Source organism: Candoia aspera, chromosome 8 (genome assembly GCF_035149785.1).
Source record: "Candoia aspera isolate rCanAsp1 chromosome 8, rCanAsp1.hap2, whole genome shotgun sequence".
Taxonomy (NCBI): domain Eukaryota; kingdom Metazoa; phylum Chordata; class Lepidosauria; order Squamata; family Boidae; genus Candoia; species Candoia aspera.
This window is the reverse complement of record NC_086160.1, coordinates 24,116,359-24,260,537: the sequence shown is the minus strand read 5'-3', so window position 1 is coordinate 24,260,537 and position 144,179 is coordinate 24,116,359. Positions and strand designations below refer to the sequence as shown.

The following is a 144,179-nucleotide window of genomic DNA, read 5'->3' as shown; positions in this document are numbered from 1 at the left end:
AGTATTAATTTTAAATTATGTGAGTTTTTATGCTGTTTTTGACCTTAGAAGTGGCTGACTCTTAAGTGTGCTCTTGTACACTGCTCAGAATCAATATATTGGGCCAGTCTATAAAGGTTGTAAAATGAATAAAGAAAATGACAGTTTTATGTTAATCATTATGTATCTGCTCCCTTTCACAAGCCTACTGAGATTCTTGGCCTGAAAATTCAGGTAATCAATGGTATAGTAAGATTAAGAATTAAAAAGATTCTGTGGAAGGTTTTTGAGCATATGGAATTGTGACAGAATGTTGGTTCCACTCAGCAAAGGGGCAGGAGAATGCTGAGCTGTTAAAATATCTTAGTAGAATATTTAGTAGAATATTAAAGTAGAAAGCATGAGAAAGAAACTCAGAATAACTCAGCTTGATTGTATTAGGTATACATTGAAGTAGAGAGGGGTTTTGAAAGGCTTTGAAGATTATGTTAAATACCCTAACCACTTTAAAGTACATTTTAAGATTCTTAATGATTCTTGCTTCCTGATCTTGCTTCCTACCTTGAAAAACTGACAGGTCAGGATTCAGTTGCAGAGAACTCTAGAGGAATCAGGCTATTTGGACTATTTTTAGTTAGGATTTAGGTCTGGACTTGGGACACAGACAGCAGTCTGGTGAATGACCTTCATCAGGACCTTGATTGGAATACACCCCTGTTGGATCTGTTTGAGATTTCAGCAGTTTTCTATGCCATCAATCATGTATTTTATTGGACTGCCTGCAAGAGTTGAGGATTAGGGCACTGCTTTGCAGTGATTTCATTCTTCCCTCAGAGTTCCAATCAGTGGTATTAGGAGAGGAGATGTCATCCTAATAGTAACTCTTTTGTGAGACATACTTTTTTAAAATAAACATTTCTTGTTTTTTTTATTTTAAATGTGGATTTTAATGTTTGAAATGTGTGTTCTAAATTCCAAAGATTATTAGAAAGTCATCATGCGGTGCTTGTAGTTTTTGATAAGAATTACATGCCAAGAATAATTTATGTTTAAGAATGTTGAGTTTTGCTGAAGGCTTTATGAAATAAATTGTTTTTCGATAACTCCAGATAATATTTTTATATAATTACCAGTGTCATTTTAATACAAAGTCATAATGATTAAAAATTAATCATCTCCATGTTTGTTCATTCATGATGTTGGTAATGTAACTATTGGCAGAACCAGCAGCCAATATGCAAGAGTCAAACTTATTTCTACCAGAGGGCTCCTTAGACTTTACTGCATTTACAGATGGGGCAGTATAGTCAGATGTTAAAGTTCTTAATTTTTTGTTGAGAAATAATTCATCTTAATTCAGATTATAACCTAATATGAATAAAGACTAGAAAAAGTGAATGTTATAGAAAATACATCTTCCTTTATAATATATGTTCATCCTTACAAAGGTACATTTACAATAACAGTAATACTTGATTTGAGTCAAAACTTTTCCCTGAGTGTATACTTTAAAGCTCATTTTACTTCTCTCTGTACTTTTTCTAATAACATTTTTTATTAGTTTACACTATACAGACTTTAGCAAGGAACAAAACTATCTCTGAAGAAATCTCAAAGTAAGACCCTTCCAGTATACATTAGATACCATATTAAGCTTCACAATTCACATTAAAATTGTGAATAAAATCTGATGGCATGATTCTGCTGACAGAACTGTTTATATGAATGGAAATGGTAAATGAATAATTCTTCCTTCCCCCTGTAATTCTTTCTGCACTTTCAGATGTTTCTTAGAAAGATCTTCCAATCTTTGAAAACCAACTTTGAGGTACTGCTACAGTAGGGAAGAAAGAAAGAAATCTATTGACATGACATTGGTTTTGTTGAAAGATATAAAAATGGTTTCTGAAATGTTTCTAGATTAGAGATTGATCTTGGAATAGAATAACTCCACATCATCCTTTATTCAAACTCTTGCATAAAACTGTATATACATGTATATCTGTATAAAAAATTCCTATTTTTATAAATTGTTTTTGATTTTGTTTCTTTTTTTCCCCCTTTTTCTTCTCCATCTTCTTCTATTTTTTGGTTTGTTTGTTTAAAGAAAGGCATCTTTAAAAAAAAAGTTACTGGATTCATTCCCCTTATCTGACTTTTTAAAGATTTTATTTTCAAAAAAATGGAAGCTGGCATGCTGCAGGCCACTAGTGTCTAGCCTTATCTTTATTTACAAAAAAAAAAAAAAAAGGTTCCTGTGGCAGTTTCATAGACATTCTTATAAAAGAGAAATGCTGAATGGATGTAGCACTGGTCTTTGAAATGAAACAACCTGCCAGAAAAATGAAGAAGCTAAGTAGTGGAAGACCGCATCCTTGGGACTAATGGCAATGTGAGAAAGAACCTCACCAACAAAACCCCAGAATATCCGTTTGCCAGGTTGTTCATTATGAATGAGAATAAGTTGGAAAGCCTTACAGCCATTAGGAAAGGACTTCTCCAAAATGATACATATTAATATGGGGAGCATCATTTGTAATGTGGGATTCAAGCAAACCCTTAGCTCCATGTTATGGCTCCCAAAGCCCCATAGTTTTATGCCACCAAAATTTGGCAAATTAAAATTACTGGCAGTGGTAATGTTATTGGCTTAAAATAAATTAGGTGCTTCACCTATTTTCTTCCTCCATAAAGAGGAAGTCTCCACAGTGCTTTGTTGGAATACATTCCCCCCCCCTCTTTGTGCAGAGTTGAGTAAGCAGGCCAGATATTGAAAAGCAATGCCAAAAGGAGAAACGGGGTTTCTTTTTCAATGTGCTGTTGCTTTCTGACTTTCTAATTCTTGAATGCCTATTCACTTAGCACAATGCAAGACTTTATTCTGACAAGGCAGTTGGGCATCAAACTAAAATAGGTTCAGCAGAGTTAGATAACTAAATTGGGCCATGTCTATGAGAATTTTCATCCCCAATGTAAGAGAGGGCATGGCAAGGGGGAAATGGGAGAGGAGAAGTGAAATGGAGAGTGGTAAAGGTAACTGAAAACTGTCACTATCTTTTAAACTTCTCCAGGAGAACATTTTACCTGAGGTTGAAGTAAAAAATCATTCTATTCTCCATTCTTCGTTACAACATTGACTTGCTTTGCTGAACACTCTACTTGAGGGGTTAGAGAAATCATCTTACAGTTTTTTATACCATGGCATGACTTTGGCCAGTCAATCTCCTATGTGTTGGTTGGTAATAAATAATTAATATTTTGCGTATGTTATTGAAACTTTTTGTGTTCACAAGCTTTCTAAGACAGAATACATTTTCTAAAATTCTAGTTTTGGGTCTTTTTCTGAATGTGCTGATAGGTTAACAGTGAAGACAGATACTGGTATTTCTGCTTGTTCCTTATTTTCTTATCTATGTGTGTAAGTAAAAACCTTGGAAATCTGTTTGCTAAATCATGTGGTAAATAGTCTTGCTGATGACTGCAGAGTTGCTCTGGGGCTGCCGTTGTTAAGTACTTATTACAGGAATCCAACCGGGTAAATTAAGAAACCTGTGTTTTTGCTTGTTATTTCAAGACTTTTATGCTTGGCTTCTGAAAAGCCCCTTACAGGACCTCATGACCTAAAAAAAGGCTTGCTGTTTTGTAGTCAGGGATTGCCTTGTGAAATCTGAATCACTGACCTGGCAACAATGAAAATTATTACCTCCAAGGGAGAGTTTAGCTTTTGTTATTCTTTAATGCAGTGTTTGAATGTCTAATATTAAAAATGTATGTGTAAAATAACTATACAGCATTGAGGGTAGTTTTATAAAAGCACATTAATAGATACAGTTAAGTGATTCCCCCCCCACCCCTTTGTACTAGCTGTTAAGGGATTTATATTATATTTTACTGAAAATAGTTAAGAGTTTTCTGATTTTCAGTACAAATAAATTACTTTTATACATGTTTTAATCAAAATATAGACATATGGAGATTTAGACATTGTGAAATTTGGTGAAATAATATGTGTAACAGTAATGCTGGGAATCTATTGAGTCATGGAAATTCAGAGAGGAAGTAAATTTATACAGTGACAAACATATAGGAACTTCAGCCAAAATTCTGGATTTATATTGCAAATGCATTTTTGGATTTTTAATTTTTAATTTTTTTTTAATTTGTAAATAAAGCAGGAAAAACATAGGGTTGGAATAAAGCAAAAGTATCACTTGAGTTGTTTCAGAATTGAAATAAGGATAGAAAATAGAGAGCGACAACAATGTGTCTTAATTTATCAGTAAGATTCCCTAACCCTCGGTACATTTTTTTTAATTCATGGTGGGAAGAAGGTTTTAATTTAAAGCAGAGAACACTTCAGGCTTTTGCCTCTTATTCTTGTACTTTCAGTCTCTTCTTCCCTGATGTATCTAGGAAATAGTTGGGAATAATAATTTTTTAATGTGAATCTATTCAACAATTTTACATCACTGTTTTTATTCCAGTATTAAGCAAATGCTGTGATTCAATCTTTTTTCCTCTTTGTGCCAACTGCCTAAATTTATATCCGTAATTTTTCTTTCCCTGTATTTTAATGAAAAATAAATGTAGAGTAATGTTTGCCATATACACCTTTCCCCCCTCTTTTTAAATATCTTTTCAATTCAATTCTTTTTCATTTTTTCAGTTATCCTGTTGAAAAAATATGTTGAATTATGAAGTATTATAACTGCAGGATAAAATACACAAAATGCAAACAAATTCAATGATAAATCCTAATGTGAATAATCACTAGGGATCACAACCCATGCTGTAATTTTATCTTTAACAAAGTGATACGTACTAAGGTCAAATGTGGACTTTTATCCACCTCAGTGAGGTAATCCACTTACAGAAAGACACAGTACATTTCCCATAATGCAAGAAACATGTACGTGAAATAAGTATATTGTGGAACACTAAAACATCAAGAAAAATAGTAAAAGTATTGGCATCTGTTTTGAAATTAATTATCATTGCTTTTAAAATTTATCAGGTATATCTTAGGTTAGTTTGCTGCCAATAAGGATAGAAAATTTCTAGTGCACTCCAAATACTTCTAGATGACCTACTGCTATAAGATGCTATTAACCCACCCAGTAGGTGGAGAGAGTATTAAGGGCCTCTTCTCTATGCTCAGGAAGCTACTACTGATGACAGATTGATATTAATAATACAATAATCTTTGCATTTTGTGCTCTTTTGTATGATATAAGATTATCCCAGTAAAGGACTGATTGAAACTGCATGTGTATAGGATAAACATTTTCTCACTCAAAACACAGATTTTCCACTGCTGAGGTGATAAAGATAAGATGTAAGCATTTTAAGAATATGGATATGGATACTATTGTAACTGGATTTTTCTTTTTGTTGCCATTGTGAAATAATGGTTGATGACATACGTAGTAGTTTCTGAATATATGCTCAGTTATATACAGTTTTGTATATAACTGAATATAAACAGTTTTGTTAGAATATTGTTACAGTTATACATTTTTATTATAAAAATTGAAACATAATGAAGAGACATAATTTTGTTGTTTTAAGGAACATAAGATTTTAAATTATGAACCCCATGTTTTGGATAAAATTGAATGACAAGTGGAATAAAACATATCTATCATTTGGATAGTTTCAAGTATATTTCAGATTTTTATTTTAAATTCTCTTTTAACTTAATAGAATACTAATGCACTATGTGCAGATTGATTTAAGCTTATCTGACATAATGAGAGCTATTACTTTTGGGAAAAAAATATGAGGCCATATGTTTCTTAGGTATTAAAAATATTGATTTATATGTTATAGGAATAATATGTGTGTGAAAGATACTAAAAAGAAATCACTGATAAGTTATATGCAGCTATACTTCTCAGGTGCATTTGTGGTTAAATCAAAACAGTGCCATATATTCTAAATGCAATCTATATTTCAGTAGGTGGAAAGCACAGATTCATTACATATTCCCCATCTTTTTCACTTGAATTCTTGAGAAAGCATCACAATATATTCTATGCTTTTCAAATACATATACAGTTAAAATAAGAAAAATCCATATTGGATTTTTGGAGAATCCAATATGGAGAAGCGCAAAATTACTTTTTCTCCTTAAAGTTCAAAAAGAAGCCAGAAGGTCAGCTGTGAGAAAAATCAATAAAATATTTGAAAGTCAAAAACAATTAATTACAATGCCTTTAAATGCAGAAAATCTTAAGTGCATAGTATCATTTCAACTTTTTTCAGCAACAAATTTTTTTAAAAAAAAATGGGCCTCTAAATAGGAATAGGATATAGAATTTTGTAATGAATGTAATAATTTAATCTTTCTCTTTCGAAGGTATCTCTCTTTCATCATCTTTTTTTCTTTCAATTACTCTAGAAGTTGTTACTGATTCATAATCCTGAAAACTCACCTTGACTTTTGGTTCTTTCTGCATCTATTGTAAGCTTTTTTGAGTAGATCTAGTGTATGCAGTATTAACTTCATAATTATGGATTTCTTCTAACATAAAAAAGAATATATTTAGATACGATTTCCTGGCTCATGAGAGGTATTTTCAATAGAATTAATTAAAGTTCTCACACTGTGTTATTATACTCAAACCACAGTACTCATATGCCTTACATCAGTTATTCTCTACTTTGCATACCTTACTATCCGCTATCAAATTTACCTCTCAAAATGGGAAAATATGCTAAGTGTGATGTCACCTAACTTCTAATCTTTCTAACCTTAGGTTTGTGTATCAAATTGTGTTTTTTTAGAAGGCTATTTTTTATGTTTTTGTTAAGGTCCATGAAAATTTTATATATTCTCACACACTTCTAATTACATGCGGTTTTGTATTTGTTAATGTACATTTTCCTTAAGATGACATTTTAATGCATATTGTCATAAACTGGTTCACTCGAGCTTTCACTCAATTACGACTCACAAGCGAATGCTTATAAATCTTTTTAATGAAATGAAGCATCCAGTACAGATTGAAAGTTGCGAATGACATTTCCTGTGCATTCCTACAATTTAAAACCACCAAAAGCTTCTAATTCCCCCCATACCCCCTTAGGTATGCGCCCCTCCTCCCCGTGCCAGCAGATGGCTGGAACAGTTTCTTACTTGTTGACCTTGGGGCAAGGAGCATTTAGCCTAAACAAAATGATTCATACACCAGTCCAGCTCCCCCTCCCTGTTGATGACTTGCGGGTTGACACGGCTTGCTAGACGATGGATACGAGTCCAATAAGATGTTCTGGGAACATTTGATCGGGGAGCCTGACACATATTTTACTTCAAAGTATAACACAAAATATATAGATATCCCTGTATAATTTTATTCCAGTTTGCTAAAAGTTTGGGAAGTGCAAGTTAGTTAAGTATGAACCAAACAAACATCTCCCTAAATACCTGTGTGCACACTCACATACATTACTATAACATAAACACATACTCCAAAACTACTGATGTTTTCAGAATATCAGCTTTCAAATTTTAGTCCATTAAGAACAGTCAAGGATATTAGGATTGAATGAAGGGGCTACTATGTATTATTTCATTCAAATTATTTTCATTTGTCTCTTTTTTAATATGAAACTAAGTACCCCTAGTTTCTTTTGCAACAAACGGCCTTTTGAACTACTTACAAACGATAGTAGCAGTTACATATGTGCATTTCCCTAGCCTTTAATTTAATTTTCATGTTTGCTGTTAATTTCTTTTGCCCATGCTAACAAAACCGGTATCAACAGCATGGTAGTCAAAACAATAGAAGGAGTTATTTTAGTTTCTTAATTTGTTTTTCTATACCAAATGTAGCTGAGATGACAACAAGGCAGAATACAGCTTTGTAGTTCATAGCAGTTTCCTAGTTGATAGCTGTTTTTCTTAAGAGATGGTTATGTGCCAGATATTATTACTGAACATTTCTGGATAGTAAAAATCAATCTCTCTCACAAATGTAGAAACCAGGATCAGCAGTATGTAAAGAGGGACTGAATGGACTAAATACGAAACCTTGGCCCAGGATCTTGCTATAGAATTCACAAGGATATTAAATATTACTATTAATTAATTGGTGGAAATATACAGAAATGATTACACAGTGAATAAATTATTTATAGAGATTATGTTCACATGACAGTTGGACTTTAGATATTACAAGTTTGTATATATTAATACTTGTATTTGTGATCTTTTAAAACTTTGCAAAATGATAATTATCCTGATAGTGTTTCAATCTTAAGGCCATTTTTCTCAAATTAGTGTATTTCAAAGACTGTTTTTTCCTGGAAAAAACAAATGTTCTTCAGTACCCTCTCTTAGATCTCTTTTTACTTGTTTTTGTGACTCTTTGGAATATATGTAGGAGGCTTGTGAATCTTACATGTAGTGGGGCAGTTCAAGCTGGAACAAAATGCAACTGGACAGAATAGTCTTGGCCAAGATAATTAGCTGATATCAGCAGGGCCGCAACTAGGGTCTGTGTCACTCGGGGCAAACATGGATACCACGCCCATTTTGGCGCCCCCCAGTGCTCATTTTGGTGCCCCCCCAGCGCAGCACTTGGGGCACATGCCTCGCTTCCCCCCCCCCCCCCCATTGTGGCCCTTGATATCGGATGGACAAGTGTTAATGTCAGTGTGATCTATCAGGTATATTTCCTTTCACACTTCACATGACATTTATTATTTTTAGCTCACCTTTTTTTTTTAATTTGGTCAACTCGAGGTGGCAAACATACTTTATTCTCCTGTCTCCTATTTTCCCTGCAGCATTAGCCCTGTGAGGTGGGTTGGGCTGAGAGAGAATGACTGATCCAAAATCACCCAGCCTGCTTTCATGCCTAAGGGAGGCCTAGAATTTACAGTCTCCTGGTTTTTAGGCCAGTACCTTAACCACTACACTAAATTATCTCTTTGGCTTTGACAGAATACATTTTTTTCTATTTGTACTGCATTATGTGACACCTCCTAGCCATACAAAAAACAGCCCTGTTCTAGTAGCTATGTTTTGTTTTGTTTGCTGAGAGAAAAGGGTACAGATTACCCCTGTAATTAATTGATATTCTTATCACTAATTGTTATCTTATTTACACTCAAGCTAAACATGTGAACTATTCATGTTATAACTTTGTAATATAATAATGTATAAAACCACCTGCTCCAAACTACTTTCTCTTTCTGGACAATTGTTTACATTAATTTTTTTAATATCAAATCCAACTTGCTATCTGTTCCTTTCCCATTGTATTCTAGTTCCAATGAGGAATATATCAATAACAAAATGTTATAAGACGAACTATATAAGCAACCTTTACTTGGCAATTCTCAAAGCCAAGTGACCAAAAAAATGCAGTGGGAAAGCTGAAATGAATTACAGTTGCTTGGCTCAGAACAATCCAGTACAAGATGTAATTGTGGAAACGTATTCTTGCCACTGCTGCCATAGTTGCAACTCCCAATATACTGTACCTCACTATCCACCCTCCTAACCAGAGCTAGAGAAATTGGTGTTCAAGAGTCCAACACAGACAGACAGAAAAGCTCTCTGTCCTCCTTATTGTCAGTCACCCTCATTTAGTAACTTTAGGGACACATACATCACATGCTTCCCTTTGCTGTCCAAATCCAAAGGGTCATAGGATTTCTCCTAGCCTGGGGCTGGGGGCAGCTGGAAAAAGTTTGACATGTCCAGATCCACAGTGGGTATTAATGAAGTAACAAGTCCTCATACAGTCAGTAGGAACAGGGATTTTTTTAGGACATGGAGAAACAACCTTTAAGTAGTAAAAACAAAGTATATTGGTATAAGAAATAAAAGATCCACATACTAATACCTATGCTCACCTCAAGTACATATACATTAAAAAACAACAACTTTAGACTGATCAGACACTAGTTAGGGAACCACCTGGTCCAGACTCAGGAATGGAATGCTTGCTCCAGTGTTGCTGGGCGGACTACTGTAGCTCTGAGATAGAATCAGCTGTATCAAATCGATTTTCTCTGGCAGTGTTACTGGTGATTCTACTTTTTCCTCTCCACTTTCATCTCTGTGTTATAATGGTTTCCAATCTAGATTTTTATCAAAGGACCACGGATTTCCCACCCACACTATATTGAATAGTTACCCAGTCAGATACATTCAAAATTTGGACACAACTTAGATTTCTCAGCCAGTATGGCCATTATCAAAGAACGTTCAGTATATAAGGAAGATCCAGAAGAAATCAGATTTATGTGAACTGCTGTAAATGCAGTTTTTCAAATACACACACACACCCCTGAAGCATATTGAATGAAATGGCTGCAGTAGAATTTTAAAAAGCTATTAAGTAAACATTGTCAGGTATCACGAACATGGGGATGAATAGTTCTAAAGAATCACACCAGTTTCCTTTGAAGAAATACTCCTGATTGTTTAAAAAAAATGGAATTGAAGTATATTACAAGACAAGTATATTTCATGGAATTCATATTTGCATGCCAAGGTGGGAAATGAATCCAGTTTTTACTTTTTACCTAAACACAGCAATTATATTGTGCTACTATCTCTTGTTTTTGGCACAGTTGACGGCATATAGTAAGATTATGTGTCTTGTTTTATAATCCAGTTAAATTACAGCATGAATCTCTTTAATTTTCTTAATTTCTCTCAGCATTTATTCATTATGCAAAAATGCTAGTATAACATACTTTCCTTAAAATGCTTCGTTAATAAATGTATAGTGTAATGTTGTACATTCTACACAAAAAGTTTTCCTTTTGAGTTCCAGGAATATACTTCCTGGAAACTGAATATAGGATTGAAATGTTATTTGTGTTCATATTTAATATGGCCTTGGAAAATGAAATGAGAAGAACTTGAGAGTTTCAAGATAAATTATTTATGGCATTTTCTTACTATAAGTACTAGTACTCTTTGCATTTAAGTCAGAAAAAGTTATACAAATTTTAATAAGATAAAATTTACGCATATTTTACATTTTTTCTCAAAAGCAAATACTGATAATCCCACCTTTTTTCTTTCTTTCTGAATTCTCTTCCCATTTCCTCTTCATTAGTAATATAAAATGTTAAATGATTATGTAGGAAAAAAATTGGTCTAGAAAGAATATGGAAGTACATGCTTTTTTATAAAATGTAAACATACTTTTTATACTTTTTTCATGACTGTCCCTACCCATGGAATTTACTCTTTCTGCTGATCCTACAGTGGCATTTCACTATACGGTAAAAATTAATCAAGGAACAAATTGTGAGATATGATGCCATGCTTCTACATAGCCACTCTGGTTTGGTTACAAAGTGTTGTCACTGAAGGTTGAGGTAAGCAATCTTAGGGGCGGGAGTTGCTTAGGTAACTCAGCAAAACTTTGTGTTTGTGCACACTCTTCCTATTGGTAGTTTCATTATTTGCTTCACAGAGAAACACAAAGCATCACTTGAGTTGTCTTTGCAACCTGAGGGTATGCTTCCTCAGTCTCTCCCTCCTTCAGAGTGATCAAGATGGCTTTAAGGTTGGGCCTGTTAATTAGTTACTTATTTTGTACCAACTTTCTGCAAGCTTAAGCTAGATACTTAACAAGTTCTTTGTTAAAACAGATAATAACAGCATTTGAAGAGGTATGTATAGTGAGAGTATATAGTGAAAAGGAATTGTGTAGTCTCAGAATTTAATTAAGGGGGAATTTATAAAATGGATCCAAATATATACAAGACGAGAAAAATACATTCTTAGCCAGTAAATGAAGAAACCTAACAATATGCCTGTCTCTATTTTAGTTACAACAACTTCTCAGCAAACCAGCTAGGTATATAGAGTATTTTGAGAAATAACCCTAATCTGTTGTTTCCTAGCAAGTGTGCTGCTTCTCTTTATGGAAAAAGTATATATCCACTGTGAGTACTAGTCATTTTATAGCTATACTCTTTAATTTTTCTAATTCCTTTCTAAACCGTTGGCCATTTAATATCAGGAGCATATCTAAAAGGTCAGCCCTGTAGTCTCTTATAGTTGTGGAAACCCTTTATATGACTGATATTTCAACTTGTTTCCCCTCTACAATTCTAATTTTTAATCTCTATAGCACTGCATAACAAAACCAAGATGTTCCATATCAGATTTGGTCAAAATTTCCAGGTTGGCTATGTGAGCAGTACATGTAGAAAAAAGTAAAGCATCATAAGATAGGGCAGTAACAAAATACCATTGGTGGGTGTCACACGTAAATGACATTTTGGATGAATGACTAGAAGGGTCATGTCCCACATCAAACCTTGGTATATTGTTTAACTTTCTCATACTTAAATCTAGCCTTAGTTGTAAAATCCTGTGATTTTCTCATTCTCTGTCCTATTTAGTCCAGATAGAAGGTAATGTTTACTTCTAACGAAACTGTGTTCAGTGTCACTTCATAAAGTCTTCTGTTTCTTTCATGCTAGTGATAATTTTAAGAAAACATATTGTTTTGAAATAAAATATACTATTTTATGATAAAAATAGAGAGAGCAAAATTAACAGTAAGCCAAATACCTAATATCCTGTAAAATTCCCTGGCTGGATACAGACTTCCAAGAGATTATGACTTATTTAAAATTTAGTGAATGAAGCTGACAGTTCATAAAACACACTTATAATAAATACACTGAATTTACTAGCTTAGAAAATGTCAAAGTACTTTGATATGTAAAATGCAGCTCACTCTCAAGAAAAGTCTGGATTATTAATCTGTATTGGTAATTAAAAATAATGCAGGTATTGATTATTTGTAAATGTCACATCTTTTGGAATAGAAGTTAATTAGGACAATATCATTATCACAGTCTGGCTTTTTGATTTCTTTGTTTGACATTCACCCTAATATTCATATAACTATAGTGTTGTCAGTGTTGTCTTTCTGAACTGTGTTGCACATTAAATTATAATTCTTCTAACACAAAGAGACAATAATATATCTGTAAATGCAGCTATGTAATTCTTCATAAAATAATTTTCTATCAAGACTGTACCTCTTGAAAAACCTAAACTTTATAGCTCATTTACTATTCTTTTATAATTCTCTTATAGAGTAGAAAGGACTTTATTGTTTTCCATTTAAATTATTGTTTTAATTTGTTCATTTTGATTCTTATCATACTTCCCCTTCTTGATTGAGTCATTTAGAGATCTTTGTAACAGCAAAAAACTTCCATTAACCTCTGCCAGTTATTTTATACGTATTATACATATAAGCCATCAAAATATAAACAGTTCCTAAGAACTTCTCCAGGGATTCTGCTTGTGCATCTTTGCCAGATTAATTATAATGTGAGCAGGCATGAATGTTGATCAAATATAAAAAATGAATGGTATAAATTAAGTAAAAGATTTTTATAACCAAGATGTTACTGGAAAATGTCTTTAGATACCATTGGAAATGTTACTTCATATGAATTCTTAATTAAGAAAACAAACTATTAGAACAAATTGGAAAGGAGACAATGAAATAGTAACTATGCTTTCAAGCTTTTGACCAATAATCAAGCTTTTTGACAATTATCATGTTTCTTATATTAACAAGATACATAGTAATTGAAAAAAAATCTTTATAGTTTTATAAAACCAAAAGCTTGAAATTAAGGAAATTTGCTTAGAAAGGTGGTACTCTTAGGGTAAAATTCTATGATTTCTCGCAGACGTCCTAGATATTACAATCAATTGTTCCTTTTTCTTCTAATCAGAGAGGTTGCCTTTTGATCAATGGTACAAGGTTTTACTAGTTGTACAATATGAGCACTTTCAGAATTTCAGAACTCTATCAGATCAAAGTCTCTTTGTTTCCTGGACATAATCCTAGAACTTCACTGAATCATTCTTTCTCAGCTGAACCCATCTCACAGGGTTGTAGTTATGGGAAAAATTGGAAAAGACAATGCTATGTAACTTCCTTGAGCTTCTGGAAGGAGGCATGATATAAAATCTAAGAAATAAATAAGTTAATATGTATACATGGAGGTAATCTGTTAATAATTTCTGATTTAATATAATCAAGAAAGACCAAGTATGCATATATTAACTACAAGCTCCTTCATAACTCTTTGTTATTTTAAGGTTTTAGCTATATTTCATTTGCTAAGTTTTTTCCCAGGTTGGTCCTTTGCTTACGTGAAGGCAGGAATATGGAAGAATTACATCCAGCATTTTGTCCATCTGAACTTGAGACAGACACAATCCTGTACCTCAGTTATCTTATATCTATCTATCTATCTATCTATCTATCTATCTATCTATCTATCTATCTATCTATCTATCTATCTTTCTTCAAATTAAAGAAAAAATACTGAAAAAGAACACTGGTTTTTAACAGACCAAATGTTTTCAGTGCTACCTACCTGTAGTATTTTTTTAATGTTGTGTTTTAGGAGATTAGCATCCAAAACATATATAATGACTTTCTGTGATAGCAAGTAGGTATTTGAATCTAAATTTGTATATGCCTTCTGTGCCTGTATAGAGTAATTAAGTGTACAAATTTGAATTATATTAGAATGCATATTTTTAAAATATGCTAGTAAATATATTTTCTGTCCTTCAACATAGAGCATATTATGATATTCCATTTCTAAAATGTTTACAAGAAAACAAAACACTTGAGCAGAGTTTCCATATTTTGAGGTTATGAAGTTAATTAATAAGTCATTGATTCAGTCTGCAAGCAGCCATGAAGAAAATCTATCTGGCAGTTTATTTTTGCCTAGTGAAAGGCTTGTTATCAATTAAAGCTTATATCTTAAAAAGTTTCCCTAATTTTTATGTTACTTTCATATCTATCTATCTAGTGAATTTAAGCTGTTCTTTGTATTTTTATTTGATATTTGTAGTTTATAAATTGAGAGGGAATGGTAATTTCAACTCCCAAAGGTCTACTTATGTTCTCAGTTTCTTTCTTAGCTTCTCTTTTTGAAAAGTAAACGCCCTTTTTCATCAGTTAGAATTGACTGTATTCTCAGTGAGAAATGAAATCACAATTTGAAAATGAACGAATGAGCTGGAAGGCAGTTTCAAAGCTAGGAAAAATTCAGTAATGTAAATTCTGTTTTTTTGGAGTCCAAATAATTTCAGTATCATATTGCTTTTTATTTTTACCCTTTCAGCAGTATTCTTCCTTCCACCTACATGAAATGTTAACTGGATTAGTTAGATCAGTTATGCTGTCCTGGAAAACCTTGTGGCTAATTTGGAAATGCATCCAATGCATCTCTTGTATAAATTAAGTATTTGATTGTTTTGATGAGGTATAATTGCTTAAACATGACAGTTAATTAATGTTTCGTATTCCTACATGGAAGCTATAGAGAAAGTATGTTATCTTGATACTGCAATGTCTAAAAGTACTGGAGGCATTTACTTCAAATTTAACTACAGTCTCCATATTTTACAGAGTGCCAATATTCTTTGAGGAGTTAACAGTATTCCAAAGTTGGAAAATAGGTTTTGCAACTATTGGCAATAGCCTAACAAATGGGTGGGATTTTGGTCAAATTATGAATTATGAACTCCATTTTTACTTAAAGAAATAATATTGTTAATATAATATAATATTGTTAAATATATAAATTATTGTCTTTTTAAAAATCTAGATGGCTTGGGAGTATTTATTATATGCACCAGAGGGAGGAAATATTGTGGTTAGCTATCAATGGACATTATTCTTCTGGATGTTTCAGTTATCCTAATGCTGATTATAACAATTACCCTTAAGAGATACTGTATAATTTGGTACTTAGTTTAAAGTACTTGAGCAATAAATGGATTTCTCATATAATATCAAACCTGTATACATACTCATGTTTGTCAGTGGTTTATTTAAGAGATTGATCTGAACTATGAATAAAAACCCATGTACTTCATTCCATTGATATTCAAATTAAAAACTTTATTTTGCAATAATTTCTTTACACATTGAGGTAGTTTTGCATGAAATCGTTTGTTTATGAAGATACTTGGACTAGTTATTTTTCTTCCCTTGTTACACATCTCATTTTCAATTAAGACTTGATCTTGCATTCAGGTGAACATTGTTTCTCCTTGTGTATATTCCTTTTTCCTTGATTTTTATGCCCTAATAAAAATGGATGAGTCTAGGATTTGTGGTAATGGTTGATTTCTTCACCTCTCCATTGTCTTAAGTGTTTCAGTTTAATTTGCTATGCCAGTTTGTCCATAATGGGTACTTTATATTGCGAGAAAAGTATTGTGCCTATGCTATATTCAACACTAAAGTACAGCAGATGCATTTGAAATACTGCTATTATAGATAACATAGCGTGTTTAACTAAATCCCAGAGCCATTCATAATGTTTCTTTAATGTTCTTCACTCTGGAATAATTAAAAACTGCTGTCGGATCAAAAGTACTGCTGTGATAAAATTCAAACATAATAATGATAGATAGTAAAGACAAGGTTTCTTAGATCCAACTGCATTTAGAAGGAACCTGTTTCTTTTTAAGAATTATAATGATTAAATTGGCATTTTTGTTGAAAAATATAACAGTTGGCTGAGCTTTATTTTTGCTAAAGCCAAATTCAAGCTTTTTTTGTAAGCATGTTAGTGCACATCTTTGCTTTTACCACCTTTAAAATTACTTAAGCATAGACATATAATCTTTCCTGAAAATTGACTTCTGCATATTTGTCTTCATTTATTTCTGCTGGATCTGATTCTGTACAGTTGATAAGAAATGTCAGACAACAAGGTGTCTTGTTAGGCAGGCCATCTGCTTTTCATTGCCTTAACTTTATGCTTATTGTATTTCAGAAACTATTTGGTTTTGTAGTGCCAGGTAATATCTGGGTTTAGTCTGGTAAATTAATGCATAATATGCACAATTTCAAAACTATCATGTTTTTTAATAGTGAAATTTCTGTAGCACACTTATTTAGCATGTTGTAGTACTGATATGTTGTAGTAAAGATATGAATATCTTTTATAAATTTAAAAATAATCTTACAATCCTGTTCATATTTTTCTGAATTAAAACAAAAAAAATGTATTTCCAATGTATATGTTTGTGTTGCTTCTCTGATAGCAATAATAATAGTGATGATAATATTCCTCAGAGGCTAATGAACAGCAGACTCAGTTCAAGGGAAAAAGAGTTTTTATTAGAATCAGTGATTGGAAACACTTAAGGGAGAAGGAAATATCCACCATCTAGCTCCCAAATATTTCCAATATGTATGAGATGTTCTGGGTATATTCATTACTGCAGATGGAAGCTCTTTTTCATTCATTTCACAGTGGTCTCTTAATAAGCATGGATGGGACAAAATGCAGAGAATTTATTCTTACTTTCCAAATCATCTGTGGAAATTCTTTTAGGGCAAGCAAATGTTTCTAGAGGGCAAAGATAGATTATGTTGTCCTCTGTTCATCCCCCCCCCCTTTTTTTAACCTTCAAAGCGATCTCAGGATATGTTTCTGTGTTCTGCTTCTGAAGGGTTCTCCCTCCCTCTCTCTCTCAGCTCACTTTTATGTTACCTTGTGTTACTGTCTGGCATAATGCACTCAGTTTGTTGCAGGCCAGCCCCAGCAGTTCACTAGCTTCTTTGCATAGAAAAGACACCTTCAACAGAAGTATAAGCCAGCTCCCAGAAAACCATAGAGGATTGGAAAGAAGGGAAAATGGTAAACCCCTAAACTTACTATTATTGTTTTATGAGTCTAAGGGGAAAACTAGCTCTCAAGAAAAGAAAATTCATTTTTTTTTAAAACTGCTTCTTGTGCCTGCATTTATCTGTATATCTTGTATATATATTTAACTTTGTGGGTGTATGCGTGTGTGTATATATAAATAGCTTCCTGTCCTCTTCCTCCTGTCTTTATTCTATGATGAACTATGCCTAAAACAATTTGTAATAATGTTATAAAAAACTAATAAAACAAAATATTTAGCAGCATTCCAATATAGTAACAGTTGTGTTTCAGAACATTTAATTAGTATATGAATTTGCATGTCAGTACGTCAATCAAAATATCTCATAATTAAATTTAATATTGAAGTGATATTTGGTAATTTATTTGCTGTTTGATAACAGAAATATACTTGGCAGTTCACTCATAATTTCAGAAAATGGTATAAGAATATGAAGCGAGGTGTTAGTCTAATTTTTCACAATCAGTAGGACTTAATTCTTTCTAAAACAAATTAACAGCAGAATTTAGAGAAAACATCAGCAAATCAAAATATATCATAGCAATACATTGAATATTAAATATCCACCATATTAAGTTTGTTACTCAAGAGAAGGCTGACATTCCTTGCTTTCTTTCCTTCCCTGCCCATCTTGAAAAAAAGACCCCAACCACCCCCATATGTCATGATGACTTCAGGAAGAGTAAACCTTTATATTCAGCAGCAAAACAGCTTCCCCCCCCCCACTATTCTACCTTTAAAACCCCTCCCCCAGCAAGTCTTGCTGTGCTGCCTCATTGTGGCTGGGGGAGGGGAAGTGTTCCTGGGAGGGATGAGAGAAGGATGTTGGGAGTGTTTCCAAGAGTATATATTCTGAGCAGGGTCACCCAAGGCGTGAAGGTCATCCAACTGCCTGCTAAAGCAAGCAGGCAGCTATATTGGGCACCAGCAATATAGGAAGATGCTAGAAGCGGATGTTCGCTTTAGTGACAATGGCAAAGGCATCAGTTCGTATTGTGTGGGAGAAGGCAATGGTAAACTACTTCTGCATTTTTATTGAGAAAACCACATGATAGAATATATAAAATGATTGATGATATAGTGCTGGATGATGGGCCCCTCAGGTCAGATGGCATTCATGGATAAAAAACCAGAGGAATTCTGGAATGAACTTAAAGAGGTTGTTAAGAACGAATGTGATAAGAGACTGCCAAAAATGTCAGGGGGTGGGGAGAAAGCTGGATGTGTGGAAATGCTAAGAAGAGAAGACAAAGCCAAGAAATGAACTTAACAAAGAAGTTTAGAGAGCTGTTACAAGAGACCAGAAGCAGTATTACAACATCTATAAAGACATTGAAGATGGAAAAGCAAGGGAAGTCTTTCAAAAGATCTCTGAACTCAGAAGGAGGTTCCAACCCTTGAATTGGTATGCTAAAATATGCCAGTGGACAAATAGTAACTTATTCAGAGGCAATTAAATGAAGATGGAAGGATATGCTGAGATACTGTACACTGGAGATGTCAACATCCAAGATACCTTAGAAGACTTTCCATACTTAAAAGAACTTCTAGTAGTAGAAAATGAAGTTAGATCAACAGTCCAGGTTTTTTTTTTATCGTATGGCATAGCAGTTTGGTGTTCATGCTGCTTTTTCTTGCTGGGAAATCCTTGTGAGGTCCAGCAGCCAGATGTGTAGGCTATTCAGACGTGTCAAGTCACGTTGCCTGGGGTGCACCATGAGGAGGCTAGTCTACATTGCACCAAGTTGGGCTGAGAGAAAGTGACTGACCCAAGGTCACCCAGCCGGCTTTCATACCTAAGGCAGGACTAGAACTCACAGACTCCTGGTTTCTAGCCCAGAACCTTAACCACTAGACCAAACTGGCTCTCAACGGTCCAGTCATTACCAAGTTGGAAGGCTGCAGGAACTGACGGAATACTGCAGAAATACGGCAAGCAACAGAAGAAGAATCAGTAAAGGTTCTAACCAAGCTATGCCAGTGAACCTGGAAAACAGCATAATGACCAACAGATTGGAAGAGGTCAATCTACATTCGAATACCAAAAAAAAGAAGCATGCAAGCTATCATACAATATCCTTAATTTCACAGCCTAGCTAAAAAATGCTTAGGATCATCCAACACAGTTTAGAGCCTTACATGAAAAAGAGGTGCCATGTGTTCAGCCTTAGAAAAGGCCAAGGAACATGAGACATTATTTCTGATGCATGCTGGATACTCCACTTATTCAACCAATGTGCTGAATATATATTAAGGGAAGCTGGATTGGAAGAATATGAGCTTGAATTTAAAAATGGAGGAAGTAACATAAATAATCTGGGCTATGCTGATACTACCCTGATAGCCAAGGAGGATCTGCAAGGTCTGGTAATAAAAGTCAAGGAACACAGTTTAAAAAATGGGACTAAGATTAAATATAAAGGATACCAAACAAATGGCAACAGCTACAACACCAACAACTTGTTAGAATTGACAACAAAGAGTGATTTTCAACTCTTAACGACGACATAGATACATTTTTTCTGTGATGATCTATCCTTAACCTATTCTTTCAAGTCTCCCAATGGTGCACTTATTGCCACTGAGTCCGTCCACCTTGCTGCTGGTCATCCTCATTTTCTTTCCTTCCACCTTTTCCAGCATAATGTGTCCAAAGTAGGATAATTTGAGCCTGGTTTTTTGTGGCTCAAGTGAGAATTCTAGGTTGATAAGGCACTTGACATATTTAATTATTCTTTGATCCAAGACATTAATATATATTTTAGGTAGCTCTAAAATGTGGAATGCCAGTTATTGCTAATATGTGATGACATGTGATATTTTCAAATAGCAAAGATCCACCAAGCCAGACAATTTAAAACCTAAAGATTTTACTGCCTGTACTGAGGTTTTCACCTCTATTCTCTTTGTTAGAAGTGTTGATTTATATAATGTTTAAAATGTTCTAGTTCTGGACACTTTAATGTCTTTAAGTGTCTTTGCAGGTACTGTTGCTTTTGAACTAAACTAAGCTGTGAAGCAACTAGTGCTTTATCCCTTCCCCAAAGTGTCTGCCTCTGGAGAATTGTTAACGTATATCAGAAAGAGAAGCAGAGCAGATAATCTCATATTTTTCTGATTATTTCTGATCTGAGATTTAATAAGTCTAGTAACAGAAAATAATTTCCCTTTGAATCCAGTGGATCCAACTGGAAATCAGAATAAAAACATTAAAGTATTCTAGAATAAGAGTAGAATATTGCTGGTTCACTTAAATAATATTTGTAAGCACTGTTGTACTTTATATTCTCATCATCGCTGCTGTTGACTCTCTCTCTGTGTGTATTTTTATTAGACATTAAAAAGATATATAAACTTTTGGGAGATGGGTGGTGATAAATTTGATTAATAAAATAATAAATAAAAAGAAAAAAGGGATAAAAAAGTAACATACTTAGGAATAAACAAGTGATTTTAAAACATTACGGAAGTTATAGTCTTCCAGCATATCATTAATTACAAATAACTCAATATGTTATATCACTTTAAAAGATTAAGATTGCTATTAAACAGTAACCTAAGAATGAATATCAGGAACCATGGTCAACACAGTATAAATCACTAAGTAGCATTATGGACTATAATAAATTCAATCCATATATTATCTTAGATATCTTGTAAAACTGAACTATAGGTTTAATACATAGAGACACCCAAATTTTGGATGTAGCTCAAATCCATGAATTAACTGTAGGCTAGGAATGTTTGCTGGTTTGAGTTGAATTCTGTGTTATATGAAACAATCTCTTTGATAGCTGCACTCAGGCTGTGGAAATCTTTATTCCAGAAAACTTGTATCTTGTCAGGATGGATATCTGGCATTTGATGAACATTATTTTAATATACTCCTTTCATGAGTAGAGCACATGGTGACTTGCCTACTTTATGTGGAAGTTGTGGACATCACATACCTTCTAGATAAGCTACTAGGTAGTGCTGGAGAGGAGGCAGTGGTTCTGGTCCATGGTGGCGTCAGTGACATTTGAACATATGTTTGGCCAAATGCTGCTGAGTATGAAATTGAAATCTACATTGCCAAGACTGAATTCTGAGAAATTCACCTATTTTATACGCAGGCCAGCTGCTCAGGAAACTTCAGGTTTAAGGTGTGGATGACAAAATGCAAATTGGTTAGGCAAAGAGAAATGTTTTGGGACAAACTGAACCTGTATGAGATAGTTTTATTTATAGCCAAAAGACCCAAAGAGCAAAATATAAATATTATTTAACACTTGGCATTAGATAAAACAGTTTAACAAATAAAATAATTGATAAATATTACATAAAACATTTAAAACAAGCTTATTGATATGTTGCTAAAGGCCTTGTTTTTATAGCCATAGTTTAAAATGTGGCTGTTGCTGCAATCTTAGGATTTTTATCTGCAAGTAAAATTTTGATATATTTGGAAATATGTCTTTCTGGCAATGATTCTAAAATAGGCCAGATAATATCCTGCTGAAAACTCTTATAAAATTCATAATGCGATAAAATGTGGTCCATCATTTCATGGTCAGATCATTACAATACTTTGACAGATGAGGATTTTTTTGAAATCTACTGTATAGCATTAATCTGGCTTTTGATTTTTTTTATTATTGATTATTATTCTGTATTTACTTAAATGTAAGCTGCCATGAACCTAATAGAAATAATAATAACAATAGTAATAGTAATAATAATAGGCATTTGATTCTGTTTCACATAGCTAGATTGAGAAATGTCTCAAAATTTCAAAATCAGCAGAAACATTTGGCAACTTATGAATACTTCAGTAAAGTTTTGGTGAACAAAGCTGATGCCTGATAGGGAAGAGTTAGAAGTGAAAATCAAATGTGGAATTTTCCAAGGCAACTCATTATCATCTTTACTCTTTTTACTATCAATGGCTCCACTGACAACAATTTTGAACAAGACAAATTGTGGATATGAATTAGCCAAAAAAGGAGTAAAATTTTTGCATTTACTCTCTATGGATGATAAATTATTTGGAACAATGAAGGCTGGATTAGATTCCTTATTAAAAAGCACAAAAGAATTCAGTAAAGATATTGGAATGCAATTTGGCATTGACAAATGTGCAACTATAGCCATAAAGGCAGGCAAAATTGTTGAAGATGATGGAATACAACTTAACAATTAAGATTTGATAAAGGCAGTGGCATCAGAGGTATGCTACAAATATTTGGGAGTTTGGATTGGAAAGAATTATGAAGTACCGGGACTTGCAGATCGAAGTTGACCACCTATGGAAAAAAGTCAGTTATTATATAAATTGTGATCGGAGCCCTTAGAGCAATACCTGAAGGACTCCCTCGATATCTGGAAATACTGAATTTATCAGGCCTGAATACACTAATTTTACAAATAACTATCCAGCTTGGAAATGCCTATATTCTTCGACGCTAATTAATAATTCTTAGATCCTTGGTTGGGACTTAAATTATTAAGTTTCCAGCAGTCTTAGACATTGAATCTAACTGTAGAATACCCAATCATCGTCACCACACCACCACCACCACACTGGGTTAGGTCTTGTTCCTTATATCAAAGTTGATATAAAATCTTACAAACTAGAAGGCATTGGAAAACAAGTTTACTCCACAGAATCAGAGTGGATAACCTATCTGGTTACAAATTACAACTAGGGATATGCTTACCAACCTGATCAAAATGCTGAAGGTGATCCTGAGATGGCAAAAGAAGTCAGGAAGCCATGCAATTGAGAGCTTTGTATAATAACGGGGGATATAAGAAACCAAATTTCTACATATCATAAATGTAACAAAAAAAATCAAATTTCTAAATACCACGGATGACAGTATCCTAGAATATACTGTATCTTAGAAACAAAGAGTGCCTTTCCCATAAACAATGTGGTGAGACATAACTTAAAGAAACCTATGCTGGATCAGTTGTCGCCCGGGTCAGCAAGGACCGCACTAGGTGTTGGAGTTCCTGGACATCTGGTGACAAGTGGGCTACAGGACTCAGGACTGTTGGCTGAGCGACCAGGGCCAGGACCTGCAGGACTACTGGAAGAAAAGTTGCTTATTGTTACAAATATACAAAGACTGAAAACAAATAATGATTTGCTATTACAAATCAAGTCCAACAAGAAGAGGATATCTGAAAATAATGCATCAGTTCTGGAAAAAAGAACATCCAGAATCACAAATAACAGAACAGGCTAGAGATCACTGTTGATTTATAATACAAAATAAAGTATTCACAGAAGTAGAATTGGAAGAACTGCAAAGGTCTACCCAGGGCCAAGAAATCAAAGCCTTGCCAGAGGTAGCTCAGTCAGTAGAGACAAACCAGGGGGAGTCATTAGGAGAGGAAGCCAGCATTGCTATTGAACCATTCTCATTCCCAAACCAGGCACCCTCTCCTCTACCTTCTCATCAGAAAGAACAAAGTCCACTAACTGAAAAAGAACTGAAACGAAGAATAACCGAGTATCTAGAACAGCACAAAAACAACAGAATAAGGTTGCATTGAAGCTTGTTACAAAAAAACAACTATCACAACTATTAAAAGATGCCAATACTGTAATATCAAATATAACCATCAGCTCACTGCAAGAAACAAACCAACTGATATACAGCACAGCTGCAGTTATAACTGAAGATCTTGGATGCAAAATCAACAAGCAATAAAAAAAGCCAAACAATGCATCACCAAAATGGAAGATCAGGTTGGAAAATAAAATCAGCATGCTAAGATCAGATGCAAGCAAGCTAGAACAGATGAAAGAAAAGAAGCTGAAGAACAAGAAGACCAAAGAGTACCTGATCAAGAAATATCACCTAGAGACAAGAAAGATTAAGGAAGCACTGGAAATAATAAAGCAGCAAATAACAGCCATAGCCAAGAAAATCAGCAGATACGAAGCCCGAATTGCACACTACAGGCAGAACCTCCAATTTCAGTTGAATCAAAAATGTTTCTACCTATCCATCAATGGAGACACTGCAATGAATAAGTCAACACCTGACAAAGAAAAGGAACAGTGCAGTTCTGGGCACATCATCTAGTTGGAAACAAACTTTTTCCATCTGAGCAGAAAGGAAACTGCCCGAACAGTATAGGGACAAAAGATCAGCTTCTAATTGACAAGATGATTTTGGAAACCTGCAAGAGAAGGAAGACCAACTTGAATGTAGCTTGGATTGATTACAAGAAAGCATTTGACTACCTGACACATGACTGGATAATCAAGTGCCACTAGAAATAACAGGAGTCAGTAGAAACATCAGCTTTATGCAAAGATCGGTAGCACAATGGCAGACACACTTACTGGTCAAAGGTGATAGACTGGGAGAGGAATCTTCCAAGGAGGCTCACTATCACCACTATTCTTTGTCATTGCATTGATTCGTCTGTCAGCAATACTGACCAAGTCAGGCCATGGCTATCAAACATCAAAAACATCTATGAAGCTATCCCATCTCCTTTACATGGACAATCTGAAGCTTTATGGAAAAACACCATCTGAAATGGAATCGCTACTCAACACTGTCTGAATATATAGCCAAGATACTGCAATGGAATTTGGACTAGACAAATGTACCACCCTTACCATCAACAGGCAAAAAAATAATGAAAACAGAAGGAATCAAAATGTCCTATGGGAATAACATCAAGAGACTAGATGAAGAAGATCACTTCAAATACCTGGGCATCCTTCAGGCTGACAACATCAAGCACATTGAAGTCTAGAAGAAGGTTAGTAGTGAATACATCAGAAGAGTGAAGAAGGTCTTAAAGTCCAAACTCAGTGGCAGAAATACCATTAAGGCAATTAACACCTGGGCAATTCCAGTCATTGGATACACAGCTGGAATAGTGGAATGGACTCAAGCTGAACTGGAAGCCCTGGATAGGAAGATCAGAAAAATAATGACAATGAATCATGCCCTTGATCTACACAGCAGTGTTGACAGACTCTATTTACCAAGGAGCATAGGTGGGTGTAGAATGTTGCAAATATACAAGACAGTTGAAAAAGGAAAAAGAGCATTAGAAGAATATCTAAAGGACAGTGAAGAAGATGCACTGAAGCTGGTATACCATGAAGGTTTACTGAATACCAAAAAGATACCACACTGGCCTAAAAGAAAGACCAAATGAAAAATCAAAAAGAGACATGGCAAGACAAAGTATTACATGGTCAGTACATAAAAAACTAGCAGGTAGAGCAGATAACAACAAGACCTAGCAATGGCTAAGAGCAGGAAAGTTGAAAGAGACAGAGGGGCTAATTCTGGCTGCATAAGACCAAGCCTTAAGAACAAATGCATATAAAGCCAGAATTGAGAAGACAGCAAGAGACAGCAAATGCCATCTCTGCAAAGCTGAAGAAACAGTGGACCACCTATGATTAGCTGCTGCAAGAAGATCGCACAGACTGATTGCAAACAACAGCATGACAAATACCATAATCAATGGCATGACAAAGTAGCAACAATGGTGCATTGGAATATACCATTTGCCTGCAAGCAAGAACTGTTTGGACCACAAAATAGAGTAATAGAAAGTGAAGAAGCTAAAGTCTCTGGGACTTTAGAATTCAAACAGACAAGCATCTGCCACACTGCCCCAGACTTGACAATTGTTGATACGAAAGACAAAAAAGTCTGGATAGTGAACAATACCTGGAGACAGTAGAAGAGAAGAGAAAGAACTGGAGAAAATCACAAAATATAAATATCTGCAAATAGAAGTAGAATGACTGTGGCAAAGGAAAGCTATCGTAGTACCAATAGTAATAGGTGCCTTTGGTGCAATTCCAAAACATCTGGAGCACCACTTGAACACCTTTGATATTGACAAAATCGCCATCAGTCAGTTGCAAAAGACAACTTTTCTTGGAACAGCTTACATCCTGCAACAATAACTTTAATATTATTAAACTTGTGGTCCTTGGGAAGGACTTGATCAGTTGACAAAAATGCCAAATCCAGTCTAAAATCTAGCTAACTGTGCGACCAGCCATAATAACACTGGGTTAGGTCTTGCTCCTTATATCAAGATTGATATAAAATCTAACAAACTAGAAGGCATTGGAAAACAAGTTTACTCCACAGAATCAGAGTGGGTAACCTATCTATCTACAAACTAGATCTAGGGATGTGCTCACCAACCTGATAAAAATGCTGAAGGTGATCTTGAGGTGGCAAAAGAAGTCAGGAAATCATGCAGTTGAGAGCTTTGTATAATGGGGATATAACAGACCAAATTTCTACATATCATAAATGTAACAAATCAAATTTCTAGATACTACAATGACTGTATCTTATGTCATGAGTAAGGATGGCGAGCAGGGGGCTCCCATCCAGACTGTCAAGCGCATGCGTAGCACTGAGGAATTGGTCAGCCATTCAAAGAGACACAGATCGGGACCGCCTTAACCCTTGGGGTTTATATGTCTGGGTTTTCCCACGCTTCTTCAGTTTGTTAGGATTCCTGTTAAGTACTAGCAATAAATATTAGAGACCAGTTCCTTGTCTCAGTGTGTTTCCTGGCTGTTAGGACATCTTAGAATAGTTGATCTTGGAACTGACCAGAGGGGACCCTAGATTTAATCCTAGTTGGGAACTGTTGGGAACTAATTGTAAAAGTGACTATATGGTATTATCTTTTATATTATGTGAACAGGAAGTGCTAGCAACATCCAATGGAAACATTAAACTACAGACAAGGAAATTTCTCCAAAGGAAAAAAAAAATGAGGGGACTCTAGAAAAAAGCCTGCTGTGAAAGATTAGGAAAGCCAAAATTCTCTATACTGTCTGAGATTATTTAAAACCAGTATAAATGAAATTCAGCTAGAATGCATTCCACACTGTAAGAAAAGTTCAGGCCCAACTATTCTGGTCTCTTGGATCTCTTGACGGCTTTCATTACCATCGACCATGGTATATCCTTTTAGACTGGCTCCAGGGGAGTGGGGGGCACTATTTTTCAGTAGTTCTTCTTCCTCTGTGCCCAGATCCAGTCAGTTTTGGTGGGATGGGAAGAGGTCTAGCCCTAGGCCCCTGCAGTGCAGCGTGTCTCAGGGTTTGGGTTTTTCACCACTCCTCTTTAATATCTACATGAAACGAACATGAAGAAAAAGGTAGCATGCCCAGTGTTGGGCACCCCTAGGTTCACCCATGTTGCACCTCTGTTGCATGAGCTGCCCTTGCTCCCAGTTTTCTTCCAGGTACAACTCAAGGTGCTAGCTATTCCCTTTAAATCCCTATATGACATGGGGCCAAGTTATCTGTGGGACTCCTCCTTCCTGATGATATCTGCCCATTCCACCAGATTGGATGGAGTAGGCATGCTTCAGGTTACTTCCTTTAAATGTTGCCATCTAATGGGACCTAGGGAGCATGTCTTTCCATGGCAGCCTCTGCCTTGTGGAACACTCTTCCCCTTGAGATCCAGCAATCCCCCCACCCTCTTAATCTTTCAGAAAGCTGTAAAGAGCTCTCTTTGCCTCCAAGCACTGCGGTACAGTGATGTTGGAGCTGGAAGATAGTGGTGTTTGATGCATCAAAGGAGTTGCTCAAAAGAATGTGAAGATTATTGAGAAGCTGGATGAATTCTTTAAATCTCTCTTTACTTCAGAATATATAGGACAGTTACTTGAGCCTTGATTGACTTTTCAGGGAAGGATTCAGACCAACTAAAGCAAATTGAGATAACAGGAAAAATGATACTGAGAGCATATTGAAAATCTACATAGTGACAAATCACTGGGTCCTTATGGTATCCACCTGAGAGATTTTAAAGACCTCTAAAAGTGAAATTGCTGACCACCTAGCAAAAATATATGACTCGCCCTCAAATTGGGCCCAGTGCCAAAGGACTGGAAGGTAGCCAGTGATACCATTTTTTTAAAAAGGAACCCAAGGGAGGTTTGAGAAGTAATAGGCCAGTCAGTTTAACATCTGTTCCAGGCAAACTGATGGAAATGATAATCAAAGGAAAAATCAGCACAAGCCTTCTGGAAGGATAATCACTATGGATTCCAAAAAGGTAAATGCTGCCTAACCATCCATCTAGAATTCTTTTCACTGCCAAGAAGCGTGTGGATGGAGATGACCCTGTTAACACTGTACATTTGGATTTTCTAAAAGCCTTGACCAGGCTTCTCATCAAAGGCTTTTGAATAAGCGTAACAGTCATGGGTTAAGAGGGCCTGTCTCTTTATGGATTGCCAATTGTTTAAAAAACAGAAAGCAAAGAATTGGCAGTTTTCTAAATGATAGTAATAAGAAGAGCCCCCCCAAGGTTCTTTATGGGAATCAATGTTTTTTCAATATTAACTAGACTTTGGGGTAAGCAACTATCTTGACAGGTTTGCAGTTGATACAGAACTATGCAGAGTGGTAAAAAAAGTTATTACGATGAAAAACTCCAGGAAGGATGTCTTCAAACTGGGTGAACGGTTAACTAAATGGCAAATGTGCTTCAGTAAGTGTAAAGTGATGTAAATTTGGATAAAACCCCTGCTAATCTATATACAAACTGATGGAGTCTAGCTGTCTCCCCCCCTCAACTTTATTGTGGTCTTTGACCAATGTGTGTACATATACACAACATACATAAAATATAGATTAAAATGGCAATTAAAAGACATTAAAATAGTTGGAAAGGAAAGGAGATTTTAAAGATACCAGAGGAATGCAGTTTATTGGACATTTGTTGCCTCATTCTTGTAGCAGTGAGGCAAAATTTGGCTACATTATGGGTGGTGGTGGTCTTATGATCTACTAGAAGATAGGGGACATACCACTAGTCATGCCTGGGAATTCCTTTATGAGGGGCTGAATTTATACATTGCACAGGTTCAAATAGAAATTACAGTGCAACAGAACATGCTGAACATCTTCTATGGTGTGGGAGTTACGGGGCAAAGTCATTCAAGGAAGAAATCTTTTTTGGTATTTAGCATCAATAACTGCTGAAGGAAATGTGCTGAATCTAGCCAGAGCAAACGTTCTGCATTGTCTATTGTTTATTAAGGATTGGCAATAATCAGCTGGCTTGGTGGTAAAAGACCGCTGAGCTGATACCATGTTGTCATCCTGTTTTAAGAATCTTCTACTTCATTGATATTTTTGCTTGGTTGCCTCATTATAGAAGCCATAGGTTGCCAGGTTTTCCCTAATGGATACTTTCCAGGTGAATTGGAAGTTTTCCCTGTTAACCAGGAATGTCAGGCCTGTTGGGTTAAATAGTAGTTTTAATCAGTAATGAAAGATTAACAATCCAGATCCTGACTTCTATCCATGTAATTCCTAATTCTTCAGGTAGTCCTCACTTAGAAAAAGCGTGGCTGAGAAAAGACACGATCAAAGTGTAGAAATATTAATGGCATGGAGAAAGCAGAAGTTTCTTTTTCTTTCTCAAAACACCAAGATAAGAATCAACCAGCAAAACTGATAGGAAGGAGAACAGAAAAAAAGAAAGCACTTCTGTACACAATGTATAACTAACCTGCAGAATGTGTTACCTTAAATTTTTTTGATGGCTGCTAGCCTTCAAATGGCTACATTTGTGGAAGAGAGGTTTATAAAAGCTTTTGCTTTTGAGATTCAGTGCTATCTCAGCGTTGGGGCAGCATGCCTCCAAATACCTCTTACAGAAGGACAGCTGTGGACAAATGGTATATTTCTATCTCCTGCTTGCAAGAACCCTAGTAATGTGAGAAACAGAATACTGATGGGCCTCCCCCTGATTCAGCAAAGCTATTATTTTGTTCTTAATTTTCTCTGTTTTTATATATTCTTGATTAAGGATTATGGAGCATTGTATATGAAATATCTTTTTTATCAACTTATAACTTACATATAAAGTGTAAGTTATGTTTATAACTTACATTTTATATAATAAAATAAAAAATAAAAATATTTAATGGGACAAGGCTTGCTGAGCAAGATGGCTGTTTGAGAATTTTTTTTTCTTTTAATTATTGGGATGTGATTAAACCTGGATAATTTTATTTTCATCATTCCACAGTATATGCAAAAAAAAAGGGAATGAAAAAATTGTGCAAATTATCTTGTTGATAAGCAACTTGAAACTCATATTCTCAGTAAAAAGGCAGTATTTCATCATCTGTATTTCTCAAGAAGGAAGACAAATGCGACCAGAAAAGAAGACAAAACAAAACCAACACATTCAACCAAAACTAAAACAGCATAAAATGGTTCTTTGTGTATCCAGAGAAGTGTTCCCAAACAGCCTTAACTGCAGAGTGAAGGGAAACCTGAATTTCAGTAGCTTGAACATAAACTGTTTTCTGTAGATGAAAAATTGGCTTATATACGGCAACCAACAATTGCTGTAAGTCTGAGAAAAACTGCAAAAAAATGCTGTTTCTACACACGTATATACAATTTTGGACTTGAGGCCCAGAGATAAAAATGAAGTCTATATGTGTGTGTGTGTGTGGTGCGCGCACACACGCATAATTAAGGAAAATTGGGAATTTTGAAATCTTGAGATCAATTGCTAGTAAGTTGAACAAATGATATAAGTCTTTTTGTTGTTGTTCAATTCTAGTTTTTAGGTACACATCATGCCCATAAAATACTGGGATGGTCTTGTTGATGTCAAGCTTAGCTTGATTTTATTCTCACATAAAATGCAAGTAATCCATGTTTTAAATAGTCTCCTACTACTGGGATATAAAGGAATGAGGTTTCATATATACCACGATTTCTATGTAGAATCTAAAATAGCAAAAAGAGCTCTGTGTCTGTGCTGAAACACTTAGGCGGGTATCCCTGGAGTTTATTATTTTAACTTGTGGTAATGCTTAAGCCAAAACAATCTCTCTGTGATTGCACTTTAGATTTTGACGTTCCTGTTGCCTTTCCTTTGAGAAGCTGTGATACCTTTGGCTTTTCAACCTTACAGTTTCTGAGCTGAATTGGACAATCAACAACAACACCCACAAGAAACAGTGAAGAAGCAGCAACTGCTTCATATGCCTCTGATTTTATAATGAAGAGAACAATTTCAATCTTAAGATGAGTCTTCTACTTCATGTTGGGAAGAGGGTCTTGCTGATCCTTTTATGATGAAGGTTCTGATCAGCATTCAGATATGTCTGAATCTTCAAATCCAGAAGCTGAACAGCTTGACCAGTCTGCACCTCGGTCAGTGTATCTGAGAAGACACAGGTGTAGGCTGAGGCAGCTGATTTAGGGCCTGAGAAAGACTAGTCCTGAACCTAGTGACCTGACATAAATTGCTAAGAGAATAGCAAAGGAAGTTAAGTCATTTAAAGAAAGATGTGTGACTCAGCCAACTAGTCAGAGATATATAAAAGAGATGTCTTTTGTTTCTGCCTCTTTGTGGCAAATAATGTTCTAATGACCTAATTGTAACTATTTGTTCAGTGCTATTATTGGATTATCTAGAACCTTGAACTGGAAGATTATTATTCTTGCATCTTCCTGAATTTTAGATTTGTCCCCAGATTCCCTTACAAAAGTAGCTCTTGTGCCTGTTTTCTACGCAGAAAGCTTTGAGTTTGTAGTGTGTTTGTGCTACAGAGTTTGTGTTACTGAGCTGAAATATTTACAGCTGCAATAAATACTTTGAGTTTGTTATTAGAAGTTGCCTGTCTGTGTGTAACTGACAGAGGTCAAATGTTATGTGCATTTCCTGAAGTGTTGATGCTTGTGGTTTGTTTAGTTTGTTTTTTTACATTTTTACTTCTTTTTGTTACGTAGTTGGGAAGAGTTTTTGTATGAATAGAATACTGATGCTGTTTCACCAATTTGCTTATTAGACACTCAGAAAACTCAGAAAAACCTCTATAATTAACAAAGTTAGGTTACATTGAGGTGCTCTCCTTTAATGTCAGTGGTCTAGAGAGAATGTTGCTAAGAGACATATGTTCAATATAATCAGGGATAATAACCCATATTTACTTCCTTTAGAAAACTAACCATAACAATAATATGGTTATAGTAATATCAAGATATTACTGCTGAAGCATCCAAGGCCAGAGAAATGGCCCTTCTAATTACCCATAAATGATCATTCATGTAAGAGGACTTATATAGTGATCCTACTATGTGAACGGATTTATAATAATTAAAGGTTTAAAAATAACTATAGGTCTAGTCCACTTTCAAACATGGTAGCTCACTTGGTGACTGAGTCATGCTGTCTCAGCTCAACATATCTTACATGGTTATTTTTCTAGGGAAAAATGCAGTACCTGGAGGAAAGGAAGGTTATCAGTCCGTATATCCATCTTCTGACTCAGCAGCTCCATTTTTTAACTGATTATTAAAAACTTGGTAATCATATTAGATGAGATTTAAAGTGCTTAATCCTAGATATAATATTTTTTTCTAAACCAGAAATTTGCAGATTAACAATTCTTTTGCCTAAAGATGATTAATTTATTGTGCACCTTAACTCTTGGCATACAAGAATATATGGTAGTGATAGTGAATACCCAGAATTCTGTCCTTTAAATAAGGCAGGACTTCCCATACTCACACCTGATTATCCCATTGATTGAAACACCTCACTCTAATTTCCTCTTCAAATGAACTGACAATCTTAGAGGGTGACATAATTTTGCCAGACACAAATATGTAGCTTTGGATCATTTTCCTCAATAAAGAAACGAACAAGTATAATGTTTTTGACTCAATTGTTTAATTGGGTTCTTTTTATCTAGTTTTAGGTCTTGTGTGGAAAACAGATCACATTTTAGGTCATATTTATGCAGAAATACTGAAAATTCAAAAGGGTCCATAAACTTTTAAGAACAATGCATATGCTTCTCCCCAAGATACTGCTCATATTCCTGAATTGACATGCTTTTTATATTTTCAACATTACAAAAAACTCTCAGGTTCTAAAATAGAACCATTTCCCTTTCTATCATGCACCTGTTATTTTGTCTTTAAAAGTGCAATGGCAGCATGGGAAATTCCAAGCTGGCATTCACAAAGTGATGTTTTATGTAATGATTCTGTCCTGACAAGCAGGAACCATGCCGAGACGAGGAATAAGTCTCTAGTGTTTCATTACTGCTACAGTAGACAAAAAATCCTACCAAACTGAACAAGCATGAGAAAACCCATACAGATAAACCCCAAAAGTCAAGGCAGGTCTGTTCTGTGTCTCTGAATGATAGCTCAAATTCTAATACGCATGCGTTTTCCTCCCTGGATAGGGGCCCCCTCCTCACCATCAGTGCTCATGACATCACCCTCCCCTCCAGATTCACATTCCATTTCAGCCCCCTCCTCTCCAGAGTTCCCTCCTCCCTCCAAAGTCTCATGAGAGTCCATCTCCCCCTCCAAGCTCACATGGGAACTGGGCAACGATGGAAATTCTTCAAAGGAAAACTCCTCCAAGGACGAATCAGTGTTGTTCTCCAGTTCTGGTAACGCTTCTGGCCCAGGTGGCTGCTTCTGGAAAATAGATAATTAGAAGATTCTTCCCCCCTCCCCCTTGGGAAATGCAAGCCCAAGGTGGAGGGCTGTGGCTCCCCCTCCTCTCACTCTGGCCTCAGAGCCTCTGGCGGGGGTGGAGGTTGCCAACTTACAAACTCCTTTGCTTGGGATTCCTCTGATTGCTCAGCCAAGTGAGGAGTCTCTGGGAGAGTGCAAGGCTTGGGTTTGTGAGGGAAAAGCTGATGGAATCGTTGAACCAGCGCTGGTGCATGCACATCTCTGGCATTTTCCCATGTGCGCTCTTGTTCAGGGTACCCTTTCCAGTGTATTAAATATTGGATGCCCCTTCCCCTCCTAGAGTCCAGAATTTCCTTGACTTTGTATTCCTCCTCCCCATCCACAATTACTGGAGGTGGGGGGGGGCATTTGCGATCGTAAGGCACTTGGGAGTGGGTCTTTGGCTAGCAAGGATCTGTGAAACACAGGATGGACTTTCATGGATGCTGGCAGCTGTAAATGATAAGCCACTGGATTTATCTGCTGCACCACAGCGGAAGAGTCCACAAACTTAGAGTCCAAATTCTTGGAAGGCCTGGTAGAAGTCAAAAACTTGGTAGAGAGGCACACTTTGTCTCCTACAGCAATCGCTGGCCCCTCTTGTCTGTGAACATCTGCAGCTCTCTTGTAAGCATTTTTTGCCCTGTTCAGCTGCTCCTTTAACAACTCCTGTGCAGCTTGTTGCTCTTTAAGAAAATCAGCCGCAGCTGGAATATTTCCCTGCTGGGAGGAGGTGGGCAACACCCGAGGGCTAACCCCGTAGAGTGCTTGGAAAGGAGACATCTTGGTAGAGGACTGCACAGAGTTGTTATAAGTAAATTCTGCCTTGGGGAGCAGGGCTGGCCAATTGTCTTGCTGATAAGTGGTGTAACACCTGAGATACTACTGTAACCATTGGTTAATTTTCTCAGCTTGTCCATTACTAGCCCGATGATGTGACGATGATAGGTGGATCTGGACCCCTAATGACTGGAAAAGGGCCCTCCAGAACCTGGAAGTGAACTGAGGGCCTCTGTCACTCACCAAGTGATTTATCATACCTCTATATCTAAAAACATGGTCTATAAACAACTGTGCTGTGGCTTGCACAGATGGGAGGCCCTTGCAAGGAATAAAATGTACCATTTTAGTGAAAAGGTCCACCACTAGTATGGAAGTCAGCCCCTGGACTGGGGGTAAATCAGTGATGAAATCCATGGAAACTGTATCCCAAGGCCCACTGGGGGTGAGCAGGGGTTGCAAGAGTCCTTCAGGCTTCCCTGGGAAAGGCTTGGCTTGTCTACAGGTATGATAAGAAGCTATGTAACCCTTTATGTCTGCAGTCATCTTAGACCACCAGTAGTCTCTCAGAGCTCTATGGAGAGTTTTGAAAACACCTCCGTGCCTGGCCATTTGATGGTCATGGCAAAGTCTGAGTATTTCTTCCCTCAATGAGGGGGGAATGTATAATCACCCACGATGCCAGAGGATTCCTGCTTCCACATTAAATGGGGAAGCAGTGTCTTGTAGACCCCTCTGGAGGTCATCCATCCTGGCCCTGGCATATGGGTCCTGTTGCTGCTGAGCTTTGACCCTTGCAAAGAGGTCCTCTGCTTGTCTGCCTGCTGCTAAAATCTCTGTCTGGTTCCCCTCCATAGACTGATCGAAGTTGTGAGGTTGTAATATAGTAGCCTGGACCTCCTGGTGTGTAGCGGGGGTTGCCTGTATGGATCAAGACGAGGCATCTGCCAAACAGTTCTGCATCCCAGGAACATAAGAAATAACAAAATTGAAACGGGAGAAAAACTGGCTCCATCTGATTTGGCGTGGGGTGAGCGATCTGGCATTTTGTAGAAGCTGTAAATTCTTGTGATCAGTGCAAACCTTCACAGGAAAGGTTGCACCTTCTAGCCAATGCCTCCACTCTTGAAATGCTGCTTTAATTGCCAGCAACTTCTTGTTAAAAATATTATAGTTTCTCTCTGCTGGCGAGAGCGTGTGAGAGAAAAAGGCACAAGGAAGCAATGTCTTCCATACTTTGTCAGTATATTGCAAGAAAACAGCATCAATAGCAAAATCTGAAGCATCTGAATGTATTATGAATTGCTTTGTGTATCAGGATGCTTTAAAAGCGGCTGGGATGCAAAGAGTTGCTTAAATTCTTCGAAGGCTGCTTGCTCCCTCTCCCCCCAAAAGGAATCTGGATCCTTTCTTCAAAAGCTGTGTGAGGGGCTTGGCCCTGTCACTAAATTTATATATAAATTTTCTATAGAAATTGGCAAATCCTAGGAATTTTTGTACGTCTTTCACATTGCGGGGGGGGGGGGGGGGTGTGTGTTGCCAAGAGAGAATTGCCTGGACCTTTGAAGGATCCGTGGATATGCCTTCTGTTGATATTCTATAGCCCAGGAAATGTAATTCCGTTAAATCGAAGGCACACTTCTCTAGCTTGGTAAACAGCTTGTTCTCTCTCAGTCTTTGTAAGACATTATGTACATGGGTTACATGAATTGTAGCATCCTCAGAGAATATTAATAAGTCATCTAGATAAATGACCAGATACTTCCCTAGTAAATCAGAGAAAATTTGATTCATAAATTGAGAAAATATGGCAGCAGCATTAGCTAACCCAAAAGGGACCACAAGGTACTCAAATTTTCCATACCTGTATCAAAGGCAGTCAGATATTCACGCCCCTCTTTCATCTGGATCAGATTGTAAGCATTCCTGTGTTCCAACCTAGTAAAAATGCGTGCTTTCTGTAAACGATCCAGCAGGTCAGCTATTAAGGGAAGCGGATAATTTTCTCTGTGACTTTATTGAGGGAGCTGAAATCATGAACAACTCTCAAGGGTGCCTCCTGAGCTGCTGGTGCCAATGGGTCAGGCATCTTTGGTACGAAGAATGTAGGAGGAGATGCTGGGGAAGTAGAAGGTTGGATGAAACCCTTTCGGAGATTAGTATCCATGTAATCTTTCAAGGTGGCTAGTTCCTTGGGCGACATGGGATATTGTTTCCTTGCTGGAATCTTGGCTCCTGGTATCTACTCAATAGTGCAATGACAGTCCCTATGTGGAGGGAGACCGACAGAGTTTTCCTAGTTGGAAGTCGAGGCGGAGGTGGCTCTTGGTTCTACTGCTTGCCCTGGGGCTCTTATAGAATTTGCTTGGTTTCTCGCTGGGCAAGCTTTCACCATATTCCCCTGGGCTCCGCAGTAGAAACAGAGGGCTCTCTCTCTCCTTCTCTGTCTCTCAGCCTCGGAAGTAAGTCTCCTGTTCACCCCGATCTGCATCAGCTCCTCTGGTCCTGAGTAGAGAGATGCTGCAGAGAGAGCTGGAAATCCTGGAAGCGCCCTGAGGCTCTTGTTTCTCCCCGGCTGCATCTGTCTGAGCTCTTCTAGCCTGGTGTCTATGACCACAGACAGCTGATATAAACCTTCTAAAGTAGTTGGTGTTCCCTGGTGCACCAATTCATTTTTTATTTCCTCATCCAGCCCCTGTTTGAATTGGTCTTTCAAAGCACTCTCATTCCAGTCCAGATCTCCTGCTAACAGCCTGAAATCAGCAATGTAAATTCCCACTCTCTTGTTGCCTTGCTTGAGCTTCCAAATTTCCTGGCTGGCAGTGACCTCTCTGACTGGGTCATCAGTGTGCTCGGAACCCTGCCAGAAAATTCTGGTAGTTATTGAGAATTGGGTTCTTGTTCTCTACCATGGGAATAGCCCATTTGGCTGCTGGACCCTTTAGCAGACTTAAAATAAAAGTGACTCTGGTTCAGTCTGTTGGGAACTCTGCTGGTCTGCTGTCAAAAAACATTGAGCACTGTGTAAGGAAGGTTCTCAACTGTCCTGCTTCTCCTCCAAACTTCTCTGGTAAACTGCCCTGGGATCTCAAGACTACTGGCGGAGCTGCTGCTGCTGCTGCTGGCACCGGTTGTGGGATGATCGGAGCTGGTTGTTGTAACTGCTGTAGCATAGCTACTTGTAATGTGTTGACTTGGAGATCTACTTGTTGCTGGTGTTGTTGCAAGGCTGCTGCCAGTTGTTGAATGACTTGTCGAAGTTCCTGGTTTTCTGAAGACATTCCCCCCCTCCAATTTTTTTTTTTTTCCCCCTCTCAGTGGGAGTAGGAGTTTGGTAGGATTGATGTCCTGACAAGCAGGAACCACGCCAAGATGAGGAATAAGTCTCTAGTGTTTTATTACTGCTACAGTAGACAGAAAATCCTATGAAACTGAAGAAGCGTGAGAAAACTCATACAGATAAACCCCAAAAGTCAAGGCGGGTCTGTTCTGTGTCTCTTTGAATGACAGCTCAAATTCTCTCTACTACGCATGCGTTTTCCCCCTGGATAGGGGCCTCCTCCTGCTCACCATCAGTGCTCATGACAAATTCAATGATCCAGAACTGGAGAGAGTAATGTATTATGGGGACACTTTTCAAGAATGGTTAGGCTTTTCATTTCTGAAAGGTGTAAGCTTAAAAAAATTAAAGAAGACCAAATGCAGAATTTCCTCCAGTAGTTAAAAGTATAACATTAGAACATTTTATACCTGCAATATACCTAATATAAATATTCAAACACCTTTAATTTACTTCAAGCATTAATACTGTAAGATAAATTCTTTAGAGTGCTACCCATAGCATAAAAAGAGAAAAAACAACTAGTCCCCTACCAAAATATGCAAGAGCAAAATGGGAGATAGTCTAACTAAGGCATCAAATTTAAGTGATATCTAAGTTAAAGAATTGTATGTTTCACTTTCTAAATCAAACAACCCATCATCAAATACAAGTAGGCGTTTGTAGCATTAATAAAGCTAAAGCTACTGCTTGTGGAGAATAAGGAAGGTCTTTGCACAACTTCATCTGGTGCACCAGTTGCTCCCTTTCCTAAATCAGAGGGACCTTCTGAGAGTTACTTATGTCCTAGTCACCTCTACTTGACTACTGAAATGCTCTTTAGATGGGGCTGTCCTTGAAGACCAACTGGAAGCTTCAAGTAGTTCAGAATATGGAGGTGCGAATAGTAATGGGTATGCCTTGGTATGCCCATGTAACACCTCTACTTTGTGAGCTGCACCAGTTGCCAGTTTGCTTCTGGGTGTGATTCAAGGTGCTGATTGTTACCTGTAAAGCCCTACATGGAATAGGGCCTGGTACTTGAGGGACTACCTGTCTCGCATGACATCTTCCCAGCTGATTCAATCCTGCAGGGTTGGCACGCTCTGGGTTCCTTCAATTAAACAATGTCATCTCTCAGGACCCTGGAAACGTATCTTCTCTGTAGCAGTGCTTGTCATGTTCCCCATTTCAATGTTCTGTTAACATCGTAACGTTTCACATGTCAAACCGTTTTCCGTGTATACCCGTCTTGCTCATGGCTGGGTTTTTCCATTCATCCGCTCTGTTTTGTTTTGGAACTTTGGAATGTATGTTTGGGTTTGTGCTTCTGTTCAAGGTTACTTTCCCAGGCGCGTGTAACGGTTCCTAGCACCTGGGAGGGGGTGTGTGCTGTCGGGTGCTTGGGGCGGGACTGGATTGATGGCAAGGCTTTTAAGTTTGTATTTGGCACGCTTTTGCTCATTCTCAGCTTTCTCTGTATTTGCATTTGCATTTGCATTACATTTGTAGAACGCTTTCCGCACTGCCTGCCAACTGAATCCAGCCGTATAACGTTTTAGGATCGTCCCTACACAAAGCCCAACGGAAGATTTCCGTCTCCAGCCCTTGCTTGAACATCTCCACCAAAGTCGACTGGGACCAGTCTTCCACCTTTCCCGCCAGGGCTTTAAATTCTAAAGCGTAGTCTGCGACAGAGAGGGTTCCTTGATAAAGTTTTCTTAGGGCGTTCTTCGCTCTCTCTTGGGCCAATGGGTCTTCAAAGTGCTGTTTCAGCGCCCACAGAAACTCATCAGAGTCCTCTAACTCCATGGCCTCAGCTTGGCACAGCTGTACGTACCAATCAGCTGCCCTCCCCTTCAGCTTGTTGGCAATGAAATTAATCTTGCCTTGTTCAGAGCGAAAATTTCGACCCCAATCCTCCATATAATGTCTAGCATTTGTAATGAAGAAGGAAAGCGTGGTAGGGTCCCCATCAAACTTCACCCCAAAGGGTGGGAAGGTCCTTACCGGCTCCACCGGCTGTGGTGGCTCTGCAAACAACAACGTGCGTCGAGCCGCCAGTGGTGGCCGATCTCTGGACGCCCTTGACTCCCTTCCCCCCAATTGCCTGGGAGCTCGAGTCTTACTTCTTCCCCTGAATGACAGGGAACTCCGTCTGGGGGGAACCAGCTGAGAGGGGTCCTCTTCCCAGTCTTCCTGCAGGGACCCCGAGCCTCTGGTGGCATCTTTTATGAAGGTCACTATCATATCCATTTTGTCCTCTATTGCTTTCATGCGGGCAGGGGTGACAGGCTCTTCTAAGGGTCTATTGGTTACCACCACCCTCGGTGATAAGGGGATTTTGGGTTCCCAGGATGGCTGTGGAGATCCCCTCCCCGGTGCTGCTTCCACCTTGGGTTGGGGCTGGAGTACACCCCCTGTGGCACCCTGCACTGCTAACAATAGATCATCCAGTTGGACATCTCGCCTCTCCCGACGTGCTGCCCTTTGCGCTCTCGAAGTTGGAGCTATCAGAGTCTTCGTCGAGTCCGGCTCTTCTTCGCTTCCTTCACTCTCGCGAAGCGGAGGTTCGATCATCGCTAGCGCTCCTCTTTACCCAACTTTGGATGGGGCTAGCGGAAATGATATAAACGATTCTCAGCTTTATGTAATGGTTGCCTAATCCCAAATACTCAGTCTCACAAGCTCGGGCTTAAAGATAACTGATTTATTAAAGGAATAGTATGCAAATACAGAGAAAGCTGAGAATGAGCAAAAGCGCGCCAAATACAAACTTAAAAGCCTTGCCGTCAATCCAGTCCCGCCCCAAGCACCCGTCAGCAACCACCCCCTCCCAGGTGCTAGGAACCGTTAGACGCGCCTGGGAAAGTAACCTTGAACAGAAGCACAAACCCAAACATACATTCCAAAGTTCCAAAACAAAACAGAGCGGATGAATGGAAAAACCCAGCCATGAGCAAGACGGGTATACACGGAAAACGGTTTGACATGTGAAACGTTACGATGTTAACAGAACATTGAAATGGGGAACATGACAGTGCTTATCTTCTGTAACAAGGTTCCCTTCAAGATCTGGATGGCTCCCAATCTGCTGTTGTTTAGAAGAGCCACGAAGACCTGTCTTTTCACCCAGGCCTTCGGCGAGGGACAGTGAGACCCCTCACTTCATCATGCTTGCCATCTTTTATCTTTTTTTATTTTAATTGATTTTATTATAATTTTTTGTTTGATTGTTATGAGCCACCCAGAATTGTTGTGAGTTGGGCGGCATGCAAATTATTGTTTCTTAACAATATTAGATGAAGCAAGAAATTAAAAACTGATTCAGTAAGTAAAAACTGTAATTGATGACATCACTAATTAATTTTTAAGCTGTTGCAGCCTACTTCTTCTTTTACCTTCCCCTATGGACACATATGATATACTGGTTGTGAACTCCCTCCATTTGTTAGAAGTTAGATATTGTATAACATAGAATGTTGAGTAGAAGCCTTTTGGCTGATTCAGCAGGACTCATTAGACAAATAGCTTAGTTGTGATTATTCATGCTATGGTAGTTTCTTTTTTACATTAATGCTACAAACCATACTTAGGCCTTTAAAATAGGGTGAAACCATCATCAGGTCCAAATAGTATTAATAAGCATGGTCAGAATATATTAGGTCAGGACTCAGGAGCCTTTTCAGCCAGTGGGTACCAATAGAATCACAGATTTCAAAATATCAAAATAAAAGCATTAAGGTCTAAAAATGTGGTCTAAAAATGCCCATGAAATCCCCTGTGAAAATATGAGATCTTTGAAGGTTTGGTCATATCATGAGATTTGTCATTTGTAACTCAACTTCATAGAGTCTTCTCCATGTGTCCTATCCAATTGAGTAAAATTTTATGGGTACTAAAAAAATGGATGTTTTTAGTAGCCTTATACCTGACATGGAACACTCCCCCCCCCCTGAGGCTCACTTCTAACTACAGGTAGTCCTCGCTTAATGACCAGTCATTCAGTGATCATTTGAAGTTATGACAGTGCTGAATGAATGGTACTTATGCCCAGTTATCAAAGTTATGGTCATTGCAATGCCTCCACGGTTATGTGATCAAAGTTTGGGCACTTGGTAGCTCACTCGCATTTACAACTACAGAATGTGCTTCAACTACCCCCACCCACTTCTTCCCCCATCTTTTCCCTTTTGGCCACTGTGCATTCTGCCCTGCACTCTGCTGCTCCTGCCACCCCCCAGCTGACCTTCACTGTCTTTTTCTTCCCACTGCCCTTTGCAAGGCCTTCGTGAGGCTGCGTGCAGCCTTCTCATGAGGCTTAAGAAAGGCTGCATTTCCTCAGGAAATAGGCCTTGTGTGGCCAGCAGCTGCCTCATGAAGGGCCCAGCTGGCAGCAGGTCATGAGGTCATCCTTGCTTAACGACCCATGGTAATCGCTTAACGACAGCAGTGGGGACTGGCGTGATTGCCATCACTAAGCAATTTGGGCATGTGACATTGCGCTTTACGACTGCAATTGCTTAGTGATCTAAATTCCAGTCCCAATTACTGTTAATTGAGGACTAGCTGTATTTTGTAAACTGCTGGGGGTCTTGTTAGACTTTTGTGATATAGAAGAATAGTAAAACAAAGAAGTATTAATTTATTAGATTGGAAATAAGGTACAGTAAATACATTTGGCTAATTTTTCTCACTAATAATTGATCTCAAAATTATAAAGTCTTTTGACTGACATTCTGCACTGACTTTTGATGGAGTAAGCTTAATTGAACTGAATTTGTGTTGAGGTTTTCCTACTAATAGATTAAGCTGCTATTGTGCCTAGTCATTTTGGCCAGGTGAAAAGGTTGCAATTGATTGTCTCCTCTCACGTGCTTCATGCAAATCACCTTGGGGAGGAAACCTGCCCGGACTTGTTCTTACTTCCTCTTTTTTTTTTTCTCTCTGCCGGCAATGTAGTCAAGCAAGGCTTGCTCCAAAGGGGAGCTGTCCTTTAAATATGTTTTGTTTTTGTTTTTGCTTTCTGTAAATAAATTATTTTTATAGAAATGCTTGGTGTGTGACTTTTTTGACCTCTCCTGGGCTAAAGGCTTTCCCAGCATCTGCCAACAATTTGTTCTGAATAGACAATAGTACTTAAAATTATTTGGAAGAAGTGCTTTGGACCTATCACAAGTGCAGCCTCTCTCATTCTTTCAGATTTACATAGTTTAAGATTTTCATTAACTTTAATGTATAGATTCATTATAGTGGTGGCCTCTTTTTTTCAAGTTCAAAAAGTCTGAAAAAAGTTAACTACTTAACAGTGGAACACTCACTTGAGGTAAAAACATTTCCTCTAAATCATTTTTGTAATATGCACAGCCGTAGTAGATAAGCATATAATTGAGTAGTCAATGAAGCAAAAGTTATTGCACAATAATACATCATTATTTTGTTAGGTTATCATAAGTTTTAGGAAAAAATAATAGGAAGCAGTGTGAATATCTCCTATTATTCCAGGCTTGCTTGTTTTTCTAACACAAATTTAAGACTGAATTACAACAGTACTTTTTCCCAAACAAGCATAATAGAGATTGCTCACCAAATTTAGCTTTGAGAATCAGGTGTATAAATATTTATTTTAATCTATCTAATGTAAATCAAAGTCTTAATATAAAGCCAGGCCAATTTATTGGAGAAATGTTGATCACGTTGGAGAAAAATTTCTGAGTTCCCTCAGTCTTTTCCCCTCTCAGCCACCTAAGTGACAAGGTTTAGGTCCATCCTAAAGCAGATACAATTTATCTCCAGTATCTTTAGTAGAGTCTGGTCAAGCCCACAAAGAACATGTTTGGCACCATTTCCTTGGGCAATACCTCGAGCACACATACACACACACACTCTTTTATAGTCATTGTCACACAAATAGCTACAGGTGGTACAATTGCATTAGCTAATACATGACTTATTCCATAAATCGGCCATTGTCTAATTTGGAAGTTCCCCACTTTTAGTTTATCTTGCACATGCATTACAAAGTATCTGTGATGCCATTGCAACATACAGTGAATAACAGTGGAGATTTCCAGGTGGCTACAGCTTTCATGTTAGTAAAACCAGTGGTTTACTGAGGCCTTTTCCTGGAAGAGAGGAATTTGGGTATGCTACTATATATGACATTTAAGTTCTTCTGTTCCTTGGTGGTTGCCCTAATTTCATACTCAGAACAGTTACTTTAACAGCATCCTTGCACGTGATAACTACCTGTCCTGTTCAGACTATGAGACGGCCAGGCAGAATTACTATTAAATTCTTTATTTACAATTAACTATTTACAACACTGAAAGTCCTCAGAATAGACTAGACAGTGCAGTTCAATCAAGTCCACCCACGCAGTGGAGGATAGTAAGGCAAGGCTGCAAACTTCTACAAGAAGTAGAAGGAGATCATGGCAAAACAGCAAGGCAGAACTTGGTTAATCCTCTCAATGAGGCAGCAAGACCTGTAGCTAGAGCAGGTGGCAAGGAGGAGGCTTGAGGCACGAGTGTCAGGCTTGGCACAGAGGCTAAACTAGGCTTGACAACAGAGGCTAGGCAAGGCTTGACTGGAACATCAAGGTAAGGCTTGGATCTGGAGACAAGGCAGGACTTGTATGGAGTGTCAAGGTGAGGCTAGGATCTGGAGATAAGGCAGGACTCAGCTGGAATGGCAAGGCAAGGCTTGGAACTGGAAGCAAGGCTGGACTTGGCTGGAGCAACAAGACAAGGCTTGGAACTGGAAGCAAGGCTGGACTTGACTGGAAAAGTGAGACAAGGCTTGGAACTGGAAGCAAGGCTGTGCTCGGCTGGAATGGCAAGACTAGGCTTGACTGGAGTGGTGTGCGAAGGAAGCAGGTCCACGACGGCAGGAGGAGCTGGCTCTGATTCCGCGTTGGCTACAGGCAAGGCTCCCAACTCTGGTAAGGACTCTTCCGCAGATAGTGTGAGCTCGAAGGATTGGTTGTCTCTGGCAGCTTGCTCTTGATGTTCCTGCCTTTTTAAGCAATCCTTTCCGCACCATTTCTCCTCTGCAGCCCATTGGGCTGCCTTTTGCTTCACGTGCTTCTCTGCTCTTCTCTCTTGAGCACTGGTTGGAGGATTCAAACCTCCCTCCGAAGTTTGTCCAATCAGTGTCTCCAATTTCTCCCACTCTGCTGAGTCATTCCTGGTTTCTGTTTCCCCTATTCCATCCAGATAAGTTTCATTTTCTCCTGGCTCAAGATAAGTTTTGTTTTCAGAGTCAGGATCAGACTCAAAATCTCACACTACCAAGGTCAAGCATAGTAACATTATGGCAGCTGTCTTGCTCTTTTATTCCATATGCCCCTTACAAATGGCATGTGTGTGTGTATGTGAATATATTCAGTGAATATAGTCTTACTGGTTTTAAATATTTGAAACAGTTTTTAAAGGATTGGATGCTGGTACTGTCTTTGCAATAACTGAAATCTTTCATCTGCCTATGCCTTTATTTTCTGTACAATACACTAAATCGACGAATGGCTGTTAAGAAGCTATTGGAACATTCATATCCAGCTCTAGGAGTATCACACAATCAAACTGGTGTCAAGGTAGAAATTTTAGTAGATAGGAATGTGGAAGAGACTGACCTTGTTCTCTCCATGTTGGCTTTACACTGAATGAAACAGATGGGATTCTGAATTATTCACATCACTGAAAGCTTATAATTGTTAGCATTAGTGACAGCAGTGGAACAAGCAGACACATTTTTAATTTTTTTTGTCCAAATGTCTGCTAAGGCTTGAAAGATTTTCTTTCCTAAATTTGTTCAGCTTCCTCTCTGAGACATTCCTACTTCGTTTGCTTTATATCTGAGCTGGTCCAAAAAGGTCAAATTAAGATTAAGCATTTCTTCATGATTCATTAGCACGTGACATAATGATTTTTAGAATAGGTGATACTACAAAGAAGTCAAGTCAGAATTTCAGACAGCGTAAGATTTTACTATGTTCTGATGAAATTTGTTTTCTAGATGGACTATAGATCTGTCTTTCTAGTTTCATTTTATTAATATGCAAGTGTGGGATCCCGTTCGGTTTTTCTATAAAACTAAGTAAACTGGAGATGGTATCTTTAGGTTGTAGTAATAATCTATAAAAGTTCAAGACCAGAGCTTTAGATTATGTTTTTCTTGGTATAAGGCCTTTCTTGACTGGTAAACTTCTCTTTTGATGGAAACAAAAGAAGATATGGATGGTTTATAATTCCTTTGTATTGTATTACATTTTCTATTATTATTTCCTATTATTATTATTAATAGCAGTAGTATTTTACTATATATGGCTGGAAACTGCCTGTGAGTAGATTAATTGGTACCGCTTCGGCGGGAAGGTAACGGCGTTCCGTGAGTCATGCTGGCCACATGACCCGGAAGTGTCTATGACAACGCCGGCTCCAAGGCTTTGAAACGGAGATGAGCACCGCCCCCTAGAGTCGGACACGACTGGACTTTACGTCAAGGGAAACCTTTACCTTTACCTTAATTCAAATATTAATTTAGGTTTTGAAAGGCCTTCCTAGATTTAGTCACATTATCTTAAACATGTCACAGAATATTGAATGCATCTCTTTGGCAAATCTTACAAGATTTTTGTCGCACAAATTTCTGTGACCTGTTGAGAAAGGTGGATATCATTTTCCACATTATCACACTTATCTTTGAGTATTTGTTCCATCTTTGGTTATTGGTTAGAATAATTGTTTACTGTTAGAATTCAGTTCCTCCCTTGGCTTAACTTGAGAGCTATTATCTCACCCACTTGAAATCCTGGCAAGCGTTTGTTTTAAACTATTGATGCTACATGGTGGTAGAAGTTATGCTGGGAACAGCAACAATAACATCAGACAAAAAGCCATCAGTTGAATCTGCAAGAAAACTTGCAGTCTCCAGGTTTTTTGTCTAGTACTTTAACCACTATACCAAACTGGCTTCCTTTAATTATTATAGTTGGGGGAATCCTAGCATTATCCAATATAGGAGACTTGAAAGTATCAAAGTTTGTCACTCTGCTGGTGACAAACTCATTAGTAATGCTTTCTAAATCCCTGTCAGTAATGCACTATAAAGGCTGCATTATATTACAAATTAATTTAGAAATACTGGTTTCACATCTGCCAGAGCAGTGCTATAATTTTATCATATTACTGAAGCTGCATATCGATATGTGTGTGTCATACTTATCAGTAGACGTGTACATAAGATGCATGTAATTCTTAGAGGGATAGTTGTATTTAATCACAAATGTGCTAACTATTTTTAAAGCCTTGTATTGCTTGAGTAAGCTACTTGAGAAAACTTTTGTTTCTGCGATTTTATCTGTTTAAGATAATCTCTGGAGGTTTATCTATAGTTGCAATGGGTTAATCTGGTATTTGACCTTACTTTATAGCTCCCCAGAATTCTGGAATAATTTCCCTACTGACTTGAGAGAATTGAACTCCTTTTCAGCTTTTAAAAATATGTTAAAGTATATATTTTACAACCCGTTTATAATTGTTAATATTCATTTTGGAAGTATTAATTAATTTTAAAAATCACTTTGAAAAATACACCATTGTAATGAGTTATGGTAGGCTCAGATTTGGAGTCAGAATCTTCAGATGAAGAAGGGCAGCCAGCTTCAGAAGTGGCCTTAGATAATGAGCAGTCAGCTCTGGGGTCATCAGATGAACCTGAGCAGGCAGAGGAGGCAGGTCTGGCCAGCAGTCAACAGAAACAGCTACTGCTGTTCTCTAAAAATGAGGGCACAGAATTACCACCCCCTCCCAATGCAAGAGCCCGGCAAGCAGAAAAAAGCAGAGCAAAGGAATTCAGTGAGGCTACTCGCTAGGAAGCAGGCTCATCCTCCTAAATGAGCCACACCGGGAGTGTTCTTATTTAAGAAGCGCTATGAGCTCCAGTCTCTTGTTGGAAACAACTGTTTGCAAAGATTCTGAGTACCTCGCCTTTGGACTTGAACCCATGTGATTATGACTCTGAACCCGGACCGGCTGATGACCTCGCTGACACCTTGGATCCTGGATTTGCCTGACTATTCTTGTGCCTGTTCCTTGGATTTGGGGACTATCTCTTTAGGCACGTTTTTTGGACTTGTAGGGACTTGGTTGCTTTTTCGTGCGTAAGTTTGCACATAACCTTCCCTTGCTGCTTGCTATTGCTTAAAAAACTCACCTAGTCAAAGTTTGCAACTACCTCTTTGTGTATTTGTGTGTGCTTGGCCTGAGACAGGACATAATCGTAGGTTTAAAATATAGAGAAAGAAACAGAAAAAAAGCAGAATATTAGAACAGAGTGAATCTAAAGCCTGAAAATTGCAGTAAAACATGTTACACCTTTATATCCTATCTAAATAGTCTTAAAACTACAAATCATGTATTTGCACAACAGACGTATATGCATGTATATATTCAGCCTGAATCAATCCACTGCAGGATGAAGGCCTCTTCATTGAAGATTATGAACCAATCTATTTTACCAGTGCAGGTTGGTAGATAAATGTATTTTGACTTTCCAACCTAGGACTGAGAGAGATTAACTGACCCCAAAATCACCCAAGTTGACTTTCATGCTTATGGGGGGATTGGAATCTGGGTCACCCTGCTCCCTATACCCTAACCACTATATCACACTGGCTCTCATACACACATGTGCATGCGTGCACACATGTGCACATACATTCATAAATAGTTTTATAAATCTGATGGATATTGAACTTAGATTAAAGAAGGTGAAAAACCTACCAACTTTATGTCTTGGTATATCAAAGTTTTTGGACAGTTCATGGTAGTAAACTGGAAACACTGTATGCCTTTCTTACATACCTAGTATCCACTTGTTTTATAGTATGATTATAATATATGTGGATAGAAGAGATTTTTAAAAATTCAGACTACTTTGTAAAATTTAATCTGCACCTTCTTGAATACAGAAAGACCTACCAAAAAGCCACATCCGTTAGAAAAATTGCACCTCCTATGAAGAGATTATGAAGGAAATCTTTAACCTTTTTATTTAGAGAGAGAACACATTCAAGAAATAAATCCCATTTAAAAGAGAATCACTGATAAGGACTTGATCCAAAGTTCACAGCTCACAGCCTAACAACCATTTCAGTTGTTAGTACTAGCAATGGTAATAATTTGCTTCATTTATTTTTTACACATTTCATTCCATAATAAATGTTCATGATCAATAATTTTTGTAGATCAAGTGTTCTGGTAAATGAGGGTAGTAACCTAGCTTTAACTGAAGTCTAAATATATTGTCAGATAAGCCTGTTAATCTAAATTTATGCTTATTTGATATTCTGACTTCAGAGGCCTGCATGGGAAAAACAGTAATTAAAAAACAGCCTAGTATGGCATTTGTAAGTGAGAATCAATGTGTGAAAAAAGGATTAAACACCTCCTGTCATAACTGCCCACCTAAGGGAGTTTGACAGCCTCTTTTAAATATAATGGACTTGCATTCTGATTAAAGCCTGTTTCTCAAGGTTTTTCTACAGGAGTAAATTGCAGCCAACAACTATCTACATGTTATTTTTCTCTACGGATCTCCTTAGAGAGCCTACATAGAAAGATACATGTGAACAAATGTACATTCTCTACTCACTTTTCTTATGGAGTTGTTCCAGCTTTCTAGTCAGATGATTACAAATACTTGAGCAGCAATGTTACATCATTTGGGAACATTGGGAATTTGGGGGAGTACCCTCCCCCAATTCCCAATGTATCCCTATTTTGCTTGTGAAATTGTTAGTTTTTTGTTGAAGATATGAGTATGAGACAGCCATTAAGTTTACTGTTTAATCTCTGCTATCATGCAGCTTTGTATAAAGTACTTCATTTTTTATAACTGCATCAAAAAAGAGATTTATCTTTGCCAATCCATCCTGCCTGTATAATTTCTTCTGATGGACTGTTGACAGTATAACAATAAGTATATCAGGGCTAGGGATCCTTTTCACTCTGGTAATTATTTGTAGTGTAGTACAGACAGTAGTAATTATTTAAGTTCACCTACAACATGAGTTGTTCTGCCTTTCTTATTCAGTGGGTTTATTATTTACTATTCATGCACCACAAGCCCATTGTGGTGGGGGAAATGTGTGCTCCTGGGAGAGATAAATGAAGAATGCTAGGAGGGCATGCCACAAGTGTATAATCCCAGCAGGGTCATCCAAGGTTTGAAGGTTATCCCAGTTGCTTAGCTAAATCAAGCAGGCACCTAAGATGCTAGAGGCAGAAGATCACTTTAATGACAACAGCGAAGCATCATTTCATACTGCATGGGAGCAGCCAATAGTAAACCACTTCTGTATTTTACCAGGAAAACCACATGGATAGAAAATATAAAATAATTGATGATATGGTGCCAGATGATGGGCCCTACAGGTTGGATGGCACTCAACATACTACTGAGGAAGAACTGGGACCTTTTGAAGTAGTAATGGTATATATGATGTGTCTTCTGGATGTCTAGTTGCTGATGTTGCCATATAGGAGAAGAAAACATGAAGCTGCAAAGACAGAATTACAGTGGGAACATGAAACATAAGAATCATGAAATGGGAAAGATCTACACAGTGAAAGATGAAATGAATTGACTATAAATTGACATTTTAAGCATCACTAAATTGAAATTGACTGGAACTGGATACTTTCAGTCAGAAGATCTCACTATTTACTAAGGACATGAAAAACAAAGAATGGTATTGCTTTCATAGCTAGGAAGGGTATAGCAAGAACAGTGTTTGGCTACAACACAATCAGGACTGAATACAGGTAGTCCTTTTTTAGCGACTGCCTCACATAGCGACCATTTGCAGTTAGGACAGTGATGAAAAAGTAACTTTGCAACCAATCCTTTTATTTACAACCTTTGCAGGTCTGTAAAGCAAAGGAAAACAAGTAATATTGTAAGCACAGTCTTAGCAACCTCTTCATTAACAACCAAGTTGCTGGTCCCAATTGTAGTCACTAAAAGAGGACTACCTGTAATATGAATTAGATTTGGAAGAGAGCTCTTCAATATCACAATTATCCAAACTGAGTTTCCAATCACTGATGGTCCAACCTTTGCTGCAGAAGAGATTGATGAATTTTATAATAAAGTTCAATTTGAAATTGTCAGTATGTAAGCAAGATGTGCTGCTTGTGGTTGGAGGAAAATATAGTTGGACTATGTGGCCTATAAAACCAAAATGAATCAGGAAAAGGACTAAATCAATTTCTGCCAATTTTCATTGCTGATATAGTCCAAACAACACCTATATACACAAACATCTCCAGATGGAGTACATAGAAATTAAATTGACTATATTATTGGTAGAAAGATCTGGAAGAGCTCAGTTGTAAGAATAAAGACATAGCTGGGGCAGAGAACAGATCACAAATTGCTCATGTGCAGATTCCAAGTTAAGCTAAAGCCGCAGAAGAAAGCCAACCCATTTCCATAATACGATCTTGAGTATATACCTGCCATTTTCAAAGAGAACATCAGGAATTACTTTGAAGTCCTGAACATTATTGATCGGCAACCAGGGGAAAAGTGGAATGAACTTAAAGAAGTTTTTAAGATGGATGTTAAAAGGGACTGCCAAAGATAAAGAACAGGAAGAAAGGAAACTGGATGGCAGAACAAACCATGGAAATTTCCAAGAAGAGGAAAAAAGCCAAAGCCAGAAAAGACGAAAATCTCAGGAAGGAACTTTACAAAGAGTTTCAGAGAGCTGAAAGAAGCAGAATTACAACAACACCTGTAAAGACAACAAAGATGGAAATAGACATGGAGAAACAGTGAAAGTCTTTCAAAAGATCTCTGAACTCAGGCAAAGATTTCAGCTATTGGATGCCAATGGATAGATGGTAACTGATTCAAAGAAGATCAAACAAAGATGGAAGGAATATACTGAATATACTGAGAGACAACAGTAGAGACAACACAATGGTTTGAAGAACATGAGACTTCACTGCTGATGCATGCTGGATTATTGAGAAAGCACAGAATACCAAAACAATGTCAGTAAGTGCTTCATTGATTATAGAAAATCCTTTACTTGTGTCAGTCATGTTAAATCCTGTAATGTGCTTAGAAAAATGGGAATACCAGAATGTCATTGTCCTCCTGTGAAACCTATACACAGTTCAGGAAGCCACAGTATAAATAGAACATGGCAAAGTAGACTGACTCATGTTGGCAGAGGAGTGAGAAAAGGCTGTATATTATCCCCTTATTTGGTCAACCAATAGGCAGAATATATTGAAGGAAGCTGGATTGGAAGAAAATGAGCATGGTTTTAAGATTGGAGGAAGAAACATCAATAACCTGTGCTATGCTGGTGACACTACTTTGATAGCAAGTAATCTGCAGACTCTAGTAATGAAAGTCAATGAGCACAGTGAAAAAATGGGACTAAGATTAAACATGAAGAAAACCAAACTAATGGCAGCAGTTTCAGCAATCAGACTTAGCATAGTCAATCAATTTAGGCATATCAGTCTATCATTGACAGTATTTCCTTACAACATAGGAAATTAGAGAATATACAAAAAATATAGAGGAAACACTCTGTTTTATTTCTCTGATCATCATCATCTTCCTAGCATTTTCCCGCTATCACAGGGTCTGCTTTTCGGATCCTGAAATTCCACTTTGCCTGATCATCCACATCCTCAGGGCGCAGACCCTCAATTAATAAATAAGAATTTTATTTCTCTGATGATTTTAAAAAAATAAAGTCAAAATCACATTACATTCCTTTCACAAAAATGTGGTAGTCAAATTCTCTTGAATAAACCTCTTATATTCCATATCAAACTATTATCAAATAATTTCCAATGTTTGAAAAATGATCGCTTCTTAATGTGTTCCTGAATGTTCCTTTTCCCTCTCTCTCTCTCTCTTTTTTTTGCCTCAGTAATCCTTAATCTGTCTTTTATTTGCTGCTCTGTAAATGTCTCAAGATTGCATTGCTAAGCAAATTAGTTGTCAGTTTCATGGAGAGTTAGGATTACTAGCTAATTTTCAGAACTGTGACTTTGCCAAAAAACAACAGATTCCCTTTGGTACAAAACAAAGAGAAAGGAATATTTATACTATCCCAATCCATGTAAACTAGTATAATTACCTTATTTTAGAGGATTACTTGCTTATATGTTTAAGTTTTCAGTGACTATATTTTCTGAAATGGCATATTTCAATACAACTATTTCGAAGACATACAAGAAAACATATTTGGATATAGGTTCAGAAGTAAACTAAACAGCATTCAGGCTTACATATGTGCTGAATTAACTTAGCTTCATTAATAGGCATCTTTTAGGAAAACAAATTATGTGTTTTGCACTTGATTGATTATGAAATGTAAGGGTAAACTGAGGTCTTCAGGAAATTTTCTTAGGATGGATTCATTACAAGGCATTTTTAGATTAAGAATATCACTATTAAGTATATTTCATGTTTATGTATAATAGGATAGGCTTCTGATACTAAGTTTCTAGATATGTTTATTTAAAGTATCCATGTAGAGTCATCAGTTTAGCTAAAAGACATAGGTACAGATGTCTTACGTACTTATTCAGAAAGTGATTTCTGAGTCAGTTGATTTGTGACATATATCACTTTAAGTCAATGAAGTGTAAATTCTATCACTCTTTCATGTGTTTTAAATTTTTCTGAGTGTTTATTTGTAATAGGTTTTATGGATGATTAGTTATGTGAATTGTTTCAGGTGGGGTTCCCCTCCTAGTGGAACCATTTATTATATATTTTTTTATAAATTTCAATTTACATTTAAACATTTCATGTTAAAGCACTGGTACTACTTTCCTTTTTCCTTTTTTCTTAACATTTGTGAAAACACATAAAACATTGGAGGAATATTGTCTTTCTTAAGAACAAATTAGTCAAGATGGCTATAATTAATGATCATTCTAGAAATTTACAAAGAATAATCTTAAGAGGCTGACATAGCTTCAAAATAGGCATAGAATTGTCTGCTTTTAGGATTCTGTTTAATTGATCTCTTCTGGAAAGTTGGAATGGTAATTTTGTCTCATTTTTTTATCAACTAATGCTCTTCCTAGGTTACATGTATTGTGATTTCAGCAAAGCTCTTTACGAAGTTACTGTAGCAAGGTAGTTGTATGGCATGACATTTAAGAGGGTACATAGTTTAAAGTCATATTCAAAAGTACTCACACATGGCTGTTCATCAAACCAAAGTGAAGTGTCAGGTGGACCATGAACTCGTCAATATTTTTAGTAATGACTTGGGTGAGAGGTGAATGGAATGCTTATCAAATTAGCAGATGACCCAAAATTGCCTGAGATAGCGAATACACTATAAGAAGAAATAAAATTCAAAATGTTATTGATAAGTTATTTTTTTTAAAAAAGTAGAAAATGACAGAATGAACTTTAACAAGGACAAGTACAAAATTCTTCAGTTACAAACACGACTAAGAACTTACTGTGAGCACCATGGCAAGCTGACATCTTGCTGGCTAGCAAGACAACATTTGCAAGGGAAATTGCAGCTGGATGCTGGGTCCGGGCTAGTGTAATCTCTCGGGAATGAAGGAGAGATAGTTGAGAACATCCATGTGACTCTGGACAGCTGCTACTCATGAGTAGACGACAGAAACTGCCATTTTACAGTTGGCTTATGAGTGGAGTGGCTGGGAGTCAGGATTACATCAAGCTCACACTCGCAACGCAGCCTTATGGACACTAAGCTCAACCGAGCCTTATATCTTAATCACTTTTTTGGATTTATTTATTTATTTATTGTATATTGGAGAGACCCTTTGGACTGGCAAGGTTTTACTGTATTCATCAGGTGAGACTCCGCCACTTTATAAGATGATGGTGTAAATTTGACTTTAAATGTTTTAAAAATACAGGATTTTTTGGGGGGGACTATACAGCAAAAGGGTGCTTAGTATATGGATTTTGGAAAATTAGTAATGGATAAAGGAGCCAGAGGGATTTGGAATTACAGTTTTGAATAAACTGGAAGATATCTTCTCACAGGAAAATGGCGATTGCTTTGTGTTTTTTTATGATAAGGAGACTTTGAAGGTTGGACCTTACAGGGAGCCAGAGGATAAAGTAAATGGAGTAGAAATCCTTTGTGCAAACTTTTGAATACCTTTCAGCTAAGTAACTGGATAGACTGGATCAATTGGTTGAAAAACTGGACAAAGCATACTCTAATGAAGTTGCAAAACAAGAACAAGTTGCAATGGATGTTTGTGAAATTAATTTGAAGGGGGATTTAAATGTAATACAAATGGATCTGATGGATGACTTATTTCCTAAAGGAAATGAAGAGATAGCAAACCAGGAAACTGATTTGGATAATTTTTTTCTTCTGGATATACAAAAGAGCTCTGCTAAGGTTTGGAAAGACTTTTTTAGAAGTGACAAACAAAAGGATAAACTTTACCTAATGGACATACAAAACAAATCTGTTAAAGTTTTGAAGGATTTTTGCCTGCATACACAGATGACCAGCAAACTATCTCTGAGACTCTTTTTGAAGGGGTTTAAGAATAATTTTAAAAATTCAGGGAAGGTTTATAAGGTTGGCTTGTTTGACCAGGGCTAAAAGAGTAACATAGTTATATTTGGTTGCCCTTGGTGGACTTTTCCTGACAAAGAATGATTGACAAAGCATTTGGATTTTGTTTTTTATCTAAGAGATGAGTTATGGAGAGAAGAGAGATTATGTTTTATTTAGAAATGGTGATAAACTGCTGAAATTGTTTTTACCTGCTGGGATGAAGGAGGAAGCCTTCCTTTTCCTTCCTTCCTTCCTTCCTACCTACCTACCTACCCTCCTTCCCCCCTACTTTTGTTAGTATTTTTTGTAGTTTGTATTGATTTTTATTCTTTTCATGTATAATTCTTAATAAAATATTTGGAAAAAAAAGTTACAAATGTGACCAAAAGACCCAGGAAGACCCCACTTCTGAAGGACAAACACAAAAAAGCCAGACTGAAGTTTGCTAAAATCACAGTCCTTCTGGAAGAATATTCTTTTAACAGATGAAACAGATTTAGAGCTTTTTAGTAAGTCATAGCAGCTGTATGTTCACAGAAGAAAAAACTATGCTTTAAAAGAAAATAACACCATCCCTACTCTGAAACATGGAGGATGCTCCATAATGTTATGGGGTTGCTTCGCTGCCTCCAATATAGGGCGCCTTGAATCTGTGCAGAGCACAATGAAATCAGATTATCAAGGCATTCTGGAATGAAACTTAATGACTGTCAGGTTCACTGTTTCAATGGGCAATGTACATCGTAACGTTTCACATGCCATGGTGCTGACGCACGTTTCTGTTGGGAGGGAGCTGCTGTGAAACCTTGTGCCAAGCTCTGTATCTATGTTCATTTCAATGGAATGTGTTTGGGTTATGTGCTCTGCTCAAGGACTTTTCCCGCGGACCATCAGAAGCCGTTAGGAGCACCTGGGATTGTGAGCCTGGGAAGATTCTACGGGGGGAGGGATCTCGTTTGTACCGAGGGTTTTTTAGTTTGCATTTGGCATGCTTTTTCCATTCTCAGCTTTCTTTGTGAACCTGCATACTATTCTTTAATAAATCAGATATCTTTGTGATCCTGCTTATGAGTCTGATGGTGTTTAGAATAGGCAATCATTACATAAAGCTGAGAATCACCAAAGTTGTACTGTTAGCTCCTACGAAGATTAGTTTCTTGTGAGGGAAAACAGTTAACGATGGCCGAATCCAAACTCACGACTGGGAGACTTGAGAAGCTGACTGGCTTGATGCTCGAGTCAATGGTCAGGAGCGGAGAACTGAGCCTCACCCAAGAACCTTCAGGTTTATGGCAGGATTTGAGTTCCAGCCCTGAAGGAGAGGAATCTGAAGATGGGAAAGCACCAGAGCAACCGGCACCCAGCGAATTGCCTGCAGAGTTGATCATCTGGGACAAAATGGGAGAACCCCAGCCAGGGATGTCCCAGGCATCCTGGAAGTAGCAGTTCCCGCTGACCCCAAACGTAGAATCTACCACGATATCAGCAGGGAGATAGCCTAACGCGCAAGGGAGGGGGGAATCTCAAATTAGAATAGATGGAGTACATGCTAAAAGCCCTGTCTCTGTCACGGGGGGGGGGGGGGGCAGCCGAGGCGCGAAGGAGATTCCAGCTCCACGCAATCATCCTCCATTCCCTCACCCGGACCGCCGGCGGAGCGGGGCCGGAGACGGCGCTGGGATGAATCTTCACCCCGCAGCTTTCGTCCATCAGTGTCCCCACCCCGAGGAGGGAGAACCACTGTAACCTGGGGCCCAACCACTCAAGCAGCCGCTAATTCAGCTCCAACAGGAGCGGGAGTGAAAGACTTTTCTGTCGAGTTTGATGGGGATCCAACTAAGTTGTTTTTCTTTCTCACTAATGCTAAAAGTTATATGAAGCCGTATGGACCATACTTCCCTTCCAAACAGGCTAAAATAACTGCCATTGCCACCAAGCTGAAGGGACGAGCGGCTGAGTGGTATGTTCAATTAAGTGAGGCTGACTCCCCTGAGCTTGAGGATTTTGAGGAATTCATGTGGGTGTTAAAGCTGCATTTTGAGGATCCTCTAGCCAAGGCAAGGGCTAAAAAGGCACTGAAGGATCTTACCCAGGGCCAACTGTCTGTAGCTGATTACGCCCTGGAGTTTAAGGCTTTAGCTGGGAAAATCCCCGACTGGTCTCAGTCAACCTTAATAGAACGGTTTAAAGAGGGACTCAACAGGGACGTCCTGCAGTGGGCGTTGTGTAGAGACAACCCAGAGACATTGTATGAATGGACCTGTCTGGCCGGCAAAGCTGAGCACAGCCAGCATACCTACATGCAAACCAAATGACCTGAAAAACAACCAGCCCCCATGAGGGGACCCCGAAGTGCCGCAACTGCTACCCGGCCAGGCTATAGAGCCTGGGAAGAGGAGAGAGATCGACGCTATGCGAGGGGTCAGTGTCTCTGATGTGGAAAGGAAGGGCACCGAGCAGTTGATTGCCCAAAAGCCAAGGCTGGAGACCAAGCGGGCAAACTGCCGGCCAAATCGCTTCCCCCATCGCGGCGGATGATAGCAGCCAAGGGGGCGGCCGACGCTGAAGAAGTACCCTACTTCTCAGGAGAGTCTGAAGACTCTAAGGAGCCGGCAGGAAACACCAGCCACCTGCCATGAAAAGTGCCTGCGGGCAGGTGGAGGAGGATGGGCACGAGGATGCTATGGTGAGTGCTGACTGTCCCACTCTAGCAGTGAAAGTGAAATTGGCTCCTGCACGAAGACTACAGAGGTCTGGGCTTTACTTGACTCTGGGTGTCCCAGGTGTCTGATTCACCCTGATCTGGTTGCTGCTTTGGACCTGCCTAGCTTTCCCCTCCAGCAGCCTTTGATCTTCACACAGTTGGATGGTTCAATGGTGGGGGGGGCGGAGACCCATTTCACTGGAACTGTCGCAATGCAAATGGGCAGCCACCGTGAGACTTTAAAATTTATAGTAGCACCTGTTGGCAACCCCTTAGTAATTCTGGGAATTCCCTGGTTGACCTATCAAAGCCCCCATATAAATTGGGAACACAGAACGCTGACTTTTAAGGATGGGTTTTACCAAACCCCTACCGCGGAGAGGGCTTCAAGTGCGGGGGTTGGAAGGGCTGCAAGTGCCACGCCGCGCCCTAGTTTGACACGTTTAGAAGGCTTGCCCGATCAATACCAAGACTTTGCAGACGTCTTTGGGGAAATGGAAGCATATCAGCTACCCCCCCCCCATTGGAAAACTGATTGTGCCATAGAGTTGGTTCCTAACGCTCAATTGCCCAAACCAAAAATGTATCCAATGACTCAGAAGGAGCTTGAGGCATTATGGGACTTTATCGACAAAAATCTGTCAAGGGGGTTTATTGAACCTGCAAATTCCCCAGTTGGGGCCCCTGTGCTATTCCGGGAAAAGAAAGATGGCACGCTTAGACTCTGTACGGACTATCGGCGGTTAAATTCCATCTCAATCTGCAACAAATATCCTCTGCCACTAATGAAAGACATGTTAGCCCATTTGTCTAAGGGCAAGATTTTCTCCAAGCTTGATCTTCGTGAAGCTATTTTCACATCCGCATACGAGCAGGAGAGGAGTGGAAAACTGCTTTTAATGGTCCACTGGGTTCATTTCAGTACAAAGTCTTCCCTTTTGGGTTGGCAGGGGCGCCCGGAGTGTTCATGCAATTGATTAATGAAGTATTACATGATCATTTGTTTAAAGGGTTCCTGGTTTATTTGGACGATGTGCTCATTTACACTGAATTCGAGGAGGAACACGAACGCCTCCTCAAACAAGTATTAAGTAAGCTTAGAGATGCCAAGCTTTATGCCAAACTTTCCAAATGTGAATTTCACAAGACCCAACTTGACTATCTAGGCTATAGGGTGTCTGAAAAAGGCATTGAAATGGACCCTGCAAAAATCCAGGCGATTTTAAGTCGGGAATGTCCCCGCACCCGAAGGCAATTACAAAGTTTCCTAGGGTTCAGGAATTATTATCGGCAGTTTATCCAGGGCTTTGCTGAGATTGCTTTGCCTCTTACTGACTTGCTAAGTACCAAGGGTTTGGGAAAGACACGCAAAGTAAAAAACCCTGGGGCAGTGCTGAATTGGACGCCTGAATGCCAGGCAACAGTCGAGAAGTTAAAAACCCTCTTCACTGCTGAGCCTAATCTACAGCACCCTGATCCTGAACGCCCCTTTGTGGTCCAAATTGATGCTTCTGACTCCTCAATTGGGGCTATATTGTTACAGAGAGATTCTGAAAATCACTTGAAACCTTGCGCTTATTTGTCCAGAAAATTTTCTGAAACTGAGCACCGGTGGCATGTTTGGGAAAAAGAGGCTTTTGCTGTATAAGCCCCTTTGGAAGTCTGGCATTACCTCCTGGAAGGCACTAAATGCCCTTTCGAGGTTTGGACGGATCACAGGAATTTGGAAGCCCTCCGCACCCCCCGGCGTCTCAGTCCTAAACAAATTCACTGGGCTCAATTTTTCAGTCGCTTTAACTTCCAGTTAAAATTTATTCCAGGAAAGAAAAACTTTCTGGCCGATGCTTTGTCACGTTTACCTCAGGACCTTGACCACGTGGCAGATATAGTTGGGACTGTTCTCACTGAACCACAACTGGGCTTGGTTGCCGTCACTCAGAGCCAGCCCCGTGCGCAGGCAACCCTGCCTCCAGCCCCGTCTGGGAAACGAAAAATGCAAGTTCCTTGTCAGTTACAGAAGGACTTTCTCCAGGTGCTGAAATCTGACACTTGGTTGCTAGCTAATAGAGACAATGTTTCTTTTGAAAACCGTCTGGCGTGGGTGGAACACCACCTTTATGTGCCTGAAACTTTAAGGGCTGATGTTTTGCAGCGTTCCCATGATGACAAACTTGCTGGACACTTTGGTTTTGTCAAAACCTTGCATTTGGTTCACCGTCAATTTTGGTGGCCAACCTTAAGGCGTGATGTAAAAGACTATGTTGCTTCCTGTCCTGTTTGTGCCATGTTAAAGCATAAAGGAGGTAAAGCACAGGGGCTTCTGCAGCCAGTGGCCAGCCCATCCCGTCCCTGGGATGAGATTTCTATGGATTTTATTGTGGACTTACCCCCAGTCAGAAGAAAACTGTCATGTGGGTTGTAAAAGATTTTTTCTCCAAGCAAGCCCATTTCATTCCATGTGCATCCATCCCGTCGGCCCCGCAACTGGCCCGCCTATTTCTCATCCACTCCTACCATCTCCACGGTAGCCCCTCCCGTTTGGTCAGCGACCGCGGGACACAGTTTACTTCCCAGTTTTGGAAATCATTTTTAAATTTGATTGGCACCAAACAGGCGCTGTCCATGTTGTCCCATCCTGAGACTGACGGATCTACTGAGATTGTGAACTCCACCCTTGAACAATTCCTTAGGGCATACATAAATTACCATCAGGACAATTGGGTGGACTTGCTGCCCTTTGCTGAAGTGGCTTACAACAATGCTGCCCATCAGAGCACCGGGCAAACCCCTTTTTGTGTGGTTTCTGGTCACGACGTTGTTCCCATCCCTGAGCTGCCACAGACCCCTCCCCAGTCCTGTTCTGCCTCTGACTGGGCTGTTAAGCTTGCTGATTCCTGGCCGGTGATTCAACAGGCTTTGGCTGATGCCCAGACTGCTTACAAGTTTCAAGCCGATAATTGTCGTTCTTTGCAACACAATTTCAAAATTGGCAATCGTTACAATGACTGGGAATATGCTCAAGATCATTTTGTGAAAAGTGGTTGGCTTTCTTCTTTCTCTTTGCCTTAACTTGTAACTTGCACATGAACAGTTCACGATCTGTTCCATAGTAAGTACCTGGCTGTGTGTGTCTTTAATAGTGTAACTGAACTCTTCCACCTCTTTTTAGCAATAATATAGTCAATTTGATTTCTGTGTACTCCATCTGGTGATGTCCATGTTAATGGGTGTCATTTTCAGTGTTTGAAGACAATGTTAGCAATGAAGAAATAATTGGAGTGGCATAAATTTGTAAGTCATTCTCTCACTAGGTTTTGGTTTCCCAAGTCATCCAATCCAACTACATTTTCCTCAATATTTGCAACTTTGGCATTCCATTCTGCAATAACAAGTAGCATACTTAGCTTGCATGTTCTGCCAATTTCATATTGAACTTGATCATAAAACTCATCTACCACCTCTTCATCTGCATCAGTGGTTGGAGCTTAAACTTGGATCATCATTATATTAAAGCGCTGGCTATGAAGTGTAACTGTTATTATATTCAGTTGTTGATTGCATTGTAGCCAAACAGTGTTCTTGCTGTACCCTTCCTAACTATAAAACCATTTCTTCTTTGTTTTTTATGTCCTGCATAGCAAACACTGTGCTCTTCTGAGTGAAAGTGTCCAGTCCCAGTCCCTCTCAATTTGCTGATTCCCAGTATTTCGATTTGCAGTTGTTTCACTTCATCTTTCACCATGTTGACCTTTCCTGTATTCATACTTCTTACGTTCCATGTTCCTGCTGTAATTCTGTCTTTGCAGCTTCACATTTTCTTTTCCTGTATGGCAACGCGATAAAAACTATTAGTTCTGTGCAAGATCCTCAGTAGCATGTTGAGTGCAATCCAGTCTGAGAGGCCCATCATCCAGCACTATACCATCAATCATTTTATTTTAAATTTCAGGAAGGTAAACCATTGTATTAAAATAAGTTCATTCAATAGTTTTTGAATCGATATATTAACAATTCAATTTCATTCCAACTCATAGTTACTGGATTGCACATTTGATTGCACAGATCAAATATAAAAACTGTGCATTTTTTATGTGCAAAGAGCATTATGCTGGTACATGCTTACTTAATCACATACACTTGATCTCTCTAATTCTGCCAGTGAGAATGGCCAAGCAAATTATAGGCATTTATTTACCTCGCTTCTCCTTCTCAGAAGCCAGAATTATGGTTTGCTTATGCAAAATAAACCATGAAAAGAGCTTCATTAGTTTCTTTTGCCAGTGCCCTAGGTGGAACAAACCAAGCAGGAGCAATCAGATGCATTAGCAGTAAGACAAAATTCTTCGGAATTGTGGAAAATGTCATATTTGAGTATGGACAATGAAAAACAAGCTAACAGAGAATTCATAGTGCATCTGACAAATGGAAGACAAAAATTAAGCTGTATTAACTTTTTAAAACAAAAACTTTAAAATAATGCAGGTCACATATATGATAGGAAAGAGAACATGGGAGATCTGAATTTAACACTAGTCCTGCCTACAGGTTACTTGAGGTGGCACAATTTTATTTCCAAGTGTAAGTGGGACTTACTCCCTGCTAAGTGGATATAGAGTTGGACTTTAAATATGGTAAGTCCTGCAGCAAAGAAACACTTACTTTACGTAGAACATAAGAACAATATATATGCAGTTCTAGAGTTATGTACTTGAAGAATTCAAATAAATACAAAAGAAATATTGTCTCTTTAGCACAAAGGCAACTTGTTCCCTACATTTGCTTTATCATCACCATGAAAACTAGAAACTTTGGACTCACAAATTAAAGCTTTCATCTATAGTGTTTTTTTTAATTAAAGTAAACAAACAGCATAACTGTATAATGCTTACATAATTTTAAGGGCTTGCTTGTTTCAGACATGTAAATTGCATTGTAATCTCATGCATTACCTACCGTAAAGTAATACACTTAAGTAATATTAAGTAAATGTATACAGTTTTCATAAATAGGTTTAAATTTTATGGGTTAAAAATAACATTTGTTATTAAAAACTGCTAACGTTTTATGCAGCCCCTTATTTCGTACCAGTGTTTTCAAAGTATAGGAAAAGAGAGACAGTATTTTGGTTATCTTTTCTTGGAATGTGATTCTCATGACAGAGATAAAAAAGCAAATGAAAACATGCTGAAGTTTGACTATGGGATCATTTCTGCTTTAAATCAACAACTTGTAATTAATTTTCAGGTGAATTTTTTGCAATGAGAAATGATTAGAGATTAAAAAACTATAACTTCTATTCTCCAAATTAGATTGTATAGTGTGATGAAAACATCCTTTGATTTCTGGAAAGAAGAAAATCTTCATTTTTTAAAAGTTCATGTTTGACAAGACAAAAATGTCATGCAATAATGAGATAACCCTGTGGTAGAGAAAATCCATCCATCCACCCACTCACCCACCCATCTTGTTTCAGGGTACTCAGTATTAAAAAGCCAAACGAACATTTTATTTTTTTTTGAACCTGCTTTCCTGCTGACAGTGTTTAAAGTTTCAACATTAAATTTAGCAGAAATGCATGCTTTGTAGTTCTGACTTTTTTTCTAGTTTCTACTTGGGTATTTGTAATACAATGAAGAAAGCCTTTTATTATTTTTTTCTAATCAGATTTGCTTATATTTCTAAATCTATATTAAAAGTTACTTTTCCCACATGGGAAAACTCTATTGTTTTCTTTGTCAACTTTTGCTAGAGCTCTGAATAATTTAAGGGAAATTCGGTGACGGAATACTCAAATGAAGCTCCACTTTGAGGTAGTAACGTTCTTCTTAAGTTTTGGTGTTGCCATTTAGGGGCCTTCCCAGGTCATCTGTTTACACACAGAAAAATAATTCTTTCAGGACTGCTGAAGAAGCAAAACATCTATAACAAATCTGCAGAGTTTCAAGAAGTGGCACTTCATTTGCAATATTTTCACAACTAAAGTGTCTTTATTATTTGCATAGCATAGTACGTAATTCAGAATTCAAGTTGATTTCTATATGAAAGTACAGCATATACAATTGGAATACTTCAATATTTTTCTCCTATTTCTCAGATATTCATACGTATAGGTGATATAATCCTGCAACCATTCTTTAATATGACAACCACAATTGTATTTTATAAATAATGATCCCTTTAGGCATTTCCTTTTGTGTGTTTTATTGGGAGGGGAAGTATAGATACATCCTACCTTTCTCCCATTGATTATATTTGATGAAAGAAAGGAAAACAACTTAGGAAAATGAATGTGTTCAGAGTTTGACTAGTCAAATGTGATGTTGCCTAGAAAGGTACAAAATGTTTCAACCTCAAAACAGCCATTTTTATGTTTTGAGCACACTAAATAAATAAATCTGATATTTTTAATTTGCCTATATATAGTTACTGGACTATATTCAAAGAATAGTGGTTAATACTTACTTCAATACATATGTATCCTGTATATGCTTATATCCATGCACATTCTTTGGCATTGTCAATGGCAAGTTTCTCTGATGGACAGTGAAGACAGACTGAAAGTTGTCTTTTTCATATTTCATGCAGGCACAAGCAGCACAGGAAATGAGCAAAGGTTCCCCTTTATTTCTGCATGCAGCCTTGGCAATAGTTAATCCTGTATATGAGATATATGAAGAAGTATTCATGCAGTACTTGACAGAAGAGATAGAAATGGCCACCCAGTTTTAACCAGATATTTCATCTTGATAAATCAAGATAAGCAGAGTGAAATTCATTTATTCTGAGTCATTAACTTTACAACTTAAATTGTAAACTATAATTCTGCAAGGTAATATGTCTGTTTAGGTACTTAGTTCCTGGAATGTGGTATTTCTGAAAAACAAAGATATCAGTCATGTGAAAAAGTAAGTACACCCCATTGAAATTTTGGATTTTTTCAACATATTTCAACATCCAGATATTTGGCTTTCATTTCAACAGATAAAGGGGATATAATACAATAAATATGCATCATTTACATGTTATAATCCATTGTGTAATTTAAATAAACATAAATGCAAATGTTGCATGTGGAAAAAGTAAATCCCTACATCTGATCATTATCTCAAATACCTAAAATTAGAATCAGGTGCACCAGATCAGGTGCAAGTGGTTAGAACATTGTTAGAGAAGGTCTGGGAGGAACCTGCCTTATTTAAGCCCCAGACTTTTAGTTTGATTTGCTCTTTGTTGCTGAAGTGTGCAATATCATCATGCCTAGATTGAAAGAGTTCTTTGAAGCCTTCAGAAAGGTTATAGATGCCTGTAAGTTTGAAAATTAATTTTTAAAAATCACCAAACAGTTGGACATCAATCATTCTGCTATCCAGAAGATCATCTACAAGTGGAAAAGATTTCAGACAACTGCTAACTTGTCCAGGCCAGGCTATCCCAGCAAGTTCAGACCAATAGCAAAACACAAGATGCTGAAAGAAGTCTCTGAGAATCCCAGAATTTCATCACATAACCTACAGGTAGCTCTTGCCACTGTTAAAGTCAAAGTGCATGAGTCTGTCATTAGAAAGAAGCTACAAAAATTAGATTTATGTGGGAGATATGCCAGGAGGAAATCTTTGCTCTCCAGAAAGAACTTCAGAGCAAGACTAAGGTTTGCTCATGAACACCTAGACAAAGTACTCTGGACAGGCAAGGCAGAGATAGAGTTATTTGGCCATATAGGTAGTCCTTGACTTATGACCATTTGTTCAGTGACCAGAGTTACGATGGTGCTGAACGAAGGGACTTGGTGCCTGAAGTTACAGCTGTTGCAGCATCCCTGCAGTCATGTGATCAAAATTCGGGCACTTGGCAACCTGCCTGCACTTATGACTGCAGGGGTGCTGCAACTCCCCCCACCTGCTTATCCCCCCCATCTATGCCCATCTAGTCCCAGGCCACCCTGCGTTCCATCACCCCAGCTGACATTCACTGCCATCTTATTGCTCTAGTTGCTGACAAGGTGTGCCCAGCAGGAAAGACTGAAAATGTCAATCGCATGATCGCGGGGCATTTGGCAATACCTGCTTGAGATTGTTTCTGTCAAAGGGGACAATGCCAGCTATTGGTCCCAAGGATGTACTTACTTTTTCCACAGAAGGAAATGGTGTATCTATTAATTTTTTTGTTGAAAAAATGATTGCAAAGTCAATTTTTCCATTTTTGTTCAGTTACATCACCTTTATATACTGTTCGAAGATAAAATATTGATATGTCCACATTAGTTAAAAAAGAAAAAAAAACTATACCCAGGGTTTACTTACTTTTTCACATGCCTAATAAAGCTTGCCAGGAAATGCCTTCATTACTTCGCATAAAAATCTGAGTCTGCTATGCAAGAAATGAGCCTCTTGGTTGATTATAATAACTGGATTGTCAAACTATTTAACAATTACTCCTGTTAAATAGCTTGTAATTTCTAACTTTTCATTCATAGCTTGGAGAACCAGTTGATAACCCTAAAAACATTGAAGTATGTTGAATTCATCAATTTCTGTGAGAAAGAAATCAGGAATTGTTAATACTCAAACCGCTAAGAATTTTCAGTTCTGGATACTAAAGTATCATTTAATAGGAAATAAAGCATTGCATAAAGGTTTTTATAAATACAGTATCTTCATGGGGTGCCTAAATCTTGAAGACAGTTACATTCTCATCCTTGATGATTGATTATAAATATTGCTAAATTTGATAATAATACGTTTTTGAAAACTTTTCATATTAGTAGGTTGATTCATTATAGTTTTCCTAATATTATTTCTACGGTACACATAAAATTTATCTGGAATATTTACAGTAGCTGGCTGAAAGCATTATTTTAAAATGAAAACTAGGAAGAACTAACTAGCACATAAATGCGTGTGTGTGGAGAGAGAGCATGTCACTGGAGGATAGCGTAGTGGTTAGAGCGCCGCCCTTTGCCACAGGAGATGGGGGTTCAAATCGCGGCTGGTACCTACCTTTCCAGTAGGGATCCTTGGGCAAAGACCCCCTAACATTTCACTTGCCTACCTCAGACATGAGAGTGACATGAACCAAGAGAGTCATGCTGTAATGATTGCCTATTCTAGAACACTATCAAACTCATGAGCAGGATCACAAAGATATCTGATTTATTAAAGAATAGTATGCAGGTCACAAAGAAAGCTGAGAATGAAAAAAGCGTGCCAAATGCAAACTAAAAACCCTCAGTACAAATGAGATTCCTCCCCCCATAGAATCTTCCCAAGCTCGCAATCCCAGGTGCTCCTAACGGCTTCTGATGGTCCGCGGGAAAAGTCCTTGAGCAGAGCACATAACCCAAACACATTCCATTGAAATGAACATAGATACAGAGCTTGGCACAAGGTTTCACAGCAGCTCCCTCCCAAACAGAAACACGCATCAGCACCATGGCATGTGAAACCTTACGATGTACAGTGCACATTGAAACAGTGAACATGTCATACTTCCCCCCAAAAGAAAGAAAACACTAAGCGGCAGGCTTCAAAGGGTAAGCCAAGTGGAAACGGTTAAATCAGGAGCATTAACGTGGTGAGCAGGCACTCAGGATGAGGAAAGTGTTTCCAGCGGATCAGATACTGGAGGGTGCCTCGAACCCTGCGAGAATCAACAATCTCCTTGACTTCAAAGTGCTGTTGGCCGTCAATCATGATCGGAGCAGGAGGAGGAGGTTGGGGATGCCAGCGGGAAGAGTGGTGGACAGGCTTGAGCAGGCTGCAATGGAAAACGGTGCAAGCGTTTCAAATTGTGAGGCAGGTCCAACTGAACAGTAACTGGATTGATAAGACCAACAATAGGGAAAGGACCAATGAACTTGGGAGCAAGTTTTTTAGAGGGTTGTAGGGACCTGATGAATTTGGTAGATAGATATACTTGATCCCCAATTTTGAAATCGTGTTGCAAGGATTGCAACGTTTATCGGCTTGAAACTTGTAAGCAGTCTGGGCATCAGCCAAAGCCTGTTGAATCACCGGCCAGGAATCAGCAAGCTTAACAGCCCAGTCAGAGGCAGAACAAGATTGGGGAGGGGGTTGTGGCAGCTCAGGGATGGGAACAAAGTCGTGACCAGAAACCACACAAAAAGGGGTTTGCCCGGTGCTCTGATGGGCAGCATTGTTGTAAGCCACTTCAGCAAAGGGCAGCAAGTCCACCCAATTGTCCTGATGGTAGTTAATGTATGCTCTAAGGAATTGTTCAAGGGCGGAGTATAAAATCTCAGTAGATCCGTCAGTCTCAGGATGGGACAACATGGACAGCGCCTGTTTGGTGCCAATCAATTTTAAAAGTGATTTCCAAAACTGGGAAGTAAACTGTGTCCCGTGGTCGCTGACCAAACGGGAGGGGCTACCGTGGAGACGGTAGAAGTGGATGAGAAATAGGCGGGCCAGTTGCGGGGCCGACGGGATGGATGCACATGGAATGAAATGGGCTTGTTTGGAGAAAAAATCTTTTACAACCCACATGACAGTTTTCTTCTGACTGGGAGGTAGGTCCACAATAAAATCCATAGAAATCTCATCCCAGGGATGGGATGGGATGGGCACTGGCTGTAGAAGCCCCTGTGGTTTTCCTCCTTTTCGCTTTGACATGGCGCAAACAGGACAGGAAGCAACATAGTCTTTTACATCACGCCTTAAGGTTGGCCACCAAAATTGACGGTGAACCAAATGCAAGGTTTTGACAAAACCAAAGTGTCCAGCAAGTTTATCATCATGGGAACACTGCAAAACATCAGCCCTTAAAGTTTCAGGCACATAAAGGTGGTGTTCCACCCACGCCAGACGGTTTTCAAAAGAAACATTGTCTCTATTAGCTAGCAACCAAGTGTCAGATTTCAGCACCTGGAGAAAGTCCTTCTGTAACTGACAAGGAACTTGCACTTTCCGCTTCCCAGATGGGGCTGGGGGTGGGATTGCCTGCGCACGGGTCTGGCTCCGAGTGACGGCAACCAAGCCCAGTTGTGGTTCAGTGAGAACAGTCCCAACTATATCTGCCATGTGGTCAAGTTCCTGAGATAAACGTGACAAAGCGTCGGCCAGAAAGTTTTTCTTTCCCGGAATAAATTTTAACTGGAAGTTAAAGCGACTGAAAAATTGAGCCCAGTGAATTTGTTTAGGACTGAGACGCCGGGGGGTGCAGAGGGCTTCCAAATTCCTGTGATCCGTCCAAACCTCGAAAGGGCATTTAGCGCCTTCCAGGAGGTGGCGCCAGGCTTCCAAAGGGGCTTTTACAGCAAAAGGCTCTTTTTCCCAAACATGCCACCGGCGTTCAGTTTCAGAAAATTTTCTGGACAAATAAGCGCAAGGTTTCAAGTGATTTTCAGAATCTCTCTGTAACAATATAGCCCCAACTGAGGAGTCAGAAGCATCAATTTGGACCACAAAAGGGCGTTCAGGATCGGGGTGCTGTAAAATAGGCTCAGCAGCGAAGAGGGTTTTTAACTTCTCGACTGTTGCCTGGCATTCAGGCGTCCAATTCAGCACTGCCCCAGGGTTTTTTACTTTGCGTGTCTCCCCCAAACCTTTGGTATGGAGTAAATCAGTAAGGGGCAAAGCAATCTCAGGGAACCCCTGGATAAATTGGCAATAGTAATTACTGAACCCTAGGAAACTTTGCAATTGCCTCCGGGTGCGGGGACGTTCCCGACTTAAAATCGCCTGAAATTTTTCAGGGTCCATCTCAATGCCCTTGTCAGACACCCTATAGCCTAGATAGTCAAGTTGGGTCTTGTGAAACTCACATTTAGAAAGCTTGGCATAAAGCTTGGCATCTCTAAGCTTACTTAACACTTGTTTGAGGAGGCGTTCGTGGTGTTCCTCGGTTTCAGTGCAAATGAGCACATCGTCCAAATAAACCAGGACCCCTTTAAACAAATGATCATGTAATACTTCATTAATCAATTGCATGAACACTCCGGGCACCCCTGCCAACCCAAAAGGGAGGACTTTGTACTGAAATGAACCCAGTGGACCATTAAAAGCAGTTTTCCACTCATCTCCAGCTTGTATACGGATACGGAAATAGGCTTCACGAAGATCGAGCTTGGAGAAAATCTTGCCCTTAGACAAGTGAGCTAACATGTCCTTCATGAGCGGCAGAGGGTGCTTGTTGGAAATTGAGATGGAATTTAACCGCCGATAGTCCGTACAGAGTCTAAGCGTGCCATCTTTCTTTTCTCGGAATAGCACAGGGGCCCCAACTGGGGAATTTGCAGGTTCAATAAACCCCCTTGACAGATTTTTGTCAATACAGTCCCGTAATGCCTCAAGCTCCTTCTGAGTCATTGGATAAATTTTTGGCTTGGGCAATTGAGCGTTGGGAACCAACTCTGTTTCAGAGTCAGTTTTCCGATGGAGGGGTGGCTGATCTTCCATTTCCCCAAAGACGTCTGCAAAGTCTTGGTATTGATCGGGCAAGCCTTCTAAACGTGCCAAACTAGGGCGCGGCGTGGCAATTGCAGCCCTTCCAACCCCTGCACTTGAAGCCCTCTCTGCGGTAGGGGCTTGGTAAAACCCATCCTTAAAAGTCAGCGTTCTGTGTTCCCAATTTATATGGGGGCTTTGATAAGTCAACCAGGGAATTCCCAGAATTACTAAGGGGTTGCCAACAGGTGCTACTATAAATTTTAAAGTCTCACGGTGGCTGCCCATTTGCATTGCGACAGTTCCAGTGAAATGGGTCTCCGCCCCCCCCTCCCGCCATTGAACCATCCAACTGTGTGAAGATCAAAGGCTGCTGGAGGGGAAAGCTAGGCAGGTCCAAAGTAGCAACCAGATCAGGGTGGATCAGACACCTGGAACACCCAGAGTCAAGTAAAGCCCAGACCTCTGTAGTCTTTGTGCGGGAGCCCAATTTCACTTTCACTGCTAGAGTGGGACAGTCAGCACTCACCATAGCATCCTCGTGCCCATCCTCCTCCACCTGCCCGCAGGCACTTTTCATGGCAGGTGGCTGGCGTTTCCTGCCGGCTCCTTAAAGTCATCTTCAGCCTCTCCCGAGAAGTAGAATACTTCCTCAGCATCGGCTGCCCCCTTGGCTGCTGTCATCCGCCGCAAGGGGGGCGGCGATTTGGCCGGCAGCTTGCCTGCTTGATCTCCAGCCTTGGCTTTTGGGCAATTCGCTGCTCGATGCCCTTCATTTCCGCATCGGAGAAACTGACCCCTCACATAGCGTCGATCTCTCTCCTCTTCCCAGGCTCTATAGCCTAGCCGGGCAGCAGTTGCGGCACTTTGGGGGGCCCTCATGGTGGCGGGTGGTTTTTCAGATTTTCTAGTTTGCATGAAGGTATACTAAGCATGCTCAGCCTTGCCTGCCAGACAGATCCAGTCGTACAATGACTCTGGGTTGTCTCTACACAACGCCCACCATAGGACGTCCCTGTTGAGTCCCTCTTTAAACCGTTCTAGTAAGGTTGACTGAGACCAGTCGGGGATTTTCCCAGCTAAAGCCTTAAACTCCAGGGCGTAATCAGCTACAGATAGCTGGCCCTGGGTAAGATCCTTCAGCGCCTTCTTAGCTCTTGCCCTGGCCAGAGGATCCTCAAAATGCAGCTTTAATGCCCCCATAAAGTCCTTGTAATACTCAAGTTCAGGGGAGTCAGCCTCACTTAATTGAACATACCAGTCAGCCGCTCGACCCTTCAACTTGGTGGCAATGGCAGTTACCTTAGCCTCTTCGGAAGGGAAGTATGCTCCAAACTGCCTCATGTAACTTTTGACCTTGGTTAGAAAGAAAGATAACTTGCTTGAATCCCCATCAAACTTAACAGAGAAGGCTTTCGCCCCCACTCTTGTTGGAGCAGAACTGGCAGCTGCTTGAGTGTTTGGGCCCCAGGTACAGTAGTTGTCGCTCTGCGGGGTGGAGATTCATCCCGGAGCTGTCTCCGGCCCCGCTCCGTTGGCGGTCCGGGTGGGAGGACGGGGGATGGTTGCATGAAGCTGGGATGTCCGTCGTTCCTCCCCTCCTCCCCCAATGAAAGAGACAGGTTTCTTAGCATGTACTCCATCGATTCTATTTTGGCCTCCAGCACTCTTAGACTTTCAGAGGTTTGAGATTCCTCCCTCCCTCGCATGTTAGGCTGTCTCTCCGTTGACACCATGGTAAATTGTACGTCTGGGGTCAGCAGGAACCGATGCAATTCTCCCATTGCATCCCAGGTGATCAACTCTGCGGGCGATTCGCTGGGTGCCGGTTGCTCTTGTTTTCCCCCATCGTTAGATTCTTCCACCTCAGGGCTGGAACTCGAATCTGAAGGTTGGGGGGGGGGAGCCTCAGTTCTCCGCTCCTGACCGTCGACTCGGGCATCAAGCTAGCCGGCTCCTCAAGTCCCCCGGTCGTGAGCTTGGACTCAGCCATCGTTAACTGTTTTCCCTCACAAGAAACTAATCTTCGTAGGAGCTAACGGTACAACTTTGGTGATTCTCAGCTTTATGTAATGATTGCCTATTCTAGAACACTATCAGACTCATGAACAGGATCACAAAGATATCTGATTTATTAAAGAATAGTATGCAGGATCACAAAGAAAGCTGAGAATGAAAAAAGCGCACCAAATGCAAACTAAAAACCCTTGGTACAAACGAGATCCCTCCCCCCGTAGAATCTTCCCAAGCTCACAATCCCAGGTGCTCCTAACGGCTTCTGATGGTCCATGGGAAAAGTCCTTGAGCAGAGCACATAACCCAAACACATTCCATTGAAATGAACATAGATACAGAGCTTGGCACAAGGTTTCACAGCAGCTCCCTCCCAAACAGAAACGCGTGTCAGCACCATGGCATGTGAAAAGTTATGATGTACAGTGCACATTGAAACAGTTAATATGACACATGCCGGCTCGGACATTGCCCAGATTAACAAGGTCCATGTCAGATGTTGGGGAACCAGGACAACCTGACAATAAGTGGGCTGCTGGAACAAATCATACATGGATGAGGCAAGAGAACCTGGAATTTATGGAATGCTACTAGACCTAATGGGATATATGAAACATATGGAGGAACTATGGATGGACAGAAGACCTGCATCCACACTGAGAAACAGCTAGTTACCCAACACTTCAACATAGTGAAGAGGAAGCTGCTCTCACAACTTGAGATAGACTGACTACCCATTACATCCTGGCCTTAAGAAGACCCAGAAGAACAACTGGAGGTGCAGCCAACACCTGAAGCTGGAACATCACTGCCACCCCCTCCATAACAGAACACAGCAGCTGATATGAGTCAAAAGATCATGGATAAACTAGCTACAGTCAACTCTCGAGACTGATTACCAAGGCTTAGTGGAGAAGTACCATCAGATAGTGTGCTAGAAGTTGCCAACATAGCCCTCATGACATTCCCTACTATCACCATAACTCAAGCCAATGAACTGGTAAGCTGTGATAATCCTGGAAATGCTTGGCTACATAATCAAGAACAGCAGTACATCCCCCCCCCCCGGAAAATGAGGTTGGAGGCTAAGATCAAGGCAACTCGGAGAGAAGTTAGTCATCTGGTGGAACTACAGAAGGGTGTGGAGATTAAGGATAAGACTCGGCTGCTGAAAAGCTACAAGGGCCTGACTCTCTCTGAAGCGCTAGAGACTGCTAAACAAAGGGTCACAGCACTGGCTACCGGGCTAAGGAGATCCACTAGAGAAGCAGAGGCCAAGAAGATAAATGCTCTGTTCTCTGAAGAACCATCTAAGGTGTACTCCCAACTGCAGTGCAGCAACACAGTAACAGCAGAATCACCAACAGCAGAAACTGAACAGTACTGGAAGAACATGCGGGAGAAAGAGAAAGTACATAACACCAGTGCAAAGTGGCTGTAGGACCTGAGAGCAGACCACAGAAATCTCCCAGAACAGGAACCACTCACCATCACAGTAGCAGACATCCAACAGCGGGTTAAGAACATGAAGAGCTGGATAGCACCTTGCCCAGACATGATCCACACCTACTGGCTAAAGAAATTAACAGCAGTGCATGAATGCCTAACAGCACAGTTGAAACAGCTGCTAGTAGCAGGCTCCCACCCAGACTGGCTAACACAAAGAAGGATGGTGCTGATCATGAAAGACCCCCACAAGGGAACAGCACTGCCCAACTATCAGCCAATAGTCTGCCTCCCCACAACATGGAAAGTTCTCTCAGGTATTATAGCTACCAAGCTGCAGGCCATATAGGCCAGTACATGAGCACAGCTCAGAAGGGCATTGGGAACAACCCCAGAGGCTCAAAACACCAGTTGCTCATAGATAGATAGAGCAGTCACCCAAGACTCAAGGTCTAGACAGACCAATCTGAGCACAGCCTGGATTGACTACAGGGAAGCCTACAACTCAGTGCCACACACATGGATCAGTGAATGCCTGGTGCTATACAAAGTCAACAGGACACTAAGGACCTTCCTCAAGAACTCAGTGGGACTGTGGAAGACAGTACTGGAAGTCAACTCAAGGCAGCTCGCACAAGTAGCCATATAGTGCAGCACATATCAAGGTGATGCACTGTCCATGCTGCTCTTCTGCATAGGCTTGAACCCCCTTAGCCAGATAAACACAAGGACTGGATACATATACAAGTTCAAAAGTGGAACTCCCATCAGCCACTTCCTTTACATGGATGACATCAAGCTGTATGCTAAGAGTTAACAAGACATCGAATCACTGATCCACCTGACACGGATCTACAGTGAGGACATTGGGATGTCATTCGGACTGGAGAAGTGTGGCAGGATGGTAGTAAAGAGAGGGAAGGTAGTTAAGACTGATTGGGTGGAACTACCAGCAGGCTGCATAGCAGACATACCAGCTACAAGTACCTTGGTATCCCACAGTCACATGGGAACCACAATGAGGAGGCAAGGAAGACAGCAACATCCAAGTATCACCAAAGAATAAGACAGGTCCTGAAGAACCAGTTCAATGGGAAGAACAAGATCCATGCCATCAACATGTATGCCCTGCCAGTCATCAGATACCCTGCCAGTATAGTGAGCTGGCCAAAAGAGGAATGGAGGCTGCTTATGTGAAGACCTGGAAGCTCCTCACAACGTACAGAGGTTTTAACCCCAAGTCCAACACCCAGGGACTGTACACCAGTTGAAAAGAGGGCAGGCAGGGTCTGGTGAGTGTCAAATCCACTACCCTGGATGAAACCCAGAGCATCCAGGATTATATCAGTAAGATGGCATCCAAAGATGAGTTGCTGCGAGAGTGCCTGAGGCAGCAGCAGACATGGAAGGAAGATCAAGCAGAGGAAGTGCCATGGCAAGACAAGACCCTGCATGGGATGTACCATCGACAGATAGCTGAGGTGGCTGACACTGGGAAATCCTACCAGTGGCTGGAAAGGGCTGGACTGAAAGACAGCACAGAGGCACTGATCATAGCAGCACAAGAACAGGCACTAAGCACCAGATCCATAGAAGCAGAGGTCTACCACACTAGACAGGACCCAAGGTGCAGACTGTGCAGAGAGGCCTCAGAGACAGTCCAAGACATAGTGGCAGGGTGTAAGATGCAGGCAGGAACAGCATGCACTGAATGGCATAACCAAGTAGCTGCATTATGTACAGGAACATCTGTGCAGTGTGACAGCAACGTCAGGAAGAAGTATGAGAAGCTGGAGAAGTACCAGGGCCTGAAGGAGAAGTTAGGATTTGGAAGGTGAAGGCTAAGGTGGTTCCAGTGGTGGTAGGAATCTACCACTGGGAGGGGCTGAGACTTTTAAGCTGGGAGAATGGCTCTAACAGATCCCAGGAAAAACATCAGAGCTCTCTGTCCAGAAGAGTACAATGCTAGGATCAGCTAATATACTGTGCAGAACCCTGAAACTCCCAGGCATCTGGTAGAGGACCTGAGGTTAAGGAAGACACATACCACCCATAGGGGTGAGAAGTGAATTTTTATTTTATTTACACACACACACACACACACACACACACACACACACACACACAGAGTATATATATATTGGGGGGGGGGGGAGAAAGAAATAGCATGTCAGCTGGAAGTTCAGTTTCCCTAGAATTTGGAGAAAACTCTTTACTGATATTTTCATACCCAGAAGGGAAAATGTATAACAAAAATGCTTGTACATTTGGATGATAAACCAAAAAACAGGAACAATTTTCTCCTCAACTGTAACAGAACAGAACTGTTAACTGAAAATCTTAGCTGATCATGAACTAGAATACATTTGGGGAGAAAGAATGACATTACCAGTTTAGAAAAAAGGTTCAAGCAACAAAATATTTGATATGGCATCCATACAGATTGGAAGAGAACTACAACTAGAATAAGCACATAAAATATAACTAGTATCGTGGAAGGGTGGTATATTTGAAATTTTCACAAACGTCTAGACTCTGATCGCTTTAAGGGTTGGGTTGGAAATTTGAAGGGAGTCCCATTTCTACTTTATGACAATATTTGGTCATGGAAAAAATGAATAAATTTACATATGTGAGTTGATAGAACTCATATTATATAGAATGCATATATTTTTAATTGATAGAGATTTGTCAACAGACCTGTTATATTGTTGAATAATTCGCATTTTAAAGTTTTCTAATATACTGATCAATTGTAGGTAAAGGTCAAGATATTTGAATAAGTCTTTTACTCCAGAATTAATTATATAAATGTTAATAGGGATGTGCATGTGTGTGTACATGCGTGTGTAAATATATACACATATACATATTTATATACACCAGACATATACTTTATTTAATCCTGTTCCAGGTGAATAATTGAAGAATTCCAAGTGGTATGATCTGATGTGCATACAGAAGGAATGAAGCATGGATGTGAAAGAACGCAGACCTTATTGCTCCCTGACAAAGAGCAGAAGAGACAAGGAAAGGCGTTATACCAACTCTTCCACAGAAAATGAAGAGTGCAGAGTGCCTACGCAGAAGTCCTACAGTTCTAGTGAAACCTTAAAAGCTTTTGATCATGATTCTTCCAGACTGCTGTATGGAAACCGGGTAAAAGATTTGGTCCCCAGGGAGTCTGATGAATATAGCAGACAAGGTAGGCAAATAGCATAAATTCTTCTTCATGAATGTATACACTGTCTTCTGTGTGGTCCATTTCCTCATGTCAATCATATAAATGATCCACCAATGGTATATCATACTACTACCATATTGGTAATGTGATTATTCATGTTAAATAATTATTTATTTTCTATCTGTGTGCCTTATCAATATAAGAAAGGCATTCTGGGAAACACTTCAGAACATCTACAAGTTGTTTCTAGATATATACATGTAGTTACCTGGTCTCCAAAAGGCATATGGTAGCTGATAAGTCAATTGAAAAAATTTTGGTTTCTATATCAAGTAGTATCATCACTTGATAATACTACTTGAAGCTAAAGAAGTTGCTGAACTTTTCACAGAACTTACACAATTTATGAGATTCAGTGTTCTTATAGATCATAAGCAGGTTTTGCAGACAAACTCTTCATGATCCTTTTATCATGATGGAATTTCTTTGTCTAGATGGATTTCCCTTGAGCATCACTGTCTTATGACAGACTGTTCAGGGTCTGTTATAAATCAGAATGACTAAACGGTATTGTAAAAGTATTGCCTTAGGCAGTTACTATGGTACAGCAGTCCTCTTTTGAATCTGCAACCCCAGTTGTTCATTTGATCTCCCTGATTGATTGATTGATTGATTGGCTGATTATGTGCCATTACGTTAGTGCCAACCTTTAAGAACCACCTGGATAGACCTTCTCAAAGATGATCTATCCCTAGCCTGGCCTTTCAGGTCTTGCAACGGTCGACCCATCACCAGTGCAGCTGAGTCCATCCACGTTTCTCCTGATCACCTCTTCTTTCCTTTCCTTTCCTTCTACCTTTCCCACTATTACAGATTTGTCCAAAGAGCTAAGTCTTTGCATACAGTAATGTGTCTAAAACATGATAATTTGAGCCTGAATGGTTGCCCAGTCCAAGATCCAACAACTGTCCTTATACTCTTCTTAGTCCTTTCCTCTTATATGCAAAATTCACTAACAGAATTGGCAGAACTACAACAATAAATCTAACAATGCATAAGCATGCTAAATAAAGAAGCGTGAAAAATTTGACTCAGTATGTGTTCTTTGAAAAATCCTCCTATCCTGACCAAATTTAGTCAAGGATTCTATGCAAAGTTCCATTCATATTTCAGAGTCACAATTTCATAGTCATAACAGCTTGTCATGGAGATAGCGTGAGAGATGAGGAATAATATAAATTGCAAACTTATAGTTGAATTCTGTATATGTTGGATCCCCTCTGGCCTCTCTGTCCCTTCTGATTTTGTTTTACGTTTATTTATTAAAAATAAACTGTCATATTCATCATTCTTAGAAAATAAAGTTGTGGGTAGCTGACTATTGTCTGGCACTTGCTCTTTTTGCCCCCCTGAAATATGCATAGTCACTCAGAAAAAAAAGTGAGGTGGAGGTGGCATTGACTATCATAACTGGTGTGTATGTGGAGTGGGTGGGGTATTTTGTTTATATGGTGAGTATGCCTTATTTCTTTTGTGAGTCCTTTGTGGGTTAGGTTTGCATTATGTATGTGTTTGCTTAATGTAATTTGTTTCCTGGGCATTTTACTGCTCTTCTAGCTTCAGTAGTTTGCTTTCTGCAAGATAAGTACTTTATAATTGGTCATATTCATCATGGAAGTCATTTTTTGAATAGGTAAATGATGGCGGGCATAGCAAGAGTTTGCCAAAAAAGCACACAACCCTCTCAAAACTTGAAATGTGTCATTGATCCAGCAAGGTTGGGAAACACAAGAATGGTTCTGATGAGCAAGTTCTAGTCTTATTGATACTAACAAGTTTGAATCACTGATCATGCATAATTAACTAACTGCCCTGTGAATCCTTCTCCATCAGATTTTCTCAGAGACATTAAATTTTGATGATGTAAGATTGAAGTATTGTATGTTTATGCGACTTTAAAACAATGCCTGGCTGAATTATTGGAATACATATGGTTAATGAGAGGAAAGAATGGACTCTTGTCATTTTTCAGTTGTATGTTGTGCCATTTTTTTTCTTCTAGAAAGGAGAAAGGTTAACATAGTCTTGCTGCATTACTATATGAATTCCTTGTTAATACATTTCTTAATCATATTTGAGATGCTAGTTTGTGAAATATATTCAGTCATTTGTATTTAGAAAGTACCTGACATATTGATGCACTAGGTAGAATGTAGTTTGTTGTTTAAAATTTTATTGCATTCTTCACAAAAGGTGCACTATTTCTGTAACTATCACCCAGAAAGAATATGTAGGTTTTTGAAATGCCAGTTTTTGGTATGTTTTCTATAATAACATATGGGTCTATGTGGTTTTCTGATTGAGACAGCTTATTTAAAAGCAATTAAAAGTGTTTGAAGTGGCTTATTGGCAGATCTAATTAATTTACACTTGGATTGTTCACCATATTTCATTAAGAACTAAACAGAATTTGTTCGTAATAGTTTATTTTGTCTAGAGTCCTTTATATATTTTAATAAAAATAAAATATGTCATTCTAATTAAATATTGTATTTATATTGGCTCTTCAAAAAAGATCTAATAAATATGTGTGTGTGCATTTTAATTAAGAGATATAATAGTTAATTTAAAAATAATATTAAATCTATAAATTAGTATTTTAAAATTAATATTTATTTACAATCACATAATACATCATTAGATATAAAGCAAAGACATTAGTATTTGAGTAGATAATACAGTTCTATTCAGTATAGATTGTCTGTAGTAAGGCAGTTCAAATAAATTATCAAATTTTATCCTACCTTTTTTGTATATATAACTCAAGGCGGTAAGCATACCTAAAACTCCTGTTTTCCCCACAATAACCACCCTGTGAGGTGGGTTGGGCTGAGAGAGAGGGACTGGCCCAAGGTCACCCAGCCGGCTTTCATGCCTAAGGGAGGCCTGAAACTCACAATCTTCTGGTTTCTAGGTCAGCACATTAACCACTACACTAAACTGGCACTCAGGTTGCATTTGTCCAAATCAACAGGCCTTTGTGTTTTCACTTATGGCATCTGGATTACATTTTCCTGGCACGTAACTAGTTGTGGCAGCTGGTACACTAAATAGTTGGCATGTGTATTAAAAGGTGTATACCATTTTATGAACTGCTTGGGTATCTGTGGAAAATGGCTCTTTTGAGAATTGAGCTATCAGATGATGTAGTATAACTATTCGACTCAGGAGCTTTAGCATCTGTTACTGATAGGAGAGACTAGTAATTTACATATACGTACTGTATATGAACTTTAGGGGATTAGCTCCTGCTTGGTTACAAATGTAGAAGTACCCACTCAAAGTAAGTGAATGAAAGCCAAAGTGTTGTCTGTAGAGAGTTATAGTACTCAAGATAAAGAAATCTACTTGTTAAGCAATATTGATCAATTTTAGCTCAACTAAACAAAAAGACCTCATGTTCTTGAAATGGTTAGATAATAGTTTGTGAAGAAAAAGAAAAAAGTATATTCAAAGAATCATCATCATCATCACCATCATCTTCTATTACAGCCAAAAGACCCAAATAAGTATTATTCAGTCTTAGCTTAATTGATTCATTAGATGAGAAACTCATAATTGAATTAGCATATAACAAATCAGTTGGGGTCTTTTGGGAAGGTACTTTTTCCATGCTAGTAATTGAGATTTCAGTTCTTTCTTTTCTCGAAAAGGACATGGTAATACTTCTTTAGGAATCAATTAACAAGTGATATGCTGTTCAAATAATGCATATCTTTGTCCAGTTCAGTTCAAATTTTATTTCTATAACATATATGCTATAATAGCCCAGTTACAAAATGAAATTAATTTTTTTAAAAAAACATGGTCCAAACATATGCTTGCTTAAGATTGTGTTTGCAAGTACCAGCATTAACAAATTTCTGACTAGAAACAGCTGCAAACCAGGCAGATTTTGCTCTGTCCCCAAGAAGATTATCTTTAGGAGATGACAAAAGAAAAACGTTGTTGTTATGATCTGAGCAAAAAGCTTCATTCTACAAGATAGTTGACAGAATTTCTTCCCAGGCCTTGCAGAAATTAGGTCAGACAGTGGGGGAGATCCTCAATTACATTTGATTCATGTGGACAAAGATAAATTATAAGGAATATTTAAAAATCTGACTTGAAGAACTGCCAGTGGTATCAGCTGCATTCTCAATTGAGTTAAACCTTTATTAGAACATTCTGAATTGGTCAATATTTTTATAACAGTTTTTAATTATAGGAAACCATGCATACTGAGGTACTATAATCTGATTTGGCTGCACAATTATAACCATGCTTCTTTATAATTTCTTGTGCATCAAAAGTGGAGATCCCATAAGCCAGTAGGTGCTATTGGACAAATCTGACCCAAATACGAAATGCTAGATTAGTTTGCAGTTATTCCAATAAACTTTTTTTTGGGGGGGGGGAGGCTAGATAGGGGCAAGTGTCACAGTTTGAGCAATAGTTAAAAGAGTGTGTTTCGCTGCTCTTACAGAGGTTATCCTGAATTATGTACAGAGAAAAGAGGTTGGATTACATACTTTCAGGATTATGTTCTGGTAGATTTTGAGGGCTAGAACTCCTAGAGAAGGTTTCAATCCCCAAATCAAAGCTTTGCTTTAAGTAGACAAAGTTTGGGCTCTCCCTTATAACAAATTTTTTTGAATGACATTGCTTACAGTATCTGTCCCAACAATAAAATGTACTGAATGCAGTAGACAGAATCAAGCAATAAGAAATTTAGTTATAATATGAGAATAGATCTAGAATCTTCTTATGATCATGTGTGATGATTTCCTAAAGAAAATAGTTGATTCTTAAATTTTATTGCATAAATATAGTGATGAGATTTTTTTTTCAATTTCCTAAGTAATAAATACATTACTGCCAAAGCACTCAGTGGACAATAAATGAACTAGTGGAATATTAAGTTAGGGAATTGTTAATTAGGATCAGAGTTAGCTGTACTGTGAAATTATGATATTGTATCTCAACAGGTTCAGTAGTTGGGAGGCTTTCATAACCCTTTTAAAAAAAATCCAGAGTCCGAATTCACTGAGGTATAAGGGTATTGAGAGTTAATAATCAGTTAATTTTCACATGCTGCTCTGACTTTATTGGGTATGTAGTTTTATCTGTGCAAGTGAAAGGCATTATTACAAGAATGAGAACATCAGAAGTTATGGACTGCCATAAAACCTCTTTGCTTAATTTTAAGCATTTTAATGTTTTTTCCCCCCATATTCATTTTACTTCCAGTTTTTCTAATGTTCTGTTTTCTAATTCGTAGCACATCTGGACCAGTTTCCCACTATTTTAACAGTAAAATTGGGTGCTAAACCCCTGGATTTGTACAAAATGTAATAGCAAACAATGGCTATTGGGTTTATTGGTTATTCCCAATATTGGTTATCATTCAACATTTTATTTATTCATTCATTCATTTCATTCATTCATTCATTCATTCATTCAATTTATATAGCCACCCATCTCAAACCAATGACTCTGGATGGCTAACAATTATAAAAACAGGTAAACAATTAAAACAGTACAAAAAGAAATTAAATACAAATAGCAGCCAAGAGATACTACAATCCATCACTGTCAGTACAACCAGGAAACAGGGCCTTTCACACACTTGGGACTCCAGGCCCAGGCACATTGCCAGGTCTTCAAGGCCTTCTGAAAAGCCAGCAGGGTCAGGGCCATCCTAATCTCAGGAGGGTGGATGTTCCAGAGGGCAGGTGCTACGGAAGAGAAGGCACGCTTTCTAGTCCCTGCCAACCAACATTCTTTGGCTGATGGGACCTGTAGCATACCCAACCTACCAGACCGAATTGGACAGGTAGAGACAACTGGGAAAAGATGGCCTCTTAGGTAACCTGGTCCTAAGCCATGAAGGGCTTTAAAGGTGACAATCAGTACCTTGAATTGCACCTGGAAACACACTGGCAATCAATGCAGCTGCTGAAGCAGTGGTGTTACATGTGCTAAGTAGCTGACACTATTTACAACCTGTGCAGCTGTATTCTATACCAGCTAAAGCTTCCGAATGCTCTTCAAGGGCAGCCCCACATAGAGCGCATTGCAGTAGTCCAAATATTGGCTAATATTCCAGATATGTTAACATTAACTTGGCAGCTGACATGGGTTGCTTGTATTTGTTATACACTAAACAATTCAAAGTACATCTGAATTGAGATTAAAGCTACTGTGAACTGAGTACTGGAAAGACTGAGTTTCCCTCCACCAGGTTGGTATATCCAGTTTTCTCCTTGCACGCCTGTAGGATATGGAGAAACAGATAAAAGCAGTAAAGATACTTCAACTACAGTGCCCCCCTCCCTCTGCAACTATTGTTCCTTCTACAGGCTGGAAGGGAGAGTTAACCATATTTTAAATTTCCCAAAGATTGATAATTGGCAGCGTAACTAATTAAATATGTAAATAAAATAAACCAAAATAAACCATGGTTTCTAATTAAGTCTGTAAAAGACAACATATTCCATTGTTGTTGTTTATTTGTTTAGTCGCTTCCGACTCTTCGTGACTTCATGGACCAGCCCACACCAGAGCTTCCTGTCGGTCGTCGACACCCCCAGCTCCCCCAGGGGCAAGTCCGTCACCTCTAAAATATCATCCATCCATCTTGCCTTTGGTCGGCCCCTCTTCCTTTTGCCTTCCACTCTCCCTAGCATCAGCATCTTCTCCAGGGTGTCCTGTCTTCTCATGATGTGGCCAAAGTATTTCAGTTTTGCCTTTAATATCATTCCCTCAAGTGAGCAGTCTGGCTTTATTTCCTGGAGGATGGACTGGTTTGATCTTCTGGCAGTCCAAGGCACTCTCAGAATTTTCCTCCAACACCACAGTTCAAAAGCATCGATCTTCCTTCTCTCAGCCTTCCTTATGGTCCAGCTCTCGCAGCCATATGTTACTACGGGGAACACCATTGCTTTAACTATGCGGGCCTTTGTTGTCAGTGTGATGTGTCTGCTCTTAACTATTTTATCGAGATTTGTCATTGCTCTTGTCCCAAGGATTAAGCGTCTTCTGATTTCCTGACTGCAGTCAGCATTTGCAGTAATCTTTGCACCTAGGAATACAAAGTCTTTCACTGCTTCTACGTTTTCTCCCTCTATTTGCCAGTTATCAATCAAGCTGGTTGCCATAATCTTGGTTTTTTTGAGGTTTAGCTGCAAGCCAGCTTTTGCACTTTCCTCTTTCACCTTCATCATAAGGCTCCTCAGTTCCTCTTCACTTTCAGCCATCAAAGTGGTATCATCTGCATATCTGAGATTGTTAATGTTTCTTCCAGTGATTTTAACTCCAGCCTTGGATTCCTCAAGGCCAGCTTGTCGCATGATGTGTTCTGCATACAAGTTGAATAGGTAGAGTGAGAGTATACAGCCCTGCCGTACTCCTTTCCCAATCTTAAACCAGTCCGTTGTTCCGTGGTCTGTTCTTACTGTTGCTACTTGGTCGTTATACAGATTCTTCAGGAGGCAGACAAGATGACTTGGTATCCCCATACCACTAAGAACTTGCCACAATTTGTTATGGTCCACACAGTCAAAGGCTTTAGAATAGTCAATAAAACAGAAATAGATGTTTTTCTGAAACTCCCTGGCCTTTTCCATTATCCAGCGGATATTGGCAATTTGGTCTCTAGTTCCTCTGCCTTTTCTAAAGCCAGCTTGTACATCTGGCAATTCTTGCTCCATGAACTGCTGAAGTCTACCTTGAAGGATCTTGAGCATTACCTTACTGGCATGTGAAATGAGTGCCACTGTTCAATAGTTTGAACATTCTTTAGTGTTTCCCTTTTTTGGTATGGGGATATAAGTTGATTTTTTCCAGTCTGATGGCCATTCTTGTGTTTTCCAAATTTGCTGGCATATAGCATGCATTACCTTGACAGCATCATCTTGCAAGATTTTGAACAGTTCAGCTGGGATGCCGTTGTCTCCTGCTGCCTTGTTATTAGCAATGCTTCTTAAGGCCCACTCAACCTCACTCTTCAGGATGTCTGGCTCTAGCTCACTGATCACACCGTCAAAGCTATCCCCGATATTGTTATCCTTCCTATACAGGTCTTCTGTATATTCTTGCCACCTTTTCTTGATCTCTTCTTCTTCTGTTAGGTCCTTGCCATCTTTGTTTTTGATCATATCCATTTTGGCCTGGAATTTACCTCCGATGTTTCTAATTTTCTGGAAGAGGTCTCTTGTCCTTCCTATTCTATTGTCTTCTTCCACTTCCGCGCATTGCTTGTTTAAAAATAATTCCTTATCTCTTCTGGCTAACCTCTGGAATTTTGCATTTAATTGGGCATATCTCCCCCTATCACTGTTGCCTTTTGCTTTCCTTCTTTCTTGGGCTACTTCTAGTGTCTCAGCAGACAGCCACTTTGCCTTCTTGGTTTTCTCTTTCTTTGGGATGTATTTTGTTGCCGCCTCCTGAACAATGTTGCGAACTTCTGTCCAGAGTTCTTCCGGGACCCTATCTACTAAGTCCAGTCCCTTAAATCTATTCTTCACCTCCACTGCATATTCCTTAGGAATATTAGTGAGCTCATGTCTAGCTGATCTGTGGGTCTTCCCTAATCTCTTTAGTCTGATCCTAAATTGTGCAAGAAGAAGTTCGTGATCTGAACTACAGTCAGCTCGAGGTCTTGTTTTTACCGACTGTACAGATGTCCGCCACCTTTGGCTGCAAAGGATGTAGTCAATCTGATTTCGGTGTTGTCCATCTGGTGAAGTCCATGTATAAAGCCGTCTCTTAGGTTGTTGGAAGAGAGTGTTTGTTATGCAGAGTGAATTCTCTTGGCAAAATTCTATCAGCCTATGTCCTGCTTCGTTTTGTTCTCCCAGGCCATACTTACCTGTAATTCGAGGTGTCATTTGACTGCCCACCTTAGCATTCCAGTCTCCTGTGATGAAAATAACATCTCTTTTAGGTGTGTTGTCCAGTAGGTGCTGCAGATCCTCATAGAACTGCTCTACTTCAGCTTCTTCAGCATTTGTGGTTGGGGCATATATTTGGATCACTGTGATGTTAGATGGCTTGCCCTGAATTCGAATTGAGATCATTCTGTCATTTTTGGGGTTGTATCCAAGCACTGCTTTAGCCACTTTAGTATTAATTATGAAGGCTACTCCATTTCTTCTGTGGTCCTCTTGTCCACAGTAGTAGATCTGGTGGTCATTTGATGTGAAGTGGCCCATTCCAGTCCATTTCAGTTCACTGACGCCCAGAATGTCTATCTTTAATCTTGACATCTCACCAATAACCACATCCAATTTGCCCTGGCTCATAGATCTTACATTCCAGGTTCGAATGGTGTGTTGATCCTTAGAACATCGGATTCGCCGTTCACCACCAGCACCGTCGGCCGCTAGCCGTCCTTTCGGCTTTGAGCTAGCTGCGTCATCACGTCTGGGGCTAGTTGAGCTCATCCTCTGTTCCTCCCCAGTAGCATTTTGACCATCTTCCGACCTGGGGGTCTCATCTTCCGATGGTATACCGACATATTTCTGGTTGTACTGATCCATTGAGTTTTCACGGCAAGAATACTGGGGTGGGTTGCCATTACCTTCCCCAGGGATCGCATTTAGTCTGACCTCTCTGTCATGACCTTCCCGTCTTGGGTGGCCCTTCACGGTTTAGCTCATGGCATCATTGAGGTGCTCAAGCTCCAGCACCATGACAAGGTAACGATCCTTTGCTGAAGACATATTCCATAGTTAAGGTTAATATATCACACTATGTGGAATCTCAAGATGGTTTTACATATTGTTTCTGTTATATTTTGAGAAAGTACCAATAATAGTAAAGTACAATCTGCCTTAGAACTTCCTTATATTTGTACAAGACTTATAGTGATGCAAGGTCTACATATGAAAAATAGAGTCATAGGAGATTGTAGCACATTCAGTATGGGAACAACAAATAGACCTTTATAATTTATTTATTTATTTATTTAACAAATTTATATAGCCACCCATCTCAACAAAACATGACTCTGGACAGCATACAATACATAAAAAACAATAAACATAAAACACTAAATAAAAACAGAAAAAACAAAAAAAGATAATGGGAGCGACAACCATCACTTAACATCACACAACCATCTTGTGGGCTCACCATGGGACCCCCAAGGTTGATGGAAAAAACACATATTGAGGGCTTTCTGGAAGGCAAGTAGGGATGGAGCCAATCTCACCTCAGGGGGAATGATATTCCATAGGGTGCGGGCTACAGCAGAAAAGGCATACCACCTGGGTCCCACCAGACATAACTCCTTAGCAGACAGGACCCATAGCATACCCCTCTTGCTTGACCTGATGGGATGGGTAGTTATAACCAGGAAGAGGTGATCCCTCAAATAACTTGATCCCATGCCATGTAGGGCTTTAAAAGTCAAAACCAGCACCTGGAATTGCACCTGGAAGAAAACTTGCAACCAATTCAACTTGCAGAATAGAGACATAACATGCACCATCCTAGGGGCACACACAACTGTCCATGTAGCTGTATTCTGCACCAGCTAAAGCTTCTGGATACTCTGGAGATTGAGTCGAGGAGCTCAGGGAGGGAGGTTCCTACGCAGCCAGGAGGCTGATGGAATAGCAACAATCCCACCTGATCCCTAGAGCCCAACTTCAGGAAAAGGGTATCACATCCAGCAACTTGTGGGGCAGCCCCTAAAAGCTGTAAGAGAGTCCCAGATGACAACCACCACACCCCTGCCTCTGCCATGGAGTCTTAGCTGGTGCTACACACCCAGATGGGCACATTTCCAAGAGGGGAATTCACCTTCTGGCCCAGCCAGGTCTTGATAATACACACCAGGTCGGTAGTGAAAATATATCACACAGAAAGTGGTCAAGACATACTTTCCAGAATGTAAGGCACAAAATAATGGATTTAAGTTATACAGTAAGTAGGCAGTTTCCAGGTGAATGTTAGAAAAAACATTCACTGCATACTGTATGTTCAAGCAGAGGTTAGGAAAACATCTACAGGGAAGCTTAAATTTGTATTCCTGCACTGAGTATTAGATTAGACTATGCTCTCTACTACTTCAGTTTACTTGATTTTTTTTTTGGTTGGGCAGGTATGCAGATTTCTAAAAAAAGCACTGTATCCACAGTTCCAGTTTTCTGAGAATCCCTCAAGAATATGGGACCTAGAAACATCCTTGGGAATCATATTTTGGTTGATGCTGGTGCTTTTCAAGATCTTGCTTCTCTTTTTTTGTTTACTTAAAGAACGGTTTAAAAGAATAATATCAAGCGGTGCTGGCGTGTGCCATACCAGAGACTCAGATTGTAGATTCTACATTCTAATTTTTTCATTATGTACTTCCTTCAACATTTTAGTCTTTTTTTTTTCATCCATCCATCTTCATTTGTTCTCTTTCATAGCTAATAATCTATACTTACTAATTCTTAATAATGGCTCTGCCCTATCTTAATTGTATTTATACAATTCATTCTTCATTCCTCTATACATTATTCCCAATTACATAATGTGGCCAAAGTTTGAAAAGAGCCTTAATGAACAATTTAAAAAATGCAAAAGAAAAGAAGCTAGTTAATGAATCTGTATATAATGTATTGAAGAATATCAGGATTTTTCAGAGATATTGAAGGATCAAAACTGTGTGATAATAATGGATTATATACATGCACAGTGAACTCATGTATAAGTGGGACAGATGCTTTATGTATATTGTTCCAAGCTGCGTAATAAAAAAGCCTCTCATACTATGTTGTTTTCTCTTTTAACTCCTAGTTATTAAATTAAATTCTCTGTGCTTGTGCTTTAAACATATATCTTGTGACTAGGTAAAATTTTACTGCAAGTAAAGTCTTTTCTGTTCATTTATCTTACACATCAGTACTGTACATTTTATTTATTTTGCTGTTTTTCCTGTAGAGAAAACTGATGTAAAACTCAATCCCAAAATACATTACAAATGGAACAAATATATTTTAACGTTTTTTGTTAAATTTGTAATTTTATAACTGACATACTATGGTTGATAAACAAATGTGTTATTTGTTTATAGATTAATAAATATATTAAATTTGCATTTAATATACAATCTATTTTTAATGTAAAATAAAGCTAATAATGTATAGCAGTTGTTATAGCTGGTCTGCACAGTAAACTGGATGAGGACTTACTCAAATATTTTCTGGAACTATCTTTGTGCATTGAATGATGCTCAAAGTAAAACATGTATTCACTTTGAAGTGTGATGTTCATATCTTTGGTACACATTTTGGTTATATGCAATTTTCTTTGGCTAACCTCTGGGATTTTAGCATAAATATGGGATCACAATAACTGTAACCTGCTCGGGTTTTGTTTTTCTCTTCTCTCAAATGTTCTCAAGCATTAGCATGAAATATTTTGAATAAACCATTTTTTGGTATTGTCCTGCATGATTCATAGTTTGGGGACAACACATAGTCTTGGAGTCCTTTCCTATATTCCCCAGAAAATGTTGTTGATAAATACTGTATTTGAGTATGTGAAATAGTGATATATATTATATACTATGTTATGCAGCATTTAAATATAATAAATTCATTGATAAACATGAATGTTGTTTAATTGATAGGCCAAAGAAGAATTTATCTAATTTAGTTTAATGGAATGAAAAAGGAATTCCTAGTCATCATAGGAAATGTAAAATCATTTATGATTATTAAAATTAAGAGCAAATACTGGCTTGTATAATTCAAATAAAAACTTCCATATTTTAATAATAAACAGGTCAGGTAATGTTTAAACATCAGCCTTAAATGAATTTGCTTTTTTTTTTTTTTTTGTAAAATTTTAAATTAATTCCTCAAAATAATAATAATAATTATTATTATTATTTTGAGGAATTATTATTATTATTATTATTTGGTAAGAATCAAGCTAGTAAATTTAGTTGAAGCTTTGGCAGTTTCAGTTACACTACTGAAGGTACATTGCTGGATATAACTGACATAGGAATGTAACTAAGTTTTTTTAGCATACTGCATATTTGGAGAAACAGACTTTGAATTTGACTGTATATGCTATTGCTTGAAAGTCAAAATTAAATTGGGTAGTTATGACTGACATCTTACATAGGTGAACATTAGATTTGTGGAGTCTCAAGGATTATAAATATATATGCTGGTTTAAATGTATACACTAGTTTTATATATCATACTAGGCCTAAAGTATTTTGTCTTAGCGTATAAACACAGTGATTGTTGTTTGTAAAGTGTTTTATAGTTTGGTGAAATATGTCAGCCCACCTATTGTAGCTTACATTAACAAATCATGTCTTAATATACATTTTCAGGCTTTGATAGCATTACTTCCTAGACACATAGTAAAGTATCTGTTTTGAATTTAAGTTATGCCCATCTTATGTGCCAAGTGTCATTTGATTGCAGCAGGGTATATTCAGTAACTAAAATAAATAAATATTCATTTCATTCTGTTCCCAAACAATACTGTAATTTTTATCAATTCAGAACTGATGAAACTGCACAGAAGCTAAATGTCAGTGATGATATGGAAGTATTTAGTGAATGTGCAGAGAATCCCAGATTTTAGTCCTTAAACAACCTTCAGTAAACTATATAGTGTGATTCTAGTTTAAACAGTTGATTGTTTACTGATTCATCCTAATAGCCTTCACACAATTTACTTACCGCTATGACTATTTATAGTTGAGACTCTTGCTTTTCTCTCTCTGCGCTCTTTTGTTCTGTTATGTCCTCGCAACACAGTGATAAGTACTATTTGATTTGTAGCTAATTGCAGCCGCTGTTTCCATTATTTATGACTGTCTTAGAATCCATTTACAATTCTGACTCAGATAAAACTGATTGCAACAACTGATATGACCACAACAATAAAGTAATTAACTGGCTCAGTTAAAAGCTGCCAAGGTCTGGGACATTAACTCTGTTTGCATTTCATGAACCATGCATTCTTCTATGTATGTAAACTCTTCAGTTTCCTGTCCTTTTTGAATGTGTTCATTTCTCTAATTTCATGATGTATACATATATTTACATTTGCCACAGAAAGGTATATAAAAAGAAAACTAGATTATTTGTGGGAAATTATTTTTGAAAAAGTTACTACTCTTATTATTGCTACTGTTGCTACTGATTTAGTCCCTATTTTTCTTTTTTAAAAATTTCTTTTAAAAAATGCCAAGCAACTTTCAAAAATTAAAATAATCTATGAAATATAAAAACTATACAAATAAGCATAAACCAGGATTAAAAGCAGGAGAATCAGCACCCAAATTAAAGGCACACAATACTAAATTGTCAAAGTAATATAAAATATAACCACATGTTAAAATAAAAAGACCTTCATAATTCATATATTTGTTCCTGGTTTCTGTCTTTAGGCATTGTTTAGAAAATATTTGATTGCAAAATTGCAAGCATGCTATTTATTCATTTCACAGTTTTCAAGATAATTTTAAATAAAGAAGGGAAAAAAGCTTTGCAGTCAAAAGACTTTTCTTTATAGCAATTACTACTTTTTGCAAAAACGTACATACAGTATAAAATATAAAATATTTGATTATAGATGTAAGAATCTAGTTTAATTTCCCTTTTGTTAGTGAGGTGGTTAACAGGATTTTTGTTGCTCCAGGATTTGCAGTAGCTTAGGGTGGACACTGATTATATTATTACTATTATTATTTTGCAATCTCTTACTAGTCAGCTTGAGGGGGAGCAGTGCTGCATGTTCTCAGACCATCTAGGTTTGCAGAGATGTATTTGAACCGGGGAGGGATTGAAGAATGGAAGCAGTGATTATGTGAAATGAAGAAAATTAAATGGGTCATCCCAAGTTGGCAAAGAGAAAATGGACATATTAACATTAGCCCATGTGATTTTAGCAACAGAATTTTAGATATTACTGGAAAAAGATGTATAGTTAATGTGATCTTAATTTAATTACTCTTTTTCTAAGAAAATAAATAGATTCTCATGTTTTGTTTTGTTTTTCTTCCCTAATCAGGACAGAATTTTACCCTAAGACAGTTAGGAGTTTGTGAACCAACAACTCGAAGAGGACTGGCCTTTTGTGCTGAAATGGGGCTTCCCCACAGAGGTTACTCTATCAGTGCAGGGTCAGATGCTGACACTGAAAATGAAGGAGTGATGTCTCCAGAGCATGCCATGAGACTTTGGGGCAGGGGGGTCAAATCAGGCCGCAGTTCCTGTCTCTCAAGTCGTTCCAACTCAGCCCTTACGTTAACTGATACTGAGCATGAAAACAAGTCCGACAGTGAGAATGGTAAGTCTGTCTTTATGTGTGAAGTTAAAAACCTATTTTAAAATTTTATGTATGCCATCTTAATTTTTAATTCTGACTATAATTTCTAAACAAAATTAATTGAGTTGGTCAAGAAAAAGTGAACCAAATATAGGTCATTTAAATTATATATTTTATGAATGATGTTGAAACTTTGCAAAGCAGTGACTAAAGTCTTAAGTCCTGTCACTTTTTCTTCTTCGTAGAAGACAAAGAAGAAAGTTGCTGAAATATATTCCAAAGCTAGCTTCCATTGGCTGGGGGAGGGAGGCTTATTTATTTATTTATTTATTTATTATTCAGATTTTGTTACTGCCCATCTCCCCCAAAAGGGTGACTCTGGGCAGTTTACAATAAAATTAATGCTATAACAATAAACGTTAAAATCCCATAAAAATAAAAACAAGTTACAAATATAAAATACAATATAAATAAATACAGAATCCAAGTGGCTATAAAAATTCCAATCTGGGGTGAGGGGCTCTGAGGTGCGAGCTACCCCCAAGAATTGCTACCCACCTTCCCGCCCCAAGTGAGATGGCAGAACCAAGCCTTCAGGGCCTTCCAGAAGGTCAGGAGTGAAGGGGCCTGCCTCACCTCCAGGGGCAAGAAGTTCCAAAGGGCGGGGGCCACTGCAGAGAAGTCCCGCTTCCTGGATCCCGCCAGGTAAAATTCTCTTACAGACGGTGTCCGTAACATGCCCTCTCTGCATGATCAGGTGGAGCGGGTCGATGTTATGGGAATGAGACGGTCCCTCAGGTAACCTTATAATTTGGAAAAATGAGATAAGCAAATTTACAGAATATGTTATGAAGAAGGCTTAAAGTATTGAATAACAAATTTGGTCATGCTGTAATCTTGCTGTATGACGAGTGTAATTGAAATTTTGGAAAATGGGAATCATGCCCTTTTGTGTCTTACATTCTAAATTACTATGCAGTTTAAACTCACAAACATTTTAAATCCACAAACATTTAAACCAAGCATGTGGAAGTAGAATTCCTTTATACATTTTTATCCAGTTAATTGTTAAAGCAACAGGATTATTCTGGATTAGGCAAAACATGGTCTGAAGGTGACATACAAACTCTGAAGTATTATCTCTAATTGCTTTTTCATCCTAGTGGCTTCATAATTTTATGGTAGAATATATGCTTTGCATGAAGAAAGCCCTATATAGGCATATATGGGTCAATTGCCTGACAGCATAAAACAGTTTTATAAGAACTGTAAATTAATAGAGCTTGAACAAAAGAAGTTTCCTGATGAACCAACTCCTTATTTTTGATGTTTTTGGACTCTTGTTCCTAAAGAAAAAAAAAAAGTTACAGAGATGATTATACAACTCCTTTTTAGAGTTGTATAATGATTGCCGACTTTTAAATCATAAATACTCCTGTATATTTGAAAGCAACATGCCCTGCAGAAATAAAGGTGTAGCTTTTCCCAGCATTGAAATGGTGGCTGCATTTCTCTTATAAATCTAAGCTAATAATTATTTTGAAAATTCTGATCATTTCACTGGGATTAGGGATGTCAGTGCTCATGAATGTAGCTTTTGAAAGAGAGTAAAATATATTTGGGAGAAAACTTGTGGAAGAAAAATACATTTGCAACCCAGTCTTATCCCAGAATGTAGATGTTATGAAACGAGGACAATGTATTATATATCATATGTGTAATAAAAATGGAAAACTAATTAAAGTAAGATTGGTGAGACTTTCTGCTTCTGATTTAGTGCAGGATTTAGAGACAGACATCATTGCAGAGCAATGGCATGAGAAGCCATTTTTGTTGCTCCTGGCAGTCTTCAGTACAATTCATTGCCCATCTAACAGGGGAAAATAATTAGATTCAGGCTCTTAGGGTCAGGGACAAAAAGGCAATTAAAAGTAAATTAATATTTTAAATACTGTCCTGTGTAAGCTCACAGAAAGTGTTTGGAGAATGCTTTGATATTTTCAGTAGAAAATTCTACCTGTATTATGCATTGCAAGATTTGGGGGAGTTTTATATTTTATTTAGATTTTTTTTTAGTGTTAATCATATTTTCACATGGTAAACCTTAAAACTGAGGCTATTGAGTGATCCTGAAACATGGCTAAAATGTGGACTAAACCTCTGGGTAGAATATTATTAATCATTTTCTGGTGAGGATAAAACTGTTGAGTGAATTTATGTTTTGGAAGAGATATGGAGGTATTCACGTTTTGGAAGAGATAAAAACTATATCTACCTACCTACCTATCTATCTATCTATCTATCTATCAAATTTGCCACTGCCCATCTCCTCCGACCGGAGGGACTCTGGGTGGTTTACAGCACAGAATAAATATACAATAAAAACTCAAATAAAAACACAGTAAAATTCCAATAAAATCCCATTAAAAACCAAAACAATTTCTTAACTACCCCAGCTCATAAAATCCAGATGGCTATGATCTCTTCAACCACCATGTAGGAGGGGCACTTCAAGGCACCAGCCAACCCCAAGTATGTCGATTCTCCTCCCTGCCCCAAGCCTGGTGGCAGAGCCAGGTCTTCAACTTCCTCCGGAAGGCTAAAAGCGATGGGGCTAATCTTACTTTTACCCAACTATTAAGTGGGCTCATGTAAAAAAATAGATATATCAATTTTCATATGACAGACAGCATAAGTAAATCTTTTCTCTGAAATGATAACATTTGAATTTGAATATGTGCCACATTAAGAGTAGGACACAATTATTTTTGTGCATTTTGGACACACTTGGACTGTTTTAGATCTTTCATCACTTGGATTTTTATTCTTTATTTTTATTTCTATTTATAGTATTTTTATTGTATTTTATTATTCTGATGGCTTTCATCATTTGTTGTAAACCGCCCAGAGGCCTCTGATGGGAGGAGATAGGCGGGGATAAACTAGATAGATAGATAGATAAATAAATAAATAGATTTTTGTTTACTTTGAAATATCCAGTAAAGCAGCCTAATTTTATAAGGATTAGAACTGTTGCTTTTATTCACAATAACAATTCAGTTAACTTGGGAATAATTCACAATAAAATAAACAAACTGTTGATTTTCCTGGAATTTCCTTCTTTAATTCTTTTAACTCATTAAGGGTTCAGCAATCTAGTTCTGGATTCCACATTCTTTAGACAATTTATACCTTCAGTTGTGGACTGTAACCCTCACAATCTTCACCAGCATAGCTTGGCTTGAATCTATGGAGGACTTAGGATGCTCCAGATGATACCCTTACTGCAGAATAAGTACACAGTTTTTATTCAGAATGTAAATGTTTTTCTAATGGAAACTATTATGTTACTGTAATATTCAAAGTTATTGGGGAAATTTCAGTTCCCTACTTCCCTACTATAAAATATAGTATTTTATTCTGCTTTGGATTGTATATAACATGTGTTTATGGGAATATACAGCAGATTTGCTCAGAGTCCCTCTTGGGGGGGAGATGGGCGGTACATAAATGGATTCTTGGTGTCCTTACTGTGGCTAAAAGACTGATATTGTAGCATTAGAAAGATAAATGTATGGCCCCATTTACTCAATGGATTGAAGACTTGGTTACACTTGCCACCTGTGAGAGGATTGCGTATAGATTTTGTATGAATAAGTACAATGAAATATGGGATGATGCCTCTGTAACAATTTCACTTATATGATGTTTATTAAAATAACTCTTCCCTGACATCTTGAAATTGTCACTTTTACTTAGAGACCTTTTGAACTGATACACACACACACAAACGCATATCATGCTTCTGGGGTACAAAATCCCACTCTTAATATGGTATGGGGGGGGGGAGATGGGCAGTAGCAAAAATAGGAGAAATAAATAAATAAATAAATTTGAGATTGTTCTGTTAATTGTGTGACAGTTGTCTTACTTTCACTTTCATTTTGCCAATAGTGTGCTGTGTCCTACTTAGCCATATTAAGAGTGGGATTTTGTACCCCAGAAGCATAAATGATGTGCGTTTGTGTGTGTGTGTATCAGTTCAAAAGGTCTCTAAATAAAAGTGACAATTTCAAGATGTCAGGGAAGAGTTATTTTAATAAACATCATATAAGTGAAATTTTACAGAGGCATCATCCCATATTTCGTTGTACTTATTCATACAAAGTCTATACGCAATCCTCTCATAGGTGGCAAGTGTAACCAAGTCTTCAATCCATTGAGTAAATGGGGCCATACATTTATCTTTCTAATGCTACAATATCAGTCTTTTAGCCATAGTAAGGACACCAAGAATCCGTTTGTTTTCCAGTTGTCAGATTTCATGTATTAGGTATGTAATTCAGGAAAATACTGTCCTCTGAAAATTTTAGTGTTTGTCACACAGTCACACTTATATGATCCACTACTTTCTCCCAAAACTTAATAAGGAAGACTATCTTGATTGAGATATACAGAAGTTGTTGCCTAGGCAAAAGGGGCTGAAATATTTTCTAAGTTAGGAATGTCCAGATAACATCAGAAGTGACTTATAGAGAGACCTCCCTAATTCACTGACCTATAGGAAAGAGGAGGCAGTACAGTATTCGCAAGATTCAGTTATTACAACCAATTTCAATAGAAGTGGTTTTAGCCTTCCGGTGGAGTTGATTTTATGGTTTAGTCTGTTGGAATTATCAGGGGTCAACTCAGCATTGTCTCACGAGCATAGTAAGAGGGCTTATCTGGTAGGAGTGTCTCTATTATGCTGGTGGGAAGTCACATGGGGCACCTATTTCCTCTTCCTCTTCCTCCTCATCCTCCTCCTTGAGTCTGGGAGACACACAGTCTCCATCTTTACCTCATGGGCAGACATGCGGGCAGGAGGATTACATAATGCAGGCCTTGTCCTCTGACATCTCGCTTGCACACAGACTTTCTATTCCACATAGAAAGTGTCTACAAAGAATCAGTGATGAAGTGCCTTTCTACCATGAACCTACCTGTATCCAGATCTGCTGAATAAAAGTAAGCTGCCTCTACTTTTCTTCATCTAACTGCTGTGTGAAAATTGAATTTATTTCTGAACATAATTAAGCTTGATGTGCAAGTTCTCTTTTTTTGGTCCATGCTTCTACTCTGCAAGATTGCTGTTAGCTGCTTGGAGTTCTTTTATTAACATTAAAAAACTCCATCAAGGGTTATGGGCCCAGGAGAGACCAGTACAGACCAATACAGCCCAGCAGAGTCCAGTATACTGACCAAGAACTGATTTTGAAAAGGCTTTGGCCTCACAGCCAAAAGGAAGCCTCTTGCCCATTTAAAAAGCAAAGTTCAGAAAGTTTTTTTTTCTTCTCTCTGAACAATGGAGAAGGAGGAGGGAGTTCCCCCCATACCAAGATTGAATGAGGAGAATTACTCAGCATGCTTATTCAGATTAAGAATGCAGCTAGATTATGAAGAATGTTTAGATGCTTTGGATTTTCCTGAACCTAAACCAGAGGATGGGGAGGAAGCCAAAAGATAATGGAAGAAAAAGCACAAGCTAGCTAAAATTCTTATTGCCAGGTCCCTCCCAGATCACAGATTAGCAGAGATTAAAAATATTGTTACTGCTAAGGAACCGACTGAGAATTTATGCACCCTGTACTCAGAGGCTGAGGACCAGAAAGTAATCTCTTTGTTAAGACAACTGCATGCATGCAATTTGGAAGACAATATAAATGTAAATGATCACCTGATCAGGCTACAGGCAATCTTTGATCAGGTGAGCATAGTCCAGAATCTCATGAATGAAAAACTTAAGATGTCTTTCCTGCTGAGTACTTTGCAAAATAAATTCTTCCCATTTGTTGCTGGTTTGAATTTGGAAGGAAAGAACCTCTTTCAGTTGTTGGGAATGATACAATCAGAAACCAGAAGACAAAATTTGCATGACAAAAGGGAGGCTGGCAGAGATATTCATTACCTAGCAACGAAGGGTAGACGTGAGCAGAAACAATTAGTGACTCATCAGAAAAACAAAAGGAAAGAAAAAGGAACCATTGTGTGCAATGCATGTGAAAAACCAGGACACATTGCAAGGTTCTGCAAAGACAAACTTTTTTCCAAGGATAAATCCAAGGAAAAATCCTTTAAAAGTGAAAAGGCTTTACATACAGTTTATAAAGCTGATACCAACAGAGGTCCTAGAAGATGGGTAATCGATTCAGGGGCCAGCAGGCATCTATGTGGGAATAAAAGTGACTTTTGTGAGCTAAATGAAACCACAGAAGGAAGCATAACGTTAACAGATGGCAATTCAACTTCAATTCAAGGAAAAGGAAGGGTGCCATTGCGATGCATCAAGGGGAATGAATACAAAGATCTTGTAGCAGAAGATGTTCTTTATGTACCAGAAATGGAAGTTAATTTGCTAAGTGTTTCAACATTGAATAACAAAGGCTTTGATGTAATGTTTAAAGTTAATGGAGAACGTAAAGTCACCAGTGGAGAAAAGATTTATGTTGCAGGCTTTCAAAAGGATGGCATCTACCAGGTGCACTGTGAACAACCGCCACCAGATATCAGCCTCACCTGTCAGCAGCAAAAGGAGGACAACAGCCCCACCACCTGGCACAGACAGTTTGTGCACCGTGATTTTAATGCAGTCTTCAGAATGAAAACTGAAGGCATGGTAAGAGACTTTGAAATAAGCAACCATGATAAATGCCAACCAAAATGTGTGATATGCATCAAAGGAAAGGCAACAAGACCAGCCATACCCAAACAAAGGGAAAGGTGGGCAACCAAGCCACTTGAACTTATCCACACTGATTTGTGTAGACCACTTCAAGCCTCAGCAGGCGGAAATAAATACATTTTGTGCTTTATAGATGATTTTTCCAGATACTGTGTGACCTACCTAACGAAGGAGAAATCCCAAACAGAGGACATAATGAAAGCATATGTAGCTATGCTGACCAACAAGTTCAACAGAACCCTGCAAGCCCTCCAAAGCGACCGTGGAGGTGAGTTTATTTCACAAACCATGCAAACATACCTAACACAACTAGGTATAGAACACAGACTAACCACTCCATACACTCCTGAACAAAATGGAGTTGCAGAGAGAAAAAATCGCTCACTAATGGACATGGTAAGATGTACGCTTTTAGAAGCAGATCTGCCTGACAAATACTGGGCAGATGCTGTTTTAACAGCTACATACTTACAGAAGAGACTGCCAACCAAAGCCAACAAGGTAACACCTTTTGAGCTATGGCATGAACGCAAACCAAGCGTAAAGCATCTGAGAGTGTTTGGATCCAAGGCTTATGCACACATACCAAAAAGAGAAGAGATCCAAACTAGACCCCAGAGCTGAAGAAGGCATCATGATCAAGTATGCTCCAGGAAGCAAGGGATACAGAATCCTGAACTCGAAGACAGGAAAAGTAAGCACATGCAGTGGTGTACTTCGATGAACGAGAGAGAGGCTGCCATAGTCATGCTGATGATGACTGTGCAGAAATCAACAGCGGCAGTTACCAGCTTGAGATGTTTAGCCCAACATTCGAAGACACAACCACCACACCGATCCAGAGGGAGATAGAGGCCCGGGCAGAAACTCCACCAGAGTCAGATGATGAGGCTGAGGATGCAGAAGGGGTTGAACCACCAAGCACCACTCCTGAACCTGCTCCAAGACGCTCATCACGACTCACCTACCTCGCAAGGTCATTGTTACCAAAAGAACCTGCATCATGGAACCAAGTCCAGCAAATGCCACCAGATGAAGCAAGCAAGTGGAAGAAAGCAGCACAAGAAGAGCTAGAGGCTCTACACAAGAACAAAACATGGACTTTGACTAAACTGCCAAAAGGCAAGAAGAAAGCCATAGGATGCAAATGGGTTTTCAAAGCCAAACAAGATGAAAATGGAGAAGTACAAAGATACAAAGCTAGACTAGTTGTAAAAGGCTCCTCACAAAAGTATGGACTTGATTATGATGAATGTTTTGCTCCTGTTGTAAAACATACCACAATCAGAATGCTCCTAAGTCTAGCAGCTTCCAGGAACATGAGTGTTGAACACCTAGATGTAAAGACTGCATTTCTACATGGAGAGATAGAGGAAGAACTGTACGTGCTACAACCTCCAGGCTTCACCAACCCCAAAGCACAACAACTTGTTTGCAAACTTCAGAAGGGGATTTATGGCCTGAAGAAGCAGCAAGAGCATGGAATAAGAAGTTGAACCAAATACTACTTAAGCAAGGCTTTGTTCAAGGCAAAGCTGATCCCTGTCTCTACACAAGATGCAGAAATGGCAGAGAGGTGTACATTCTTTGTTATGTGGATGATTTGAAGATTTGCCACAATAGCAAAAGAGACTTTGATGAAATTGTGTCCAACTTGAACAAAGAAGTAGAAGTCAAGCATCTGGGCAATGCCAGCTACTACTTGGCGATACAGATTGAAAAAGAAGAAGATGGAAGCTTTCTTCTGAGCCAGAAACAAAAGATCCTAGAACTGTTGGAGAGCTTGGGACTGGAAAACGCCAATCCTATGCCAACACCAATAGAAACAGGTTTCCACAAGCAACAGGAACCTAGTGAACTTTTACCTGAGAACAATGGCTATAAAAGAGCTATAGGTAAGCTAATGTATCTAGCCACTACCACTAGGCCAGACATAGCAGCTGCAGTAAATGTTCTATGCAGAAAGACTAGCACACAGACACAGAGACTGGACTGGTGTTAAGTGGGTGGGAAGGTACCTAAAGGGCACTATACACCTGAAACTAAAGCTACCAGCCACTGATAATTCTAAACTAGTGGGGTTTACAGATGCAGATTGGGCAGAAGACGTTACTGACCGTAAATCCACTAGGGGTATGTATTTTTCTATGGGGGTGGAGCAGTAAGCTGGGAAAGCCGTAAGCAAGCTACAGTTGCACGTTCATCCACAGAGGCAGAGTATATGTCTGCAGCAAAAGCGTGCAAAGAGGTTTCATGGCTCAAGCTACTGCTTGAAGACATGGGAATAGAGGAATCTACCCCTATTCAGGTCTATGAAGACAACCAAAGTTGTATTGGACTCTCACAGTCAGAAAAGATTAATGGGAGAAGTAAACACATTGATGTTAAGTATCATGTGGTGAAGGACTTGCAAGAGCAAGGAATAGTAAGACTAGATTATTGTCTCACAAGGAACATGACTGTGGACATTCTCACAAAGCTGTTGCCGAGGAGCAGTTGCCAAGAACTGTGGAAGAAGCTGGACCTTGTGGACTCTGAGACATGCTAACCTGAGAAGCAGTGTTGGAATTATCAGGGGTCAACTCAGCATTGTCTCACGAGCATAGTAAGAGGGCTTATCTGGTAGGAGTGTCTCTATTATGCTGGTGGGAAGTCACATGGGGCACCTATTTCCTCTTCCTCTTCCTCCTCCTCATCCTCCTCCTTGAGTCTGGGAGACACACAGTCTCCATCTTTACCTCATGGGCAGACATGCGGGCAGGAGGACTACATAATGCAGGCCTTGTCCTCTGACATCTCGCTTGCACACAGACTTTCTATTCCACATAGAAAGTGTCTACAAAGAATCAGTGATGAAGTGCCTTTCTACCATGAACCTACCTGTATCCAGATCTGCTGAATAAAAGTAAGCTGCCTCTACTTTTCTTCATCTAACTGCTGTGTGAAGACTGAATTTATTTCTGAACATAATTAAGCTTGATGTGCAAGTTCTCTTTTTTTGGTCCATGCTTCTATTCTGCAAGATTGCTGTTAGCTGCTTGGATTTATTTTGTTAACATTTAAAACTCCATCATAGTCTACCTAGTAGAGCTAACAGTGACATAATGTGAATTTTGTTTCTTTATTGATTTGTTCGCTAGATTTATATCCTCCTTTTGCCAAGACCTCTATGTGGCTTACATCAGAATCTCCATTTTATTCCCACAACAACTGTGGGGGGTAGGATGAGCTGAGTAAGAGAATGACTGGCCCAAAATCATTCAGTAAATTTCCATGGCTAAGGGTGCATCTGACCCTGGGTTCCCCTGGTCCTAATCTAACGTGTTAACCACTACACCACACTTGTTCTTGCTTGGTGTTCCTATCTTAGTAACATCAATCTTAATAAGCTTGGGTAACTCAGTAATGAAAGTACATTTGTTTAGATGTAGGCAAGCAATCTGCCTTTACCATCATTTTTCCTAAGTAATGTTAGGAGGTTTATGATTTAAAATATAAAATACTGCATCTGGCATATAACAGAGTTCTAGTGTCTCTGTAACATCAGAATAGTGTTCTAACTGTATCATACAAGTGGTGCAAGAGTTTGTAATGGAGATTATTTATGTCCAGCATCTTAATATGTGGTGCCAATCATCCTGTTTCAATGATAACAAGTGCAACTTCAGGGCTGAATGTTCTACTGTCAATAGATAATCTTAAGATCTTATTTTTTATGAGCAAAGATTAACTTCTTCTGAGTGAGAATTATTCAGGATGGATGTTTATTTTTTCTGAATCTGAAATCTACTAACTTTACATACCTATGCAATTCTACTTTCTATCAGTGTTTTTCTTAGTTTTTACCTAAAGATACCAAACAACAAGTCAAAAGATGTTGTTATATTACTCAAATATTCATTATACCACATACCAAAGAAACATGTAATTCTTTGAAGATTCTTTTTCTATCTGTTGGATTCTGAACAGATCTTAGCAATATCCTTGCTTTTCCATTAAAGCCAAAATGATTATTACCTACTACTGGAAGAATTTAAAACTTTACTCACAATACAGCTACCAGACTGAAATACTTTAACACATTATATACTCAGCAGCATTCTTATTGTAAATATTTTAATTTAAGTGCTTCTCTAAGGAATGCTCAATTCACTATCTCAGTTATTGTTGAATCAATAATGCTGCATAAAGTTAGATTATTTTTCTGTAAACAGCAGGATTAATAGTATAGTCAATGAGTACTTTAAATATATTTTATGTTAGATTCATTTTATTTATTTATATTTCAAATTAAGTCACTGCCCATCTCACTCAAAGAGCGACTCTGGGCAGTTTACAATAAAGCAAGAATAAATACTTGTTAAAATACAAGTTAAAATACAATAAAACAATATTCTTAAATAAAAATATAATCCAAGAGATAGATGTTAAAAAGTTCTTAATTTACGGGAGCATCTTCGGGGTGCTAACCACCCCCAGGGTCAGTTACCCTTCCTCATGCCCCATGCGAGATGGCAGAGCAAGGTCTTCACCCCTTTCCAGAGGGCCAGGAGAGTGGGGGCCTGGCTCACCTCTGGGGGAAGAGTGTTCCTTAGGGCGGGGTTAAAGGCAGAGAAGGCTGTCTTCCTGGGTCCTGCCAATCGACATTCTTTCATGGACGAGGTCCGTAACATGCCTTCTCTGCTTGACTGGGTGGGACAGGTTGATGCAATGGGGGTGAGATGATCCCTCAGGTAGCCTGGCCCCATGCCATGTAGGGCTTTAAAGGTAATAACCAACACCTTGAATTGGACCTGGAAGCAAACTGGAACCCAATGCAGCTCCCACAGCAAAGGTGTTACATGTGCCACTCTTGGGGCACCCAAAAATGCTTGCACTGATGCATTTTGAACCAGCTGTAGCTTCCTGATACTCCTCAAGGGTAGCCCCATGTAGAGCGCATTGCAATAGTCTATATAGGAGATGAGCAGGGCATGAGTGACTGGAAGGAAATTATTAGAATAATTATTTTAAATTCATGTGCTTGTTAATTGATTGTCAGGAATAATTAGTTTCTAGAAAGATACTTGACATTTGTGCTGTTTATGCTATTCCTTTCCTGACATTTACATTTACGGGATATAACCCACTGAAAATTTAGTATTGTTCCTAGAATTATATTGGCATTACTGCTAATAGTTTTGCCAAGATAAGACTAGGAAAAACATGGTGGTAGATAACTTTGGAATCACAGAAGGAATAAAAGAATCTGAGATTTAAAAAAGCAACATGAAGAGAAAATGGGAGTAGAGGGGAGAAAGAAATAATTATCTTGGAGCACACGTTTTTTTTTAAGAGTGATGCATTTTATCAATTTTTGGAAAAATCTAATGGCACAAATTACTAATAGTATTGTGCTGATAAATATGATTACAATAGTTACCCTGCTGTATTCTTTAATGAATTCTGACTTGTGCTTTGAAGTTAAACAGTCATCACAAAGTTACAAAATTGACAATTTTTTATATACTACTTTATAGAAAACAGATATATGTAAATATTGTAGGCTCAGTTACTTACCTGACTGGGATGTTTTATCCATCCATCCATCCATCCATCCATCCATCCATCCATCCATCCATCCATGGTGCAGGACTAAATATATGTTTCTCTCTTTCTCACATCCATAATGTATAAAGTTTAGCTCTAATTTCACAATCCCTCCCTTCACCTTGTATACATTGAAACACAATTTTTAAAGCAGAAAAATGTTATAAATTTGGCAGCTGTATATCCTTGCAGGATGCCTATGTCACATGTTATGTTGTTACCTAAATAATTGTCTTATCTGCTATTTAGATTATCAGAGATTTGTTAGTAAAAGGCTTATGGTGTCTTAATTTCTTGGTTTGAAAAAGGTTTAAATCAACTATGTCATCTATGTCGTAACATTTTAAATGCAGCTTTTATGTAGAAATTAAAATAAGAACCTTTGTGTAACCATAAAATTAACTTAAATTAATCTGTTATTTATGATGGCTTTTGTAATACCAGTTCTGTTTTTGAAATGTATATATGTGAATATGATTTTATATTTTATATTTTAAGATTGTTTGCCATCCAGAGACACTTCTTGAGATAGGCAGCCATACAAGTTGAATGAATAAATGAATAAATAACAATTTTGTGTGATGTGCTGTGAGATGACAAAATGTTAAAGATACTTTTCTTTTATTGATTTAAAATTAAACTGATGCCTTGAAAACCCTGCAAAGACACTAATTGAACTGCTTAAGAAAACTTAAACAGCAAAAATGAGATTTAAAAAAGTGTGTTACATATTTTATGCAAGATGATGCTTAAAAATGTTTTAATTGAAAAAAAAACCTTCTGGATAATTTTGCTTGCTTTCACCTTTTCTTTTTGATAGTCTACAATATATTGCTGTACCTGAACTGTATCTTGTGTTTGGTTTTCTAGAAAAACGTTTTCATTTCCAAGCCATCTGATTTTGACAAAATGTCCTTAATCTTTTTTTTAAATACACAGCTACATTATAATGCTGGAGAGTTAATTTTATACTTATTTTCTGTTTCACTGGTGAACTATTAATATGATCACTTGTACAGTACCATCTGCCTTTCATTATATAACATGCTACTTATTAATACTCTACTTATATAAGTTACTGAAATCTGATTAAGTCTTGGAGGATGTTAACACTTACCCTTATTCCTTGTGATTACACAGTGACATGATCACACTCTGATGTGTACCTGACAGACCAAATTATACCAGTTTTGGTTTCTGATCCTGATTAAAAGAGCTGATTTTTCCCTATAAAGCCTAACTGATCTGTGGCCATGATACCTGAAGAGCCACATTTTCCCATATGGCCAGTAATTTTACAGATCCTTTTACAATCCCATTACCTAAAGGGTATGATGTTGTATACATGAAACACATCCTTTTCTCTTGCAGCATTGTAATTATGGAATACCTATCTTGGGATATCAGAATTATTCCCTCTGTTAAGCTTTAGTATATTGCCTCAGATGCTCTGTGGATGTAGGAGCTATTTTCAATATATAAAATAATGAAATATTATGTCTGCTTTCTGCTAAAATTAGATACATAAATATAAATATTCCATATTAGCCTTGAACATGCTTCTCATTGTCTTGCCCTGCTTATTACAGGTTGACCTGTGTCATTTCTTGTATGCTCTCTCCATCCTCAGAAAAAGGAAGACACATTTAAATATGCCTAAGATTGTCTTATCAGTTAAGTGGATGCAAAATGAATTATAATGTTGCTGTTACTATAGATTTTTATAAAGAAGCTGTATGAGCAACTGTTGTTTTTTCAAATTGGCATTTTTTTTCTTTGCTTGGGATTTGACTAGATGTCTTTAAAACCATATAATCACAGAGTGCTTCTCTATAAGTAATCTTTGTAGGCCAGTGGTATACTGTAGTAGATCACAGCATTTTGGTTTATATTTTCCAGACTTTTTTCTTGGCTTTTAGTTCATAACAACTTAATAGAATACCGATTTATTTTTCTAGGAGAAAAAAGGCAAACTGCAAAGAAATAGGTCCTCCCTTTCAGAACATAGGAAATTCAAGAACTGTTTAATTTTTTTTTCTTTGCACTTTGCCCAAGCGGCCAGCCCTTTCTGATAATTAATGCTTGGTTAAGTGAAACAAGGTGTAAGTGATAATGCTCTCATCTATTTTATAAAACAGTAGAGAAGCCAGAAAGATTGGCTGGAGAATACCGATTATGATAATATTCTTTGGTCTTTTGGAACACCAGCAATTTAGAAATAAATATTAAACCTCAAAAATTCAGTTATAGCATAATGTAGATGAAAATAAAATATTTATTTCCTATGAAATACACTTGGGAGAAAGATTGAGTGACAGGAATTAGAAAACAATTCCATTGCTCATATTTGAGTCATTTTTATGTGTAGAGCAGTGCTTCTATGGGAAATGGATTTTAAATTTACCCTTCATGACAAAGATGGACATTTTGCTTCCATCTCATCAGAAACAGATCAAGTATGAGTTTTATGGTAACATACAACAAGTTTCCTTGCTGATGTTTGGTATTATTTACAAAAAATACAGAAGTGTTAACAAAGAAAATAATCCTATTAATGTTAGAGACTGATCATTTCTTCAGCATTCTAGGAATAGAATGCTTGCTTTAGCTTCCATGCCAGTAGGCAGTTTGCTCTCAGATCAACGCTCAATATAGAGACACATAGTATCATAGTTGTTTTTTTAATTACAATAAATGAAAATATATCCTATTAGGAGCAAAATGCATAGCACATGTTCCAATAAAAAATAAAGAGAAGGGTTAACACTGAGAGTTATGCTCATCTTCTCACATGTCAACAGATTGCCAAGTCCACAATAAGTGAGCATGTGAGCAAAAGCCCTCAGATGAATTATCTCACATGCATATACTTAGTCTCTACAGAGAATCTCTTCTACACACACACGCACACACACAAACTCTTATGCACATATGCTTACACTCAATATTAGTAGTAGTCATTATCTTTATCATAGGTTGTAGTAGTGTTAGGTATGACTGTTCAGTGAAGGAACAGGATTGTGTATTGATGGATACTCTGTCAAGTTTGAAAGGAAAAAAGTGTCAAAGATGTCATCTATCCAGTGAGAGAGGATGATCAGCAAAGCATGAAATAAATGGAAGGAGAATGTGGAAATATAGACACAGAAGTAGCAGTAGGGGCTAAGATGAAAGGAAGAAATAGAAATGGTTTTTATCACTAGTAGAAAAAGTTAGAAAGGCTGAGAGACAATTGTACAATTAGAGATTGAAGAAAACTCTAAAGATAAAAATGATGGGGAAGGAGAAAGAGAGGGTTTTTATATGTGACAGTAAAGCCCAAAGACACTGGTGCTAGCATAGCTGGAGTATTGCTGATAGAAAAAGGAGAGAAGGGTGTTTACACCAATTTTTTGATTGGCATAAACTTTCTCTCCTGTGAAAAATCTGTCAGATGAGGGGTCCTGGCTTACTCAGTCCAAAACTTTCCTCACCATTCCCTACCACTGTGATATACTACTACTGGAACACTTTACTAATGACACTTTTTACCACTGTATTGGGGAATCCTCCACCAGAGGAGTGTGTGTGTGAGAAAGGGAGGGGAATATGTGAGAGAGAATGTTCAGGGTTATTATCCTAGGACTTTTCCTCCCACCCTTTTAAATCCATAGTCTTCCCTTGTTGTTTTCTCAGTCTTAAGAGTCAAGTTAGTGCTGCATATTTCCATAACAATTCTATTTCTCCGTAGAACTATGAGTTTCCACCTTACTATGGCAACATTATGGATGTTTGTTTATTTATATTCTTCCCCATTTATGAAGACTCAAGTAACTCATAATTAACAATATAAAATGAAAACATAATGTGAGAGAGCTAATAAAATGCCAGATGAAAGCTAACTTTGTGAAGTGAAAAATTCAAAAGTTGAAACAACCAGGAAAATGACAATTTGAGATTTTTCTAAAAAGCATATATAGGAGTGTATTTTCCCATGACCATTTTACCCCCTCCTCTAAACCACAGAAAACCAGTAATATAACTAAAATAAGAAAGCCCTGATATGTCAATATTTGGCAGTAAAATCTTGAGGCATTACCACATGCCTCTCTGAAGAATCATGTTTTCTGATTCTTTGAAAATATACAGTAATAGGAGGGGGTGATCCAAATACCTGGAAGTATGCTGTTGCAAAGATAGAGGGCTATCTCTGCTGTTTGCCATTGCAATCTTCTGGGATTTTTTTTTTTATTTATCAGCCCAGCCTATCACCTGGGGATTCTCTGTTGTCTCCTATCCAAATCTACATGAGATCATCCAAGTACTGCTGCTCCTGAGACTTTTCACTGGGCCATCTGTCTAGCAAGCAGTGTTGCATAGTCTGCACTATATGCACTAAACCAGTTTAAACAGGTATTTAAAAAGAAAAACAAATAACAAGCATTGGACATCAGTGCAGCATGTTGCAAGAAAACTGCATGGACTTGTCCGTGAATTCAGTTGATGTCAAGAAAGATTACTCTAAAAAATTCTTAGTTAGTTCTTACTAACTTCAATTAAAATAAACCAGGATGGAAGAGGGATGGAAACTATAGATCAATGTGGCTTTCAAATAAATTTAGATTCAATGTAATAGCCACATTGTTTATACATTTATCACTGTTTCATATAAATATATGAAGAGCTATGCTGCTAAATCAGACCAAATGTCCCTTCCACACTCATATATACAATAACACACTACACACATCTTTCATTCACAGAAATACATGCATACATTGTGTGATGAACTGTTTTGTTGTTTCCGCCATTGGAAGTTCACTGTAGTGAACTATTACTAGGGACCCCAACATGTAACATAGGAAAAGAACTCACAAAAAAGCTTGGACATCTCACAGAAGGGAGTGAATATTCTAACAACTTCCCATTACAGTGCCTCCAAAAAATCAAAGGCCTAAAAACAGAAGATGAAATTATGAATAGAAGATGAAATTATGGTTTCGTTCAATGTCCCAGCACTCTTTACGTCCATAGATCTGGAACTAGTGAAAGAATCCATGGAAGCAGTACTGCATAACACACCCAATCTAACCAAATACACTAAAATTGAAATACCCAGAATCATGGACCTCATCAACATTTGCCTCACTATCTACTTTCAATTTGATGGACAAATATACCAACAAATCAGAGGAACATCCATGAGATCACCACTCTCAGGACTCATAGCATGTAATGCAGTGCCTAGAAACATAACACTCCCACATACACAACCAAAAGTATGGATCCAGTATGTAGATAACACCTTCACCATAATAGAAGAACAACAACTAGAGAAGATACATGAAACTATTAACATCATCTTCAAAGGAATGAAATTCACAAGGGAAGAAGAAAACAATCCTGGATATCCTCATCAGCAGAGGATACGATGGCAAATTAGAAACACAAGTCTATCAAAAAGCAAGCCACAATAACCAAGTGCTCCATTACCAAAGTAACAACCCAACCTCCCACATGAGGAGCTGTGTAAGAACATTACTCAGATGGGTACAAATGCACTGCTGCAACCCAGAACAGCAGAAAGATGAAATGGCCCACCCATACAACATTTTCCAGCAAAATGGATACCCCCCCGAACTTTATCAAAAAGTTCCTAGCACTCAATCCACTACAGCACAACCAACACAAACTACAGAAATGATAACACTATCATACATCAGAAACAGTTCAGAAACTACCAACAGACCATTACAATCACATGGCATCACCGTAGCACACAAACCAACTAAAGCACTCCAAAACATCTTAAGTAAACCAAAAGACCCAGGAATCCAAGAAGAAAAAGTGGGAGTCATCTACAACCTACAGTGTAAGGACTGCAACAGACACTATGTAGGACAGACAGGCAGAAGACTAGCGGAGCGCATCCATGTATACAACTAGCAGTCAGAAGACATAATGAAAACTCCTTAGTCTCACAGCACATGGACAGACTCAAGCATAGTTTCAACTGGGAAATTCTGAGCATCCTAGACCAAGCTAAATCCAAAAAATCCACTTAATATTTTAAAATAAAAGCAGAAATATATCAGTTATTTCTTGTCAGAATTCTATCCTTCTCTAAATTAGGGACACTTAATCCAAGGAGCAAGTATGTAAGAGCTGTAATAGTGTAAGTAAGCTTATTGTGGTGCCCCAGGTGATAATATATAGTATATCATAAAATGCAATAAAATAACAGAATAGTAAGATTATAAAATGAAATAAAAAGAATATTAGATGTAAGACGGTCAAAACAAGATAAAGCCAGAGCTACAACTAACAACTTAAGTATTTCTCAGTTTAAATGATAGCAGGGCAAACGAAGCAGTCTGACTGCTAACAGTTGGAAACATATCTGCAAGAAGGTAGTTCAACTGTTTAAGGTCTAAGCCCAATAGTTCTCCTATGACGAATAATTTGGCCCTAATCTCATTGTAAGGAATACTGGATAATAATGAAGAATGTTCCCACTTGACCAACTCCACATTGTTTGACAGGGCACTTACAAAATCTCCAAGATATGCTGAGGACATGATCCGCACGTGGGGGATGTAAGGACCCTTCTCAGTGAGGGACTAGTAATATTAACTAGGTACTGGGAGAGGCTTCTGTGTTTTGCTGATGGTACCAAGATGAGAATTTGAATGATTATAATGCAGTGGCATCTTTATTGGCATCCCTTTCAAAAAGGCTATCTCTAGTTCCAAGCTGTTAATAGTGTTTATCAGAAGTTTAATAATGTTGAAGTTAAAATCAAGAATTTCAGTGAGTATGCTACTTTTAAATGAGACACCTATGCATAAACAAATTAAGGCACCATACTCTTGTCCCTTTCCTCTTTCGATGTAAAGAGCTGGAAGCTGGCCTCGTCTGTGAAGGCAAGAAAGTCTGCATTTGTTTCCTTTTTTGATATTATTTTCAAATGTGAGAAGTAACTATCATGTTTCTCATTCCAGGAACATGATAAAATACAAGGTTGAAAGAAAGAGTGGAATTACAGACATCTAGAAACAGAAAAGGGCATTAACAACCTAACTATGAGTATACAGCTAATTTATAAAACTTACATATCTAGTTAAATCTTAGATCTGAAATAAGCAGTGTTTGCATTCTATTCCAGGTTTATTATTTTAAATAAATGGGCAGAGAAAGAAGGTTCCTGATCAAGATGGCAGCTGATTAACTTGGGAGCTGCAGTGGAAGAGGTATTTAAATCAGTAACAGATTTAGTATTTAAGTTTCAGTTCTAAATTAAGGCTGTGCAGTGCTTTGGATTTGATTTCAAAAAGGGCCTTGGCTGCTGCATGAGCCCAAGAAAAAACTATCCTACTTTAAAGAGTTTCAGATAGATGCTACATTTGTGTATAAATGTACTACAAAGTCCCTTTTTGCAACTGAACCCAAATGATGCAAAGATCTATTTATATTATTTATTATATTATACTAAGTTGAAATAGCAGTATGCTACAAAAATATTATTAAGATTAGTTTTAAAAACCACAAAAATAGTTTTTAATTATCATTGACTTTTTTCTTATATTTCTTAAATCAGAATACCATACTGAGACCTAATATGGTGTTGTGATTAAAGTGTTGGTCAGGCACCGAGGAGAACCAGATTGAAGTCCCTTAGCCCTTAGGCTCCTTTGGCAACTTTGGGCCAGCCCATGTCTCTCAGCCCAACTTGACTCAGGGTGGGTGGGGGGATGGAATGAAAGGAGGATATATGATGTACACTGCCTTGAGCCCTTGAACTAAAGGTGGAATATAAATCCATGGTCCAACATATCTGGATGATACTAAGTTGGGGAAAATTAGATTTGGTTTTGCTGTTAATGCAGATTAGACTGTGAAGTACTGTGAGTGCCCCCTCCCCGTCCAAAAGGATTCTTTGTGGCATGTGAGCTAAAAAGGGAAAGCACACACTTCACACCAAAATCCTACTTAACATGCCTAAAGTAGCTCTTAAACTCCATTATCTTCCTATTGTTCTATGCATATATAAGGGAATCGATATAGCCTCAAATAGTTTTTGAAAGATCTATCAAAGATCAATCTACTTATCTTCTGAAATAATTTCCATCTTTCTTAAGATGTTTTTATAACTTGGCACACCTTTAGATCTTGAAAAAAATCCTCATGCATTCTCCCTTATGAAATAAGTGAAGCATATTTTCAAAGAAGCTCTTGGATTTTAGTCTTTATTGCATTAATAGATTTTTAAAGATTAGATGGTTGGTGTTTTTTTGTTACTTTGTTGGTACTTAAAGGCAATTTCTACTGAGAGTATCATGTGGGACAGTTAAGAAAAAGATAAGGACATATTTAAAATTTTAATATTGAAGAAGACTATCAGGAGGAAAAAGTTACTAAGGCATTCCCCTGTGCTCCATTAATTTGTATATTATCAAGGACCTGGTTATGAATATGGTTACTGAAGTAGGCATGTAATAAACAGAATATAATTGAATTTTCAATCTTTTATCATGAGGGAATAATTTTCTTACAAGACCTCTGCTCTGTCTTCTAGCTAATTGTCAGCAGTTATTCAATATTACTACATAAATGTCATCAAATTGTGCAAGCCTTACCCTCCCACCAAAAAGTGATTACATTTAAAAATCCATAGCTCTACAGTACATAGTATTTTAATTATTTTAATCATGTATCTTTGTTGGCACATAGTATATGATCTAAAGTTGTATAGAATGTAGCCTTCAGATAAACAAGGTTTTTCAGTGATTATTTCATGTGGAGAACTCACTCATGTGAATTGAAAAGTAAAATGTAGCTTAGAGATACCTTTCAGTGTAGAAAATCCCAGTTGAATGCCTGGTATATCCACTTACATGGATATTAAGTAGCATGTCTGAATATGGCATTGCTTCTAGTCATAATATGCAATGATGGGCTAGAAGTTGAATGTTTTAATCCCATTTGTATATGCAGAATGTACTTGTTTTGGAGAACTGGAGCTTTCCAGTAATACATTTTGGACTGCAAGAGTCTCAATAATAACAGTACCTACACTTTTCCTTGACGTACTTTATTCTGAGTAAGGTTTTTTGGATGGAGGAATATCCATTAATTTTAGTCTTTACCCATTTTTAGTTTTTAACCATTAATTTTAGTCTTTAGTACAGTACAAAGCAGTCTTACTACCAACTTCCTTGTTTGTGGGAACTAGACCAAATCTTTATAAGAATAAAACATTGGCTTCACTATTGTCTACAGGTGTTATTCTTCATTTAGACCTTGAAACGGCTTTTCAAGTTTTGTAACTCTTGTTAGTCATTTTAACAACCAATCAATTATAGTTATCTTTCTGTTACCAGTTGTATTCATATGAATAGCTCAAGACCCAGCGTGATATATTAGTTAAAGTGTTAGACTAGCTCTGTTCTAGTCCACGCTCAACCACAGAAGCTCATTGGTGACTTTCGGCCAGTCTCTCTCAGTTCAACCTACTCATAGGGTTTATGTTGCAGAGAAAAAGAAAGAAGAGTGCTATGTATGCTGCCTCCTGAATTAAAGGTGGGATATGAATATAATAAATAGATAAACTATGTAACTATACTGGTTAAATGTTGATAAGGTCCCTGACAAAGGTGTATAAATAATTATGAAAAATATCAATAAACTTTTTGTACATTTAGGAAAGAGAATTATCATAGCAATTGTACTAACAGTGAAAGTTTAAAAACCACAATGGGGGTATATGCCACTTATTTACAAGCTGTGAGCATGCAGCTCTTACCTGCAAGTTGCACTAGATAACCAGATTTGTTTTTAAAAAATGCATAAAGTTTACACAATTAAAAAAAACATATTTGCACATCTTCACACATGCAACTTGTTTTATTGTGTCTCATTCAGGAATGTTTTTCACATAAATATGCAATAAGGATGTAAGCCCTATGTTAGGGGGAATCCAGTTTAAAAATGCATATAATTACCAGCTCTTTAAGTTTGTACATCACAGTGGATCTCTACATCAGTTTGCATCAAAACTCCACTCTTTGCTTTATTGCATGCAGTTGACAGTAGTAAGTTGGATTTTTTATTGTGTGCTATATATGTTTATGAAATGTATTCATTTTATAAAGAACAGCTGATATAAATGCCTGATTAAATAAAGTACATCCAAATCCTCAATAAAGTACAAGTTCTGGAAGCAAATCTAATATAGTGAGAATAGCGTAGAATGTGAGACCACTGTTGCTGATGGGATGTAGATTACTGTCACCATTGCTGCCTTGATTAGAATTGATTCCAGTCAGTATTATTGAATGATTACCATACTATAGATCAGTAGTAGTTATTGTGTTAAATGAGCATACAATTCACAAAAAAACTATTCATGCAGACACATTCATCGAAGACATTTTTTTATTTAAATGTAAAATATTATATTTTTTTGCCATGCCAGAAAAAACATTTTTGCAGTACTATTTTGTATTTCATGGTGAAACTAACTGATAAAGGACCAAAAAGATTTGTATCACAATCAGTTTTAGATTACAGAATATATCTATAAAAAACAAGATAATTTTCTTCCTTACAATTTTAAAAATGATGAAAACACACAACTCTGTTGCATGTATGTCTGTGCATGTACATTCATATGAGCTCCAAAGTCTTTTATTTGGTATATATTATTGTTAATTAGACTGTAACATTACTGTAAACTATATATGCTAAAATAGATACATGTGATGCAGGACAGCTTTGAAGAAGTGAAAAGAGATTAAAGTACTGGTTTTGTATTTCCACAAACTGATCTTTTCTGCCAACTACATTTTCTACCTGCAGTATGAAAAAAGAATTCTCAAAAATGTATGTTTAAAAACATTTATAAAAGCCAGATTCTTTTGGTAAGAGATTAGAAAAATGAGCCACGTTAAAATTTTATGTAGAAAAAGATTAGGCAGCTGCTTCCAGCCAATGGAAATTTGATTTCAAAAGAAAACGCAGCAACTTTGAAACCTGTGATTCCTGCTGTAATGCCAACTATAGCTGCTTTAAAATTCTGTATGGTGGATGGCAGTTACTTCAGTCTTGAAATTTAAAATATAGCCATTTACAGAGATTTTTTTAAACCACAGTTTGTTTAATCACATTCTATACTACAAATGAGACACACATTCCAATTAATAGAAATAGAATTGGAAAGGGAAGAGAAATAGTCTCTAGTTTGATAGGGAATGTCGTCCTTGCACTGTGGACAAATTTATATGAGTATCTTACATTATTTCTCATTATCATTATAGGTAATAATATTAAATGCTGTGACATCTAAAATGATCCTTGAATCAGTTCCCCAAAGAACAGATTAACTTACATTTTACTTTCATAGCTAAATGCCTTTGAATTTTGCTATGTTCTGCTGAGATATTAGAAGATAATGATGAAATAGTTTATTAGAAGTTGTGTTTCTGTTGTGCTTAATTTCAGTAATGATGATTGAAAATTGTACATACATATTAGAGATATTTAGTTTAAGAAAATAAACACTCAATTCTTTACTACTAAAAATAAGCCAATTTTTATTCAGTATTATTTACTAGTAAATGTATGTAGCTATAGATTTGCAACCATAAACTCTCTTTGTTGCTGAAGTCCCTTAGGGCTGACATATCTGTGCTGCAAAAATCTGGATCACCATTAAATAATAGCATATTGTTTGCTGCCAACTAGTGGTCATCCAGATTTTTACAGCCTAGATATTACAGACTTAGCTTTGAGAGGTCAGCTTAATTCAGAGGAAAATGCCTCATTTTAAAACAAAACATTGCTTGGCCTTTGTGTTTACTCAAGACTTAATTTGCTTATGGTCAGAATGTAATATGATAAAAATTTTAAGTAAAAATATTTTTTATCTATTTAGCTAATCCATTTTAGATGAAAATGTTATTCTTTTACATGTAAGGATCTTAAATGAGTTGATTCCATAAAGCAGTGTTTCTCAACCTCGGCAACTTTAAGACTTCAACTCCCAGAGGCGTGGCTGGCTGGGGAGTTCTGGGAGTTGAAGTCCACAAATCTTAAAGTTGTTGAGGTTGAGAAACATTGCCATAAAGTCTCAATTGATTCCATATTTGCCAGCCTTTCTGCTTGGCATTCTTTAACTGAAGATCTTGAGAGTAGAACTATGCTCAAGGCATATAGGCTTTGCCTCCTAACTTCCTTAAGCCAGTCATTTCTGTTTTTCATAGCTCCCATTCTTGTTGGACTAGTGATATAAACAGCAGTTTGAATCTTCAGGATCATTTGACTCACAGGGAACAAGAAAAATAAAAAGTAAGCCCAAAATTAAGTATAATAGGGTAGGACAATAATGTAGACTGGAACAGTGGAACACAAGTTCCATCTAAGTGAAAGGTTAGTTAGTTAACAGGTTACTTGGTATAAGAGCATACACAACAATCAGATGGTTTTTAAACCTTGCCTCGAAGCTCCAGGTAACAGTTTGCTTTTATTCTGCCCTTTGTGTATATGGCTTGTTCTACATTTCTCCAATGCAGAATGGAAAGACAGGATTAAAAACTCTTCTCCTGTACAGTGGATCTGTCATGGATCTAGATTGTTATCCATTGCAACTGACATCTTAAATAAAAGCAAGGAAGCAAGAAATATGGAAGTGATCACACACATTTACTTCACTGACTATTTTGGCCAATAGAAATCCAATACATCTGTGCAAACTATTGAGGCAAGATGCTTTGCAGTGTGCAGAAGCACAAGCAAAGCATGCCTCTTTGAATAACTTAAACAGTTGTGTTCATTGATTAAAAAAAATCTAACTTGGGACTCGAATATAGTTTCTTTTAGATGAGGTTGCATTACCAGTTGGAAGCTTGGAAATGCTCTTAGACTCCTATATAACTCATAGATCAGTAGCAGTGGTAAGGAGTGCTGAATGGATAGGGCTACAATTACCCATGTGTTTTTTCCATCACAGACCACTGCAAGGTATTCTACTTGACATTACCCACACAGTGGGTTTGGAACCTTTAACTGAAATGGGCTGCTACTAATACACAGTACCAGGAACATACTATTCCCATTGTCAGTTGCACTGGTTGTCAGTTGCTTCTCCAGGCACAGTTCAAGGCATTGGCTTTAATAATGAAAATCCCTCAATTTTTATTTTTTTATTTATTTATAAATTTATTCACCGCCCATCTCCCCCTCATGGGGGACTCTGGCCGGTTTGCAATAAAATGCAGTTAAAACTTAAAACCATTTCAGTATAACATTACAATAAAATAAGAATATAGTAAAATCTAAGTGGCAAGAGATTTTAATCAGTCCATGAGTGTAGGATGCCCCTCAATTGCTTATCTAACTAATTGAAGATTTGCCTATTTCAGTGTAAACCTATCTGGCCTTGCAAATATGCAAAAGGTGCTTTCTTAAACATGCTCCTAGTTTCAAAGGCCACACAGAAGATGACCTTCTCATGTTTGTCCCCAAACTATGAAATGCACCATCTCAAGATTTGCCTTTAGTTCCTGTTCTCTCAGCCTATATTAAAAGAACCAAGAATTTCCTCCTGATTCAGCCAACTTTTTAAAATTTGATCAGTAATGATTTTAGCTGCTGCTTTTAACTGGGTATGTAAGTTTCGTATTTTATTTATTTTTGTCAACTGATCTGAGCACCAGAAGAATAAAACAGTTTTGTAGAGAATACATTTTTTAGTCTTATGAAGGACATAATCGACAAATCGTTTTTCCTAACAGTAATCTTGCTTCATTTATAATTTTCTGTGTCTGAGGAGGTTATCAGGAAAACACAGACAATCAAGGTTACTGTTAGGAAAAAGGATTTGTGGATTATGTCCTTCATATGACTAAATAGCATATTGTTGTTTACTACAAAATATTTTTATTCTCATTCAATTAGTTTGGACATCTTTCTGTTTAATGCTAAGGTTAGCTTAGCTGTGAGATAATTTCTGCAGTCTTTCTGTTCCCATGTATCACCTTGAGTTGTTCCACTTCTACATCAGCATCTTCAATATATGCACACTCAGCCTGCTTGTTTCCATAGTTTAAGAAACCTGAAGGGTTTGTCTTTAAAAATATAGCTATTTCGGCAGGATACCCTCTCCCAATGTGGCTTTCAACCACTTTAAAAAAATTGCATGTCTAAACAAAGCAATTTTTGTTTAGTAATGCAAAAAACCGTAAAACAAAACTCAGTATGTATCCTATTGGTTGAGATAATATTGAAAAGTGGCTTTTGCACAAATACAACAGAGATCTCAAATCAATAACATTAAATGCTATATTTTCTGCTCCAAATTACATTTTCATTTTTGCTATTATTAGAAGTGTGCAAGTATGGGTAATAGTGAACTCTGGAGACAAAGGAATAAAATTGAAAACAAAGAGCAGAGTATAGTGCGCTCTCTAAGCCATTTTTCATGGTAGAGAGAAAACACCATTAGTGGAAAGGTTTTGTAGCCTTGACAGCTAAGGAGAGTTGGGTTTTGTTTTTAATCATCCTGAATTATTTTATTTTAAAGAGAATTATGAGAACAAATGCAATACAATAATGCTTCATTCTTGTTCTTAATGTTTTATTCTGCCATACATTAGGATGGCATTTTTCTGTTTTTTATGTGCAGTGTATTGCACAGTGTGGTTTTCTCATAATGGGTTTGTTTTTCTATAAGAAAACATGAGACATTTGAAATATTTTATCAACATTTTTCTTTTTTGTGTTAGGTAATGCTTACTTGATTACAAAGTTAAACATCAACTAATCTGGGATTTAGTGGCTTTTACTTATTTTAATGAATTGGTTTTACCCAGTAAGGAGAGCTAGTTTGATGTAGTGGTTAAGGCACCAGGCTAGAAACCGGGAGACAGTGAGTTCTAGTCCCACCTTGGGCACAAAACCACCTGGGTGACCTTGGGCCAGTCACTTTCTTTCAGCCCTAGAAAGGAGGCAGTGGCAAACCACTTCTGAAAAGTTTGCCAAGAAAACTGCAGGGACTTGTACAGGCAGTCTCTAAGAATCGGACACAACTGAATGGATTAAAAAAAACAAACAGTAAGGCAGCAAGAAACTTATTACTTTATTAACAGTCATATGGAAAGTAACACTGTGCCCATGTTGGCTAGTGAGGGGAGTCCAGGGCAATTGTATAGTTTCTCCTAGAAATCTCAATTTGCTACTTAATTTTTCCTGCATGATATACTGATTTATAGTTGTCAGACACATTGGATAATGGCAGTACTATCAAATAACTTTCAGTACAATGGTAAATAACATCAATGTCAGAGCACTTAATCTGTGAAATGGGCAATTGCAATAAATGAAATAAATACTCCCAGTATGTAAGAACATAACAGTAGCCCTGCCAGGTCAAACCAAGGCCTATCTTAGTCCAGCATTTTGTTTGATGGGTGATTGCAATAGATTAAATAAATACTCCCAGGTATGTAAGAACATAACAATATCCCTGCCAGGTCAAACCAAGGCCTATCTTAATCCAGCATTTTGTTGTCCACAATTGCCAAGTAGATGCTAATAGGTAGAACGTTGGGAATTATCTCTGTCCAGCTGCTGTTTCTTTGCAACTGATATTTGGAGCCATGCTGCATTCAAGACCAGTAGCCCTTAATAGATCAGTTATCCATGAATTTATCCAGTCACCTTTTAAAGTCATCCATATTGGTGGCCATCATCACCACATTTTATGGTACTGAATTCCACTGGTTATTTTATTATTTTGAAAATAGGAAATTTTTTTTTGTCTGTTCTGTCAGCTTAACTGGCTGACTGCTAGTCCTAGCATTTGTTTTGAGGGAGGGAAAATAATTCTCTTTGTCCACTCCCTTCTGATGAATGATTTTTTACACCTTGATTATTTTCCCCTTCAGTTGCCTTTCTTCCAAGATAGATTCTCAAATACACTAGCCTTTTTCATAGGGAAAGTATCAAGTCCTGATCATTTTGATTGCCCTCTTTTGAACTTTTTCAAGATCTGTTAAATTTTTCAAATGTGGCAAGCAGAATTCCTGATGTGAACTTACCATAGATTTTTATAGGAGTATTATAGCATTAATTGTTTTATTTTCAGTCTCTTTCCTAAATGTTCCTAGCATGGAATTTATTATTTTCATAGCTGCTGTACAGTGAATAGTGTCTTCATTTTTAAAATTTATTAAATGAAAATAAATAGGGAGAAAAAAAATAAACCAATGAAGTTACTAGATAAATTGTGTGTGTGTGTGTAGGGGCTTTTCATGCATAAATGAGAGTCATCATCTTCATTAGTCTATCCATTATGATTCCCAAGTTCTTTTTCCTGGTTAGTTACAGATATGCCAGACTCAATCAGTATGTATATGAAGTTAGAGGCATTTTGTCCCAATATACATCACTTACACGTATTTCAATTTGCTATTTGGCCAACTATTCACTTAGTTTTAAAAGGCTCTTCGCAGTCCCTTTGGTATCATTTACAAACTGCTAGTTCACTGTTCTCTCGCTGCTAACCCTTAAAGTCAAAATCTTTTATGAAGAAGTTAAAAAACACCAGTCTCAACACAGTTCCTTCCTCTATTTCATGATAGTATCTAGTCACCTTGTCTTCTGTCAGCCTTTTTTCTTCTTGCCTTTGATTGTTCCAAACATCAGGATCTTCTCCAGTGATTCTTGCATTTACATTTATATATCCAAAATATTTAATCATTACTGTTTCCAATGAGTTTTACTTCACTTAGAATTGAATGATATGTTGTGAAATTTTCCGCAATATTGTTAAAGGACATCATTTTTTCCTCTTGCTTTTAAACCTGATTTCACAGTCATGTAACAACTGGGAAAGCCATATGTAACTTTGTTGTCTATGTAATGTCTCTGCCCTTTAACATTTTGTCTATAGGTGTCACAGTCTTTCTTCCAAATACCAGATGTCTCCCTTATTTCATGACTACCTCTGGGAAATTTTGGGCCTAGGAAAAATAAAGTCCATCATTACTTCAACTTCTTTTCCACTTACATTTGCACTGAGTTGACATTGCTTGTTGACATAATTTAGCGGTTTTTTTCTGAACTTGAGACTGGCTTTTGCACACTCTTCTTTTACCTTTGACAAAAGATTGCTTAAATTTTCCTTCTTTCAACGTATTTGAGGTTGTTGATGTTTCTCCCTGCAATTTTAATTTCACCTTCTAATCCTTCTAGTCCAGTTAGCAATTCATTAAAGATAGGTTCTTGTATCCCATGACCACTAAGTTATTCAGGACCCTTTGATGAGAAACTTTATCAAAAGCCTTTTGAAAATCTAGGTGCACAGTGTACACCATGTCAATAGTGCCTTATTATTTCCCAGATCTCAATTTGAATCCCTTTTTAAAAAAAATTTGTCATATTGGCTGCCTTCCAGTCCTATGGCATTAAAACTTGATCTCAGGGAAATTTTATGTATTTTGCTAGGATGTCAGCAAGCTTACATTTGATTTATTTAAACATGCTCAGAAGAGCGCCATCAGGGTCTGCACAATTATCAAAATATGCTAGAATACCTTCTTTTGTTACCTCACTTTGCTTTACTTGTTCTGATACCCTTCCTGAGGAGGTCAGTACAAACTCAGATATTCATCCTATATTACCTGTACTAAAAACAGATGCAAAAATTCATTTATGTAACTATTTATAGGATTGTAGACTATAACATTCTACCATCTTGTTTAATTCTTTGCATGTAATACAGTAAACTTACTGTTCTTCATAAATAACAATATTGCATTTCTAATACCATGCAAGAGTTGCTAAGAAGAGAAGAGTTGCTAAATATGCTGTGTGGAGTTCCAATACTTTACTTTAAAATGTTTTAAGTTTTTCATCTCATTTATACCAAATGAACCAAACTTACTGTTAAAATATAAGGAATGGGATTCCCTGTCACTTCAGGAACTTCTGTCACTTCAGGAACTTCATTAATGTAACTATCAAATTTACAAATCCCAAAGTGAGAAGAGTGATAGAAATAGTATTCATGGGAATCACTACATGCCTTTAAATATTTAAGGATATCATTTTCCAAGTTGGAGATCACAATTTATTCATCTTTGTTGGTCCCTTCAGTGATTTCTATTGCAGGATTAAATATTGAATGGTGGCAAATAATTCAATATATAACTCTACTATGTTGGCATTAGAGAGCCTCGTGTGGCACAGAGTGGTAGGCAGCAGTATTGCAACCGAAACACTCCCCACAACCCGGGTTCAATCCCAGCAGAAGCTGGATTCTCGGGTAGCCGGCTCAGGTCGATTCAGCCTTCCATCCTTCCAAGGTCAGTAAAATGAGTCCCTAGCTTGCTGGGGAAGATGACGACTGGGGAAGGCAATGGCAAACCACTCCGCTATAGTCTGCCAAGGAAACGTCACAAAAGCAACGTCCCCCCATAGGGTCAGACATGACTCGGTGCTTGCACAGGGGACCTTTAACTTTTCACATGTTGGCATTAGAAGGTTTTTCAAGCTTATATAGGAACTTTATGTATCTAAAACATCAAAAGTAATTGTACTGATTATGTTGTAAAAATAATCTCACAACAACATTAATATGTTCATTTATATCCCTGATTTGACACTTCTAAAATAAATGTATGAATGCACCAAACTTTTTTTATGAATAGGATTGTCAGTGGAGCCTTTTCTAAAATGAATGATCAAAAATTTAAGCAATTGGAGAACTCTGTAAGGGATGTTTCACAATTCTTGTACATTTCAGAATCAGAGTTGTTGAAAAAGTCATGTTCCAGATTGACTTCTTGAGCCAATTTGGTCTAGTGGTAAAGGTGCTGGGCTAGAAACCAGGAGACTGAGAGTTCTAGTCCCGCCTTAGGCATGAAAGCCGGCTGGGTGACCTTGGGCCGGTCACTTCTCTCAGCCCAACTCACCTCATAGGGTTGTTCTTGTGGGGAAAAGAGAAGGAGGAAGGAGTATTAGGTATGTTCACCGCTTTGAGTTATTTATAAAAATAATAAAGGTGGGATAGAAAATAAAATAAAATAAAATATTTCCTGCCACATCTATTCAATTTTTTCTATTTCAAATAATTCAGTGTTTACCTTTTCATAATGTTCATAATAATAAGCTTAACTTGTTACTAGCTTCATCTTAGTGTTTAATATTTTGCTTAATTTTGTAATTTGATTTCTTCTGAAACAGTTATTATGGAGTACTACATTGGGGAAAATATTTCTTAACAGAGAGTGCTTTCACATGGTACAGTAAGATTTCTGAATTCTTCTGGGATTATCAGTATAATGGTACATACTGATTGATCATTCCTGCTTCACTCTTCCTGCCAAAAGGAGTAGATAAATAAATTGCATCTCCTTCCATGGTTTGTGTACCATGATATGTGAACCAGGTTCCTGCTTTTCTTTCCCCAAAAAGCTAGTAATCAGAAGCCAGGGATAAGGAGAATAAGACAAGATTCTTGATTTGCCTGTCATTGTTAAAAAATAAGGGCAGGAGAACTCGAACAAGAGTAATTTAGGAGCTACGTATCTAAACTGTTTACACATTTAAGTCAGTACTCTGGGGAATTCTAACTTTCCGTAATAATATGAATGCAGTTATAGAGACATAATTAACCATATATGATTTAAATATGTATGTGTGTTTTAAATGCAGTGTACTGCATGAACATTGAGCTCTTTCATGCAGTAGTCTTTCGCATTAGTCTAAAGCAAGTGATAGCACCTAGCCATCCTTGGCCAATCCCCTATACTCAGGAGGGTCAGACTTAGTATTTTTAAGGAAGACCACTAGAACATTCCAGGGCTACAGGCTATAGGAGAAGAAAACAGAAGAAGACATTGCAAACCATTTCTATATTGCTGTCGTGAAAACTATATTTATGTGTCCACATTGCCATCAAGAAATCAGATCAGCTCTCGGGAGCTATTACCTTAATCACATATTATCAGATGAGGCATCTTTTTCAAAATTTTGCTCTGTTTCATTATATTGGGAAAAATGGATTCTCTTAATACAAGAGTGATGAAAGTGAATCAAGATTCTTCCCTCTTTCTACCCAAACTCCCTACAAGGACATAACTACCCACCACTACAAGAGAAGGATCTCTGGAGACAGAGGGTGGGGAAGAATGAGAGAGAAGGGAAGGCAGTGACCTTCTTCCGACTCCCCAGGCCATTACCACCAACTGTATCAGACCATTTGTATGTTTTTTAAATTTTATTTATGATTTTCCTATTGCTTGAAAGCTACTTCAAAAGGATGCTTATTCTGAAATATGAGATAAAAATAGTTGTAATGAATAATAATAGAAAACACAAAGGGACTCCCAGAATCCAATGTAATTATGAACACTGCCAACAGTGAGAGCTTATTTCTGGTAATATATTGAAGCATTCATTATCTTGAATGTTGATTAGTTGCTTTTCAACAATGTAATGAGATAGGAAAGCTGATATGGTACAGTCTAGTGGACCAAGAGGCTTATTTACAAATCAGGAATTCCTCATTTGTAATATTGTTTATGCATAAACTTAGCCAGTTGTTTTCTCAGGTTTACCCACCACAGACAATGTAGGGGAAATAATATAGCCTATTTCATAGAATTATAAAAAAAATGTCTATGAAATGTTTTGGGGCATTTGAATTACTATTACTAGCTCATAACCATATAGTAGTAATCAACTTTTTAAGCCTTGGGTAACCGACTGTGTTATATATGCCCTATCTTCCCTTTTCAGAAAGGCAGATTTTCTTGGGCCATGCGACAATGTAAGCTTTATTGATGGTATAAACATACCATCAGCATTTGGGAGGAAAATATTTTGAGATATACTATATGTTAGAATTCTCCAGTCAAGAAAACTTAAATATTAATCATTATGATATTTAAAAGGAGTTTAAAACAAGTCAGCAATTGCTATTCAATTACTGCAATTAAGGTTTTTTCTTCCAAACAGTTTTAACATAGATTTGTATAGGCAAAACTAAGGGGTTGCAGGTTAAATATTACTGCAAAAACAAAAGTATTATCAGAAAATGTTTTTTGGAGCAATAGTATTACATATAAAATAAACACAATCAGCTTAAAGTCTATTATCAAAGACAATGGTCACATGATGGTGAAATTTCAATTAACTGCTTTAGCTTTTGAGTTCTTCAATTAAGCTTAGTATCTGCTTACATGATTTTTATTAGTAGTATATGATATCTGAAATGTGCATAGCTTAGAAACCTTCCTATGTTTCCCATTTCCTAAGTTAAAAATGCCTCAGTACTTCTTGCTTGCCTTTGTATTCATACCTTTATATTTTGACTAGTGGTTTAACATGTTTGTTTTTTCACCCTCTGTTGGATTTCTCCACATTTCCAAAAAGCCATTAAAGTGTTTTAAAGATGGACAAATGTATTGCTTTCTAGGCTTTAAGAAAAGAAGAGCTATTTTGATTATCAGGATGAAAGCCTGTAATCAGCATTCTGTTCCACAATGGGAAGAAAACATAATCAGGTATATAACAGATGTATTCAGAGCATGTTGTCTTTGATACTGGAGGTATATTGCCATCTTGAATAGTGGTCACTGATAGATTTATGCTACATGGGTCTGACAGATCTTTTATAAGCTTGTGCAAACTGGCAATCTTCTGTATATCTTGTGGCAGTGAATTCCATAGTTTCATATACACTAAAAATATAATCAAGTGATATTAGAGTGATCTTTTTATAAGTTTGTCCAAACTGGCAATCTTCTGTACATTTTGTGGCAGTTAATTCCATAGTTTCATATACACTAAAAATATATTAGAGTGATATTTAAACAACTCCTCTCTCCCCAAAACTTGCATAACAATGGCTCAGAATGAATAGGTTTTACATCCCTTCCCTCCACTCCCTTATGAGTGAATCAGACACTGTGTCAAATAATTTTTCAATCTCCCATGATTTAATCTTATCGAAAGACTATGCATTCCAATAGGATAAAATTATTTTTTTTTCTAGACTACTAGCTTTCAATCCAAGTCTATCTTCATAGAGGATCTCCAGTCCCCTGAATATTATAGCTAGCCTATTATATACCCTTTTAAGCTTTGGAATCCTGTTTTGAATTGCAATGACTATCACAGATACAGTTTGATAATATAACTGATTGGTTTGAGAAATTATATTGACAGTTAAATTTTCAGTTTTGCTCCAAATGATCTCTAAAAATAGATTTTATCTTTTTACTGCAGATGCTCATTTGTTCAAAAATTTAACTAAGCTTTCCAACAATATCTTTTCTTCTTCAATTGCCACTAATTCAGAATTTAGTTTGGAATGTTGTCTTTGTGTGTAGTACATTTATTTTTAGTGAATCACATTTGCTATTTTTTATGGCTATTATCCCAGTTGGGAGACAGCTTCTAGAAATCTTTGCCCCATATCTTTGTTGTAACTCCCCTAAATAATTAACTGCACACATGAAACTTCAGATGAATAAGTAAAAATTATTGTTCCCAGTGAAATTTTTCCTATCAGAGAAACTTTGGGATGGCCAAATTATCCTTGTTAAGCATTTTTGTTGGAGCAGATCATGAGGTTGGCTTGGCTTTGATTATCCTGTACTTTGCCATTTAGCAGAAGATAAGGCTAGGTAATTTTTCATTTAGTAATTTTCCATTTAGAAGAAGTAGGATAAGAGAAGATAGTTATTTCCCACAAAAAAAGACAGGGACATTGGTTTCTACACATCCTGAATAGACAAACAGCCTTCCCTAAATCTCTGCTGTCCTTACTGCATTTTATTTATTAATTTTTAAACCTACTTTTCTATCTATAAAGCAAACTGCTTGGAAAACAATTTTCAATCCAGGCATAAAATGTTCTTAGTATTGTAGAACAGTTTGCAATATAGCTTCCAATTTTACATCTGTTGAAGGATCTGAACAGCCCCATTTTATCCAGACAGTCAATCTTTGGGTATGTATATAGTCTGGCCCTTGGATTGCTGGTATTCTCCACATTTTGTCTTAATGCTCTTGGAAATACATTCTTAAAAGTCCATTGTTTAATCAGTATTGTCTTAATTTTATTTTGTGGACATTTGGTTTCTATTTTTTTTTTAATGTAAATGCTTTGTTGGTGCTCATTACCCATACAGAGGTGCTTAAGTATTGTGGTTTTGAGTAATATATAAGAATTGTAAAGACTTTTCTTTTATCACTTTTCTCATTTTTCACAAGTTTCTACTTTAGATGTACAATATGACTGTGTTGGACTTGCTTGGCAGTTTTCTACTTACATATAGTATATATTAATATATATTACATTTTATAATATTATGTTTCTAGGCCCATGCAAACCATTCAGAACGGCACATCATGAAACCATCTGCTTGGAGCATTGAAGTCACTACATCTTTCAAAATCCAGGCATAACTTGTTTAAAGCCCTTTCCTGGTCTTCTAAGTGGCATGCTGCATGTTCACTTCTGGCCCTACTGTGCCCATTTTTCTAATCTGTTTGCAATAGTTATATCTCACATTATGAGTGGATGCCTTTTGGAGTTAAATCTACAACCACTTCTATGAATGATTGTGTTACAACAGCTTTTATTTAAAAAGCAACAGTCCTAATGTCTAATAAGATTATCTCCCTGCTACTTGCAATCTCTATTTAGCAGGTACATTAGTGTTTGAAAAGTGTTCAGTACAAAGAATTCAGTACATTTCAAAACTGAACTCCGTTTAATTTAAACATACCATCCAGAAGCCACTGCTAAAAGCTGGATAAATATTTTGTGAATTGTAATAAGTCTGATGGTGTTGGAGGAAAATTCTGAGAGTGCCTTGGACTGCAAGAAGATCAAACCAGTCCATACTCCAGGAAATAAAGACAGACTGCTCACTTGAGGGAACGATATTAAAGGCAACACTGAAATACTTTGGCCGCATAATAAGACAGGACACCCTGGAGAAGATGCTGATGCTAGGGAGAGTGGAAGGCAAAAGGAAGAGGGGCCGACCAAGGACAAGATGGATAGATTATATCCTAGAGGTGATGGACTCGTCCCTGGGGGAGCAGGGTGTGTTGACGACTGACAGGAAGCTCTGGCGTGGACTGGTCCATGAAGTCACAAAGAGCCGGAAGCGACTGAATGAATAAACAACAATAAGTCTGAGCAGACTTCATTTTTAAATGCAAGTTACTTTTCTCTAAACTTCAGTATATTTATATGGTGCACTATTTTTACTTAAGATTAAATTTGTCAGGTATTGCAGATTAGTAGATATGCTACATTTTTCAATCTGCAGCTCACACAAATATTAAACACTAAGTAAAATCAACCACTTAGAGTTATTTCTAAAAAGTTTATTTGGAGGTTCCTATTATGCATAATTTATGTACTACCTTTATGTACCTCACAAAGTATTCAGTTGGTATTGACCAGAGCAAATAAAAAAAACAGAGTCTGAAAACATTTTTTTAATAAATACGAATAGAAAGCAACATTGTATGGAATACACGTTGGTCATGATTGCATCTTTCTGAAGTGTTCTGGTTTGAAATCCTTTTCATTGCCATAGAAATCTTGTAGAGTACTAAAAAACAGACAAAGCGTATAGTGCTTCCCCAACCAAATATGCAGTACACAATTTGACCAGGATTTGCATTAAATCAAGACTATAGCATTTTTGCTGTTCTAGAGTATTGGCCACTCAGGTGGGATGGCAGATAAGACCGTAAATGGCAACTTTTCATGATGGTTCATTACTTTCCAACTGAAGAAAGCAATTAAGTGAGTGCATTATTGTGTTCACATTTCTTTATATTTTTTTGCCTCATGCTCTGATTTATATGTATATCCCTTTTCATGTATATCTAACAGTCTAACACTGAAGAGACTGTTATTAAGAGGTCACTGTATGGAGATTTATCACAGATCTGATTTGGTAATTTGTGAAGCTTTGTTAGATAAAATGATCCCAAATCCTTAGGATGCCAATATCTAGGCATGGATGACATTATGGCTAATTATAATATTCAAACACAATGAGGCTAAGCTTAGAGAGTGAAATTCCACCAAAGTCACTAAATTAAATCACCTGAAACAAGTGTGTATAGCCCCCACTCCTTAACTCAAGTAGATATTCCAATAAATCAGTGTTTTTGTTTCCAATTATAACAATTCATTGCAGCTGCCAGTTTAATATTATGGCTTAAGAGTGCATCATCCACATCTGTTGTTGCCTGGCTAAGATTGTTCCTTGAGATTACACATGAGAAGGATTAGAGATGCCAGTTCAGGAAATGAGAACACTAGGAATAATACAAAAATAAAATTATTGTTTAGCTGTAAAAAATATGTATGGATGAAATTGGGAAATTAGTAGGAATTAAGGAAAACAAACACAGTTCTGGTAAGGTGTCAACTATATTAGATCAAACAGTATTTCTTTTGTAATGGTTAAATAACAGACAATTTAGATAAATTGCAATTTTATGTTGTCATCACTAAATGGTACTTCTGAGTATACAAGTGATTGCATGGTTTAAAAACGCATGACCTAAGAAGTTTGTATTTAACCTCTCCCACTTCTTAGCTGATATTGGCTGTATGTTTGACTTTAAGTTAAAATTGTTTTCCTTACTACAGGTACTTGTGGACTAGAAATTAGTTCTTGCATTCATAACATTATGTTTATTACCTGATATTTGTTGCACTGTTATATTTCCAAAATTTATAATCTAGAAATTATAGTTTATTGCTATCTAACTTTTCATTTATTTTCTTATGATTGCAGTCTGAATAGTATCCCATATATAAAAATATCACTAACATTGTTTTGGTTGAGCAGCTTTTTTATTAATAAATCACTAAGAAGTACATCCAGAAATCTTCTAAATTGAAGATAAATATTACTTCTAAAGGCATTAAATATAGAGAGGTTTGTGACTGGTACCCAAGAGCCATTCTTGGAGCATAGGTGGCTACAAGATTGAGCAGGTCTCCTGTTTCAAATACCTGGGGGTAGTCCTTTGTTTTGCTAGCAGTAGGAAAGCCAACGGGGATTACATTGCTGAAAATACACAGAGGAGCTCATCTACCATCCTTAAAGTCCTTAAGACAAAAGGTGGCTACTACATACCTGCAGTTCTCAAATTATTTTAAGCCAAATAATAATACAACTTCTCTGTGGTGCCCAGCTAAGCCCCTTCTCCACTCTTGCAACGTTGGAACTTGTACAATCCAAATTTTTAAGCTCAACCGTTCAGATCCCTAATTGTGTCTCTAATGCCACCCTGTGACTAAACACAGACTTCATGAAAGTGGAGGCTAGAGTGTGAGTAACCATACCCAACTATTGGCTCAAGCTATCTTTTTTTCCACCTGGCCTTGCCCCATTAACTGTAAGTGATTTTCAATCCACATGGAAAGAGGAAGTGGCAACTAAAATCTCAACCTTGGGCTTCTCTCCAGATCTTCTACACAGCATTGGACATGATAAAGTCAAGGCATTTACTAAACAGCATGTAGCAGACAGAGAGCATCAATTGGACCTAGCCAGGACCCCAAACTTTATTGCCAGTGAATCCAATAGTTACTCTGCCTCCCCTATAGCATACCTAACTAAAAGTACCTAAGCACAGAAGGGCCTTTATTCTGGTATGCCTTCCCCTCAGGTATCCTTGAAGGCCAATAAAGGAAGATTACTTACCCGGAGAGACAATGCCCCTGTGACTCTGGATGCACAAAAACAATAGAGCATGCGTTTTTCCAGTGTCTGTACTACAGAGACATTTGTACTCGCTTCCTCTCACTATTATTGCATAGACACCCAGGGCAGACAGGCCAATTTTACACCAACCTGTTGCTTTCAGATACCAACCCTGCTAAAGGTAAAGGTAAAGGTTTCCCTTGACGTAAAGTCCAGTCGTGTCCGACTCTAGGGGGCGGTGTTCATCTCCGTTTCTAAGCCTTGGAGCCGGCATTGTCATAGACACTTCCGGGTCATGTGGCCAGCATGACGACTCGGAACGCCGTTACTTTCCTGCCGAAGCGGTATCTATTGATCTACTCACATTTGCATGTTTTTGAACTGCTAGGTGAGCAGGAGCTGGGACGAGCAACGGGAGCTCACCCCGCCGTGCGGTTTCGAACCGCCGACCTTCCGATTGACAGCTCAGCGGTTTAACCCGCAGCGCCACCGCGTCCCTTACCAACCCTGCTACAACATACAATCTTGCCAGATTCTGTACAGCAACCCTCAAAATTCATCAGATTATGACTTGTACTATGAACTAGATTTAATGAGCACCTAATTCACCATATTAGAGTGCTTTGTAACTTGATAGCCTTCCACAACATACTAATCTTTTATGCTCCCCTCTACCCATCTAATGCTCCTACCCCTTCTTTTAGATTCTTGCTCTGTGTCCATGTGTGTGTGTGTGTTTTCATATATCTTTGGCATCTAGTTTTTCATATTTTTTTTAGATTTAGAACTTTATTTTTACTTTTGATGTATTGTTTATGCTTTTTTAATTACTGAACCTCATCTTCCTTGTGCTGCTCTATGACTGGAATAAAGATTTGATTTGATTTGTGACTGGTTGGCATACTTAATTAGTTTTCAACACCTTTAAAGCAGATGGAGACATTTATCATTAAAAAAAAATTCAACAAAATATTAATGGATAGCATGTTTGTAATGGATCCACAACTAATTTAAAAACCTTATAAAGAGTGTATAAGAAACAGCGCAACCTCAGTTTACCAGACTTTGATGCGAGAGATTTTGCATGCAGTGTACCACATTGTTCTTACAATTTTCATAATGATGTCATTATTTGTATGATTTATGTGATGATGTCATTATGCAAATGGTGTAATTTATGTTATTTGTGAAATGTCATCATGCACATCATACTCTAGGTTAAAATGATCTTCTCTTTCATGGCAACATAGTTTCAATTTAATTTATTGAAATAAGCATATTAGACACATTTATTTATTTATCATATTTTTATCACCGCCCATCTCCTTCATACGGGGGACTCTGGACGGTTCACAATTAAACAGTTTAAAATTCAATAAAATCATAAATAATATTTATTATTTTATAATAAATAACATACTCTTTGGAGCATTTTGAACATTCCAAAGCATGTGGTTGGAAGTAAGCTAGCCAAAATTGTTGGTTCCTGGCTAGGATTCAGTGGATAAGAAATGTATTCTGAAATGCAACTTGGGACATTTTAGAGAAGTTCTCAAGCAAGCAGGTATAAGCTAGAAGAGTAGTGATGGATGCTGAACTGGTGGGAGATGAGGATCTTGAATACGCTAAAGAAATTAAATAATGGTAGTTTCCAACATTTTAAGAAGACAGTGTTTCTTATGAATCACCTGACAATTAGGAACCACCATCTGATATTACTTGAACACTCTCCAGGTCTTGTTGCATGTTTGAGAGGAGCAGCGAATTGGACATATACAGTATTTCCCTGCCAACTTTAAGTATTTTGATAAAACTGTGTTTAATCATTTGAAGGTAATTTTACAACTGTATTTAAACATAGGCAAGGATTTATTTTGCATGTTGAAGTTAACTACAGGTTTTTCTATTCTTGAAAGATAATCTTCCCAATATTATGAGGTATGGGAATTAGTATATTTGCAATTAATAAAATATTGTGCACTTATTTAGAAAATCTCTTACTAATGTAACTTCTTGTTAGCTCTGGGATATATTTTATAGTAGCGAATCTTTTTATTTAATAGTTCTGACAACACAGAAAATATGCTGTATATCAAATGTATATTTTTTCCTGTTCATATCAGAATCAAGTGTATTAGACTAAATTTCATAACACTGTGTTCACATATTATGGAATAAGTGAAATTTGGGATTATAGCTATGTCTTGAAGTGTTTTGGAAGTATGTCGTAAGACACTGGGTATTCTTTGCCACTTTTAAAATGCCTTCAATTTCCAGGAAGGTTCAGTCCCTCTAAATGCAACTTTGATGTTATGATTTTCTCAACAGGCACTGCTCAGTCCACCCTATGTTGGAATACTGCATATCATGATGAGGATCTAATCCTGATTGGAGATACTGAATGCCACGAAAATACAAGTAAATAAGAATAAAGATAATGATATAAATAAATGACAGTAAAATGCTGCTTCACACGTTTATTACAATTCAGTAACCTTATATTATCTTTATGATAAAATTGGGTTTTGACACTTAAACGTACAATGAAATATAATTTGTACAACAAGGAAATATTGTCTGAATTGTCTTGCTAGGAAAGTATGCCAGTGAGAGATAAGTGTGTTCTAAAGTACAGTGCTAGAATATAAGATTAGGAATTCGTTATATTTTGACTTCCTGATCAACATCCTTCAAAGCTAATACCATGTCTGATACCGACTTAGATAACATATGCAACACATAGCAACATTTTGAAATGTATTACTGTATTTATTTATTGTACTTTTTCTAGAACCTAGTAACAGTTCTGTTTTCAACATTTTAGTAATGCATGATTTCAACATCAAAATTCAGGAGCAAAATAATTTTTATTTATTTCTTTAAAAAATAACATAAATATGATAGCAGTAAATGTCTGGGAGACAAACAGTTATTCCATTGTTAACACCCAGCCCCCAAACCCCAAAACAGTGAATTTAGGCTCTTTTTGGGTGGGGGAACAAAAGTAGAAATTAGAGTAGTTTGCCTTCAAATTTCTCTGGTTCCCTGAAAAGGGGAAAAAAAAGTCTCAACAATGTACCCCACTCCTGGAATTGGGGATGGCATTTAGCCCATATGATTGCAACTTAAAAGACACAATAATATTGCCAGTATAGTATTTAAACTACCGTTGAGATAATCTAATGTATGTGTTACAGCCAAATGGCATTTCTTGATACTGTTTGGTATATCCTTTTGTATACAAGCTTCTATAGGATCAAATTTTATAAAATAATATGCATAGAAATTATTTTTTCCTTTTTGAATTGTAATGTTAATTTTGTGAAGGATACTCAAAAATATTTTGGGGGGCAGCCTCAGTATTTCTGTGAAATGAAGTCTTTTTCTGAGACTTAACATGTTTGTGTGTAACTAAACTTGATAGTCACTCCACTTCCATATCCATATATTCATTTGACTATTTAAAGGCAGAAGAAACAGTAATTCTATTAAGTACAAAATCCACTAAAAATGTAAAACATTTTACGGTATTGACCAGGCCAGGGTCAGCTTGAGATTTAGACAGTGTTGAGATATGGCCAGGGAGTTCACAAGGTATCAGAGATCACATATTGCAGTTTGAAATAACCTTATTCCTTGTTGTTTATTCGTTTAGTCGCTTCCGACTCTTCATGACTTCATGGACCAGCCCACGCCAGAACTTCCTGTTGGTCGTCAACACCCCCAGCTCCCCCAGGGACAAGTCTGTCACTTCTAGAATATCATCCATCTACCTTGCCCTCGGTCGGCCCCTCTTCCTTTTGCCCTCCACTCTCCCTAGCATCAGTATCTTCTCCAGGGTGTCCTGTCTTCTCATTATGTGGCCAAAGTATTTCAGTGTTGCCTTTAATATCATTCCCTCAAGTGAGCAGTCTGGCTTTATTTCCTGGAGGATGGACTGGTTTGATCTTCTTGCAGTCCAAGGCACTCTCAGAATTTTCCTCCAACACCACAGTTCCAAAGCATCGATCTTCCTTCTCTCAGCCTTCCTTATGGTCCAGCTCTCGCAGCCATATGTTACTACGGGGAACACCATTGCTTTAACTATGCGGACCTTTGTTGTCAGTGTGATGTCTCTGCTCTTAACTATTTTATCGAGATTTGTCATTGCTCTTCTCCCACGGATTAAGCGTCTTCTGATGTCCTGACTGCAGTCAGCATCTGCAGTAACCTAGGAATACAAAGTCTTTCACTGCTTCTACATTTTCTCCCTCTATCTGCCAGTTATCAATCAAGCTGGTTGCCATAATCTTGGTTTTTTTGAGGTTTAGCTGCAAGCCAGCTTTTGCACTTTCTTCTTTCACCTTCATCATAAGGCTCCTCAGTTCCTCTTCGCTTTCAGCCATCAAAGTGGTATCATCTGCATCTCTGAGATTGTTAATGTTTCTTCCAGCGATTTCAACTCCAGCCTTGGATTCCTCAAGCCCAGCATGTCGCATGATGTGTTCTGCATGATGTGTTCTGCATACAAGTTGAATAGGTGGGGTGAGAGTATACAGCCCTGCCGTACTCCTTTCCCAATCTTAAACCAGTCCGTTTCGTGGTCTGTTCTTACTGTTGCTACTTGGTCGTTATACAGATTCTTCAGGAGGCATACAAGATGACTTGGTATCCCCATACCGCTAAGAACTTGCCACAATTTGTTATGGTCCACACAGTCAAAGGCTTTAGAATAGTCAATAAAACAGAAATAGATGTTTTTCTGAAACTCCCTGGCTTTTTCCATTATCCAGCGAATATTGGCAATTTGGTCCCTAGTTCCTCTGCCTTTTCTAAACCCAGCTTGTACATCTGGCAATTCTCGCTCCATGAATTGCTGAAGTCTACCTTGCAGGATCTTGAGCATTACCTTACTGGCATGTGAAATGAGTGCCACTGTTCAATAGTTTGAACATTCTTTAGTGTTTCCCTTTTTTGGTATGGGGATATAAGTTGATTTTTTCCAATCTGATGGCCATTCTTGTGTTTTCCAAATTTGCTGGCATATAGCATGCATTACCTTGACAGCATCATCTTGCAAGATTTTGAACAGTTCAGCTGGGATGCCGTCGTCTCCTGCTGCCTTGTTATTAGCAATGCTTCTTAAGGCCCATTCAACCTCACTCTTCAGGATGTCTGGCTCTAGCTCACTGACCACACCATCAAAGCTATCCCCGATATTGTTATCCTTCCTATACAGGTCTTCTGTATATTCTTGCCACCTTTTCTTGATCTCTTCTTCTTCTGTTAGGTCCTTGCCATCTTTGTTTTTGATCATACCCATGTTGGCCTGGAATTTACCTCTGATGTTTCTAATTTTCTGGAAGAGGTCTCTTGTCCTTCCTGTTCTATTGTCTTCTTCCACTTCTGCGCACTGCTTGTTTAAAAATAATTCCTTATCTCTTCTGGCTAACCTCTGGAATTTTGCATTTAATTGGGCATATCTCCCCCTATCACTGTTGCCTTTTGCTTTCCTTCTTTCTTGGGCTACTTCTAGTGTCTCAGCAGTCAGCCATTTTGCCTTCTTGGTTTTCTCTTTCTTTGGGATGTATTTTGTTACCGCCTCCTGAACAATGTTGCAAACCTCTGTCCAGAGTTCTTCCAAGACCCTATCTACTAAGTCCAGTCCCTTAAATTGATTCTTCACCTCCACTGCATATTCCTTAGGAATATTAGTGAGCTCATATCTAGCTGATCTGTGAGTCTTCCCTAATCTCTTTAGTCTGATCCTAAAGTGCAAGAAGAAGTTCGTGATCTGAACTACAGTTAGCTCCAGGTCTTGTTTTTACCGACTGTATAGAAGTCCTCCACCTTTGGCTGCAAAGGATGTAGGCAATCTGGTTTCGGTGTTGTCCATCTGGGGAAGTCCATGTATAAAGCCGTCTCTTAGGTTGCTGGAAGAGAGTGTTGTTATGCAGAGTGAGTTGTCTTGGCAAAATTCTGTCAGCCTATGTTCTGCTTCATTTTGTTCTCCCAGGCCATGCTTACCTGTAATTCCAGGTGTCATTTGACTGCCCACCTTAGCATTCCAGTCTCCTGTGATGAAAATATCATCTCTTTTAGGCGTGTTGTCCAGTAGGTGCTGCAGATCCTCATAGAACTGCTCTACTTCAGCTTCTTCAGCATCTGTGGTTGGGGCGTATATTTGGATCACTGTGATGTTAGATGGCTTGCCCTGAATTCGAATTGAAATCATTCTATCGTTTTTTGGATTGTATCCAAGCACTGCTTTAGCCACTTTACTATTAATTATGAAGGCTACTCCATTTCTTCCGTGGTCCTCTTGTCCACAGTAGTAGATCTGGTCATCTGATGTGAAGTGGCCCATTCCAGTCCATTTCAGTTCACTGACGCCCAAAATGTCTATCTTTAATCTTGACATCTCACCAATAACCACATCCAATTTGCCCTGGCTCATAGATCTTACATTCCAGGTTCCAATGGTGTGTTGATCCTTAGAACATCGGATTCGCCGTTCACCACCAGCACTGTCGGCAATTTTGTCCATTTTATACTTTAAACTATGCCTCAGTAATAGTTTTTAGTACTATACTGTAAAGAACCTGAAATTGATTTGAATTCCTGTTGACTCAATATTAGAAGTTTTATATATGAATAATTTTGGTAAAAGAAATGAAGTTTCACCATTTATTATTGAGTCAGGTTCATAATTTTATGAAATGTACTTTATTTGTTGTTGGTACTCTACTGGGTCGTCATTTCATATGCTGATTATAGTGCATTTTTATTGTTACTATGTTGTTTATTTATTTACATTTTATTATTATTGTTTTCAAAATTTAAAAGAAATGAGAAAGTCTACAGTACAGAAATTCATAAATGTTCACTGCATCCAGAACTGAGTTTAATAAAAGGGAACATAAAGAGTTTTCTACTGTTTTAAAATTGTAATATAACAGAAAAAGAGTGAGGTCATAAGCATTTGGGAATAGGTGTTAATAATCTCTTCCCACCATAACTGAGATTTCATGTCTTAGAATATTTGACAAGAAATTCATCTGTGGGTAGTTTCTGACAATAAGAAAGCCTCCTGTGAAAAGGGTGGGTTGATAATATATCCCAAATATATGATTACTCTGTCTTATTTTTTATCTCTGGAAGTACTGTTTCTCCTATGCTATTTATTCTTACCCACCACAATAAAAAATATACTTGGCAATTTATAACCAAGTCAATACAGTAAAATTTCTATGGTAAAAATTAAGTGAAAGTATAAAACAAACTAAACAACCACCCAGTACACACAAATTCAGCTCATAACCAGTGGCATTACTTTGCACCCCAAAGATTCTCTAAAAGAGCTTGGTTTTAATAGAAAAAGCAAATGGTGTAAAGACCAATCATATGGTGGGGGGGGGCAGTGGAGAGGCGGCAAAGGCTCTTCCACAGTGCAGGCATGCCACAGAAAACAATGTATATGTGCCTCTAGCCCCTGACTTTCCCAAATTGGGGAACCACAAGCAAATTCTTCTGGTTTACATGAGTATGGCAGATCAAAGCCTTTGGAGAAGATGCTCCTCCATGTACTCCAGTGCCAAGTCATGTAAGAGTTCAAAGATCAAAATCAGCACTTGGAATTGTACTCAGAAGCTGATGGGAAACCAGTTCTGTCCTGGAGCATTGGTATAACTTGTTCATGTTGGTGAACATTAATTAACAAATGAGCCACTGCATTCTGAACCAATGAAACTTTCAGGTGGCCTTCAGAAATACTCCCATGTAGAATGCACTGCAGTATTCCAGATGGGTTGTGATGCAGTAATTTATTTATTTTTAATTTATGTTTTTAATGTGCACATTGATATACAGTATATGCCACAAAACCTTTGCAGGAATGATCTGTTTCCTTACTTTTGTAAATTTTATATCCTAGTAATTTTTTTAATCAATTACTCACTTGCCTTGCCTATGAGTCTTTATTGTTAAACTCCTAAGACCTAGACATTTTACCTTCGTGTTTGCTTTCTGGCCAGCGATATTAGTCTGACAAATTCTACTTTTGCAATGGTTGTTTTGCTTATTATTAGCTTTCCTAAATGTGGTGTCATGGAACCTTTTGACCTAGAATTTTCTCAGTCTGCTTGTTGCTTAATCCATCTGTTTTGTACAAGCTTGGGTTCTTTCAAGTATTTGTGCAGTGCCCTTCAGATTTAAACTCTCTTGTCTGACACACCCAAGCACTGGGATCTAAGCCTATTTTGCTGGTCTTGCATATGTAATATATAGCATTTCTGGATATTTTGCAGGGTCTTGATTTTATCTTTTTAGTAAACAATTGAGATTTGGTTTGGACAACCTGTATTTCCCATTGTTGTTAGTGCTATTATAGTTAGTGCTCGTAGTATCTGCCCGACTTGTTTGATCTAGCAGGGTTGGCATGCTCCAGGTTCCATTGATTGAACAATGCCACTTGTTGGAACCCTGGAAGCATACCTTCTCTGTCACAGCGCCTGCCCTCTGGAATAAGGTTCCCCCCAAAATTTGAATGGCTCCCACCCTACTGGTATTTCGAGGGGCCTTAAAAGACCTGACTTTTCAACTAGGCCTTTGGAGAGAACAACTGATGCTCCTTTGTTCCTTTATGTTCCCCTCTGGGTTTACTTTTTTGCCATCATCGTTCTTTTGTCTTGTGCTGTTTTTGTGGCTTTTCTATTGTTTTAAATGTTTTAACAATTGTCTGCCCAGACTCTCTGGGGGTCGGGTGGCATGTAAATTTAATAAATAATAATAATAATGCAATCACAGACTCCCCCCATGTCACCTCTCAATTTATCTTAAAAGCCCATGTTTCTAATTCCTAATACTGTTTAATATTGTTATGATAGTTCATAATTACAGCTAGGTGACATGGCCCAAATGACTTTGTTGTTGAACTCCTCTGACTTTAGATATACTGCTAGTGTAGATAAAATTAATTATCATAAGGGATTTTTCCTTAATAATATTATAAATTGGGCAGTGCACCTTGGAGCGTCAGTGGCTTTATGTTTCACAGAAAGTGAAAAGTTATTTGACTATTCAGACTTCTATGTCTTATTTGTAGCATAAACCAACAGAACAAAATAACAAAGGACAAAAAGGAAAGTCTTCTATCTGCAAAGTTTTGCCAAGATGTGATATTGTTACTTCTGTAAAGTAACAGTAATCAAAATGAATTGTGCATCTGTCCAGAAAGCAGGAATACAGTGACATGAAACAATACAGGTAGTTCTTGATTAATGAATTAATGTTAATTAATCCCACAAAATGGTCACATTATTCGAATTTACACTATTCAGAGTGATATTTCTATGGAAAATAGGGTAAGTAGTTCCAGCTCGATGGAAATAGGCAATTAAAATTTTTAAACATAAATTTTATAAGTTTATTAATGAAAGACTGTATAACAGTCAAAGAGGATAAACCCATATCCAAAGCATGCCTGCTAACTCCTGAATCCTGCTGTAGGTCTTCAAAATGAGCCGCCTCTTTTTTGGGCTTTCCTGAAACAGAATCTTCCTTTTCTTCATTTTGCACAAATGATAATTAGTGTCGACGGCAACTGTGCATACACTTGCCTCAACTGTGTATGTGCTAGCCTCGCACTAGCTGAATTTTGGCTCGCATTAAACACGACTTAGTTCCAATTTATAAATTGTACTAAATCAAATTTTGCAGTATTCAAACTCACACTTAATTGCAATCTACCTGTATTGAATTGAGTCTGATCTCTGACTCTGAAATTGCTCATCTTAAAGAGCAATCACCTGTTAATATATAATATATGAATTTCTTATGAATCAGGATGTATTAAATTAATGCGACTGAGTATCCCATGGGTTGTATAAGTTGGGAGCATATCAGCTCATAGGTAATATAAGCAAAGTTACTGACAGCTACCTCTGTAGGCAGAGTAAAAAAAATTACTATTACTAGAACTAAACTGAAGATAAACAATATATAACAGAACCTTAATTTTGAAGACACGTGCAATTCTATATAGTAAGTCTTGCTCCTTTCTAATCAAGTATTTTAAACGAAATGTCTCTTTGCACATACACTTTCTCTACATAACTTTTATATTTTTTATTTTTTATATATTTCGTTTGTGTGTGTGTGTGTATATGATTGTATTGTAGGATAAGGTTGGGAAATAGTTTGTATAATACCTATTTATTGCTATAGTCTTCCATATGGATATGGATATAGAATATAAATAATTCACAGCAAAAATGAGAGAGTATCTCTTAATACAATCTAGCCCATTAATTGTTGAATATTCAGCAACCATATTTTTATGCAAAACAAATCCCTTGACAATAAAATAAAAAGGTTCCTCTTCACATTCTGTTTAGCTATTCCAAAATTAAATTATCCATTTACATTATATTGGAATTTGTTATTCCTGTTTCATAGAATCCTAGAGTTGGAACTGGTCATTTTGGCTGAGTCCAAACCCCTGCTCAATGCAGGAATCCAAATTAGTTACTTGATAAACTGCTTGTCTAGCTCTACTTAAGCATCATCACCATTTCTGTGGGTAATTGATTCCAGCATCAAGTTGCTTTTTGTACTATAAATCTAATTGTAATGCTTACCTAACATTAAAAAAAAAATTTTTTTAAACATAGGGAGAATTATACACATGTGCTTATTTATCAAGAATGTATCTGATTTTCTGGTATCTTTCTTATGTAAATTATGATTCTCAAATGTTCCTCTATGCCAGCTTGAAAGGTAACACCTCTATACCTTTTTCATATAGGACTTCGGGGTTTTGGGATTTTTTGTTATTGTTGTTAATGCTACTCCCCCTCCTTTTTTCTGAGACAAAAAGGTCTTTGTCCAGGATTTTTAGCAGACTGAAATTCATTAAATAGCAAATTTTAGCTCTGCAAGTCACATTATCTTGCTATTGCTGTGACCCTAATGAAGAATACAAGAAGATTATCAATATTTTCAAAATTGTTTCATTTACAAGAGTATGTGAATGCTAAAAGAAACCATATGGAAATGAACACACACACACACATATGAGCTAAGAATATTAATTTTACTTTGCTTCATGTGATTGTGTGGATGTTTTTCTTGTGCTTTATGGTTGAAAAACAACAGATGACTGGGAGTCATGGGTTCCGGATTTTGGACGTATTTTGTAAGTTAGTCATTTCGGGTAACTTGGTTCAAAAATTGTTGGCCTATGACACACCATTTTGCCCAGTTAAAGGTTACCAACAAATTGACATGAGAGTTTTAGTTGTATATAGATTGTTGTATGTGATGTAGCAGCAAAACAGAAACATACATTTGTACAGGCTCCTACATGTATCCTCAGTGGAGATGATTTAGAAATTAGTTAATCATCCTCCATATATTATCTTTATAAATGTCAACCACTTGCATCATACTTTAGCATCAAGATAAGCTTAATTTTTTACAGGGATCTGCAATCATGCCAAAGCCTTCACTTGCTTTTGGGTAGCATGCTGGAAGGGAGAAGCCCGCAAAAACTGAAATGAAGTGAATAGGACTAGGATGAACAAAATATATATATAGTTATTCTCTATGTATTCATTTGTGTATTTATCATTTTCTCTAACACATTAATAATTACAATTTGGTAGCAGTATCTGGAGGACTCTAGAGACTACATCAAGACAATGGGGATGAGACGCATGCAGCACTAGGGGATCTGCTTTATTATGAAGGGCATGATCTTTAATGAGCCTTAACGGACAAACTCCTTACTTCCATTTCTTTTGGCAAATTATGGCAGGCAATTGGGAACACTCACTTCCATATTTTATTAAACACAATTTAGCATTGCAGCTGAATCCAAAAGTGTATGCGAACTTAGCTGTGCTCTCTCGAAGCATGTAAACTTCATAACTTTGTTTGAAATGGGCATGTTTCAGAGAAAAAGTAGTCAACCTTAGCTACAGTTCGTTAATTTGGATGAAATATTGAGGTTAAGCTTCTATATGTACAGCTACAACAGAGGTAGATGGAGAAATAGAGACCCAAATTCAGGACACCATAGCTCTTAACATCATAGTAATTTACAGATGATCAAATATAGCAGTGAATTAAATAAGCATGAGCTGT

General features: G+C 37.8%; 1 protein-coding gene across 1 annotated transcript; it reads left to right on the top strand.

Moving 5' to 3' along the window:
- The first annotated feature begins 77,467 nt into the window (after positions 1 to 77,467).
- LOC134502269 (teneurin-3-like) lies at positions 77,468 to 135,196 on the top strand. The gene is made up of 3 exons (XM_063310504.1): positions 77,468 to 77,699; positions 92,754 to 93,032; positions 134,385 to 135,196. Exons 1-3 carry the CDS (start codon positions 77,468 to 77,470, stop codon positions 134,480 to 134,482), a joined length of 609 nt encoding a protein of 202 aa, XP_063166574.1. The 3' UTR covers positions 134,483 to 135,196.
- Positions 135,197 to 144,179: the final 8,983 nt, after the last annotated feature.

What these genes read in the sequence shown, in the direction of transcription:
- LOC134502269 (XM_063310504.1), top strand. Translation starts at nt 77,468, where the DNA reads ATGGATGTGAAAGAACGCAGACCTTATTGCTCCCTGACAAAGAGCAGA. An exon ending in TGATGAATATAGCAGACAAG is followed by an intron (nt 77,700 to 92,753) that starts GTAGGCAAATAG and finishes TTCCCTAATCAG; the next exon opens with GACAGAATTTTACCCTAAGA. An exon ending in CAAGTCCGACAGTGAGAATG is followed by an intron (nt 93,033 to 134,384) that starts GTAAGTCTGTCT and finishes TTTTCTCAACAG; the next exon opens with GCACTGCTCAGTCCACCCTA.